General features: G+C 44.9%; 2 protein-coding genes and 1 pseudogene across 2 annotated transcripts; 1 reads left to right on the top strand and 2 right to left on the bottom strand.

Moving 5' to 3' along the window:
• Positions 1 to 26,180: 26,180 nt before the first annotated feature.
• On the bottom strand, positions 26,181 to 26,999 carry LOC132486839 (small ribosomal subunit protein uS2-like; annotated as a pseudogene).
• Positions 27,000 to 44,501: 17,502 nt separating this feature from the next.
• On the top strand, positions 44,502 to 47,587 carry IL9 (interleukin 9). Its single transcript, XM_060091959.1, has 5 exons — positions 44,502 to 44,615; positions 44,735 to 44,770; positions 44,856 to 44,888; positions 46,128 to 46,259; positions 47,477 to 47,587. The coding sequence occupies exons 1-5, from the start codon at positions 44,502 to 44,504 to the stop codon at positions 47,585 to 47,587; spliced, it is 426 nt and encodes a 141-aa protein (XP_059947942.1).
• Positions 47,588 to 68,160: 20,573 nt separating this feature from the next.
• On the bottom strand, positions 68,161 to 106,563 carry SLC25A48 (solute carrier family 25 member 48). The gene is made up of 7 exons (XM_060091958.1): positions 106,518 to 106,563; positions 102,048 to 102,091; positions 98,530 to 98,601; positions 96,291 to 96,549; positions 80,976 to 81,233; positions 78,313 to 78,446; positions 68,161 to 68,283 (listed from the first exon to the last, which is right to left on the bottom strand). The coding sequence occupies exons 1-7, from the start codon at positions 106,561 to 106,563 to the stop codon at positions 68,161 to 68,163; spliced, it is 936 nt and encodes a 311-aa protein (XP_059947941.1).
• Positions 106,564 to 136,374: the final 29,811 nt, after the last annotated feature.

The following is a 136,374-nucleotide window of genomic DNA, read 5'->3' as shown; positions in this document are numbered from 1 at the left end:
ACAACTTAAACCTCCCTGGAAAGTGCACCCTTTATTAGTATACAAATAATTGAAACTTAAAATATCAAAAGTGTTAACAGCTCAGTGTTAAATAGGTATATATCACTTCCTTGTCCTGCTCCACATCTCATTCCCTGGGGATAATCACTGTTCATTGTGTAAATTACTAGACCTTCGGTACATACCCAAAAGTATCCGGTGAGAGGCAAGGATTTTATTACTCTCATTTGTTAGTTTGAAAAAAACCTGAGATCAAATTGTATATGATGTTCTGGAACTTCTTTTGCTTACTACACCATGGACATAGTTCTCTATCAACACATATAGATCCCCCCTCATACTTCTTTTTTTTTTACAAACATCTTTATTGAGGTATAACTGACAAGATAAACTGCACATGCTTAAAACATACAATTTGATAAGTTTGGACACCTTGAAACCATTGCTGCAGTGAAGGTAATGAACATATGAATTTCTCCCGAAAGTTGCCTTATGCCCTTCTGTAATCTCTCCTTCAACCTCTCCCCCGTCTGCTTTCTGACACTATAGATTAGTTCGCATTTTCTAGATTTTTTTGTAAATTGAATCAGAGTGTGTACTCTTTTTTGTCTGGTTATTTGCACTCATAATTGTTTTTGATTCACCCATGTTGTTGCATGTATCATAGTTCTTTTCTTTTTATTGCTATGTAGTATTCCATTTTATGGATATAACACAGTTTGTTTATACATTCACCTGATGATGGATATTTGGGTTGTTTTTGGTTTTTGGTTATTATAAATAATGCTGGTATGAACATTACACATCTTTGTATGGACATATGCTTTCATTTCTCTTGGGTGAATACCTAGTATGGAAGAGCTGCATTGTATAATAGGTGTATGTTTACTTCTAAAAAAGACTGCCAATGTTTTTTCCAATGAGGCTGTTTTATATTCCCACCAGAAACGTATTACAGTTCCATTTCCTCCTCATTCTCACCCACACTTTTTAATCTAATAGATGTCTAGAGGTATCACAATGCAGTTTTAACTTACATTTCCCTAGTGAATAACGCTGTTGGGCATTTTTTCATGTGCTTATTTGCCATCTGTACAACTTCCTTGGTGATGTGTCTGTTAAAGTCTTTTGCCTAATTTTAACTGAGTTGTCTGTTTTCTCATTGAGCTTGGAGAATTCTTCATATATTCTGCATACAAATTCCCTCTCAGATATATGACTTATAACCATTTTTTTCCAGTCTGTGACTTGCCTTTCTACACTCCTTCAAAAGGGCAGAAGTATTCATTTTGTTGAGGTTCAGTTTATCAATTTGATCTTCTAAGGATCATGATATCAAATCTAAGAAATCTTGGCCTAAGCCAAGTTCACAAAGATCTTCTCTTATATGGTTTATAATTTTAGATTTTACATGTAGATGTATGATTCATTTGAGTTAACTTTTGTATATGAATCAAAGTTCACTTTTTTTGTATATGTATATCCAGTTATTTCATTACTAGCTTTTGAAGAGACAATTGTTTTTCTCCACTGAATTGCCTCTGCATCTTTGTGGAAAATCAGTTATCCATGTATGTGTGGGTCTATTTTTAGACCCTCTATTCTGTTTAATTGATATATTTGCCCATCTTTATGCCAATATCACACTGTCTTGATTTCTGTAACTTTATAATAATTATTAAAATCAGGTAGTTTTAGCCCTACAACTTGTTCTCTTTCAAGACTGTCTGGGCTATTCTATATTCTTTGCATTTTAGAGTCAGCTTATCAATATCTACAGAAAATCTTGCTGGGATCTTGCCAGAGATAACCTTGAATCTAGAAATCAATTTGGGGAGAATTGGTATCTTAAAAACATTGTGTTTTCAAATCGATGAACACAATATATCACCCCACTTATTTAACTCTTCCTTAATTTCTCCCAGCAATGCTTGAGTTTTCATACAGGTCTTGCACACATTTTTTTCCAGAGATATCCCTAGGTATTTTATAGCTTTTAAAATGCTGTTGTAAATAGTATTTATTTTTATATTTTAAATTTCTAATTATTTGCTGCCAATATATAGAAATATAATTGATTTGTGTACATTGATCTTATATCTTGCAACCTTGCTAAAATCATTTTTTAGTTCTAGAAGCTTTCTTTGGAATCTAGTACATTCCACTGGATTTTCTACATAGACAATCATGTTGTCTGTGAATAAAGACAGTTTTACTTCTTCCTTTCCAAAATACATGCTTTTAATTTCTTTCCCTTGCCTGATTGCTCTTTACCTACAGTACAGTGTTGAAGATTACTGGTGAGAGCAGACACCCTTGGCTTGTTCTTGAGCTTAGGGGGAAAGCATTCAATCTCTAATCAGTAAGTATGTTGTTACATATAGGCTTTTGATAGATGCCCTTCATGGGGTTGAGGAAGCTCCCTTGCATTCTTACTTTGCTGAGAGCTTCCTTCTTCTTTTTTTAATGAATAGGGGATGTTCAATTTTGTCAAATGCTTTTTACGTATCTATTGAGATGGTCTTACTGTTTTCTTTTTTAATTTGTTAAAATGGTGAATTACATTATTCCTTTTTAGATGTTAAACCAATCTTGCATTCCTGGAATAAACTTGACTTGGTCATAATTTATTATCTTTTTAATCTATTGTTAAATTCAATTTGCTAAAATTTTGTTTAGAATTTCTGCATCTATGTTCATAGGGGATATTGACTTGTAATTTTCTTTGCTTATAGTATTCTTCTCAGATTTTGATAACAAGTAATGCTGGCCTCATAGAACAAGTTGGGAAGTACTTCCTCCTCTTCAATATTCTAGAAGAGTTTGTATAAAAATGGATTATTTATTCTTAAATATTTGGCAGAACTTACCAATGAAACCATCTGGGCCTGGAGTTTATGTTGTGGGAAGGTTTTTATCTATAAATTCAATTACTTTAGTAGACATAGAGCTACTCATGTTATCTATTTCTTCTTGAGTGAGCTTTGGACATTTGAATTTTTTAAGAAATTTGTCTGTTTCATCTAAGTTGTTAAATTGACTGGCATAATATTGTTCATAATATTCTCTTATTATCCTTTTAATGTCCATAGTATCTGTAATGATGTCACTTCTCTCATTCCTGATATTGGTAATTTGTCTCTACACTCTTTTTTTACTGGTTCAGTCGGGCTAAAGTATTAACAATTTTATTGTTTTTCTCCAAGAACCAGCTTTTGGTTTCACTGATTTTCTGAATTGTTTTCTCTGTTTTGTATTTCACTGATTTCTATTCTGATCGTTATTTCCTTTGTTTACTTTGAGTTTAATTTGATATACTTTTTCTAGTTTCTCAAGGTAGAAGTGGAGTTCATTAATTTTGAACTTTCCTTCTAGTCTAATATAGGCATTTAGTGCTATAACTATCCCCCTAAGTACTGCTTTAGTGGCATATCACAAATACCTAAGTTCAGGGAGTCCACTAAACTCAGCCTGGGTTCCCCCTTCCTGTATAGCAGTCTAGAAGCTCTCAATGCAGTAAAATGGGGGCACTCATAGGGCTTCTGATGTCTCGTGTCTTGAAAGCTGTTGTTTCTAATATTTTGTCTCCTCCCCACCTTTTTTTTTCCATAGAGGGTAAATCTAGTCCCTGTTTATTGTGGTTGGAATAGGAGGTCTCCCCCTCATATTTTGTAGTGGATGAGTGAGAAGTTCCCCTTATATGGAAAAATCACAATTCCTTTAACTATTATCCTATTGCTGAAATTTAGTTTTTACTATTATGAAAATCATGTCTTAGTGCACTTCTGCAGATATTACTGAATAATAATCCTAGATATGGAATTATTTGTTCAACTACATTAGATTTTGACAGATACAGCCATATCTAAAATAATGCTGGACAGACAATTGTGATATACTTCATTTCAAGCTAAGGACCACAGAATTATGCCAATAATAATTTTTTAAAAGAGCATCTCTGTATAGTCCTTTTGTAGGGAATGTCATTGTCATGCTATGAACAAATAGTGATTCTGGTGGTTTGAATCAGGATAGTCTGGGTTATGCTGCATAACAAATAACTGCAAACCACAAGGATTTAACACGACAACGGTTTAATTCTCAGTCATGCTATGTTTGTCTCATAATTCAGCTGGGAGCTCTGGTCCCTCTTGTCTTCATTCTGGGACCAAGAATGATGGAATAGTTACTATCTAGAAAGTTATCAGTCTGTGGCAGAGGGGAAGAGACAGTGGGATGCATAATTGTACCTTATGCATCTAATCTCACGTCAATTCCATTCTCATTTCATTGGTCAAAGCTCATCAAAATGGCCACACTCAAATTTAGGTGGGTGAGAAAGTGCAATTCTATCACATATCTAGAAGGAAAAACCTGGAATATTTGGGAACAGCCATAAGGACTGTCATATTAGTAAAACTGTGCAACCAAAATGTCACCAAAAATATTTTCAAGGATAAAAGAATGTCTCACTTTGGGGAATTATCAAGTTCAGGAAAGGACTGTCCCCAAGACTGCAGTCACTTCTGACACCAACTACAGATACCAGGGATACCCAAGACCATCTTGCTTCTGACACTATTCAGGTAGTCCTCAAGACTACCCTCAGATTGATAATTTGCTATCAAGACTCACAGAACTCACTGAAAGTGGCTATACTCATGGTTATGGTTAATTACAGTGATAGGATACAGATCAAATCAGCCAAGGGAAGAGATGCATGGGGCAAAGACCAGGAGAGTTCCCCATGCAAGCCAGCAGTTGTCATCTCCCAGTGGAGTCATGGACAACACTACATTCTCCAGGCAACAATGTATGGCAATATACATGGAGTATTGCCATCCAGGGAAGCTCACCCAAGCCTTGGTATGCAGAGTTTTTATTGGGGTTTGGTCACATAGACATGGTTGACTGCCTGTGTGACTGATTACTCACCAGCCCCACCAGAGGTAGAGATGATACCACATGGCCCGAAGCCCTCACCATAAATCACATTGTTCGACTGTTTGGTGTGGCCCAAAGCCCCAGGTAAACAAAGACACTCTTATCAGGCAGAACATTCCAAGGACTTAGAGATCACATTATGGGAGCTGAGGGTGAAGATGAGACCTCTCTTCTGGTAAGGATAATTCTGTACTACACAGGGGTTAAATCATATTTGATTCAACATCATTTCAAAACTCTACAATTAAATTGTCTCTGTATCCTACTGGAAAGAAAAATACATTTGAATTATATCAGTAATAGTTGCTACTGAATAAAAATTCTTTATTTCTGGTAGTGTGATGGGAAAAAACAATGTCACATTTGCCAAACACATTACCTATATAAAAAGACCCTCTAAAAGTTGTTTTTGTTACAGTTTGTCCCAATTGAACCCTAAAATCCATATAATTATGCTCTGAAGATCTATCCTACCTTCCTTTTAAGAACTTGGTTTTTAATATTTAAAAAGATATATAAGCTATTTTCTAAATAGGCTAAGACTTTTTGATTTCACTTCATATCCCTTTAGATTAAGTTTTCCCCAAAGGAAATTAGTAAAGGTAAAATTAGTAAAGTAAAAATTAAGGCTTTTAATTTTAAAATCAGAAATGCCAGTTAGTGTGTCCCTAAATGTGGAAGAACTTGCTGCTGTTTTTACTGTATTCAAACACAGTATGAAGCCCCTGTAAAAAGAGGGAATTATTAAATGAGCATTTCTAAATGGGTCAGGGTTAGTCATCACTGACAATACTGATTCAAAGCCACTATCCTGTTTTGAAAAGTGAATAAAATCAAGGGGATTGCATGGAGCTCAAGATTTCATAAACACCATGTCCTATCTGGTGTAAGGTAGCCTTGTTTTGTACCGTCTCATGGATCTGAACTTATCATTTCTTAAAACAGAGAAGAAAAATGATTGTGAACCTGTTGCTTTTCACTAATGCTTTTCTAGTCAAGCTTTTATAATGCAAAGTCTTTAAAATAAAGTATAACTTTGAATTATGTTCAACTTTGTAGATTACCTGGTTTTAAAAGCTGTAACTCAAGTAAATGATTCTGCAAATATACTTTGTTTTAAAAAGAAACTAATTTATTGCTATGTTTAACTAAACATTTTATAGAAATACTTCGTTAATTTAGAGATAATTTTCTGCAGTCACTTTATTTATGAAAGGCAAAATGTATATTATTAATTTGATTGTCAGCACTAATCCGGGATTATAGAGAGAAACAGGGTCAGCCATTTCAAATCATTTGATAAAAGTAGGTTAGTAGGTTATGTTTTATAGCTGTCCTGGTGATCAGCCATTTCTAGAGCATTTCAAAAAGTAGTCATTAGCAAGAATGAAAATATCTTAGCTTTTTTAACAAGAGGAAAAATTTAACGCTGAAATATTTTCCTTATATAGAGCAGTAAACACTTTCAGTGTATTAAATTTTCTTGTTTATGACATTTTCCTATGTTAATTTAAAATCTCTGAAAAACAACACATCTTAAGATTGGAAATTAACTACACAATAGTTTAATTTGACTTACTGGTTTTAAAAAGAAAATGCTCCAGGGGCTTCCCTGGTGGCGCAGTGGTTGAGAATCTGCCTGCCAATGCAGGGGACACGGGTTCGAGCCCTGGTCTGGGAAGAGCCCACATATGGAGCAACTAGGCCTGTGAGCCACAACTACTGAGCCTGTGCATCTGGAGCCTGTGCTCCGCAACAAGAGAGGTCACAATAGTGAGAGGCCCATGCACCGCGATGAAGAGTAGCCCCCGCTCTCCGCAACTGGAGAAAGCCCTCGCACAGAAACGAAGACCCAACACAGCCAAAAATAAATAAATAAATAAATAAATTTTTTAAAAAAAGAAAATGCTCCAAAGTAGGGTTTTTTAAAAAAATGATTATTATTCATTATCATAAGGGATATACTATATTGCCAGTCAATTACATTAGATCATAAAAGTAGAACAATTGTCAGAGGAAATAGAAAAAAAATACTATAACATTTAGGGGAAGTAATATTTTAAATGCTACAGCATAGCAGTAGACTGGCAGCGAACACACCAATCAAGTACCCAAACAGAAATAGGGCAGCTCTTCGTTACCAAGGTAATAAGGAGACACTAAAAAAACAGGCTCATAGACATCAACAGAGTTTGCCAGTCAACACCAATGGTAACCAGTGCAAGACAGAGAACAGAGCAAGAACAAACTGAGCCACACAGTCATCTGTGCAACACAGCCAGATGCTCATGGCAATAATGTTCACTACTGCTCACGTCACTGCTGATCACACACCTACCACCAAGGCTCCTAGATGGTGGTATTAATTAAACTACTGCATCAGGAGACATTCAAACAGAACACAGCATGTCTGGTTTTTACATTTCCCTGTGTGGACTTCCCCTGTTGAGTAAAATTATAAAGCTCAACACTTAGAGAGTTACATCTTTAAATCTTTCAAATGAGTATTCTTATTTGAGCCTTATAAAAATGGGGTGAGGTGTGCAAAACATGTCAAATAAAAATCTAAGTGAAACCACTTTCCAGACCACATGTGTACCCAGCACGTGGCGTGGTGTGTGCTCTAAGATGGTCTCTGAGGAGGAGTCCAGGCTTTTGAGAAGGCACAAAGCTTTGGGCTTAGGAGGAACGATTTTCCTCCAGAAGTGGGGAGCAGATCTCATGTGTGAGAATTGGAGCTATTTTCTTCCCCGGATGGTGATTCACAGAATATGTATTCAGTTTGGGTCAAATCATAGTGAAAGAGTATATTTTAGATCCTCAAATCCTTGTTGAGCATTTTTGCCCTTGTGTTTAATAAAAGACGTTTTCTCTTCAGAGAAATTTCTGTTACTCATATTCCTTTATCAACATCGATCACACCTCCTTGCCTTTAGGGAACTTTTCAAATCTTTGAAAGGAAATCATGACAGCATCCACTATTGAATGAAGTGTGTTTCATCAAGAGCAGGTTGCTGTGGAGTCATATCCTGAAAGTGACTCGTTCTTTCTAGCAGAAAAATTGTATGGGTACTTCAGAGGAGAACCGAGTCAAACTCTTATTATATTGATGTATTTCCCTTTGGAACAGTTTTTATTTTGAATCCAGAAAAAATAACAAATATCAAGCTTGTAGAATGCCATATATAGGTTACCTTTGACAAGTGACGGTGATGATGTGCAACTACTTCACTGACTTCTGAGTATAATTCAGTTGCATTTCCTTGAATTAACTATCTAGAAAATTATGGTAAAAACATTAATTAATAAATCACAGCATTTCTTATGCAATATCATGGCATCCCTAGCACTTTTCCTAAATGTTCTCAACACAGAGTTAGAACATTATTCACAAAAGGTAAAGGATTTGAGTAAAAGTTCCTTTTCAAAAACTCAGATTGCCCTATATTCTGGACATTGTATAAAACCTATTTTCAAATAGCCTAAATTTAATTTAAAATTTTTTGGCTAATATTCCGTAGAAATATATTGAAAATTATAATGACTTTACTCCTGAATTACGCAGAAAAAAAAACCTCCCCAAATAGTTTTTAAAACAAATGCTTCAAATTTTAAACTTTGGTATGCAGCCTCTTGTAAAGCAGGAAAAATGATGGGAAGGCATCACCTTTCTCTGACCAGAAGACATCACGTTAGCCTGTTCTTTTAGCTTTGGTTTGTCCTACTCCCAACCCAAATCACAGACACTTTTCTAAATATAGGACAATGACGTACAATGATGTTTCGAGTACACTATTTAATTATGTCCTATTCCATGGCAAAGACTATGGATGCAGTCTCTGATTCTCCCTTGGTTTTTCTGGCTGTAACCGAGCAGGACCCTATGGGGCCTTCCCGGGACAGGCCTTCCCCCATATCCTCTGCTTTAGCTACTCTCTGAAGTGCCTAGATAACAGTATTTGATGCAAATTTCCTGAGTTGTTTTGTGGATGTGAAACCCCACACCACCACCACCAAATGGAAGAACTACTTGAAGACCACGAGCACATGGCCCCAGGCCTTCTGGAGCCTAAGCCCCGATAATGTTAACCCCTGTGACAGCACCCTGATGCCTCACCATACGCCAATGAGAGAACTGTGCACAAGCTGACCACTTACCCTGTGACCCCCACCCCCCATCTCCTGGCCTTTAAAAACGCTTTGCGGACCCTTCAGGAGAGCTCGAGGCTTTTCAGGGCGTGAGCCACCTCCTCTCCTTGCGTGGCCTTGCGATAAGGCTTTCTCTGCTCCAAACTCCAACGTTTCAGTTTGTCTGGCCTCACTGTGTGTGGGGCACGTGAACCTGCGTTAACATGGCCACTCCTCTCCTTGGCCGCCCCCTCTCCCAGCTCCTCGACCTCTGCCCCGGCTCAGTTCTGGGAGCACTTTTTTCTCTATTTATGCTGATTCTCTTGGTGACATCACCCCTTCTCCTGACTTTAAGCTCAATCTACATGTTATTGACTCCCATGTCTAGATCTCCAGTCCTCCCCTCTCTCTTGAACCCCAGACTTTTACATCCAGTACTCTCTTGGACTTGGATTTCCGATAGTCATCTCAAATTTGTGCCCAGAGTGACTTCTAGATCCTCTTCTTCAAAACCTGCTTCTCTTGCTGTTTTCCTATCTCAGTAAACAGCAACACCATGTTTTCAGTTCAGGCCCAAAACTTCAGAATTCTCTCTTTTCTTTCGGTAAAATCTGTCAGCAAATCTCAGCTCTAACTTCAAAACATGTCCAGAATCTGAATACCTCTCCTCACCCTGACTGCCACAATCCTGATCCAAGCCACCACCATTTCTCCTGAGTGTCTGGTGGCCCCTAACAGCCTCCTTGCCTCTGCTCTTGCTGCTACGATGTATTCTTAATGCGGTAGCCAGAGGACTCCTATGAGAATGTCAGGTCAGCCATGTCACTCCTCTGCTTGAAACCCTCTAATGGTGTCCTTCTGCTCAGAGTAAAAGGCAGTCCTTATAAGGACCTAAGAAGCCTCCCTACAGTCCACTGTCTGCCACCCCATCCCTTTGACTTCATCTACTACCTCCTCCCTCGTCCGTCCCTCACTCTACTCTCTGTTCCTCAAACCCTCCCAGTATACTCTTGCCTCAGGGCCTTTGCTATTCACTTTGCCCTCTATCTAGAATGCTCTTTCCATAGATATCCACAGGGCTTACTCCCTCTTCTCCTTCAAGGCTTTACTCAAATGTCACCTGCTTTATCTTCTCCTTAGTACTAACAACTGTGTAATATACTATATGTTCTGCTTATCGATTGCCCCCACTAAAATGTAAGCTCCAGGCAGGCAGGGATTTTTGCCTGTTTTATTCACTGCTGTATCCTCACTACTTAGAATAGCGCCTGGCACATAGTAAGTACTCAAAGCATAATTGTAAAGGGCATGAGTAAATGAATGTCTTGTCGTCTCACAAAATTGTTCCTGTAGACAGAAGATGGATAGATGGATGGATAGACAGAGCAAGCCTATATATAGATAGGTTGGTATAACCTGTCACTACCACTCCCCCACCCCTACTCCAAGAAAAAACAGCACAAGTACTAAGACAGAATTACAGACAGAACTTCTCATTTTAGGCTAAGGACAGCATATAATCATTACACATTTTATATTTTTTAGAAATTAAGTATTAAATAATACCTTTCATTTGAACATCTTAAAATGTGTTTTAAAAAAAAGAGTACCATAATTACATGTACTTATACATCACTTTAAACATCAGGTAGCAGTAGAAGGCCTAATGGATTCAAGATCTCACTGGCTTTTGACACCTTTGTAATAGAACAGAAAATGAAAGAGGAGCCCAAGCAGCAGGCTGACATTTACAATATGTCATTTAAGCCTTAGAAAGTCTATTGTTGCCTTGCTCATTAGCATGAGAAAAAAGTGAAATGACATGTTGACTATCAACAGAGTGCCCTGGTGACCTTGGGCCAGCCAGTGACCTCAGTTAACTTCACTTGGTTCTTCCTGTCTTCTTACCGCATCGCAGTTGAGCAGATTGCTCAGAGAAGGCTTGGCGAAGGAAGGGGGGTTCACTCTTGGCACTTTTTTCTTAACCAGAAGTGTTTTCCTGAGGTCAAAGTGTGAGTGACACATATGCTCTGTGTTGACCACACTTACAATCTAAAGACAAGTGTCCTTTATCAGACTGAGCCCCTACAAAGCTGTCAAATGTTTAGAGTGTGGCTTTGGTGCCCTGGTCTCCTAATGGCATGCCCCTCATTACCTTAAATCCCCTCTTCTCATGCCCAGAACCCTCACTCTTCTTACTTTCAAAACTAGCACACAGGAAAGCCTCTGATTGCGGCTTAAATAAGCTGCCTCTTCCAAAGTTGTTATATGTCCTTTTGGAGAGATCAAAGCCAGAAATAAAATGAATGAAGTGCCAGTGGTGACGTTTCAGGAATCAACAAGCCAGGCCACTGTGTTTGGGGGCAGGACTTTGACTGCCAGTGCCCTGGAGATAGAGTCAAGTAGGCCAAACACTCACAACCCCTGCACCCCAAGCATCTCCAGCACATAGCTGCTCTACTTATTAAAATAAACTCTGCCCCATGGGTCTAAAGTCTGAAAGAGACTCCAACAGGCCTTGAATCATATATTCACAGACTTCTGGAGGACCTTATAAGTCATTTAGTGTAACTCTCCCATTTTATAGGTGAGGAAATTGAGGTTCCTAAACGTTAACTGCTGTCCTCTGAGCCCTTCAGTGCACATTCCATGTCTTGCTTTTGTGTGTGTTTGGAAATGACTGACTGCATTTCTTGCAAAAGGTCCTGTAATTCAACATAGTCATTCATTCTATACATCTTCTTAGTCAAAAGCAGTGATATTTGATTGAGCTTGTCAACCAGGATGCTCCAAAAATGCCTGTGTTCTAGGAATGCAAATCATATAAACTAATAAGAAGATTTTCAAGTTGGGCCCAGGAGGAATTAACTTGTCAACTGCCTCCAAACTAGAGTAGCCCATGACCTCAGGCACCAAGTGGTAAATCAGTATTACCTGCTTGAGCAAAGAAAAAGCATGGTGGTGTGGAGAGGACACTGGACGGGAGAAGGTAGGTATGAGTTTTAGCCCAGACTTCATTGCAGTCTAGCCATTTCACTTTTGGCGAGTACCTCATCTCTTTGGGAAATAGAAACCCTCCTAGTAAGCAACCAAACTTACTACCATCCACTAGGACAGGGCAGAGAAATGAGCAAAGCAAATGGGCCATAGTTTTACTTTAAAGGAGAAATGTCTCAGTGTTCAGTGTCTCCTCATCTATCAGAGGCTTGGAGAAGCAGATTGCCTGGGAAGGATGAGAACACACTTGTGCCATCCCAAGTCTTTCCAGCTCTTTTCTGTGGCCAGAAAACGGACACCAGGTGGCAACCAAGAAGATCCCTCCCCAAAACCAATTTCAGTGGTAGACATGTGATCTGTACGCGAACAAGGATAGTACCTACTCCCCTTCAGAGGGCAAAGTGAATAGCAACAGAAACAGGGCCAAAGGATAGCCATGTGACCAAAGCAGACCATTCTCAGATTTCCTCAGATTGGTATACAGATCTTGGGAAACAGGAGTCCTTTCCTCTAGAGTTAATAAGTTGGGATAGTGCAAACGTGAGGTTACAGTGGCTCCTTCCTTTGAGCCCATAGTGGAAGTCCATCTGCAGGAGGAGAGGTAAGGCCAACACAGAGATAAGCAGAGCAGAGGGAAGGACACTGTTCCCACAGTGCTGTCTGATTCCCGGATTCAGCCATGCCTAAAGATGTTTGACTTGAAAATTTCTCTTTTTTGCCTGAATCAGATTTAGCTGGATTTCTGTCACTTTTGATTAAAAGAATCCTGAGTAATACATCCTCTAATTTTTCAAACGGGGCAAGTGGGGTTCACACAGAGGGAGTGATAGACTCAAGGTTACACAGCACACTGGGGACGAAATTTGGACTTGAAATCAGATCTACTGATTTCCATTCCAACACATTTTCTACTGCACAGTGCTTTATATACTCTATCTTGTGAATTATTCAACACTTTCTAAGTGAAGTACAGGTCTTTTTCCATACCATACTGCATCATGGCAAAATTCATTTATTTAAGCAAAAGATGAAGGATCATTTGCCAAAGGGTCTTTGATATGATAAGAGAATTTAAACTAATTGATTTGTGCCTAGGTAACTCCAAATAAAAGATTCGATCATGCCAGGATCAAAGGTAGAAACCATGTACTTGATTCTATTCTTTGGCCAGTGGAACATCTACTGTGTTCCAGGCACAGAATAAGGTCTTTTATAAATGTGTTCATGTGTAGTTACTTCACACTCGGTTTAATGCATAGTTGAAACTCAGTATACACAGGAAGGAAGGAAGGGAGGGAGAGAGGGAGGGAGGGAGGAAAGCAGGCAATAAGGGGGAGAAAGAGGAAAGAAGAAGAAAAGTAGAGTGGGTTTCAAGTAAAAATCAATTGTTTTTTCTACTGTTCAACAGAGCGTATATTAATAACTAGTATCTTACAGTAATCTCAATAAATGCCATGAAACCTAGTCTGCTATGCCACTACTGCTTCTCCTAAATTGAACAGAAGAAACTGTGAGAAGAGAAACCTCAAGTCAGAGCCTCAGATGACAAGCCCATCTTTGGAAGACTGAACGTTAGGAACAAATAAGATAACAGAAGATGGTGACCCTTGATAAATGCCCTAGTTGTAGTAGTTCCATGAACTGGTTATGACAGGGCTCAGTCACAAGTAGTAATATTCATTTACAAGGGCTGTAGAATAAACTGTGTGAAAATGGGCGGTTCCTGGATTTAGTAATACAATGAATAATGTTTTAGAAAACCTGAGCACTTCATGAGGAATAGATGTTAAGATTATTCTATTTGAATTATTGTTTAGTATGTGTTATTATCATTCTTTGTGATCAGACTTTTTAAACCACAACCAGGATGAAGACAAAAGGTGAAAAAATAAGTTTCAGAGTCAGAAAATAAGATGGTAATCAGGAGAATATGTTTTGCATGGCTTTGTAAAAGTACCCACTTTCAAACTTGCTCTTTTCTAGTTTTAAATTCAGTAATGAAAGACAACACCCCAAAAGATTCCTTAATATCATAAACACAGAACTGAAGGGCATCTTTTACCATGTTATATAATTTAGGCATTATAAAAAGGAAGGGGTGGGGAGATTTCACTCTCACCCTCATGAAATTAGCAAAATGGAATATACTATGTGAATTATTTGTTAAAATAAGTTTTTCTTTAGGTAAGAAATCTTTGCCTTAACTCATGGTAATCTAGACATCAATAGTTTCCATCAATAGTTTTATATTCCAAGTAGAGTACATCATAATAATTATTTCTGAACTTTTGAAATACTGATAAAACTTTACATAAGCATGACTTTTGTTAAGATTCGCCAATGGCACTGATATCAACTTGCCATGTCATTTATTATTGAAAAACGTATAACATGAGTGTATGGTTCACTGTCCAGCAAACTGCTCACTGGTTTCTTGTGCTTATTCTTCCCTCTGTGTGTGTCGAGGGCCACGTCACTGTCTCTCAGAGAAACACTAAAGACTTGACTTTGCCAGTCAGCAGTGCAGTCTTTTTATGAAACACCTACAATAGCACCACATGCATCTTCACCATTCATTCTTTAATTCAAGTGTTCATTCAACAAATATGTGCTATTCATTGTTCAAGACTCTGAAAACAGAGGTGGACCAGACAGAAATGGTCCCTGCTTTTGGTACTTTTATTCTTGAGAGAGAGAGAGGAAATGTTTTCATTAAAAAGATGATTTTAGAGGTTGGTAAATGCTTTCAAGAAAACAAAACAGGTAATATGATAAAGGGTGTGGGAGGAGGGCGGTATGAATAGGGGCATTTAGAAAAATCCTTCCTGAGGAGGTGACATTTGAGCTTGAACCTGGATGACGAGAAGGAGCCAGCCTGCATTTCCCAGCATGAGGGGACATCAGGAGCACAAAGAGTGGACCGGCATCGTGCAGGAGGGAAAGAGAGAGAGTGGCCACGAGTGAGCATGATGAGGCTGAAGGAGGAAGCAGGGGTCCCAGCATGCAGGACACCATGGGTCACCGGCTAGCAGGCGGTGGGAGGAGCTGAAACTCTGTGCTAAGGGTTTGGGGAAGACAGTGAGGGTCTTCCAGGGCAGTGATATCTGATTCATGTTTTTAAAAGATCCCTCTGGCAGCTGGTGGGTAATGGACCATAGGGAGAAGCTTAGGAGTGAGGAGGGGTGCTGGTTCTGTTTATGTAGGTTGGATCCTACCCGAGGAAGGCAGGCAGAGTAGGTGAGTGGGCTTGAAATCCAGCTTTTGCACGACTCACCAAGCCCTGTGTCCAGCATGGGCCTACGTTCACCTGGAGAAAGGCATATATTTTTCTATCACACATAATGCACCATATGGGCAGGAAGCAGCCTCAGGAGTGAGAACAGGGGGGAAGATATTGAACTAATCTTTGTAGGGATAATAGTTATGGTGCAGAAAGAAAGAAGTGAGTTTAGGATATGCCTGGATGAAGAGCTGGCAGGACTTACTGATTGATTAGATGTGAGAGGCGAGGGGAAAGGAGAAATCAATGCTGATCCTTAAACCCATGGGGTACGGTGCTGTCACTGACCGAGGGAGGGAAATCGGGGAGTGGGCTAGGTTATTTTTAGGAGAGGGGTCAAGAATTCAATTTCGGCAAAGTTAGCCTAAGATGCATGTTAGGCGTCAAACAGTCAGACATATGAGTTGAGGAAATTTTTGATTCTATTAAGTGTAACTCAGAAGTGTGAAGAGCTCACAGCCTCTTACATCTTCCTCGAGATCCCTGACCCACTGAGGGATGGGGGCAGGTGGAGGAAGAGAACTAGAGTCAGCCCAGTCTGCTATTCTTCAACTGAGGGAAGAATTTAAACAGGTTCAGTCTCTCAAATTTCCATCCCATCACTCCTCTCTCCCCCAAGATGGTGGGCACCCATGGTACACTCCCAGCAGTGCCTGGCAGGAGTCTTTGTTCCTTTTGGTGTCCTCTACCACCTCTGGATTCTGCAGCAGTGCACCTTGTTTGCATGGCCCTGGTCACTGCTTGCCCTGCTGGTGTTCACTGCTGAAGCTGGCAGCCTATGGCTGGTGAGAGCTCAGTTAAGGCTCTGGGACTCCCTGGGTGATTCAGCCTCTTGTCAGCTGGCCCTGTCCAGCCCTCTGGGTGCCTGCCATATTCTCCACCCAGCTCCTGACCCGAACCACACTGTGGCCCTATGAATGTTTACTAGCTCTCTACCCAGCCATGGTCACTTTAGGAACATGTGGGCATTTCTGAGTCCCATCCTCATCACGTGGGAACTGAGGACAGCTTTAGAGAGTGACCACCCAGCCCTATCTCTGCCTGACCATGCCATACCACTGATTTTACTCTGATACGTTTGTCCACCATCTGCCTCCCATCACCCAAGCTGGCATCAGGCCCAGATGGGAGACGATCTCCTCTCTTAGCCTCCAAAGTAGACTGAACAAAAACTCTCATTGTCTGCCACTTCTGCCCCACCTTCTTTTCCCAACAAGCCTTTGGTACTAGAAGAGGTGGGCTTCCAACTTTCATTCATCCTGGTCCATTCTTCTCCTGCCCTGGGAAGCAAGCATCACAGCCCAGACAGCAGAGATGGGGTGGGGGCAGGGAGAATCTTCTCCCTATATACAGAATTCTAATATAATTGAAGGATACAAAACTTCTTTCCAGTCACATTGCGATGGCCAAGGGATTATGGGAAATGGTGATATGATTATTCAGAGGGAAATGCAATCTAGACATATTTAAATATATTACACTTGTAACACTGAAACTGCCAGTGCTGGAGATACAACTGAGAGAAACCAGCATGTGGATGGGGTAAAGCCAGGAATGAAGGAGAGCATCTAAGTCATGTAGAGAAGCGCTGAGAGTCCAGAACCAAGTGCTGGGGCAATCTAGTACAGAGAGGCTGGACGGGGCCAGGAGCCAGCAAAAGACACCGAGAGGTAGTGCATGAGGCAGAAGAAAGTTAAGAGCATGTGCTGTCACTGCGGCCACAAGGGGAGCAAGCTTCCAGAAAAAGGGAGTGTGCAACTGAATCAAACATTCCCTGGGGGATAAGCCTATAAAAAGACCCTACCCACACTCTGATACTGACCCTGACCCTACCTCAGACCCCCAATGCTTCCTTAGACGGATAATAAGGACAAGTTGGAATGAATAAAACAAATACCTTATCTAAAAGGACCATTAGTAGCAAAACTTCATAAAACCGTGTAACCATTGTTGACTAAGATGATACCCTCTTCAGCCATTTCTGCACTCTTTGAGCCAAACTGAAACCACATCAGGATGACTGAAGTGAACACTGGCTATGGGACAGTCCCTGCCCTTACTGAGAACTTTTAGAGATACTGCACAGGATCTCTAGTCTGCCTCTTATGCAGCATCATGAAGAGCAAGGTGACTTTCTTTCTTTGCTTTGCTTATCTTTTTTTCTGAAATCAACTTGGAAAACACATTAGTCTTTCATTCTTTTAGGCAGGCACTAAAGCACATGGTTTTGTGGGTGAGGCCTCTGCTGGCTCCCATGCTTGGTGTCCCAGGCATTCTGGAAACAGCAGAAATGCAGCCAGAGATGGTGCCTTTTTTTCCACCGAAAGGAGCCGTGAAATAAACCCCTGGGATGTGCATGGTGCCTGTGGCCTGATGCTTCTCCCCACCATTGCTCTGAGTTCATGGTGCCTGCTACCCCGACCCTGACCTTCACTTGTAACTGTAACTGTGGCCACAATTTTATTAAGTTCCTCTATTCCATTTTACCTATTTAATCAAGTTAATACTATCTAGACCATGGAAAGAATACAAACAGTGACTGAGTTTGAACTGTTTACTTTAATGGTCAACCTGAGACAGAATGAGATAATACAAAGAGCATGGGTTGAATCCGGGCTCTGCCTCTCACTAGCTTAGTGACACTGGAGGTCTAAGTAATCCAGTGGGTTGTGGGGTGGGTAGTGAGAAACCTGCCCTCTAAGCTGGGCTGGGTTTCTAGGACCTGTCACTAGCCATGGAGGAGGAGCAGGGCTTGCCATGATTATGAGGAGACCAAGTCAGGAACCAAGGAGACAGTCATTTTGATGCACTCCATCCAAGGGAGCAGGATACAGAGGTGGAAACTGAGACAGAGGCCAATCGTTTGCATATGGGGCCAATTCCATAGAGTTAACAGATCTGAGGGGGTGCATAGGAAGTGGATTCTACCACAATCTTCAAGTGCTGATACACAGAGCCCTGTCCCTTTTGAGATGGAGACTGCAGCTGGATGAGTCAGCCAATCCTGGGGCTGGGAGGGAGCTGCTTAGGGTATTGGGATGCCCAGACATTGGAAAGTTACCTCAATTCTCTATACCTCAACTTTCTCACTCCAAAATTCCAGGTAGTAATGCCTTCCACAAACAATTGGTATGAGGTTTAAAGTGAGGTAATGTACACAGAATATCTAAATTAAAAGCTGGCTTACAGAAAGTGCTAAAAGAATTACTGTTAAGTGAACAACAGAATGAAAATTTTTACCTGAAGCTCTTTCCATAATTTCAAACTCAGCATATAAAAAATAAAGTTCATCATATCCAGGACTAAGATAAATGTTTTAAGTCCACTTTTTTAATGTGCATTCTTTCCCAGAGTCCCACAGAAACAACCCAACCATACCAGATAAAAAATTATGTATCCCAACTGGAGACTGGAGTAGGGTCCATCCTTACATGTGGTAGGCCAGCTCCTAAGATGACCCCAATGATCCCCATCTCCTGGTATTTGTGTTCTTGTATAATCCTTTCCCCTTGAGTGAGAGCTGGACCTAGTGATGGGGTGTCATTTCTGTGATTAGGTTATAAAAGATCGTGACTTTTGTTTTTTTAGCAGATGCTCTCTATTGGTCACTTTGGTGAAGCCAGCTGCTATACTGGAGAGACCCATGTGACAAGGAACTGACAGCAGCCTCCAACAAGAGAGGAATCAAAGTCCTCAGTCCAAACAGAGGAACTGATTCCTGCCCAAACCATGTGGGTTTGAAAGCAGATCCTTCCCCCAACTGAGCCTTTGGATGAGACCACACAGCCTTCGTTGACATTTGATTGCAACCTTGTGAGAGACCTTGAAGTAGGGGAACCAGCTAAGCCATGCCCAGATTCCTGACGGACGGAAACTGCGAGAAACTGCGAGATAATAAATGTGTGTTGTTTTAAGCTGCTAAGTTTTGGAGTAATTTGTTACGCAGCAGTAAATAACTAATATGCCAACCTTGTCATTTTATGAGGTTTCAGTTGGAATGGCCCAGGTAGGAGTGGAGTAAGGGAGGGCTGGTCAGACATCCCACCATGAGAGGACGTTCACCTGGGGTAACTGAAGGGATTGCCATTGGACCCCCTCAAGGAGCTAGAGATAGAGCAGGTTACTATAAAAGGAGCGAGCAGACTGTTGGTGGGAATGTAAACTGATACAGCCACTATGGAGAACAGTATGGAGGTTCCTTAGAAAACTAAAAATAGAACTACCATACGACCCAGCAATCACACTACTGGGCATATACCCTGAGAAAACCATCATTCAAATAGAGTCATGTACCAAAATGTTCACTACAGCTCTGTTTACAATAGCCAGGACATGGAAGCAACCTAAGTGTCTATCGACAGATGAATGGATAAAGAAGATGTGGCACATATATACAATGGAATATTACTCAGCCATAAAAAGAAACGAAATTGAGTTATTTGTAGTGAGGTGGATGGACCTAGAGTGTCATACAGAGTGAAGTAAGTCAGAAAGAGAAAAACAAATACCATATGCTAACACATATATATGGAATCTAAGAAAGAAAAAAAAAAGGTTCTGACGAACCTAGGGGCAGGACAGGAATAGAGACGCAGACGTAGAGAATGGACTTGAGAACACAGGGAGTGGGAAGGGTAAGCTGAGATGAAGTGAGAGAGTGGCATGGACATATATACACCACGAAATGTAAAATAGATAGCTGGTAAGAAGCAGCCTTATAGCACAGGGAGATCAGCTCAGTGCTTTGTGACCACCTAGAGGGGTGGGATAGGGAGGGTGGGAGGGAGACGCAAGAGGGAGGAGTTATGGGGATATATGTATATGTATAACCGATTCACTTTGTTATAAAGCAGAAACTAACACAACACTGTAAAGCAATTATACTCCAATAAAGATGTTTAAAAAAAAAAGGAGTGAGCAGAGACAAAGTTCAATATTTTTTTGTTTTGAGTCTTTTACCTAAAGTACATAGAGCAGGTGCTAGAGACCAAGGGGAGTGGAATCCAGTAACCCTGCTTAAAATCTGCATCCTTCAGAGAAAGCTTTTGACAAAATTCAACACCCATTTATGATAAAAACCTTGCAGAAAGTAGGCATAGAGGGAACTTTCCTCAACATAATAAAGGCCATATATGACAAACCCACAGCCAACATCGTCCTCAATGGTGAAAAACTGAAACCATTTCCACTAAGATCAGGAACAAGACAAGGCTGCCCACTCTCACCACTCTTAATTAACATAGTTTTGGAAGTTTTAGCCACAGCAATCAGAGAAGAAAAGGAAATAAAAGGAATCCAAATCGGAAAAGAAGAAGTAAAGCTGTCACTGTTTGCAGATGACATGACACTATACAGAGAGAATCCTAAAGATGCTACCAGAAAACTACTAGAGCTAATCAATGAATTTGGTAAAGTTGCAGGATATAAAATTAATGCAGGGAAATCTCTGGCATTTCTGTACACTAATGATGAAAAATCTGAAATCAAGAAAACATTCCCATTTACCATTGCAACAAAAAGAATAAAATATCTAGGAATAAACCTACCTAAGGAGACAAAAGACCTGTATGCAGAAAATTATAAGACACTGATGAAAGAAATTAAAGATGATACAAATAGATGGAGAGATATACCATGTTCCTGGATTGGAAGAATCAATATTGTGAAAATGACTCTACTACCCAAAGCAAACTACAGATTCAATGCAATCCCTATCAAACTACCACTGGCATTTTTCACAGAACTAGAACAAAAAATTTCACAATTTGTATGGAAACACAGAAGACCCCGAATAGCCAAAGCAATCTTGAGAATGAAAAACGGAGCTGGAGGAATCAGGCTCCCTGACTTCAGACTATACTACAAAGCTACAGTAATCAAGACAGTATGGTACTGGCACAAAAACAGAAATATAGATCAATGGAACAGGATAGAAAACACAGAGATAAACCCACGCACATATGGTCACCTTATCTTTGATAAAGGAGGCAGGAACGTACAGTGGAGAAAGGACAGCCTCTTCAATAAGTGGTGCTGGGAAAACTGGACAGGTACATGTAAAAGTATGAGATTAGATCACTCCCTAACACCATACACAAAAATAAGCTCAAAATGGATTAAAGACCTAAATGTAAGGCCAGAAGCTATCAAACTCTTAGAGGAAAACATAGACAGAACACTCTATGACATAAATCACAGCAAGATCCTTTTTGACCCACCTCCTAGATAAATGGAAATAAAAACAAAAATAAACAAATGGGACCTAATGAAACTTCAAAGCTTTTGCACAGCAAAGGAAACCATAAACAAGACCAAAAGACAACCCTCAGAATGGGAGAAAATATTTGCAAATGAAGCAACTGACAAAGGATTAATCTCCAAAATTTATAAGCAGCTCATGCAGCTCAATAGCAAAAAAACAAACAACCCAATCCAAAAATGGGCAGAAGACCTAAATAGACATTTCTCCACAGAAGATATACAGACTGCCAACAAACACATGAAAGAATGCTCAACATCTTTACTCATTAGAGAAATGCAAATCAAAACTACAATGAGATATCATCTCATACCAGTCAGAATGTCCAGCATCAAAAAATCTAGAAACAATAAATGCTGTAGAGGGTGTGGAGAAAAGGGAACACTCTTGCACTGCTGGTGGGAATGTGAATTGGTACAGCCACTATGGAGAACAGTATGGAGGTTCCTTAAAAAACTACAAATAGAACTACCATATGACCCAGCAATCCCACTACTGGGCATATACCCTGAGAAAACCACAATCCAAAAAGAGTTATGTACCAAAATGTTCATTGCAGCTCTATTTACAATAGCCCGGAGATGGAACCAACCTAAGTGTCCATCATCCAATGAATGGATAAAAAAGATGTGGCACATACATACAATGGAATATTACTCAGCCATAAAAAGAAACGAAATTGAGCTATTTGTAATGAGGTGGATAGACCTAGAGTCTGTCATACAGAGTGAAGTAAGTCAGAAAGAGAAAGACAAATACTGTATGCTAACACATATATATGGAATTTAAGAAAAAAAATGTCATGAAGAACCTAGGGGTAAAACAGGAATAAAGACACAGACCTACTTGAGAATGGACTTCAGGATATGGGGAGGGGGAAGGGTAAGCTGTGACAAAGCGAGAGAGAGGCATGGACATATATACACTACCAAATGTAAGGCAGATAGCTAGTGGGAAGCAGCCGCATAGCACAGGGAGGTCAGCTCGGTGCTTTGTGACCGCCTGGAGGCGTGGGATAGGGAGGGTGGGAGGGAGGGAGACGCAAGAGGGAAGGGATATGGGAACAGATGTATATGAATAACTGATTCACTTTGTTATAAAGCAGAAACTAACACACCATTGTGAAGCAATTATACTCCAATGAAGTTGTAAAAAAAAAAAAAATCTGCATCCTTGAGGCTGCTGAGGACAGGGCTTGTCCTCTGGGTGGAGGAAGACTCTGTGATGGCCAAGATGTCACCTAGAGGGAGGCTCTGTGCTAGCTGATGTCCAGCTTCCAAGACAAGAAGGAGACCTTGCTCTTGAGCTAACATGAAATTCCACCCAAGCAGCTTAGCACTGCTTACAGCACCATCCCTGTCCTGAACAAACTATTCAATCTCTAAGCTTCTAAAGAAAAATTATACATCTAAATTTGTCTTCTATGTTCGTTAAGGACTGAAAGAAATTACATTGGCTTACATAGTCTCTGTTGGGACCCATCTCAGCTGCCCGTCCTGATTATCTTTCTGAACAACTGTCCATATGCATCAGCAGAGCAAAAAATTACCAAATATATAAAAATACTCAGCGGTTTAAATGGAACATTCAGAGTAAATAATACTGAATGAAAAGCGCTTAATAAAAGAGCTTATCCCTCCCCCCACTTCCTGTGTATATATTTTTAACAATTCTTATTCTTACATTGTATCAATAAAGCAAGAGCAGGCTGTTAGGAAAGCAAATAATATGTAACAATTCTTGAAGATAAAAAATACAATTGCACAACTGAAAAGAAAAAAAAACAAAACCCCAGCAGCAATGAACACAGCTAGCTTCCATCTTGCTTTCTAATACCATTCCCCAATAAAAGGAATCCGTACTCTTTGGAGAAATGGCTGATTCTAGGACTGGGGAAGCAAATAGACAAGATGAGCCTGGAATATCTTATAGTACCAGAAAGTAATACAGTGCTCAAAAAATGAAAAAAGCCACAATGACAGGGTCAAAAAGGGACACAGAGGACAATTTAAACATCTCCAAAGTGGCTAAAGCTGGAACAATTTGAGCAACCAAATAAATAAGGCAGTATTGGATTGTAACCCAAAGTGTAAAATAAATATTCATGAGTCCATACTGATATAAATAAATGAGGAGACAAATCTCCCATGCAAAAGAATCCCAAATAATTTATGTAGATACTCAGCCCTCAAGAAAATGGAACACAGCTCCCTGCTCCTTATGTGTGGGCTATGTATGGTGACTTCCTTCTACAGAGTACAGTATGGAAAAAGGAGAAAAGAATAATCAACAGTAAGAAACCTGACAAATGCTACCTCAGCCAGATGATCAAGGTCAGCATCAGTAGGGATAAGTCATGTTGATGTATGTACCTTTGATATGAAGTGACAAAAATAACAATTGACTTCTGTGGTCTTCCTCCCAAAACACACAACCTCAGTTTAATCATGAGAAAACCATCAGGCAAATCTCAACTGAGGGACACTCTCTACAAAATGCTTGACCAGTATTCCTCAAAACTGTCAAGGTTATCAAAAACAAGGAAAGTCTGAGAAATTGTCACAGCCAAAGAAAGCTTAAGGAGACATAACGACTAAATGTAATGTGGGGTCCTGGATGGGATCCTGGAACAGAACAAGGACATAAAGGAAAATCTGAATAAGGTAAGGACTTCAGTTAATAATAATGTACCAATATTGGTTCATCAATTGAAACAAATGTACCATGTACATAAGTAACAAATGTACGATGTTAATAGCTGGGGAAACTAGATGTGGGGTATATGAGAACTTTCTGTACTATATTCACAACTGTGTTGTAAACCTTAAACTGTTCTAAAATTAAAACTTTACTAAAGATCAAAAAAGAAGATGGAAAGATGCTGAAGTAAGGTATGGGGGAGAGTGAGCCTGAACCAAATAAATTAGTTAACGGTCTGACAGTGGGTATCAGATTTTGGAGAAAGAGAAGTTGGATGGCTGTATCCAGGGTCAAAGAACTTTAATGGAAATGAAAGCTTTGGTGGAATTCTTAATTAATCATTTTTATAAAAATGGTGCATGATGGGCTTCATGAGCTCATTACATACTATTTGGAATGCACATTGAAATTTTTAAGTTAAAATATTCATTGGTGGGGAAAAAACCCCCAATAGAGGCGGTTAAACAACAGATTGGATTCTGCAAATAACTGAATTGGGAATTAAAGGACCCAATCCAAGAGTTCCCCAAGAAATCAGGAGTAAAAACAATGGTAAGAAATTTAAGGGAGAAACAAAGGCATGAAAAATAAGTTTAAGACATTTCAAAATATGTACAATAGGAGTTATAGGAGGGACAAAAATGAAGATTGGTGATCAAAAAACTAATAGAAAGATTTTAACTGGAAGAAAGATTATGATCTTAAGATCAAATAGGCTATTTGCTGGTCAGGAGTAAAAAGAATAGCCACAGCTAGACAAATTCTGGTGAAAGTTCTGAGTTCCAAGGATGAAGATCACGTGGATAGGAAGAAACAAAAAGGTTTCATCCAGAGGAAGAAACTAATAGAAACTTCATGAAGTAAGAAAAAAAAACTGAAATTACAGACTATTAAGAAATTAATAAGAACAAGCAAGCCACACCCCAAAATCTACACAAGGCTGCTGACTGTGTTCAAAAGACTGGCTTCTTATCTAGTAATAACTATGTGATCCTGGGCAAGTTACTTAACTTTATAAAGCTTCAATTCCTCACCTTTAAATAATAATATCAACTACTTCCATGGAGCAAATTATGTGCCAGACACGGTTCTAGGGGCTTTATGTGTATGAATTTATTTATCTCCCCTAACAGGCCTATAATGTAGATTATATGATTATCCCATTTTACAGGTGAAGAAATAGGAGCACAGAGAAGTCACATGCACAAGTTGCAAATGGCAGCAACTGTAGCTCGAGTCTGCACTCATAACCACTATGCTAAAGACTTCTTAATGAGGCCTTATGGGGTGTTATGAGGATTCAGTGAGATAATACATGTAATAGTGTACTCAATAACTGGAGCTACTATCTGTTTAAAAAATGAAGCAAACGTGACTTAAGGAGCTAGCAGAGGAACAATAAAATAATCTAAATCAGGTAAGAAGGAATTAATAAAGGCAATAATAATTTATAATTTAGCAAAAATGCTAAATTAGAATAAGAAAAATCATACACAGCATTGATAAATAAAAGCATAACTTGATTCTCTGAAAATAATCAACTATACACCTTTCCTACCAGTTTCACCAAAGAGAAAATGTGGGCAAAATGCACAATATCACTACTTTGTTAGCAAAACTCTGGGATCATCTTCTAGGAAAATGCGCAATAAAAAAAAAATCAAGAAGTGAAAAACCTAATAGAGCACTAAAAAGATTTAAAAAAACAGAAAATGCCAGAGTTAACTTCCGACAGTCATCAGAACCAGATTTTATGGACAAGTTCTTATGAGAACTTAATTCGTTCAGCAATGCTTTTTTTTTTTTAAAGAAACGGTTGTTTTTCGTCAACCTTATTTACATTTTCTGTTTAAGAGTCTGCAGAAGAACAGCTTAAAGTGACTTGGCGGATGTCCCTACCCACTGGCTGCAGTGCCATCCTGGGAGGCGGGCTGACTCATCTTCAGCGGGGAGTCCCCGAAGAGGGTAGAGGGCCTCTGTGCCTGCAGCCCAGCCTGCCACCTCCGGTTGAGGGGCCGTAAATTCGGGAGCTGGAGCAGTCCGTTCACCCTGAAGTTCCTCCGTGCTTTCAACCTTTTCGGCTGTAGCCGGCTCTCCCTTTGCCATCTCTTCACGGTCTCCGTAGACGTAGAGCAAGCGTGACTTTCCGCGGGTGCTCACGGGAGATGGCGCCGCGCAGGCGCAGAACTTCCCCGGCCGGCATCCAGCACATCGGATGCCCTGAGTGAGCGCCCTTGCCCATGTGTGAGGCGACAACGTCCACACGGCGCCGAGGAGAGTGTGCCTTTCCCAGAGACATGCGGGGCAGGCCCTGGGATCAGTAACCATCGGAAGTTGCAATTCCCAGAAGGCTGCCTGGATCTGGTTAGTGAAGTTTCCAGGAGTGAAGTGTCCAGCAATAGGAGTGGCGCCACTGACTGCAGCAAACTTTAGCACAGCCCACTGGCCAGTAGTCCTGGAGGATATGACACGACACCAGCAGGATTTTCAAAGGCAACAATGGCATGAACTGCCAGCAGAAGCTTCTCCTGGTTCTCTTCAGATTTATGATGTAGATACCATTACTTTTTCTTGTGTAAACGTACCGTTCCATTTGGAAGTCAAGGTTGGTGCCACCTAAGTGGGTTCCTGCTGCTAGGAATTTGAGGACATCCCCTCCTTCATTTGCAGGACCTCAAGGGCTCCAGACATTGTGAAAGTTTCCCTTTAAGTTACGACAGGAACCCAGAACAGTGCCACGGACCCCTGTCTAGGTAGAACAGAAAGGACAGCAAATAATCTAATTGCTGTGTCCCAGGCACTGTTGTCACTGGGTTTGTGGAAATGAACAAGAAAAATCCCCTGCTTTCCATGGAGGCGTGACGGAACACTGAAAATTCTCAGGCTAATTAAACTCTTATAAAGTATAGAGAAAGATGGAAAGCTTCCTAACACACTTTATGAGGATAGCATAATCCTGACCAAAACCTGAAAAAGAAAGCACAAATAAAGGAAAATTAAGAATGAACTTATGCGGAAGAGTAAGACGCGGAGATCACCTTCCTCCCCACGGATACACCAGAAATACAGCTACACGTGGAACAACTCCTACAGAACACCTACTGAACGCTGGCAGAAGACCCCAGACATCCCAAAAGGCAAGAAACTCCCCACATACCTGGGTAGGGCAAAGCGGAGAGATCCCCACACAGAGGATCGGTGCCGAGCGGCACTCACCAGCCCGAGAGGCTTGTCTGCTCGCCCGCCGGGGCGCGCAGCGCTGGAAGCTGAGGCTCGGGCTTCGGTCAGAGCGCAGGGAGAGGACTGGGGCTGGCGGCGAGAACTCAGCCTGAAGGGGGCTAATGTGCCACAGCTAGCCGGGAGGGAGTCCGGGAAAACTCTGGAGCTGCCGAAGAGGCAAGAGACTTTTTCTTCCCTCTTGGTTTCCTGGTGCGCGAGGAGAGGGGATTAAGAGCGCTGCTTAAAGGGGCTCCACAGACGGGCGCGAGTCGAGACTGAAAGCGCAGAGCCCAGTGACGGGCGTGGGACGCTGGGGCTGCTGCTGCCGCCTCCAAGAAGCCTGTGTGCGAGCGCAGGTCACTGCCCACACCGCCTTTCCGGGAGCCTGTGCAGCCCGCCACTGCCGGGGTCCCGGGATCCAGGTGCGGCTTCCCTGGGAGAACGCACGGCGCGCCTCGGGCTAGTGCAACGTCACGCCGACCTCTGCCGACGCAGGCTCGCCCCGCACTCTGTGCCCCTCCCTCCCGCCCGGCCTGAGTGAGCCAGAGTCCCCGAAGAGGCTGCTCCTTTAACCCTGTCCTGTCTGAGCGAAGAACAGATGCCCTCCGGCGACCTACACGCAGAGGCGGGGCCAGATCCAAAGCTGAGACCCAGGAGCTGTGAGAACAAAGAAGAGAAAGGGAAACCTCTCCCAGCAGCCTCAGAAGCAGCGGATTAAAGCTCCACAATCAACTTGATGTACCCTGCGTCTGTGGAATACATGAATAGACAACACATCATCCCAAATTGAGGAGCCCGGAGTCAGTGCTGTGCCTCTGAGGTGGGAGAGCCAACTTCAGGACACTGGTCCACAAGAGACCTCCCAGCTCCACATAATATCAAACGGCAAAAATCTTCCAGAGATCTCCATCTCAACACCAGCACCCAGCTTCACTCAACGACCAGCAAGCCACAGTGCTGGACACCCTATGCCAAACAACTAGCAAGACAGGAACACAATGCCACCCATTAGCAGAGAGGTGGCCTAAAATCATAAAAAGTCCGCAGACACCCCAAAACACACCACCAGACGTGGACCTGCCCACCAGATAGACAAGATCCAGCCTCATCCACCAGAACACAGGCACTAGTCCCCTCCACCAGGAAGCCTACACAACCCACTAAACCAACCTTAGCCACTAGGGACAGACACCAAAAACAACGGGAACTACGAACCAGCAGCCAGCAAAAAGGAGACCCCAAACACAGTAACATAAGCAAAATGAGAAGACAGAAAAACACACAGCAGGAGAAGGAGCAAGATAAAAACCCACCAGATCTAACAAATGAAGAGGTAATAGGCAGTCTACCTAAAAAAGAATTCAGAATGATGATGGTAAAGATGATCCAAGATTCTATTTCCCAGATCCAAAATCTTGGAAATAGAATAGACAAAATGCAAGAAACAGTTAACAAGGACCTAGAAGAACTAAAGATGAATCAAGCATCGATTAAAAACACAATACATGAAATAAAAAATACTCTAGATGGGATCAATAGCAGAATAACTGAGGCAGAAGAACGGATAAGTGAGGTGGAAGATAAAATAGTGGAAATAACTGCTGCAGAGCAAAATAAAGAAAAAAGAATGAAAAGAACAGAGGACAGTCTCAGAGACCTCTGGGACAACATTAAACGCACCAACATTCGAATTATAGGGGTTCCAGAAGAAGAAGAGAAAAAGAAAGGGACTGAGAAAATATTTGAAGAGATTATAGTTGAAAACTTCCCTAATATGGGAAAGGAAATAGTTAATCAAGTCCAGGAGGCACAGAGAGTCCCATACAGAATAAATCCAAGGAGAAATATGCCAAGACACATATTAATCAAACTGTCAAAAATTAAACACAAAGAAATCATATTAAAAGCAGCAAGGCAAAAACAACAAATAACACACAAGGGAATCCCCATCAGGATAACAGCTGATCTCTCAGCAGAAACTCTACAAGCCAGAAGGGAGTGGCAGGACATAATTAAAGTGATGAAGGAGAAAAACCTGCAACCAAGATTACTCTACCCAGCAAGGATCTCATTCAGATTTGATGGAGAAATTAAAACGTTTACAGACAAGCAAAAGCTGAGAGAGTTCAGCACCACCAAACCAGCTTTACAACAAATGCTAAAGGAACTTCTCTAGGCAAGAAACACAACAGAAGGAAAAGACCTACAATAACGAACCCAAAACAATTAAGAAAATGGGAATAGGAACATACATATCGATAATTACCTTAAATGTAAATGGACTAAATGCTCCCACCAAAAGACACAGACTGGCTGAATGGATACAAAAACAAGACCCATATATATGCTGTCTACAAGAGACCCACTTCGGACCTAGAGACACATACAGACTGAAAGTAAGGGGATGGAAAAAGATATTCCATGCAAATGGAAACCAAAAGAAAGCTGGAGTAGCAATTCTCATATCAGACAAAATAGACTTTAAAATAAAGACTACTAGAAGAGACAAAGAAGGACGCTACATAATGATCAAGGGATCGATCCAAGAAGAAGATATAACAATTGTAAATATTTATGCACCCAACATAGGAGCACCTCAATACATAAGGCAAATACTAACAGCCATAAAAGGAGAAATCGACAGTAACACACTCATAGTAGGGGACTTTAACACCCCACTTTCACCAATGGACAGATCATCCAAAATGAAAATAAAAAAGGAAACACAAGCTTTAAATGATACATTAAACAAGATGGACTTAATTGATATTTATAGGACATTCCATCCAAAAACAACAGAATACACATTTTTCTCAAGTGCTCATGGAACATTCTCCAGGATAGATCATATCTTGGGTCACAAATCAAGCCTTGGTAAATTTAAGAAAATTGAAATTGTATCAAGTATCTTTTCCGACCACAATGCTATGAGACTAGACATCAATTACAGGAAAAGAGCTGTAAAAAATACAAACACATGGAGGCTAAACAATACACTACTTAATAACGAAGTGATCACTGAAGAAATCAAAGAGGAAATTAAAAAATACCTAGAAACAAATGACAATGGAGACACGACGACCCAAAACCTATGGGATGCAGCAAAAGCAGTTCTAAGAGGGAAGTTTATAGCAATACAATCCCACCTTAAGAAACAGGAAACATCTCGAATAAACAACCTAACCTTGCACCTAAAGCAATTAGAGAAAGAAGAACAAAAACATCCCAAAGTTAGCAGAAGGAAAGAAATCATAAAGATTAGATCAGAAATAAATGAAAAAGAAATGAAGGAAACGATAGCAAAGATCAATAAAACTAAAAGCTGGTTCTTTGAGAAGATAAACAAAATTGATAAACCATTAGCCAGACTCATCAAGAAAAAAAGGGAGAAGACTCAAATCAATAGAATTAGAAATGAAAAAGGAGAAGTAACAACTGACACTGCAGAAATACAAAAGATCATGAGAGATTACTATAAGCAACTCTATGCCGATAAAATGGACAACCTGGAAGAAATGGACAAATTCTTAGAAATGCACAACCTGCCAAGACTGAATCAGGAAGAAATAGAAAATATGAACAGACCAATCACAAGCACTGAAATTGAAACTGTGATAAAAAATCTTCCAACAAACAAAAGCCCAGGACCAGATGGCTTCACAGGCGAATTCTATCAAGCATTTAGAGAAGAGCTAACACCTATCCTTCTGAAACTCTTCCAAAATATAGCAGAGGGAGGAACACTCCCAAACTCATTCTACTAGGCCACCATCATCTTGATACCAAAACCAGACAAGGATGTCACAAAGAAAGAAAACTACAGGCCAATATCACTGATGAACATAGATGCAAAAATCCTCAACAAAATACTAGCAAACAGAATCCAACAGCACATTAAAAGGATCATACACCATGATCAAGTGGGGTTTATTCCAGGAATGCAAGGATTCTTCAATATACGCAAATCAATCAACGTGATACACCATATTAACAAATTGAAGGAGAAAAACCATATGATCATCTCAATAGATGCAGAGAAAGCTTTCGACAAAATTCAACACCCATTTATGATAAAAACCCTGCAGAAAGTAGGCATAGAGGGAACTTTCCTCAACATAATAAAGGCCATATATGATAAACCCACAGCCAGCATTGTCCTCAATGGTGAAAAACTGAAACCATTTCCACTAAGATCAGGAACAAGACAAGGTTGCCCACTCTCACCACTCTTATTCAACCTAGTTTTGGAAGTTTTAGCCACAGCAATCAGAGAAGAAAAGGAAATAAAAGGAATCCAAATTGGAAAAGAAGAAGTAAAGCTGTCACTGTTTGCAGATGACATGATACTATACATAGAGAATCCTAAAGATGCTACCAGAAAACTACTAGAGTTAATCAATGAATTTGGTAAAGTTGCAGGATACAAAATTAATGCACAGAAATCTCTGGCATTCCTATATACTAATGATGAAAAATCTGAAAGTGAAATCAAGGAAACACTCCCATTTACCATTGCAACCAAAAGAATAAAATATCTAGGAATAAACCTACCTAAGGAGACAAAAGACCTGTATGCAGAAAATTATAAGACACTGATGAAAGAAATTAAAGATGATACAAATAGATGGAGAGATGTACCATGTTCTTGGATTGGAAGAATCAACATTGTGAAAATGACTCTACTACCCAAAGCAATCTACAGATTCAATGCAATCCCTATCAAACTACCACTGGCATTTTTCACAGAACTAGAACAAAAAATTTCACAATTTGTATGGAAACACAAAAGACCCCGAATAGCCAAAGCAATCTTGAGAACGAAAAATGGAGCTGGAGGAATCAGGCTCCCTGACTTCAGACTATACTACAAAGCTACAGTAATCAAGACAGTATGGTACTGGCACAAAAACAGAAAGATAGATCAATGGAACAGGATAGAAAGCCCAGAGTTAAACCCACGGACATATGGTCACCTTATCTTTGATAAAGGAGCCAGGAATGTACAGTGGAGAAAGGACAGTCTCTTCAATAAGTGGTGCTGGGAAAACTGGATAGGGACATGTAAAAGTATGAGATTCGATCACTCCCTAACACCATACAGAAAAATAAGCTCAAAATGGATTAAAGACCTAAATGTAAGGCCAGACACTATCAAACTCTTAGAGGAAAACATAGGCAGAACACTCTATGACATAAATCACAGCAAGGTCCTTTTGTACCCACCTCCTAGAGAAATGGAAATAAAGACAAAAATAAACACATGGGACCTAATGAAACTTAAAAGCTTTTGCACAGCAAAGGAAACCATAAACAAGACCAAAAGACAACCCTCAGAATGGGAGAAAATATTTGCAAATGAAGCAACTGACAAAGGATTAATCTCCAAAATTTATAAGCAGCTCATGCAGCTCAATAACAAAAAAACAAACAACCCAATCCAATAATGGGCAGAAGACCTAAATAGACATTTCTCCACAGAAGATATACAGACTGCCATCAAACACATGAAAGAATGCTCAACATCTTTACTCACTAGAGAAATGCAAATCAAAACTACAATGAGATATCATCCCACACCAGTCAGAATGGCCATCATCAAAAAATCTAGAAACAATAAATGCTGGAGAGGGTGTGGAAAAAAGGGAACACTCTTGCACTGCTGGTGGGAATGTGAATTGGTACAGCCGCTATGGAGAACGGTATGGAGGTTCCTTAAAAAACTACAAATAGAACTACCATATGACCCAGCAATCCCACTACTGGGCATATACCCTGAGAAAACCATAATTCAAAAAGAGACATGTACCAAAATGTTCATAGCAGCCCTATTTACAATAGCCCGGAGATGGAAACAACCTAAGTGTCCATCATCAGATGAATGGATAAAGAAGATGTGGCACATATATACAATGGAATATTACTCGGCCATAAAAAGAAATGAAATTGAGGTATTTGTAATGAGGTGGATAGACCTAGAGTCTGTCATACAGAGTGAAGTAAGTCAGAAAGAGAAAGACAAATACTGTATGCTAACACATATATATGGAATTTAAGAAAAAAAATGTCATGAAGAACATAGGGGTAAGACAGGAATAAAGACACAGACCTACTAGAGAATGGACTTGAGGATATGGGGAGGGGGAAGGGTAAGCTGTGACAAAGTGAAAGAGCGGCATGGACATATATACACTACCAAACGTAAGGTAGATAGCTAGTGGGAAGCAGCCGCATAGCACAGAGAGATCAGCTCGGTGCTTTGTGACCGCCTGGAGGGGTGGGATAGGGAGGGTGGGAGGGAGACGCAAAAGGGAGGGGATATGGAAACATATGTATATGTATAACTGATTAAATTTGTTATAAAGCAAAAAAAAAAAATAATACCTACATCATAATGTTAAATTAATTAAATAAGCTATTGCATTGTAGTGTTTAATATAGGACCTGGCTAACTGTAACCATTTAATAAAACATGGCTAGTAATACCCAAAAAAAAAAAAAAAAAAAAAGAAATTCCAAAAAAAAAAAAAAAATCTACAAACAGAAAACAAACGTATGGACACCAAGGAAAGTGGTGGGGTGGGGTGGGGGCATGATGGTGTGATGAATTGGGAGATTGGGATTGACATATATACACTAATATGTATAAAATGGATAACTAATAAGAACCTGCTATATACAAAAATAAATAAAATTCTAAAATTAAAAAAAAAAAAAAACCATCTCAGAAAATCTGAAGTGATTAGTGAGGCCCACAGGGGGAAAAAAAAGATTTGGATAGGGCTTAAATGTATGGAGAATTTGTGGACAACCAACATTCAACAACTAGAGTATAATAACTTAGATGATAAACACACTATGATAATGGGTTTGCTAGAGCTATAAAAAGCTGAAAATTGTTGAATTAATTGACCATCAAACAAAATTATTTTAGAAAATTAAATACTGAAGTGTTCGTCTAATGGAGAATCAGTTTCTTGCCTTGCTCAGACACTTGTTGCACACTGACCCTTTGTTCAAAGTGGGAATGCAACAAATACTTTCTTAATTGAATGTGGTTCCTTAGGTAGCTGATGCCTCTAGACAGTAAAAAAAAAAAAAAAAAAAAAAAAAAAAAAGAAATGAAGCTTGTACTTTAAAAAAATTAATAGAGTTTATTTTTTGGAGCAGTTTGGGTTTATAAAAAATTGAGGGAAAAGTACAGAGTTCCCATATGCTCCTGTCTCCTTTCCCCTGTTAACATCTTGCATTAGTGTTGCTAAAAAACAAAATTTGACTAAGTAAATTATAAAGTCTTCCTGGCTTTATTCAACAATTAGTGAATCAGGCAGCATCCCATGTAGCACACAGAAAGGAGCTCCGAGGAGCTGTACAAAATTAAAGACTTTCATAGACAGAAGGGAGTGGGACAGGAATTTGTACAAGTTTTGCTCTCAATCCGAAAGTAGAGCATTCTTATGAAACCTTTCAAAAGCCGAAATGGTGTAATGTGAAGAAGCAAGTACCTTAAGACATATCTTGCTAACAGATGCACAAAATAAATCTAGATAAAAAAAAAAAAAAAAAGAATGAACTTATGGATGTAGATGATGCACGTAATGTATTAACACAACAGTTTCCCCTTCCAAAAGAGAATTTGGCCTTTCCATTAATTTTTTAGTTCTGTTTCCCTGAAAACCAGATGAAGGTAAAATATGAACTGGGCCTGACTGGCAAAGTATGTCTGGACTGGGAGGACTACCAATGAACTATAAATTCCTCATGGGGACATCACAGCCTTGGGCTCCCCTGAATGCAGGGGACTTGGAAGCGTCCCCCCATTGGAACTTTTCCAAGAGATATTGACTCCTATGGGGCACAAAGCCTTTAAGCCACCACCATCCTATCCCCTTGCAGTGGGAGTCTTGCTACTTCACACCTGAGCCATCTCATGTGGAGGGCTAAAGGAATGGCTCCTGGATGACCGCTCCCATGGAGAGAAGCAACCAACACTGCCTTCCTGCAAATTATGTCCATCCTCTGCCCTCCGGAGGAGGCAGGTACTAAGTGTGACCTAGGATAGTCCTGTGAGTCTGAATGTTTAGCTGAGTCCATATTTAGCTGAAAGTTTGATTGAGCCTAGGAAGACCTCCCAGTGTGCATTACAAATAAAAAATTCAAAATAAAGGAATAGCAAGTTGAATCCAGCAATGTGTTAAAATGGTAATGTAGTATGACCAAATAGATTTTATTCAAGGAATGTAAGGATGATTCAACATTTGGTAATCTATTAAAATAATTTATCACATGAATAAGTGAAAAGATAAAACTCATGGTCCTGACAGGAACTTAAAAAGACACTGTAAAATTGAGAGACATTTCTAATAAAAACTTAGTAAACTAGAAATACAAAACCATTCTTTATGATGAAATCAATAGCAAACATGATATTTAAATGGAAAACACTGAAAGTATTCCCAGTAAAGTGAAGAAAATGGCCGCGAGGCTTGCTACGACAACAATGGCATTTCCTTAATTCTAGCTGTGAACTAACAACAACAAGAGGAAACAAGACACAGTATTCTAAAGAAATTGATTATAGCAGCAGGGGTCAGAAAACGGGCTGGCTGCTTGTTTATTTTTAAATAAAGTTTTATTGGGACAAAGCCAGAGCCGTTAATGTATGTAATGTCTCTAGCTACTTCCCTGCTACAGCAACAGAGTTGAAGAGTTGGGACAGAGACCATATGGCCTACGAAGTCTGAAATATCCACTAGCTGGACATTTAAGAAAAATTTGCTGATCCCTGGACTAGAGGATTATTATTTTCAGATGAGAACATCTACTTAAGGAAAAAAACCAAGAGAATCCATTGAAAATCATTAAAACTAATAAGAGGGTTCAGTAGTTGGTGGGTATAAGATAAAGATACAAACATTAATCATTTTTCTCTTGTGTTGGATTGCATCATTTGGCCTACTTCCTCCCTCCTCCCCATATCCATGCTCTTCGCCATATAACTGCTACATCTCCTCTCACCACGGGCAAGGTGCCCTGCTTTGCTCATTGACCAGCCATATGACTTGCTTTCGTACTGGCATGTAGGCAGAAGTGATGCAAGCAGAGGCCTGAGATGAAACTAAGCATTGGGCTTTACTCCTGCATGTCTTCCACTACCATGAAAAGAACTTTTACATGGGATTATCCCAACGGTCTCAGGTATGTGGAAGCCAGGCCCAACCTAGATTAACCAACTACTGCAAACCTGCAGATATATAAGTGAGCCCAGCAGAGCTGTGCAGTCAAGCCCACCTGAAGCCCATAAATATATGTGAAATTAATGATTATTGTGGCATGCCACTAAGGTGTTGTGGTCTTTTGCTACATAGCAAAAGCTAACTTCTATACCTATAGTATTAGCAATAACCAGATAGAAAATGTAACCCTGCACTCAATAGCTATTAAAATAGAAAACACTTCATCTCTTTCTTTACCCTTTTTACCCAACTACCTACTCAACATGGCCCCTGGATGCTTAATAGGCATCTCAAACTAAACACATCTAAAACAAAATTCACCCCATCGCAACTCCTCCACTCCAATACCTGTTTCTTCTGCAGTCTTCCTTATGTCAGTTAATGACTCTTCTCTTTATCTCTCATCATTTAGCCAGCCCACCAGCATATCTATTGGCTCTACTTTAAAAATACATCCAGATTCTCAAGTATCTGTCTACCACTATTGATACCACTTTGGTCCAAGCCACCAACAGCTCTTATATAGACCATCTCAATAGCAGCCTATCAGATCTAACTATAAAAGGCGATCAAGTCTTCCACTCTTGTGTCCCAGCTATTCTCCATGCAGCAGCTATTCTTCATGACCTAAAATATAGGTCAGATCATGTTATTCCTCTGCTCAAAGCTCTCCAATGGCTCCCACCTTATTTCGAGTAAAATCTTAAGTCCTCCTCACTGCCTATCATGCTGTATTTGATTTGCTTTCTGGCCCCCTCTCTGACCCCAATGTTTCCATTCTTTTCTTCAATCACTCTACTATAGAAACACTAGCCTCCATGCTGTTCCTCCTGCATGGCAGACACACTCTATCCTCAGGGCCCTTGAGCTTTCTATTCTCACTGCCTGAAATATTCTCCAAGATATCTGCCTGACGCACTCACCCACTTTCTGTGGACCTCTACTCAAATCACCGTATCAGAGATTTAATACTGATCAAAGGGCTTCCCTGGTGGCGCAGTGGTTGAGAGTCTGCCTGCCGATGCAGGGGACACGGGTTCGTGCCCTGGTCCGGAAAGATCCCACATGCCGTGGAGCAGCTGGGCCCGTGAACCATGGCCGCTGAGCCTGCGTGTCCGGAGCCTGTGCTCCACAGTGGGAGAGGCCACAGCAGTGAGAGGCCCGCGTACCGCAAAAAAAAAAAAAAAAAAAAAAAAATACTGATCAAAATCACTGACCACCTTAAAGAACATAACTCCCACCTTCTACCACTCACTGTTTCCTCACCTGCTTTTGATTTTCATGGCACTTATGACCACCTGACATATTACCAAGATATTTGTTTGTTTATTGTCTTTCTCTGCTTTCTAGAATGTAGACTTCCCAAGACCAGGTATTTTGTTTTGCTCACTGCTTTATCCCCAGAGGCCTAGAACAATGCTCAGGATATAATAAGTTCTCAATAAATACTGTTGAATAAATAGGTAGACCTGGGAATAAACTTCACAAAACTCTGCAAAACCTGTATGAAAAAAGAAATATAAAATTGAATTGAGGGAAATAAAAAAGGCTTGAATATATAGAGACATATCATCATCCTGGATGGAGAGATTCAATATTTCAAAGACATCATTTTTTCCTAAATTCAGTTTATACTGAACACAATCCCAATTAAAATCCTAATATGATTTTTTGGGGGAGGAAACTTATCAAAAGGATTCTAAAACCAATCCAGAGCTATAAATGTTTGAAGCCATCTAAGGCACTTTTGAAAATGACAAGTAATAAGAAGCAGGCAGATATTCCCAACCATATATTTAGATATACAGAAGAGCCACAGAAACGAAAGGTCACAGTACAATAGCACCAATATAAGTAGACATGTCATTGGGACAAATCGGAGAGTCCAGCTAAGCAGATAAATCCAGTTCACACTGCCAGCTGTGTGACTAAGGTGACTCTCAGCCTCTCTGAGCTTCAATTTCCACATCTATAAAATGGGGCTAGTAGGGGCTTCCCTGGTGGTGCAGTGGTTGAGAATCTGCCTGCCAATGCAGGGGACACGGGTTCGAGCCCTTGTCTGGGAAGATCCCACATGCCACGGAGCAACTAAGCCCGTGAGCCACAACTACTGAGCCTGCGCATCTGGAGCCTGTGCTCCGCAACAAGAGAGGCCGCGATAGTGAGAGGCCCGCGCACCGTGATGAAGAGTGGCCCCCGCTTGCCACAACTAGAGAAAGCCCTCGCACAGAAACGAAGACCCAACACAGCCAAAAATAAATAAATAAATAAATAAATATTTTTTTAAAAAATGGGGCTAGTAAAGATTGTCAAGAGGCCTGAGTCAGATAATATACATAAAGTGCTTAACATGTCACCTTGTGTGTAGTAAGGCTTCAACAAATTCTAGTGTCTTCCCCAATGGGATCCAGAACAGGAGTTCTTATCCTTTCTTAATTAGATGGACACTAGTAAACTAGCCACAGCAAAGGGGGTCCCACAGTCTTTAACTAATGTAGGGGCAGGTTTCAGGTAATGATGGGCTGTGTCGATAGGAGGGTGTGAAAATTCCATTGACAAAGGTAGCCTGGATTGTTATTCACCAACAGTGCAGAGGAGGAGAGGGGAGGGGAGGGAAGAGAGGATGCTGGTCTCGGAGCTCTGTAAACTGCATAGGGCCCAGTCTGAGAGCAGTAGGCTCTGTGTCCATGGGACCCAGAATTTCCTTAGGAGGGATGGATGCAAGGGGAGGGTGCTGGGCACTCAGCTAGAAATCACCTCCTTGGGGGAGAAACCCCTAAAGGGATGACAGCACAGCCAGTGGGGTTTGCCCCATCACACTTGATTGAGAAATACTAACTTAGAAATAACTATTTGATTAAGAAATTAGTGCTTGAGGATTCTCATAACTAGTTATCGCTTGGTTGTTTACAGAAAAAAGTAGAATGGGTTTTACTTAGAAACTGAGTGCCTTTTTTGGGGTGTATCATTTTGTGCTGTGGCTTCCTAGAACGAATAACCATTTTGTTTTATTCCAAGAGAAATAATCCATGACACATGGGTTTTTATCACAAAACAAAAATGTCAAACTTTATCTTTAGAACAAAATAACTGGTTGAGTATAATCTTTTGTCATTTAGTGTAAAATATGTTATCTATGCTAAATCTTGGTAAGCATCTTACTCTCCAATCTTCTTGATAAAATAGGTGAGTAATTAATTTCTGAGCTTGGTGTATTTCCTTTGTAAGAGATCATTTGCATACATACATTTTGATACTGAAAGAAATCCTAGAAGCTAAACTTCAAAAGTTGTAGACTTTGCGTAGATAAACATCTGCTGTTTAATGGTGTTTTGAACTGCAGAGCTACAATTTAAGTACTTTTAATTCTTTTCTTTTTTATAACTGAGTGGGTGGGGAGATGGGAAAGAATTGTTAAGAATAGTCACCTCTCTCTCTCTCTCTCTCTGTTTCATCCTTTACAGATCTGGAATTCCCACACCTGACATGCCTTCCTCATGTAGTTCAATGAGAATTGAAAAAAAGAAGAGATTAAAAAGTACTTCAAATTTCTCAAGGGACTACAGAACAGGAAGGTTTATTTTGTTCATTGCTGAATCACTTTCCTGGCTCAGGTTTTTAAAATGTTATATTTGCTCTTTTTTTGTTAGTGGTCCATGGAGAACATGTATTGGTCATTTCGTAAATAATATAAATTTAATAAGCTTTTACAAGATTAACTGTATTCATCATTCATTCATTTAACCAGTAATTCCTAAATACTTAATATAGACTGCACCCTGGGAATACAAATGAACAAGAGTCAGTCATCGTATTGGCTCTCATGGAACTTACAGCCCACAAGGAGGAATAGACCCTAAGACAGAATCATGCAAATTGCAAAGACTACTATGGTCATGGAGGGCTTCATGGAGGAGGTGGCTTTTGAGTTGAAAACTGAAGGATGAGAACGGGCCATACATGGAAGAGCTGAGGAAGAATATTCCAGGCAGAGCTCAGCAAGGGCAACGGCCTGGAGGCTGGATATAGAAAGAAACCAACATGACTGGAGGGTGGTAGGTGAGGGGAGAGCAGAGTATGAGCAGAGACTGGGTCAGATCAGACCAAATTTCCAAATGGAAACGTGGCTCATTCCTGAAGAAGTATTCCAAATGGAACACTCCCATCCCTCCGTGAGGTAGGCCTAGGTGATCTGCCCCAGATTCCTGTGTGGGTGAGTGTTGATGGTACACTGATGCTTGGAAAGGCTAGATAACCTGCCCAAGGAGCACCAATGTCCACTGATCACCTATCCCCAGCACCAGCTCTTAGCGGGTAGGTAGGAGGGTGGGTGACCCAAGTCTAGCTGGTCAGGCCAGGATTTGGCCCAGGAAGAAAAGGATGTTAGTTCACCCACTTTTCTTCTGACTTCAATATGCAGAACTGTTCCCAGTAAACCAGGGCCTACTTTAGATACCACTGATGGTGGGTCATGGCTATACCAAGAGAAGATTTTTTGCTCGTGGGACCATCGAGCTCATTCCACAGACAGCTGCAGGAAATGATGGGCCTCCAGCACTGCAGAGAATCAGGCAGCCGAAGATTCCAGGGTCCCCACTTCCTTCCCCTCTGTATGGAGGGCTGACTTGAATAACAGAAGGACAGTGGGAGAAGAGACACGTGAGCCACCAGCTCCTAGCTGTGCCCTTCCCAGGAGTGGGAGATAACAGATGGTATCTTCTGAAAATGAGGAATGCGGTATGTGAACTACCCTTTCTGGTAAAGGGTCAGATAGTCAATATTTTAGACATCACAGGCTATATATGGTCTCTGTAACACACATTCTTCTTTGTTTTTATCTGTTAATTATTTTTTAGTAACACTTCGAAAGGATTAAAAACCATTCTTAGCTTTCAGGGCTTACACTGAATCTGGCCAAGTAGGTTACAGTTTGTTGAGTCCTAAGCTAGACTACATTGCCCTGTCAAATTTCAAACTGAGGCTACTTAATCTGCATTACACGCTGCATAAACATTTCTTTTAATCTTTATAAGAATTCTCTGAGATAGGCCTTATATGACAACCGTATCCCCATTTCCCACACTCATAGGTGTTTTATGGTCAGGAGATGGAAGCTTGGAGAGGTCAAGACATCCACCCAAGGCCATGTGTCTAACAAACAATAGAAGCAAGATCTGAACCCAGGCAGTCTGTTCTCAGGCTTCCTGGTCTTAATCAAAACACTATACTATCCCCCACCATTAACTAGAGATACGGCTTTGGACAAATCCATTCGTCTTTCTGGGTACAGCCCCCATCTGTGCAGTAAGAGGGGTCTTCCTCAGTGTGAGAGGCACACCTGATGCTGTGTGGAATGATTTCCATGGTTCATACACACAGCATTAAATAATGTTGATTCACACAGTGAGATGACTGTCCTTTCAAGTCTCTTAAATCTTCCAATGATGTCAGGGAAAAAGGTTCAATATGACCCTCGCATATCTTTTAACATCTCTCCAGCACATGGTATTTTCCATTTCTATAACAGCTTTCCTTTTTTACTGAGTTTCAAGGCTCAGCGTCTTCAGTAGGCAGTGATATCTAGCTAGAATTTAGTATCACTCTTCTATTCTTATTGTTACTTTCTGGTGTTGCTTTCATGGTTTTATTGTTATTGTTTTTTATGATTATTTTCTATTTATGTAAAGTGTTAGTGCTGCTATTGCTACAATTCTCTTTTCCATTCCTTCATGGTTATAAGATTGCTGCTGAAGCTCCTGCCATCACATCCATGCCCAAACTGGAATAAGTAAAGAGTAAGGGCAGGTTTCAGCTACTTTTATCTCCTACTACCAAGAAAGCAAGAGAATTATACAGACATTGCATTGACCAGAACATGTCACATGGTCGCCTATAGCAGCAAGAGAGGCTGAAAAAGTGAATGTTTGGCTGGACACATTGCCACCCTGAACTAATCAGGGTTCTACCATCAAGGAAAGGGCATAGATACTGGACTCGGTAATAAAAGTGTTTGCCAAAGTCTGGGAAGGCTTTGAACCTTCTTCTTAATGCCTGCAGAGGACAGGCCTGGAAGTTAGAGATGCGGGAGGATTTGGGGAATTAAGCAGAAAGCCAATTTCTTTTTACCTTGTTTGCCACCAAGATAGTGTGGCCACATAGAGCCACCAAACACCAATGATCCATCGTCGCTCGTAAGGAACAACGTGCAACGAGAAAAGCGATAATGTCACACGCTCTTACAGTAGTAAGAGTAGTGGTGAGAAATCTTACAGGTTTGTCCCCGTTGGCCTCTACGGCACAAAGTGCCAAGCAAAGTGCCTTTTCAGTCTCTATTATGTAGAAGATATATTTTCTTAAGCGCACACACCTCCAAATATGTACCCTAGAAACTAGGTCTGAAATCTTATAAAATCTCAGTTTATGTGCACATTTCTTACTATTTCAAAAACTTTTCACATTAATGATTTGACCCAACAAGGATTTAGTGATGGCCCACTGTTCCCCAGGCACCTTCCCAAGTGCTAAGGATACAGGGGTGAAGTAGACCCACAAGAGGTATATATCCTGATGGAAGAGGCAGACAAAAAACACAGAGAAGCAGGAAAGCCAGAATATTAAGGACTGAACCTGGGAGTCAGACTTCTGGGTTTGAATACAAATTTTGTTGCTTTCTGGCTGTGTGGCTTTGGGCAAATTGTTTGCCTCTCTGTGCCTCAGTTTCCACAGCTATAAAATAAAATAATGAGGATAATTATACTACTTCCTTCATAGGGCTACAGTAAGACTGCTTCCTGGCTCATAGGGATTAGAACAGCTTCTCCAAAGAACCAAGAAGCTAAGGTGCAGACAGCGTTTTAAAAGGTAAAAAAATGGGGATGACAAATTAGTACAGACCTCATTTGATGACTGTACACATAACATGGTTTAATTCCCATAAACTACTTAGAATTGTGACTGGTATGTAATAAGCACTCAATAAATGTTAACTATTATCTTATTTTGAGCATGGAGTTTTTACTGGATGTTGCACAGTGCTATGTAAGTTCCCTAAAGACACTAAGGAATCCTCCAGGCCAGTTTTAACAGGCACTGTGGCTGCATTCTTGTGCTTAAGTTGAAGACTTCCTCCTTCAGTCACTTGTTCCAGGATGCATTTGTGTGAGGTAGGGAATCTGGCCCCAAGCATGGAAGACAAGTTTAAGATTTGGGAGTAAAGTATAGTAAGATTGAGGTAGCAATGACGAGACTGAGCTTGCAAAAACTCTGATGACAGAACTGCTCTCCTGCACTCTTTCTCATCCTCCTCGGCCCCCTTCGTCAGAATACCAGTGACTGGCTATTATATCAGCATTTCCAATAAAGTAAAAAGGGGGAAATACAGACCTGGGCTTTCATGGAAAGTATTTTCACTCTCACAACCGGAATCTCTGCCTTCAAAAAAATTATTGTTTTAAGATCTTTAACTTTTCCTGCAGCATCTTGATACCAAACTTTTTGAAAAGCATATTTTCTGAGGAATGGTATTTCGTGGGACAATGTAACATAGTCTTTGCCAGGTGACTCAGTTTGAGATATATATATACACACAAATATTTTTTCAATGTCAAGTGGCCCAAATTTACAGAGAAAAAGTGGGCATTGGTATCAGTTTGATGTTAGGGTTTTTCCATGTTTGCAGGGCAGCTTTAAATACAACTTGATTTGAAGGCATTTGAAGGCCAAGCTCCAGCCCCTTGTCAAGATGCTCCTGGCCGTGGTCTTTGCCTCTGCCCTGCTCCTCTGCTCTGCGGCCAGCCAGGGGTGTTTGACCTCGACAGGGATCAGGGATGTCGAGTACCTCATCCACAAGCTACAGGTAAGCTGCAGAAGGGGGCGCCAGCGGGAAAGGCAATTATTAAAAATTTAAGTGAAATATAAGAGGATGAAAAATGCACCACTCACCATGGGTTCTTGTTTCTCCACTTACTTTTTTAGAAACATCCACCTTCAAAATGCAACTGCAGCACCAATGTGAGTAAATGCTCTTCTAAGATCTTTCCAAACTAATTTTAGTTTTCACATCTGGAATCTTCACTCTGAAATTTCTCTTTCGCAGGTGACTGATTGTTTGTGTCTGCCCATTCCTTCGGTAAGTATAGTAAAAGAAAATAATCTTGATCATGTTTTTTTAAAGCCTTTAAGTCAAAATTAATTTTTCTATTTGATATCTGAAATAAGAAACTGTTACTTGGTTACAATTGTTACAGATTAGTAACAATTTTTAAAACCTTTCAAAATCTTGAAATTCTATGCTATTGATATACACATTTCTTTGCATTTAGTCTCCTTGAGAAGTCTGAACACTTTTCGACATTTAAAAAAGAATCTTGAATGTGTTTTTAGATTAGTGGCCATGTGCACAATTAAATCAAACTGGGACTGAGAATATAACAAATGAGATAGTTCATATCGCGCTGTTTTCTAATCCATTTGCTGGTATCTCTAGGGTTGCAAAACAATGTAAGTAAAATGACGTCCTTCTGTCCTTCCACTGGCCTAAACTCTCTACATACTTTGCCTTCTCCCTCCCTCCCTCCCTCCCTATCCTTCTGTTTAGCTGATTTAGAGTGGCTACTGCAAGGTTTGAAGCCTGCCTTCCAGGAGGATAGGGTGTCTGAGATTGTGGGTGGAAGGATAGTGAAAAAGGTTTCCAGGGAGTCATTCCCCACTTTGGCAGAGAGGAAGCATGGCAGGAATTTCCTGGTTAAGGTGAGGAAGCAGCACCTACCCAAGGTGCTGTTGTGCTTGACTCTCTCACAAGCCAGGCCTGGGAGAACCTGAGCTTTTCACCACAGCTGAGGTCAGGTGTCACTCCCTATCACAGTCCATCTATTAGATGAGAAGAGCATATTATGCCTTCTGAGGAGGAACCACACATTTATGGCCCAGCCCATTCCCTCAGTTTTTAATCCATGGTTTTAGCTACTGCTGAAACAATGGCAGTATTCAACTGGCATATCCCATCAGGCTGGTGTGAAAAGGCTTTTCCTTTCTCTGTACTTTCAAACTCACTATGACAAGACTTGGAACAAGGAAGCATCCTTTGAAAAGTAGACTCAGTGCTGGCTGTTTCCTGGGGTCCACAGACCTCATGTTCCCTGGGGTGCAACATACTGGAAATCTTCAGGGAGTGTCACTGTGGGAAAAGGGCCTTACCTTGAAATATTGAAGATCATTTCCTAGCCTGGCAAGGGACCTGTTTAAAAAACAATGCAAGTTTAGATTACATTGGTTAAATTAAAATAGCCTCTAAAAGCATTCTCTTTGTGATTCCTACTCAAAGCTGTCCTCTGAGTGTTTCTTTTCCTAAATCCTTGTTATTTACCAGGACAACTGCACCACAGCATGCTTACAGGAGGGTCTGTCGCAGATGACCAACACCACAGTGGAAACAAGTGTCCTGCTGATTATCAATCGGGTGAAGAAAACAGTTGAAGCCCTCCGGAACAAGAAGTGTGGAGTGAGTGTGTTTTTATCTGTGATGTGCTCTGGTTAGTTATTTTTGTGTGAATGTCAATGCCAGCTCCATCTGAATGAGAAAGGGTGATAAAGTTGGAACTGGTAGTTCAAGGTTGATTAGGGACATATAAGAAATTTAATCAGACAAGAGAATTAAAGTGAGATCTGCCCGGATGGTTCATTGTTCCCTCTCACTTTAAAAAACACTCACACCTGTGTTGGCTTTTACTTCTCTCCACCTCTTGAATAATGAAAGAATCTAGCCTGATTGTAATTAGAAGCTAAAATCTAGAGAATCAGGGCTGTAGGCCATACAGTTCTAAATTATCTTAGAGATTCAGTTTGCCGAGTGGATAATCTGGCCTGTAAGTTAAAGTGTTATTTCCATTGGCCAAGGAGGTGTTTAAAGGAAGACACATCCACATCCAGGTGGAAGCTTGTCATCTGCCCTAAATGTCCATCAGCGCGTCCTCTTCTTGAGCATACACCCTGGTCGCTGGAGGAGAGGGGAGGGAGTGAACTTTTTTCATTACCGTCACCATGTGAGGGCCCCTCCTCACTCAGCTACTGAACTGCGGGGGTTTCTGCCATCAACAGCACGCAGTTCTAAATGCCTAATATATACTGTTTCATTGAATACCTACCTTAATGACAGTTCTCAGATTTACCACCCTCACATTGTAGAGGAGGAAACTGAGGCTCAGTGAGGTTAACTGATTTGCCCAAGGCTGCATATTTAATAAGTGGCAGCGCTGAGATTTGAACTCTGGCCTATGGGACCCTTAAATCCCGCTCTTAGTCATTGTGCTATAAAATGACCTTGGAAGGACAGCCAAAAAGGACAATAACAAAATTTGAAGCCTCAAAGCATCCCAAGAAGGTTTCCTCTAATGAGGAGATTTAGAGATTTAGGGCCACTTGTGTGTGTGTGTGTGTGTGTGTGTGTGTGTGTGTGTGTGTGTGTGTGTGTGTGTGTGTGTGTGTGTGTGTGTGTAGCAAGCAGACCCCTGAAATCCTACTTCAAAGTCAACCACCTATGCCACCTACACAAAATGTTAGCAACTCCCATCCATTTGCTCCATGCCTCGAGCCCCCCACTGCCAGCACACCCCCACCCCCACTGACCATCTCACCAGGCTCTGGGCAGGGTGGTACGTGGGGCTGCTGGGTTCCATACTGTTTTAGTCACTCTGCCTTTGTCAACTTTTATCCCAACAGTCTTTTGCCTGTGAACAGCCATGCAACCAAACCACAGCAGGCAATATGCTGACATTTCTGAAGACTCTCCTGGAAAGTTTCCAGAAAGAAAGGATGAGAGGCAGAGTGTGAAGCTCAAATGTTATTTATTCTATTTATTGAAATTTAGAAAGCCTCCTCTTTAAGTTGTTGCAATTAAAAAATCAAATAAGTCATGCTAAGTCAAAATCAGTTTTAATAGTTTGTTTAAAATTTTATGTCTTTATTTTGGAATAAACAGATCTTGGATAAAAACTCAGTCTGGTCTCTAGGTGCTTATTTGTTCCTTGATGCTGAGAACAAAGAAAGCTACAAGTCTGTCAATGGGCTGATGGGTCAAATACTCCTGTAATAACAGTAAGACTCGTTATCCTCAACACAGACTTGAAGCCTCGTGAACCGTGTCTGGGGCTGTTAGGAACAGGGCTGCACAGCAGGAAGAGAGAGGCAAGCGAGCAAAGCTTCATCTCCCGCTCCCCATCGCTCCCCATGGCTCGCATTACTGCCTGAACCATCCCCCAGCCCCCCCACACCCCCTGTCCGGGGGGAAATTGTCTACCACGAAACCGGTCCCTGGTTCCGAAAAGGCTGAGGGCCTCTGGTTTAGAGGAATCTACTAAGGGCAGTATTTTTCTAGGTACTGGTAAAATTTAAATTGCTTCTCCCTATGGGGCTAGACCATCCTTTGGTACTTTTGGTGTCAGTAATACATAAAGTTCAGAGCACCCAGAGCCAGGATTCCTCAAAGGGATTTCTGTCGGTTACAATGTCAAGAAATATCCATGTGACCTGCACAGCAAACAGGGTTTGGCCAGAGGTGAGGTTCTCTGATGATATGGGCAGTGTGGTCCCTGTAGCTGTGCAGCTCCATTAGTGACGGGGGTGGCATGAAATTTGCCCTCCACCTGCAGCCACACCCCTCCCGCACAGGGGAAATGGAGGAGTTTTAGCAAAGGGGGCCCAGGTCAGGGGAGTGTTTTATTCTTTGGTGCAGAAATGGTGGGTCCATGGGTCCATCCAACCATAATTATTTTAGTCTTGGTTTTGACAGAAAGAGCCAAGTTTCTCAGTGATTAACTGATGGTGACATGTCTATCAAAGGGCAACAAGCTGGATCTCTAAGTCCAGAGGCTTTCTGCTCACTGGTTTAATCTCTGTCTTCCCTCAGTGCTGAAGGCCATCAGGCATGTTGCAGGGGACACAGACCTCCATACAGACAGACAACAGTCATAGTCTGTTGACCCATCGGCTTCCCGAGAAAAGGGAAAACATCACGTGGCAGGGGGGTGGGAGTGGGGTATAGGTTCTGTCGAGGAGGTTTCCTCAGGACCTCTCATAGCATGAGAATTCATGCTCCAGCTATTACTGTTTTTATGAGTATCTCCCAGCATCTCCTATATTATTTCCTCCCTGAGACTCAGAGTCTGACCCCTAAATGTCCTCCGCGTCCTCCCTCTTGGCACCCAGCTCCCAGCACCAGAGGCCTGCCCTGCAGGGTGGGTCGAATGCAGGGTCCGGCTCTGGCTGCTGTGCCGGCTCCCTAGCTGGCCTGTGGATTCCCGTGGACAAAACGCTGAGAAAATGGTCTATCAAATAACATAGTTACTATTATTTATTAATATTAATCATGTAATGATTAAGCCCTTACTCTATATGTACTAAGCATGCATTATCTCATTTAACCTCCTAATAAACCGTAGGAGGTAGGTATTATTATTTCTGTTTTACAGATGAGGAAATTAAGGCTCAGAAACGTTAAGTGACCTTCCCAAGGTCCCACGGGTGGTAAGAGTTAGAGTAGGGATCCAACCCCAGCTATCTCTGATTCCAAACTCTTTGCTCTCTCCATTCTGCTCTTTTCTTACTCTGTGTATATCGTGTCTGTGTTGTGTTCCCTCTGACTACAGTCTGACGGTAAAAAAGATTCATCATAATATGGGTCCACATCCCATTTTCCAAAAACCTGGGGGCCAGAGAGCTTTCAGAATTCAAACGGTTTACCTGTTTAGAAAGAGAATACACAGTTCACACTTCATACATTACACAACATCCATAGCAGGGCCTGGGGCAGGATCCTGTAATTAAACACATTAATATTCTGCAAAAAACAGAGGGGCGATCGCGTGAGGTAGTCAGCTTTGGCAACCAAATGAGTCTCAACAAATCTTGGGCTTTCAGAGCTGCTTGGATTTCAACATTATGATAAGGGATTTGTGGGCATTTCTTTAGCTCTGGCCCCACTTACAGAAAGGGGGGCCCTCTCTTTGCACTGGGCACCTCCAGGAGGGATGGAGACCTCTGTGGCTCCCTGGACAGCCCGCCGTGGCATCGAGGTCGTGTCAGCAGGGCCTTCTCTTCTCCTCTCCTCCATCCGGGTTTTCTGAATGACTGGCCCCAGACGCAGAGCTGTGCCACATTATACAACATGGTTTACAGCCTGCAGCCTTGGGAGCTGTCCCCTCAGCAATGCTCACCCCACACGGGCATCACAACAAGGACAGACGCTGGTGGTTGGTGATGGTTTCACAACACAACCTGGGGATGCAATCAGCTGCTGGAGAAGATGGGCAGAGAGATAAGCTGCAACCCACTGTCACAGCTTAGTCACCAGCAGAGCTTGGCGGTTTCCCTTGGCTTTTCTGCAAAGGTGGCATTACCCACCGGATGCACCCCTGCAGCCAGTTCAAAGCAGGATTCTCAGGGCCTGCCTGTGATGAGGTGCCCTGTCATTGCTCCCCTTCCTGTGCCAGAGGAGATGAGATTTATCTAGAAGTCACCTTGGAGAAAGGAGAAAAAGAAGGACTAACATTTATTGTTTGCTGTGTACCAGGCACTCGGTTAATGATGTTTTGTTCAATATCTAGTTGGATCTTTACAACAAGCCCATGAGGTCAGTGTAGAATTATTGTCTGCAATTATGCCTAGTGCACAGATGAGGAAACTGAGGCCCAGAAAGTTTACATGGTTACATAACTTGCCAGGGGCAAACTGCTCACAAGTGGAAAAGCCAAGATTCCAGCTCAGGTAACTGACTCAAGAGCACATTCATAAATCTGACCCACAGGAGGGTGTTGGCTCTCAACACAGTCAGTCTCAACAACCTGGCTGTCTTGTCCAGGTTGCCAGGCCCCCAGCAGAGTTGTGCCCAGGAGATTCCAGATCAGGGCACATTGTCACTGGCCAAAGCCAAGCCCAGATGCTTCTGGCCTGAAAGCTGACCAGTCCACATCCATCTGTCTGTCTCTCCCTCTCTACCCATCCATCCCATTTGAGGCAGGAAGATACTGTGCAGTCTCAGCCCTGCAATTCCTTTCCTACCCTGCTCCCCTCCTCATTCATCCCAGACCAACACCTTTCTTCTTCTGCAAAGGGAGCGCTCAGCAGAAATGCAAAGACCATTCACCCATTGAAAGTGTACAACTCAGTGGATTTGAGTATATTCACAGGACTGTGCAACCATCACCACAATCTGATTTCAGAACATTTTCATCACCCGCAAAAGAAACCCTGTAAGCATTAGCAGCCATTCCCTATCCTCCCTTCCCTCCAGCCTAATCAACTAATAATCTACTTTCTGTCTCTACTGTATACATTTACCTCTTCTGGATTTTTCCTATAATTGGAATATGACGTGTTCTTCTGGGACTGGCATCTTTGACTTACCATGATGCTTTCAAGGTTCATTATGTTGTAGCACATATCAGTACTTCATTTCTTTTTATTTTTTAATTTTTATTTTTAAATTATTATTATTATTATTTTTTGGCCACACCGTGCAGCATGTGGGATCTGTTTCCCCACCAGGGATCGAACCCACGTCCCATGCAGTGGAAGTACAGAGTCTTAACCACTGACCACCAGGGAAGTTCCACTTCATTTCTTTTTATAACCAAATAATATTTCTTTGCATGGATATACGGCATTTTATTTATCCATTCATCAGTTGATAGACATTTGTGTTGATTCCACTCTTTGGCTATTACGAATAATGCTGCTATGAACATTCATTTAAAGGTTTTTTGTGTGAACATGTTTTCATTTCTCTCGGGTATATACCTATGAGTGGAATTGCTAGGTCATAAGGTAATGCTACGTTTAACTTTTGAGGAACTGCCAAACTGTTTTCCAAAGTGGCTGCACCATTTTACATTTCTACCCAGCAATGTATGAGGGCTCCAATTTCTCCACTTCTTTGTCATCACTTGTTATTATCTGTCCTTTTGATTATAGCCGTCCTAGTGGGTATAAGGTGGTATCTCGTGGTAGCTTTGGTTTGCTTTTCCCTTATAACTAGTGATGCATCTTTTCATGTGCTCATTGGCCACTTGTATAGAGATATCTATTCAAATCCTTTGCCCATTTAATTTTTGAATTTTATTTTATTTATTTTTTTATACAGCAGCTTCTTATTAGTCATCCATTTTATAAACATCAGTGTATACATGTCAATCCCAATCGCCCAGTTCAGCACACCACCATCCCCATCCCCCCGCTGCTTTCCCCGCTTGGTGTCCATACATTTGTTCTCTACATCTGTGTTTCAACTTCTGCCCTGCAAACCGGTTCATCTGTACCATTTTTCTAGGTTCCACATATATGCATTAGTATACGATATTTGTTTTTCTCTTTCTGACTTACTTCACTCTGTATGACAGTCTCTAGATCCATCCACGTCTCAACAAATGACCCAATTTCATTCCTTTTTATGGCTGAGTAATATTCCATTGTATATATGTACCACATCTTCTTTATCCATTTGTCTGTGGATGGGCATTTAGGTTGCTTCCATGACCTGGCTATTGTAAATGGTGCTGCAATGAACATTGGGGTGCATGTGTCTTTTTGAATTATGCTTTTCTGTGGGTATATGCCCAGTAGTGGGATTGCTGAGTCATATGGTAATTCTATTTTTAGTTTTTTAAGGAACCTCCATACTGTTCTCCATAGTGGCTGTATCAATTTACATTCCTACCAACAGTGCAAGAGGGTTCCCTTTTCTCCACACCCTTCCCAGCGTTTGTTGTTTGTAGATTTTCTGATGATGCCCATTCTAACTGGTGTGAGGTGATACCTCATTGTAGTTTTGATTTGCATTTCTCTAATAATTAGTGATGTTGAGCAGCTTTTTATGTGTTTCTTGGCCATCTGTATGTCTTCTTTGGAGAAATGTCTATTTAGGTCTTCTGCCCATTTTTGGATTGGGTTGTTTGTTTTCTTAATATTGAGCTGCATGAGCTGTTTATATATTTTGGAGATTAATCCTTTGTCCATTGAATCGTTTGCAAATATTTTCTCCCATTCTGAGGGTTGTCTTTTCGTCTTCTTTATTGTTTCCTTTGCTGTGCAAAGCTTTGAAGTTTCATTAGGTCCCATTTGTTTATTTTTGTTTTTATTTCCATTACTCTAGGGGGTGGATCAAAAAAGATCTTGCTGTGATTTATGTCAAAGAGTGTTCTTCCTATGTTTTCCTCTAAGAGTTTTATAGTGTCCAGTCTTACATTTAGGTCTCTAATCCATTTTGAGTTTATTTTTGTGTATGGTGTTAGGGAGTGTTCTAATTTCATTCTTTTACATGTAGCTGTCCAGTTTTCCCAGCACCACTTATTGAAGAGACTGTCTTTTCTCCATTGTATATCATTGCCTCCTTTGTCATAGATTAGTTGACCATAGGTGCGTGGGTTTATCTCTGGGTTTTCTATCTTGTTCCATTGATCTATATTTCTGTTTTTGTGCCAGTACCTTATTGTCTTGATTACTGTACCTTTATAGTATAGTCTGAAGGCAGGGAGTCTGACTCCTCTGGCTCCATTTTTTTCCCCTCAAGACTGCTTTGGCTATTAGGGATCTTTTGTGTCTCCATACAAATTTTAAGATTTTTTGTTCTAGTTCCATAAAAAATGCCATTGGTAATTTGATAGGGATTGCATTGAATCTGTAGATTGCTTTGGGTAGTATCATCATTTTCACAATATTGATTCTTCCAATCCAGGAACATGGTATATCTCTCCATCTGTTGGTATCATCTTTAATTTCTCTCATCAGTGTCTTATAGCTTTCTGCATACAGGCCTTTTGTCTCCCTAGGTAGGTTTATTCCTAGGTATTTTATTCTTTTTGTTGCAATGGTAAATGGGAGTGTTTCCTTAATTTCTCTTTCAGATTTTTCATCATTAGTGTATAGGAATGCAAGAGATTTTTGTGCATTAATTTTGTATCCTGCAACTTTGCCAAATTGATTAGCTCTAGTAGTTTTCTGGTGGCATCTTTAGGATTCTCTATGTATAGTATCATGTCATCTGCAAACAGTGACAGTTTTACTTCTTCTTTTCCACTTTATATTCCTTTTATTTCTTTTTCTTCTCTGATTGCCATGGCTAGGGCTTCCAAAACTATGTTGAATAATAGTGGTGAGAGTGGACATCCTTATCTTGTTCCTGATCTTAGAGGAAATGCTTTCAGTTTTTCACCATTGAGAATAATGTTTGCTGTGGGTTTGTTGTATATGGCCTTTATTATGTTGAGGTAGGTTCCTTCTATGCCCACTTTCTGGAGAGTTTTTATCATAAATGGTTGTTGAATTTTGCCAAAAGCTTTTTCTGCATCAATTGAGATGATCATATGGTTTTTATTCTTCAATTTGTTAATATTGTGTGTCACATTGATTGACTTGTGTATATTGAAGAGTCCTTGCATCCCTGGGATAAATCCCACTTGATCATGGTGTATGATCCTTTTAATGTGTTGTTGGATTCTGTTTGCTAGTAGTGTGTTGAGGAATTACGCATCTATATTCATCTGTGATATTGGTCTGTAATTTTCTTTTTTTGTAGTAGTTTTGTATGGTTTTGGTATCAGGGTGATGGTGGCCTCATAGAATGAGTTTGGGAGTGTTCCTTCCTCTGCAATTCTTTGGAAGAGTTTGAGAAGGATGGGTGTTAGCTCTTCTCTAAATGTTTGATAGAATTCACCTGTGAAGCCATCTGGTTCTGGACTTTTGCTTGTTGGAAGATTTTTAATCACAGTTTCAATTTCATTACTTGTGATTGGTCTGTTCATATTTTCTATTTCTTCCTGGTTCAGTCTTGGAACGTTATACCTTTCTAAGACCTTGTCCATTTCTTCCAGGTTGTCCATTTTATTGGCATAGAGTTGCTTGCAGTAGTCTCTTAGGATGCTTTGTATTTCTGCGGTGTCTGTTGTAACTTCTTTTTCATTTCTAATTTTACTGATTTGAATCCTCTCCCACTTTTTCTTGATGAGTCTGGCTAATTATTTATCAATTTTGTTTATCTTCTCAAAGACCCAGCTTTTAGTTTTATTGATCTTTGCTACTGTTTTCTTTGTTTCTATTTCATTTATTTCTGATCTGATCTTTATGATTTCTTTCCTTCTGCTAACTTTGAGTTTTCTTTGTTCTTCTTTCTCTAGTTCCTTTAGATGTAAGGTTAGATTGTTTATTTGAGATTTTTCTTGTTTCTTGAGGTAGGCTTGTATAGCTATAAACTTCCCTCTTAGAACTGCTTTTGCTGCATCCCATAGATTTTGGATCGTCGTGTTTTCATTTTCATTTGTCTCTAGGTATTCATTGATTTCCTCTTTGATTTCTTCAGTGATCTCTTGGTTATTTAGTAACATATTGATTAGCCTCCATGTGTTTGTGTTTTTTATGTTTTTTTCCCTATAATTCATTTTTAATCTCATAGTGTTGTGGTCAGAAAAGATGCTTGATATGATTTCAATTTTCTTAAATTTACTGAGGCTTGATTTGTGACCCAAGATGTGATCTATCCTGGAGAATGTTCCATGAGCACTTGAGAAGAAAGTGTAATCTGCTGTTTTTGGAGGGAATGTCCTATAAATATCAATTAAATCTATCTGGTCTATTGTGTCATTTAAAGCTTCTGTTTCCTTATTTATTTTCATTTTGGATGATCTGTCCATTGGTGTAGGTGAGGTGTTAAAGTCCCCCACTATTATTGTGTTACTGTCCATTTCCTCTTTTATAGCTGTTAGCAGTTGCCTTATGTATTGAGGTGCTCCTATACTGGGTGCATATATATTTATAATTGTTATATCTTCTTCTTGGATTGGTTCCTTGATCATTACGTAGTGTCCTTCCTTGTCTCTTGTAACATTCTTTATTTTAAAGTCTATTTTATCTGAGTATTGCTACTCCAGCTTTCTTTTGGTTTCCATTTGCATGGAATATCTTTTTCCATCCCCTCACTTTCAGTCTGTATGTGTCCCTAGGTCTGTAGTGGGTCTCTTGTAGACACCATATATATGGGTCTTGTTTTTGTATCCATTCAGCAAGCCTGTGTCTTTTGGTTGGAGCATTTAATCCATTCATATTTAAGGTAATTATCTATGTGTATGTTCCTATGACCATTTTCTTAATTGTTTTGGGTTTGTTTTTGTAGGTTCTTTTCTTCTCTTGTGTTTCCCACTTAGAGAAGTTCCTTTAGCATTTGTTGTACAGCTGGTTTGGTGGTGCCTAATTCTCTTAGCTTTTGCTTGTCTGTAAAGCTTTTGATTTCTCCATGGAATCTGAATGAGATCCTTGCCGGGTAGAGTAATCTTGGTTGTAGGTTCTTCCCTTTCATCACTTTAAGTATATCATGCCACTCCTTTCTGGCTTGTAGAGTTTCTGCTGAGAAATCAGCTGTTAACCTTATGGGAGCTCTCTTGTATGTTATTTGTCATTTTTCCCTTGCTGCTTTTAATAATTTTTCTTTGTCTTTAATTTTTGCCTATTTGATTACTATGTGCCTCGGCGTGTTTCTCCTTGGGTTTATCCTGTGTGGGACTCTCTGTGCTTCCTGGACTTGGGTGGCTATTTCCTTTCCCATGTTAGGGAAGTTTTCAACTATAATCTCTTCAAATATTTTCTTGGGTCCTTTCTCTCTCTGTTCTCCTTCTGGGACCCCTATAATGCGAATGTTACTGCGTTTAATGTTGTCCCAGAGGTCTCTTAGGCTGTCTTCATTTCTTTTCATTCTTTTTCCGTATTCTGCACCACAGCAGTGAATTCCACCATTCTGTCTTCCAGGTCACTTATCCGTTCTTCTGCCTCAGTTATTCTGCTATTGATTCCTTCTAGTGTAGTTTTCATTTCAGTTATTGTATTGTTCATCTCTGTTTGTTTGTTCTTTAATTCTTCTAGGTCTTTGCTAAACATTTCTTGCATCTTCTCGATCTTTGCCTCCATTCTTTTTCCGAGGTCCTGGATCATCTTCACTATCATTATTCTGAATTCTCTTTCTGGAAGGTTGCCTATCTCCACTTCATTTAGTTGTTTTTCTGGGGTTTTATCTTGTTCTTTCATCTGGTACATAGCCCTCTGCCTTTTCATCTTGTCTCTCTTTCTGTGAATGTGGTTTTTGTTCCACAGGCTTCAGGATTGTAATTCTTCTTGCTTCTGCTGTCTGCCCTGCCTTTGCCCATTTTTAAATTCAGTTATTTGTCTTTGTATAGTTGAGTTGTAAGAGTCCTTTGTACTTCTGGATAAAAGTCCCTTATTTGATATAAGATTTGTAAATATTTTTCCCATTTTTGGGTTGTCTTTTTCCTTTTCTACGTGGTATTGGTAGCACAAAAGTTTTAAGTTATCGTCCAATTTGTCTATTTTCTATTTTGTCACTTACACTTTGGGTATTCTAAGAAATCTTTGCCTAACCCAAGGTCACAAGATTTATTTGTATGTTTTCTTCTATGAGTTTCATAGTTTTACCTCTTACATCTAGGTCTATGATCCGTCTTGGGTTAATTTTCATATATGGTGTGAGATAAGGTTCCAACTTCACTCTTCTGGCATGTGGATACTCAGTAGTCCCAACACCATTTGTTGAAAAGAGTATTCTTTCTCCATTGAATTATCTTGGCACCTACATCAAAAACCAATTGACCATGAATATAAGGGTTTATTTCTGGACTCTCAGTTTTATCCCGTTGCTCTACGGGTCTATCCTTATGCCAGCACCATGCTGTCTTGATCACTGTAACCTTGTCATAGGCAAGAGTGAGTCCTCCAACTTGACTCTTCCATATCAAAATTGTTTTGGCTACTCTGGGTCCTTTGCATTTCCATATGAGTTTTAAGATTAGTGCTTCAGTTTTTTTTTTTTTAAAGCTATCTGGGATTTTGAGAGAGATTGCATTAAATCTGTATGTCAATTTGGGAAGTACTGCTATCTTAACAATATTTAGTCTTCTGATCCATGACATAGAGTATCTATTTATTTATATCTTTTAAAGTTTCTTTCAGTAAGGTTTTGTAGTTTTTAGTGTAAAAATCCTGTACTTCTTTTATTAAAATGTGCCTAAATACTTCATTATTCAAATACTATTGTAAACAGAATTGTTTTCTTAATTTCATTTCTGGTATGTTCATTGCTAAGATATAGAAATACAATTGATTTTTGTAGGTTGATCTCATATCCTGAAACCTTGCTGAACTTGTTTATTTGTTCTAATAGGTTTTAGTGGATTCCTTAGGATTTTCTATATACCAGATCATATCATCTGTAAATAGAGGTAGCTTAGCTCTCCTTTCCAATGTGGATGCCTTATATTTCATTTTCTTGCCTAATTACCCTGGCTATAACATCCAATGCAATGTTGGATAGAAGTGGCCAGAGTCTTGTTCCTGATCTTAGTAGGAAAGCACCTATCCTTTCACTATAAGTTTGATGTTGGCTGTGGACTTTTTGTACATGCCCTGTATCAGGTTGAGGAAGCTCTCTTTTGTTCTCAGTTCACTGAGTGTTTTTATCATGAACAAGTACTGGAGTTTGTCAAATGCTTTTTCTGCATTGACTGAGGTGACTGTCCTTTACTTATTAATATAGATGTAAATTCTTGGCTTTTGAATTTCCAAAGGTAGAGCTCCTAGCTCTAGGGGGAAGAAGTAATAGCGTATGGACCGTGGAAGAGAAGTTAGAGAAGATGATAGCAGACACTGGTGAGTGCCTCTCCCCCAGCTGAGCTTGGAGTGGTGGTGGCAGAACTCCAGGGAGGCTTGAGGATCTGAGAAGGGAGGGCTCCTGAGCCACATGTCCTGTGTGCCCTGGGAGATGACAATCGGAAAAGAAATTGTCTCCTGCCACCCATTACATGGCGTGGCATAGGGAGTCCCAGGAAGGTGGGCCTGATGCAGGCCCTTGAGTAGTTCCAGTGTGGAAGGCAAGGCTTTTCCCATAGGACAGAGAGGGGCATGGATGTGTCATGGAGCACGGTAAGGCCAGAGGGGCCTTGGGGTTGGCAGATATAGCAGGCAGGAACCATGTGGCCAGGACCAGATGGGAATGAAGATGCTTCCACAGAAGCCACCATGGAGGGAAGGCCATGCCCCAGGACTAGACAGGAAGAATGCTAGCATAGGATGGAGCATCTCCCAAGAGCAAGGAGCCTCTCCCTATGCCCCAAACCCTGAGAATCTAAAGTCACCCCAGGAGAGGGAGAAGAAGGAGAAAATCCTGAACTGGCTGTACTTAACTTGGAATTTCTGAGTTTTACATCTGAAATGGCAAAATTACTTTTTCTGCCACCAGGTAGAATGGAAGCTTGAAAAAAACTAAATTAAAAAAAAAAAGCAATCTTCTTCTATTTTTTGTACACTTGAGGATGTGGCTGAGTCAATCAACAAACACCAGTAAAGCACGCAAGGAGTGCCAGGTGCTGGGCTAAGCACAGTTGTGAGTAAGACACAGTGGTGTCTTCATAATCTACAGGTGTGGAGGGGAGCAACACCCAGCACAAGGCAGTTAGGGGTGGGTCCTGTGACTGGTGAGGGTGACTGGGCCCAGTACACGCTGGCCTCTCCCCACTCTCCACCAGCAGCCGGAAAAAGCAGACATTCTCTGGATGGTTTTTCTGGCTCCCAGGTGCTCACGGGCTGGACTCCTCTGCTTGACCAAATGTTTCCGTGAAACTTCACTGATATCAGCCTGTCAGAGAGAGGCACTGGGAGTCAGAACCCTGGAGGACCTCAATCAATGACTCGACAGATATCCTGGGCATCAGAAAGGTCACATCAGCATCTGCATCCACTCCCCCAAAGCATTCATATCGGAGGTCTACTTGGGGGTCCAGAGGCCTAGGAGCCAAGCATCTGTAGAAGTCAGAGTTTTAGAGGCAGAGACAAGGCTCAGGGACCACTGCTGCAGCCACTCTGTGTCACCCCATGAAAAACGCCAACAACCCAGACTCAGAGAGAGGAAGACAGCCTGAAACTGAAACAGGAAAAATCACAGAGTACCCAACCTCCACCACGTTCCTCTGACCCCTATGTTTAGCACTTCACAGTTTAGAAAACCACTTTAGCAATAGAGTCTTACTGAATCCCTGGAAGATAGGTAAGGGAGGTCCACCCAGTGTGGCCACTTTACAGATGAGGAAACTGAGGTCCAGGAGGGCCAAATCTTGCCAAGTTCATGCAGGTAGCTGATTACAGACCTGGAGCTGGAACCCAAGGCAAGGTCTCCCTGGTCTGAAGTTAGTTCCACCACAGAGAAGTAAAAGAACAATGACAACAACGGAGATGATGAAACCCCAAAAAACAGGAAGAGAAGTGTCATGGGGCCCAGATGCTCTAACCACTGAAACCAATGTCACGAGGTACCAGAAGCCCCGACCTGCGGTGCATTTAGTTGACCTCTGCTGCCACCTAGTGGCAATTCTACAGTTCATCAGCCAAGAGCGCTTTTGGGTGACTGATTTTGTTTTGTAGAGCAGGAGTTCTCAAAGGGAGACCCGTGCTCAAAACTATTTTCATATGACACCAAGATATTATCTGCCTTTTTAACTCTCATATTATCACAAGTGTACCATGGAGTTTTCAGAAAACTACATGGCAAGGGATATCGCAACCGACCGAAAGCGGAAGTAAATATGGGAATCCAACTGTCCTCTGTTTAAGCCAAACATTAGGAGATTTGCAAAACTGTAAAACAGTGCAACTTTTCTCATTATTTATTTTTGTTTGGAAAGAATAACTGTTTTCATTAAAATATGTGTGCTAAAATGTAATGGGCTTATTATACTTTAAACAAATACTTTAAAAATTCTCAGTTTTTACAGATGGCCAAAAGATGCTCAACATCACTAATTATCAGAGAAATGCAAATCAAACCTACAATGAGGTATCACCTCACACCAGTCAGAATGGCCATCTTCAAAAAGTCTACAAACAAATGCTGGAGAGGGTGTGGAGAAAAGGGGACCCTTCTGCATCGTTGGTGGGAATGTAAATTGGTACAACCACTACGGAGAACAGCAAGGAGGTTCCTTTAAAAACTAAAAATAGGGGCTTCCCTGGTGGCGCAGTGGTTGAGAGTCCGCCTGCCGATGCAGGGGACACGGGTTCGTGCCCCGGTCTGGGAGGATCCCGCATGCCGCAGAGCGGCTGGGCCCGTGAGCCATGGCCGTTGAGCCTGCGCGTCTGGAGCCTGTGCTCTGCAACGGGAGAGGCCACAACAGTGAGAGGCCTGCGTACCGCAAAAAAAAAAAAAAAAAAAAAAAAAAAAAAAAAAAAAACTAAAAATAGAGCTACCATATGATCCAGTAATCCCACTCCTGGGCATATATCTGGAAAAAAACCATGGTTCAAAAGGATACATGCATCCCAACTGCAGTGCTGTTTACAATAGCCAAGACATGGAAGCAATCTAAATGTCCATTGACAGAGGAGTGCATAAAGAAGATGTGGTACATACATACACTGGAATATTACTCAGTCACAAAAAAGAATGAAATAATGCCATCTGCAGCAACATGGATGGACCTAGAGATTGTAATACTGAGTGAAGTACTGATAAGTCAGACAGAGAAAGACAAATATCATATGATATCACTTATATGTGGAATCTAAAAAGAAAGTACAAATGAACTTATTTACAAAAGAGAAATAGAGTTACAGATGTAGAAAACAAACTTATAGTTACCGGGGGGAAGGGGGGAGGAATAAATTGGGAGATAGGGATTGACATCTACACACTACTATATATAAAATTGGTAACTAATAAGGACCTACTGTATAGCACAGGGAACTCAATACTCTGTAATGACCAATATGGAAAAAGAATCTAAAAGAGTGGATATATGTATTCATATAACTGATTCACTTTGCTGTACACCTGAAACTAACACAACATTGTGAAAATTGTTTTAATTTCTGTAAATGTTATAATCTACATAAACAAAAATTCCTTGTGGCCCTCCGTAATTTTACAGAGTGAAAGGACTGCTGTGGAGAACCTCTCCTGTAGAATAATGGTTATTGGTATTCTTTTTGCCGTCCCCAGGAAGGCAAAAGGGCAAATCTGAAGCTCTTCAAGACCAGGATAGAGGCACCAAACCTGGTGCTTAGCGTGAAATTCTGTTCTGTCTTCACCCTCTCTGAAAAATGGAATTCTGGGACTTCCCTGGCAGTCCAGTGGTTAAGACTCTGCAGTCCCAATGCAGGGGGCACGGGTTTGATCCCTGGTCGGGGAACTAAGATCCCACATGCCGCAAGGCTCAGCCAGAAAAAAAAAAAGAAAAAAAAAAGGAATTCCATTTGTAAACATATTCCTGATGATGACACAGATTAGCCTGTACTAAGCTTCCCGAGGGCAGGATCCCTGCCATGGTCACCCAGCATGCCTAGCACAAGCAACTGGTACAGAGTCAGATTCAACACACATCTTTTGGGTTGAGTGTATGACGTGTGGACTAAGGAAAACCCCCAAACTGTTGGTCCCAATTATTCCACAAGATTATCCCCTCCAGGAGAATCTAACAGGAATTGGGGCCATTGCTCGTTGACCCCTCCCAGTACTGGCTACACATGAGGTTTGTCTAGGTTGGGGTTGAGTGCCTTCATTAAGGTTGAGGCCCATCCTTTTGCTGTTCAGGTGTTCCTGTGTATGTGTGTATGTGCAGAAAGTGTGCTGCAGGCTGTGTATACTGGCACGGGGGTGGGCAGGGCAGGCAGAGGAAGGACTGTTACTTAGAACCTGAAGTTGGCCTGTGCAGCTGAGCCAGCGGGAGCCTGAGAAATAAGTACCCAGCATGGAACCCAGCTCTGCAAATAGATGTGGCTTTATTTTAAAAATTTTTAAAATCAATATATCCTCGCTGAAAAAGATTAAAACACTATATTGGTGCACAGAGAAATCACCATCATCACCAAAGTAGAAATTGAAAGCCTTCCCCCAATTCCATATTCCCAAAATAGCCACTATTAAGTTTGGTGTGTATCCTTCCAGATTCTTTTCAATATCTATGTAATTATGCATAATTAGAATATATTTATATAACATATATATATATTTAAAATTAATTTATTTTTATTTTCGGCTGTGTTGTGTTGCTGCGCACGGGCTTTCTTTAGTTGCAGCGAGAGGGGGCTACTCTTTGTTGCAGTGTGTGGGCTTCACGGTGCCTTCTCTTGTTGCAGAGCATGGGCTCTAGGCACGTGGGCTTCAGTAGTTGTGGCTCACGGGCTCAGTAGTTGTGGCATGCAGGCTCAGTAGTTGTGGCGCACAGGCTTAGTTGCTCCACGGCATGTGGGATCTTCCTGGACCGGGCTCGAACCCGTGTCCCCTGCAGGCGGATTCTTAACCACTGCGCCACCAGGGAAGCCCCAACATGTATATTTTTAAAGGAGTAACATCACACATTTTACCCTTCCACTTCATTTTTGCACTTAATATACGGCCAGCATCATATTTCCATGTTAACTTACCTCCTTCAATCACGCAGAGGAGCCAAGATGATCAAAAGAACCTGGGACAGGTTCTGACACCTGAAGAAGGTTGTTGTGGATCTCAGCTCATCAGGAGCACCCAGCAGAAGATCCCACCTGGCCTCGTGAATACAAGACTCTTCTGAACAAACTGGCAACCAGCAGCAGCGCCAGGAAATGGTCTAGCTGAGGAGGACTTAAGAAACATGTTCTGGGTTGTGTTATACAAAACACCTCAGGTTCCCCTGGGAATGAACCAGATGCTAGTCAGCTTCTCTTCACCAGCATCCATAGTGCCTGCCAGGCCCAGCGATGCATGCAGACCCATCTCTCATGTAAACAGAACCGTCTCTAATATGCCAGAATGGAAGTACCACAGGGGCCCTTCATGGTTGTCCCCGACACCAAGGACAGCGTCTTCATGTAGTAAATGCTCAAAAACGTTTGATGACTGAAGGAATGAGCAAACATCCTGCTGCTGGAGGGATGAAGAGTTTAGACCACAGCCTATAGAGCTGCCCAGGGACCCCGCAGTGCCAGGGGTAGTAAAGGAGAAAAATCAAGGAGACCATACTGAGGGTTTTATTTCAAGCAGGGAACCCTTTGCTACAGCAGAAGTTGAGGAGACTGAACACTTTCAACTTGGTGCCAGAGCCATGCTTTGTGTTGGTGCTGGGTCTGCTGGGGGAGGGGATTTTCAGAGACATTCTCCAAATCACTCAAGGGGGATGCGAGGCAGTGGAAAAATCAAGGAAGACCCTTTCAAGGGGAAAAAAGGGGTGGTGGGGGGGAATCTAAGGATATTTTCCCCACCAGGATTTAAGCCAGGAAGAGATGCATCACGCTGGCTGGTGGCGGCTTCCCAGGGCTCTGTGTTGAGAAGGATTCGGGAGCTGCATTCAGCTCACGAGGAAGGGGCTGTATGACTGATTAGGGACGCTCTTGGGGGCGTGGAAGTGGCAGTGACATCATGGACACATAACAGCAAAAGAGCAGTGGCCTCCCCACGCGGTCCCAGGGAGAAGTAAAATTGAGATTACATCATAATGGAAATCAGACTGTGGACAAAGAGTTCATTTTGTTCTGTTTTGTCCTCCATGTGAAAATAAGGCCCAGAGAACGCCCACCTGACCTGTGCTCAATGCTGCCATCCCGGAGATGCTGCAGCCACGCGTGCCACTGTCCGGGGAAGAGAAACCTGCTACAGGGCTTCCCCGCCGCCCTGCCCACCTGAGGCAGCTGGGGAAAAAGGAGCGAGCTTGCCATCTGAGTTCCTCTCCTCACCTGTGTCGAGCAGGCTCCTCTCTGGGCCGGTGACATCCACAGGGGTCTAAGCAGAGGGAATAATGAGGGTGGCCAGTCTCTTGGAAGCCAGGCGGAAGCATCTGATACAGAAATGGTTTTATTTGGGAACTTCGAGACAACTCCAGCTCCTCTGTGAATTCCCAGTGAGTTTACAGCAGTCTTGGGGGCGGGTCTATTTGATCCTGCTTGATATCAGGTGCCAGTGAGGATCTGAAATAGATGATCATGAATCAAAGGTCCTTCCAAGGCAGCAGCTCAGCGGCCCCAGCCCAGAGGTGAGCAAGAGTGTTTTCAACTGGGAAAGCAGGGATCCCGGAGGTGAGACCGGTTGGCTGAGGGTCGGCGGGGAGGCGTTCTTTCTCTTCAGTAAATTCGCTACCGCAGGTTCTAGAGACGCCACCATCAGCATCAGCTGTAGCAGAATGAGGCCCTGGTCAGGTGATGCTGGTTCTGGGAAGAAAGAGGAAAGGTAAGACTTTCATCTAACTGGGGTCATCGGTCAGCGAGATCCAGGAGTCAATCCATCTGAAAACTGTTTTTGTGAAGCAACACTGGGCAAAGTATCGCCATGAGAACAGACTGGGGAAAGGCTATGAGGTTGTCTGGGGTTATCTGTAAAAGTTTGACAAAAGATATTGTAGGAAAACATGTATCTTCCTGCCTTGAAAATAAATTTTCCTGAAGTTGAAAGTGGGCCAATGAAGTTTGAATATCACAGCAGAGGGTGGACCAGCAGCATTCCAGGAAAGTTCTGCGGGCAGGGGATGCTGGTGGGCCAGTAGGGATGGTGCAGTTGGATTCACAGGCCTCGGACCTGAGAATTCAGGTCAGTGCTTGGATTCACAAGCGCTGACCGCTGAGCAGTGGTTGGGACCCCACTTCTACCACCAAAAGTCATCTTCCTCGTACAGTCTGGTCCTGGTTTCTCCATGTGAACAGACAAGACTAACCACAACACAAAACCACCACCTTGTGCGGTATTTATTGGGTTTCAAATGATCCTTGGGTCACTCATATGTGTGATCTGGGAGCGAGATAACTGAGTGGATGAGTGAGAGGGAAGTGCTCTTTCTTTCCAGGACTTCATGGGAGCGGGGGGGGGGGTGCTGGGGACGGGGGGAGGGCTCTGTATCCAGTGGTTGGAAGGGGGCTGGAGCTGCTTGGGGCTGGACTCTATTCCCTGCAGGCACCTGGAAACAATTCCATGCCGTTCCCACCACCTGTGCCCAGGAATCGGGATAGACAGCATCCCACCACTTTTTAGGCTCCCTAATTCTCTAACTACCTCATCCCACTCTGTCCTCAGTCTAGATTACTAGGCAGGCACTGGCTGCCTTGTCTTCAAAGAGTGGGTTTTACTGCTGCCTGGGGCATGACCCGCCTGAGATCTCAGCCCGACTTGATAAATTCAGATCCAGGACTCATTAAAGGGCTTTGGTGTTCTTGGATTAGAGCAGGAAGTTGAACTCCTTGGGTGAGGCTTGTTCAAGATGAGGCTCCAGAAGAGTCACTGGGAACACCCTCCTCCACCTGAGAGGCACCAGCCCCCTTGCCACCCCAGCAAAGAAAAGGCACACAGACATCTGTGCCCCTTGTCCTATCAGAGCACTTTCAGAAGGAAAAGCTTCCAGTTGGGGCACTGCTCTGAAAGGCCAAATCCGGGACAATCAGGATTGGGCTTGCTAGCAACGCCTTCTTTCCTCCTGAAGCAGCCAATCACCAGGGTGGCCACAAGTGGCAGGCTGCCATGGCTCAGGCAAGCGTCCAGCGACTCTGGGATCTGTGAAGCCTTAGCATTAAACCCGCTTTGCAGCTGAAGATTTAATGACATGGAAAAATGGTCCTGAACTAGTAAATGGGAGGAGTGAGTTATAAAATACTGAGTAAAGTTGGATCCCATTTGGGGGATAAAAAAGTTGGAAGAATATTAACAAGGTCATGAGATTACAGGTATTTTTATTTTGTTCTTTCTGTTTATTTGTATTTTCTATTTTTTCCTACAATAAAAATGCATTGATTTTATGATAGGATTTTTTTAAAGTCACTTTCATCTGTTAAAAGGGGGATGTGGCCAGTATCTGGGCACAGCTTTAAGAACCAGACTTCTCTTCCCTGTCTTGGACATAACCCAAGTTCAGTGACTCTTTACCCAGGATATTTAATTATGCAAAATGTGTTGCTGCCCTTTTCCTTTAGTAAGAGAGGGCAAAATGCCAAAAAGCTGTGGATATAGGTGCTTTAGTGAAAAGCTAAAGCATGTGATTTAAAGCCAGTGTCCAGGGCTGGGCCTCAGCTCATTCTCATGAGCCTGATCCATCCTGCCCTTCCCTTGGCTCTAGGGTCTGGCCCCATCCATGCATCCTAGCCAGACTCTGATGCCCCAGGGCAGTCAACAGGGAGGTTGGCTAGACCTTCCTAATGAAGACAATCCTTTCTGAGAGAATGTGCAGTCACCACGACTGAAGCAAAATGGTGTCTTGTTTTCTAGAAAATTCAGTGACTCATCCCACTTTGCCTTCTGAGCTCTGCAAACAACTAGTTTGGGGCTAGAGAAGGAGAAACAAGGGAGGAAAAGAAGGGGAGGAATCGAGGGGATATTGGAAGTTGATCATCCATCTACTCAACGGTGTTTCTGAGTGGCCATTTGTGTTTCAGGCTTCGTGAGAAGCACTAGTGATACAGAGGTGAAAACATAGTTACAGCTCTCCTGGAACCTTCGTGCTGGCTGGGGTGTGAGGAAAGTTGGCAGGCAGTTATAACGCAAGGGCATGTGGTAGGGACACAGCAGAGCCTACAGCAGGCACACATCCTCCTGGCTGAGACATCAGGGCAGGCTTCCTTGAGGAGGAGACCTCTACACCAATGCTTGGACAACAAAGAGGAGTTGGTGAGGCCAAAAACAAGAGGAAGGCCTGAGAAGAGGGTGTCAGGAAAGGGCGGCATGCACAAAGACCCAGAGGCTAGAGTGAGGATGGTATGTTTAAGATGCTGGTGAGAACGAGGCTGTTAAGGACCGACACATAACCTAGAGGGCAATGGGAAGCCATTGAGGACACTGGAGCAAGGGAGTCACTTGTTCAGATTTGTTTTTAGATCCCTTTGGCCGCAGTGACCTTTCTACAACGAGAACAGGAAAAGGAGAGAGTGAGGGAGGCAGGGATGGTATAGCAGAGGCTGTCCTCTAGAGCTCTGGGAGCCTGTCCTCAGACCTAGACTGAGTTCAGTAGGGAGGTGGGGAGATGCTGCCTGTGTAACAGGCAGTGGGCACCCTGGTTCAAGTCCTCAGTCTTGAGCCTGGGTTATTTAAATTGTACAGTGAAGCTAAACACGCGTCTCTCCAAGGGCTGTTGAAGCTACTGAATGGGAAACAGATAGGTGAGCTCACTATAAACAGGTAAGTTCTGTGCCGACCTCAGTTACTGAGCGTCCAGCTCACCGTCAGCCACAGGTGGGCATTTCAGAAGGGCTTTTTGATGACAAGAAGGGTGGTAATTCTAGCCCAGAATTAACACAGATTAAACAGGAAACAAATGACAGAGGGATATTTCAGAAGGCCACACCACTTTCACCTCAAAGAAGAAAGTTTTAAGCTCCAGGAGGGCACAAGTGGCTGGGAAGGAGGTGCACTGACCTTGCGCTCAGGGGCTGGTCGCCACGTGGTCCCCGCGGATGGCCTGCAGCGAGAGCTCGTACCCAAGGAACATGGCCGCGCTCATGGGGAAGCCCCTCACGGCATTGACCGTGATGCCTCTGAAAAACACCTTTGGCAGGAGGCGGCATTATCACAGGGCACTGACCTGCACCTTCCGCAGGGCTGCCACCGAGGGCAGAGCCAGGGCCGGCGCTGCTGCCCACCCACGCAGCCCCCTGTCCCAGGCTGGACCCTACAGAGCCCAAAGGACCGGGAAGGTGGAGACCCTCCCCCGCCCAGCACACACACACCCCAGCCACGCCCCCGCCCTCAGCCAAGTCACTTCTGAAGGCGCGTTCCTTCGCAGGCCCGGTACGCATGCGCTACATACTATGAACCAACAGGTGAGTCCCGCGAACACCACAAACACTCGCTTAATTGTTCCGCTCTCTCGTGAGCATGCGCACACATGCTCGGTTCTCGGGACTCTGCAAGTCAGAGCTCCACACGCTTTGCAGTGGTAGAGCACCCGGCCATGACCAACAACTGTGACAGGTGCTTCACAGGACGTCCCCAAAGGGGCAGGGTAGGGGGAACTCAGGCCCTGCTCAAGATGACACACCTGGAGTCCAGGTACAGTTTGCCAGTTAGTAGCTGTGTTACTTGGGAAAATAGCAAAGTCTCTAGAAGTCAATTTTCCCAACTGTCAAATGGGGGTAATAATACTATTGACCTCCTACAGTTTTTGAGGGGATAGATGAGATGTTGCTCTTAAAGGCATTTTCACAGTGCCTGTCCAACAGTAAAGCACTCCTTAACTGTTGACAATCACACCACCATCCTTATTATCAGTAGTCACCACTTCATACAGAGTAGCACTCCACTTTGGTCATGAGTATGAGCGCTGAGGAGTAGTACCAGTGGCCTAAACCCGGCCTTTAATACAAGAAGACTGTATTTGTCTTCACCCCTAGGTATGAATATGGTAAGATGCTTTCCTTCCACTCTGAATCTTCCTGCGTGGTGCTGGGTAGACACTGATCTCTGTGATGTGGTTCCAGCCCTTGGGAAGTTGATAACCTACTAGGGAAGATAAGCCCCATTCAGGAGTAACTACAGTATAACCTAGAACATGATGAGAATAAATAAAGGCCTTGGTGGGGGGTGGAATGAGAGGTGGAATGTCATTAAATGTCTTCTCTGGGAAGAGATCACATGTCTGAAGGCAAATCACTACCCAAGTGTGAATGACCTGAGAACTGTCAGGTATAAGATGTAAACTTGTTTATTGATACCTGTATAATTTACTGTTTACGGACTAGACCTGGTACTATACTTTTCAGAAGGTAGAAATCCCTTACATGTCCCCAATTTTCTTAGTTGTTGGACACGGTGATGTCAGGGTAGGTGCAGGCCACTGTCATGGGCCAGGACATCAGGTGACAGACACCCCTTCAGGAGAGGCGCCTGCACCATGGCACTCATGGCAGCCTGTGCAGCTTTGTCAGGAAGGAGAGGGAAGGGCCTCAGTGTACCTTGGGGGCTGCGGGAGGCTTGGCCCCAGGGAAGGGAGTTTAAGATCCCCAGAGGTGAGCAAGTGGCCCAGCCAAACCCTGGAGCAATTCAGGTAGGGGGCAAGAAGCCTCCTTGTAACATTAGTACTCCTCTCTAATGTCTAACCTTTATGGAATGCCACAGGCTCAGCCAGGGTGACTGAATAGGAGCAAGGAACTGGGTCAGCCTCTGAGAGGAAAATTCCATGCCGGGTGCACACAGAGGCTCCCATGTGCACCGGGGTTTGGCTCTGCAAGGCGAGGCAAGCCAGGCAGGATGCAGCTTGAAATGTGATCCTCCTCTCCCATGGCACTGGGCCGTGTAGGGGCCATGGGCCACTTCAGGCAGCCAGAGTTCATGAATGCATGAACGAACGAACTCCTTGATGTGAAAAAACAATGGTCTCTGGGCTGAAAGCATCCTGGTGGTGGTTGTGGTAGTGGGGGATTCCTGGAGTGGAGGGAGGCCTTCAGATCCCCCAAGTGGCAGAACCAAACAGTAACTAACACTGGTGCCTACTTACCCCTAGCTATGGCCTGCTCTGCTGTGAGGCCCAAAGATGGCAAAAATAGTGCAGAGCTACTGGCTATCACCTTGGCTTTTGGAACACAAAAACAGTAGACAGAGTCTTTCCTCATGAATCCTCAATGGCTCCCCACTTCCCAAAGTCAAGTCCATACCCTTCCCTGGCCTTCCAGGACCCACATGCTCTCTCCTTGCACTTCTCTGAGCTGCCTCCTACACTTGACACTGTGGGCAGTATATTGGCCTGCCATTCATTCCTCCTAATAGGCCAGCTCTCTCTCACCACTGAGCCTCTTCTGGTTCCCTCTGCTGGAATCCTCCCCAGACTTGGCTATACCCTCTGGTAGCCCTGCCATGGCCACCCCAAGTAGGATTATGGCCCACTGTCTTCTGTGCCCTCAGTATCTCTGCCATCACAGCACTTCTCACACCATCCTCCAATCACCTATGACTTGTCTATCCCTTCATTAATAGTCCCAGTCAGAGTAGTGACAGCAGGGCTGTGTGTGTGGCTCACATCTGAATCCCTAGCATCTGCATGGTGCTTGCTAGAGGATCCTCTATAAATCTTATTAAATGAATCAATGGATGGATGGACAGGCAGATAAATGAATGAGTGAATGAATGAATGAATGCATGAACGAACAAACTCCTTGATGTGAAAAAAGAATGGTCTCTGGGCTGAAAGCATCCTGGTGGTGGTTGTGGTAGTGGGGGATTCCTGGAGTGGAGGGAGGCCTTCAGATCCCCCAAGTGGCAGAACAAAGAGTAACCAACACTGGTGCCTACTTACAAATGGTCCCCTCCATCTCTCCTTAGAGTCATCCAGTCTCATCCCACTGTCACAAACCCCCTCACAACAGTCACCTCTGTGGAGCTAGAGGACATCAAGTCACTCCTCCAGCCTCCTTATTGCAGATGACAGCTCTCCATGTGTGAGCCATGGCCCATGTGGTTTAGGACAATCCTCTGAGCAGGCAGAGAATGGATCCAAAACTACCCCACCTTTCTACCGTTCTGACTTGGGAATGCCCCAGAAGTCCATGGACTCACTAGTTCCCCTACCATAAAGACTGCTTTACTGGTAATCACTGAGTTACAAGGGGTTACTAAAATTGGGTACCATTGCCGTTATTTCACTCCTTTCCAGTTCTTTACTGTCACTGAGTTCTTCTTCCATAGGGAAGTGAGAATAGGTTGCAGCCTCAGTGAGCTGCAGTAAAACTGTTTGGGAATGCGTACTCCACAAAGCCAGCACTCAAGCTCACTAGGATTGGAGCCATCCCTCGGCCTTGGGAAAAGATGCTCCACCTGCCGCTGCTGGGGATCTGACTGTGAGACCACCCAACTTTCCAGAGCTGTATAAGATTATTTTTTTAATCATGATACTATGTATGTTTATATGCAAACACATATACAAACATACATAAATATACATACACACATATATGCTTGCATAGGCTGTGAATATTTTGAAAATATATCACAAGAAACTTATAACAGTGATTGCCTTTGAGAGAAGACTAGCAGGGGGTCACAGGAGGACGTTTAGACAGTATATCCTCTTATACCTTTTGAAGCTTCCTATGTTCACACACTACACATTTTTTGTGTGTGTGTGTGGTACGCTTGCCTCTCACTGTTGTGGCCTCTCCTGTTGCGGAGTGCAGGCTCCAGACACGCAGGCTCAGCAGCCATGGCTCACGGGCCTAGCCGCTCCACGGCATGTGGGATCTTCCCAGACCGGGGCACGAATCCGTGTCCCCTGCATCAGCAGGCGGACTCTCAACCACTGCGCCACCAGGAAAACCCCACATACTACAAATTTTTTAAGCAACTAATAAAAAATAATTTCAGTCAATGATGTGGTTAATCAAGTTGAATATTGCTATCTCTGCTTAAAACCTGTCTCTGAAAATAAACTGTGGGTCAGACACTTTTGAGGTTAAGAAATCAATCATCTGACCTCAGTTGTTTTCTAGGACTTTGCTTTTAACAGAACACAGTAAATTTTTGGAGGAAATAATATCAGCAATATATTTTGCTTCTACAGGACTTTTTGGAAAAATGGTACATTAATATTTGAGGAAATAGAAAAAAAATCTCAAATAAAAACTGAGCATCTCTTTTGAATCTCTCTTATGTGTCACTCTGTATTTGTTGGTTGAATCACAAACTGTGCTTCTGCTAAAAAAATACAAATGACAACTGATTCAACATCTATTTATGATAAAAATAATAAAGGCCATATATGACAAGCCCACAGATAACTTCTTAATCAATGGTGAAAAGCTGAAAGCATTTCCTCTAAGATCAGGAAGAAGACGAGGGTATCCACTCTTGCCACTTTTATTTAGCATAGTATTGGGAGTCCTAGCCACAGCAATCAGAGAAGAAAAAGAAATAAAAGGAATCTGAATTGGAAAAGAAGAAGTAAAACTGTCACTTTTTGCAGATGACGTGATACTATACATAGGAAATCCTAAAGATGCCCCCAAAAAACTACCAGAACTCTTCAATGAATTTAGTAAAGTTTCAGGATACAAAATTAATACACAGAAATTTGTTGCTAACAATGAACTATCAGAAAGAGAAATTAAGAAAACTGTCCCGTTTACAATTGCATAAAAAATACCTAGGAATAAATCTAACTAAGGAGGTAAAAGGTACTTGGTAAACTATAAGACATCAATGAAAGACACTGAAGATGACATAAACAGTTGGAAAGATATACCATGCTCATGGATTGGAAGAATTAATATTATTAAAAAGACTATACTCCCCAAGGCAATCTACAGATGAAATGCAACCCCTATCAAAATATCAATGGCATTTTTCATGGAACTAGAACAAATAATTCTAAAATTTGGATGGAAAAACAAAAGACCCTGAATAGCCAAAACAATCTTAAGAACAAAGAACAAAGCTAGAGGTACCATGCTCCCTGATTTCAAACTATACTACAAAGCTACAGTAATCAAAACAGTATGATACTGGCACAAAAACAGACACATAGATCAATGGAACAGAATAGAGGACGCAGAGGTGAACCCATGCTTATATGGGCAATTGATCTATGACAAAGGAGGCAAGAATATACAATGGGGAAAATAAAGCCTCTTCAATAATGGTGTTGGAAAAACTGGGCTACTTTCTCACACCCTATATAAGTGCAAAGTGGATTAAAGACTTAAATGTAAGACCTGAAACCATAAAACTTCTAGAAGAAAACACAGGCTATACATTCTTTGACATCAATCTTAGCAATATTTTTTGAGATCAGTCTCCTCAGGTAAGGGAAACAAAAGCAAAAATAAACAAATGGGACTATATCGAACTAAAAAGCTTTTTCACAGTGAAGGAAACTACTAGCAAAATGAAAACGCTGCCTACTGAATGACAGAAGATATTTGCAAATGATATATCTGATAAGGGGTTAATATCCAAAATATACAAAGAACTCATATAACTGAACATCAAAAAACCAAACAACCCAATTAAAAACTGGGCAGAGGACCTGCAAAGACATTTTTCCAAAGAAGACACACAGATGGCCAACATGCTCATGAAAAGATGCTCAAAATCACTAATCATCAGGGAAATGCAAATCAAAACCACAATGAGATAGCACCTCACACCAGTCAGAATGGCTGTTATCAAAAAGACAAGAAATAACATGTGTTGGTGAGGATGTGGAGAAAAGGGAACCCTTGCACACTGTTGGTGAGAATGTAAATTGGTGCAGCACTATGGAAAATAGTATGGAGGTTCCTCAAAAAAAAATTAAAAATAGAACTACCATACAATCCAGCAATTCCACTCCTGGGTATTTACCTAAAGAAAATAAAAACACTAATTAGAAAAGATACATGCACTCCTATGTTCATTGCAGCATTATTTACAATAGCCAAGACTGAATTAAATATTGACATTTGTGAAAACATGGATGGACCTAGAAGGTATTATGCTAAGTGAAATAAGTCAGAGAAAGACATATACTGTATGATTTCACTTATGTGTGGAGTCTAAAAATCAAAACAAATGAACAAACATAACTAACCAGAAACAGAGTGATAGATACAGAGAACAAACAGGTTGTTGCCAAAGGGGAAGGATGTTGAGGAGGAGAGAAATAGGTGAGGGAAATTAACAGGTACAAACTTGCAGTTACAAACTAAGTGAGTAATGGGTATGAAATGTACTGTGTGAGGAATATAGTCAATAATTATGTAATATCTTTGTATGATGACAGGCGGTAACTAGACTTATCATGGTGATCATTTTGAAATGCATAGGAACGTCAAATCACTATGCTGTGTACCAGGAACTAACAAAGTGTTGTAGGTCAATTATACTTTTAAAACAAACAAATAGAGAAAAAGAGATCAGATTTGTGGTTACCAGAAGTGAGGGGTGGTGGGAGGGGATGTACAACATGATAAATATAATGAACACTGCTGTACATTATGTATGAAAGTGGTTAAGAGAGTAGATCCTGAGTTCTCATCACAAGGAAAAAAGTATTTTTCTATTTCTTTAAGTTGTATCTATATGAGATGATAGATGTTCACTAAACTTATTGTGGTCATCATTTCATGATATATGTAAGTCAAATCATTATGCTGTACACCTTAAACATCTACAGTGCTGTATGTCCATTATATCTCAATAAAACTGGAAAAGAAAAAAAAACAACTGAGGTGAGAATTCTAGGAACATGGCAGAGTAGAAAATACCAGGACTCTGTCTCCTCACCTAGATAACTATTATACAGATAGAATTTTTCTGATGTAACTACTTTAGAACTCTGGAGCTTACTGAAGGCTTCCAACTTCCAGGGGAGAGTTTGGGCAGTGGTTAATTTCAGTCAATGTCAGCATTTAGCACAGTAGCAGCTACCCACCCCCCATCCCAAGCCCTTTGGCAGGCATCTATGCACATGTTCCTGGAGTAACCTGCACACAGCCTGTGGGAACCAGGGTGTGCAATGAGAACCTTGTCCTCCAAATACTGGACATCTCTGTTCTGGTCACTGATTGCTGTTTCTGATCATGAGGTACAAAGAGGAGGGCAGTCATTCTTGTTTAACCTCCCCCTCCATCTTGCAACCCCCTTGTTCACTGGCTGAAGTGACTTCCAGGGAATTTAAAGGGATGGTGCCCCTTTCCCTTCCTTTCATTTCTCTATTTTTCCTCTTTTGGGAGCCAGACATTAAAGACTAGGACATTCAAAAGCAACTGCATGTATGAGGAAAATTAGAAAGTGACTGCGTATGCCCAGGGAAAGGCACAGGCTCAGAAAAACACTGAGAAAACCTTAAGTTTACACCTCTGGTTGATTATTGGTACAGAGATAGTCTACAACAATCAAAAACAATAACAAAACCCACTACACCCTGGGGAAGAGGGAGAATTGGATTTCTAGAGTTACCACATTATTAGATTCAAATGTCTAGTTTTCAATAAAAAATCACAAGGCATATAAGAAACAAGAAAGTGTGGTCCACTCAAAGAAAAAAAATCAAAATAAAATGTCCCTGAAAAAGACCTGATAGCATATCTGCTTGACAAAGACTTTAAAATATCCTTCTTGAAGATGCTGGAAGAACCAAAGAAAGATGTGAAGAGAGTCAAGAAGATGATATGTGAACAAAATAGAAATATCAATAAAGAAATAGAAAACCCAGAAAGAAAGCAAACAAATTCTGGAGCTGAAAAGCACTGAATGAATGAATGAATAACTGAAATGAAAAATTTACTAGAATGATTCAAAGGTTTATTTGAACAGGCAGAGGAAAGAATCAGCAAACTTAAAGATAGGACAAGAGAAATTATTGAGTCTGAGAGACAGAAAGAAAAAACATTGAAGAAAAGTAAACAGAGCCTAAGGGACTTGTGGGAAACTATCAAACAGAGCAACATATTCATTGTGGGAGTCCAAGGAGAAGAGAGAGAGAGAGAGAGAGAGAGAGAGAGAGAGAGAGAGAGAGAGAGAGAGAGAGAGAGGCAGAGAATATTTGAAGTAATAGGGCCAAAAACTTCCCAAACATGATGAAAGACATGAATATAAACATCAAAGAAGCTCAATGAACTCCAAGTAGGATGAACTTAAAGAGACCTACAAGAAGACACATTATAATAAACTTTTGAAAGACAAAGAGAGAATCTTGAAAGCAGATAAAAAGTATCCTCTATAAGACTTTCAGCAGATTACTCATCAGAAACTTTAACAGCCAGAAGGCAATGGGTGAATATATCCAAAGTGCTGAAAGAAAAAAAAACAAAACTGTCAACAAAGGATTCTATATCCAGAAAAACTACCCTTCAAGAGTGAGAGAGAAATCAAGACATTCCCAGATAAACAAAAGCTGAAGGAGTTCATTACCATTAGATCTACCCTGTAAGAAATGCTCAAGAGAGCCCTGCAGGCTGAAATAAAATCACTAGACAGTAACTTGAAGCTGTATGAAGAGATATTGTAAAAATCTCACAAAAGGTAAATAGATGGGGAGAGTGACACTAGCATCATGGCAGCCCAAAATGTCCCTTATTTTGTCCTCACTTCAACAACAAAAATTCAGCCTCCATCCACGAACAAAAGTGCCTCTGTGGGAGTTGTGGGATCTAGCACCATACACCAAGGGACCCAAGAGGAGTCTTGCCCACCTGTGCATCAGCTAATAGGCAGACAGCCCTCAGTACTGGCAGTGAAACCTGCAGTAGCCTGTGAATTGGCTCCAGCCACTCTTGGCTGTAGTCCAGGAGCAGCTGGAGAACAGACTTGGGAGGTCACACACAGATGAGAGAGCCTTTGTGGAAGTCCAGGTTTCCAGAGGAGAAGCTCTGGCACTCCATTGGAGCAAAAAAACAGAAGTTTGGACACACTGGAGTGGCAGTTAGTAAGGATTGGAGGGCTTGGGATGAGGCAGTCACGTGAGATAAGGCCCAGAGGTCAGTGGTAACATTAACACTAATAAAACTACTAATACTAATGCTAATGCTAAACAGATGACCCTTTCTAAATGTTCTCTATGTGTTATACATTAAACTGAGCACTTTTTATATGCCTAATTTAGTTTAACCTACAAATATCTCTGCTGTTCATGGTAGGGGTGATTATCATTGGAGAAATTGAGGCCTGGAGAGGGGAAGCTTGCCTGGATTCCCCCAGTTCACAAGTAGCCAGGCCTGGCTTTGCACTCAAGTCTGCTGACTCTAAGAGGCATGCGAAGAAAGCCAGGGGGGGCTTCCCTGGTGGTGCAGTGGTTGAGAGTCCACCTGCCGATGCAGGGGACATGGGTTCGTGCCCTGGTCCAGGAAGATCCCACATGCCGCAGAGCGGCTGGGCTTGTGAGCCATGGCTGCGTACCACAAAAAAAAAAAAAGAAAAAGAAAGAAAGCCAGGGGCCCATTTGAGGAAGAGCAAGCATGAGGGTACTAGGGGGTATAGTGGGAGGCAAGATAGATGGGGATGTTTATAACTTTGGACACTACATGTGGAAACCTGATCTTCATTCTGAGATCGTTTAGAGGCAAGTAGAGGCTTGGGTTTAGGATAAGCCCTTTAGGTTCAGGAGAAGGAAGACAAGGCCAGGCTAGAGGCTGCCTCAGTAGCCAAGACCAGAGGTGATGGGGTCTGGACTTGTGTGGGGTGGAAAGCAGAAGAGAGATCAGGGAATTGGAACCTGCAAGATGTGATGATTGAGGTGGTTCTGGGAATCCCCACTTATAGGAGGGGTGAGGCTGAGGTGCTGAGCAGGGAGTGAGGAGGGAGCTCCTAGCCTTTCTGGATGAGGAGGCCAGCTTTGGTAACACAGATGTGGGTCCAGACCCCGGCTCTGCCACATACCAGCTGTGTGACCTCAGGTAGGTTACCGGTCCTCTCTGAACCCATCAGCTGGGTGCACACCCACTTCTTCCTCCAGGCCGGGGCTAGGACTGGATGAAACAAGTGCTTCATAATTTAACTGCCAGCACCTCGGTTTCCTGAGTCCCTTCTCTGTAGTCTCACATCTTCCAAAATCTCTGACCCTACCTTCCAGGGACTGACACTGACCCTGCATGACTGCTGTGGGGCTTACTTTAAGACCTTCCTTCTGGTAACTCTGGGAGATACAGTCCAGGACACCTTTGTATTTGTTTACATAAACCCCGTCAGCTTGCAGTCGACTCTTCACGACATCCATAGGAGTTGCTGTCCCCCAAGAAATTGCTCCTGTTAAGAGAGAGACAAATAGGTATCAGGGGCTGGCTGGTTGGGGTCTGGAGGGGACCCGGCTCCCTGCAGATTTCCACCATTCAGAGGCTTAATATGCTGCTGGGGGACGTGGAAAGAGCTCAAGGTCAGGACCTATGAAGGGGGTTCTTGATTCTCCCTCACCACTTGCTGTGGGACTTTGCAGAAGTCTCCTGCCACCTCTAGGCCTTGGGTTTGTCTTCTGTAAAATGGGCCAGCAGTACCTATCTTCATGGGGTTGCTATGAGGACAAATAACCTGATGCATGTGAAGCATTTAGCACAGTTCCAGGTCCATCGCTAGTGCTTCCTAAGCAGAAAGCTTTATTAGCAGCTTTTATTGGAGGAACAGGAACAGGCCCCATAGTACTTTCCGGGCACAGGGGAGGGAGATCAGGGTGAGGCCTGAGGCTGAAGGCTGGCAGCTCCCCAGAGGCAGGATTTACTCTGAACATGAAGAAGATGCTAAACAAACACTTTCAGATAGCCTGCTTGCCAAGGAAGGGTCAGCTGAGGGACTGCAGAGAAGAGCAGGGGCAGGTCTTTTAAAAGCTCTTATCTTTTCCAGTGATGTGGAATAGAAGCCTTAGGACCATGTGCCACTGGGTCATCTTCATTGGATAAGTTCAGGTGTCCTGGTTTGAGTACTTTGTGACTTTAAGGGACTCTAAGAAAACAACGCCAGGTTATTGTATAAACAGAGAAATTGGCACATTCTTTGATGGGGAGAGAAAAACAAACCGATGCCAAAGTCCAAGGCAGCTGGTTTGCAACGTTTTGTAACTGCTGCCCAGCGGCTCCCAAAAGAGGCCTTAGCCTGTCCCCAGCCCCCTTCCCATCCCAGCCTCCTGCCCTTGGTCCTCTGGGAGACCTCTGGACCTCTCCTCCCTCCTGCCTTCTTCCAGGATAAATGGGGCCGCTTTCCCTGGAGTCAGCCCAGGTGCTGCCCTGGCACACTCCCCTGTTCTCAGCCCATGGGCGAGGGTATTTCAAAACCAGGTTTGACTGCCAGGCCACACACATCTGCTCTCACCAGAAATGAGAGAAGCTGGGGCCTGTTTGCCTTCTCAGTCAAGAAGTACTTATCGAGCACTTACTGGGAGCTGGCACAGGCCAGGCCTCAGGCACAAGGCAGGAAACGGGAACACTGGGGTCTGGTGGCTAAGATGTGGGCTCTGTTATGTGTTTCCTAAGTTTCAAGCACAGCTGATTAGATGAGGAGGAGGAGGAGGAATGACAATTTTCTTCTGTCCAGTGGATCTTTCCCATCAGCATCAAACATACCATGTTACCTGTCTTTTTAAAAAAATTTTTACTGGAGTTTGGTTGCTTTACAATGTTGTGTTAGCCTCCACTGCAGAACAAAATAAATCAGCCATACACATACAGACATCTCCTCCCTTTTGGACTTCCCTCCCATTTAGGTTACCACCATGCATTAGATAGAGTTCCCTGTGCTATACAGTATGTTCCCATCAGTTACCCGCCTTCTTGAGAAGCAATCCTCTCTTGACTTCTGTACCCCTCTCTGACTATAGCTGTGTTTCTCTCTTTCCCCATACAGCACATTCAAATCTCTCAGAAGTGTTGTTTGTACTTGGGTTCTCCAATTTCTTTCATCCCATTCTCTCTTGATCCCACTTCAATCAGGTTTTCATACCTTCATCTTCATCAAAATGGGTCTTGTCAAAGTCCCTGGTGACCTATGCATTGCTAAATCCAAGCAGTGGGAATAGCAAGTGCAAAGGCCCTGTGGTGGGGAGAGAGCCAGGCACGGTCAAGTTGCAGGAAAGAGACCAGTGTGGCTGGAGCAGAGCAAAGTAAGGGGACGGTAGCAAAAAAATGAGTGCAGAAGGGTAACAGGCAGCTGGAATGCTGATGGTCTTGAAACCATTGCAAGGTCACTGACTTTTACCCAAAGTGAAATGGGGATGCAGCGTGGGTTCTGAGTAAGGAGGTTAAGTAACCAGTCCATGGTCACAAAATGACTAAGTGTGGATTTGAACTTGGATCTTTCTGACTGCAGAGTCCCTACTATACTATCTACATTAGCTGTGTGACCTTGAGTTGGTCACACTGAACCTGTTTTCTCACATGAAAAACGGGGAGACTGATTCCTACCTTCTGGGGCTAATGAAAATCTCACATTGGAAAGGTCTGCAGGGTGCCAGTATTCAAAAAAGGTGAGCCATGATAACAGATTTTCTTTTCAAAGCTCAGTGGTACCTGACACAGAGCAAGTGCTCAAAATATACCTTCCAGCTGAAAGCTGCAAGAGTCCAAATAGGGACTCAGAGAGAAGGGGATGGGAGAAAGAGGGGGGACCATTCCCCATTCCTAGCCCTTCGTCTGCCTGGTGAGGTCTGGCCATAGCAGGTACTTAGAATTGTTGGATGAGTGGCTGGATGAACCCTGCCCTTCCCCAGGGCTGAGAAGGGCATGGTAGGCTCCCCAGCTGTCTTGCTGCCGTGGTCAGCATGGGGGCAGGAATCAGCAATGCCGCCCTTACCTGCCATGCCGCCTGCCAGCCACACAGCACAGGGGCTGGGGCCTGTGTGGGCCTCGGGCGTAATCAAGTCACTCAGGAACACATAAGGGATGAAGTAGAGGCAGTAGCCCGGGACGTCCCGCAGCAGCATGGCACTGGCGCCCCGGTAGAGCCCTGCCAGGCCTTCAGTCCGCACGATGGTTATGATGCAATGCACAGGCCCCTGGTAGGCTGGCTGCTCCCCAAGAGCTGCCACCCTGGGCTTCAAACCAAGGTTGGCTGCAAAGACAGGGCAAAAAGATGGCAAGTGACCTGGGGGCAAGAGAATGACCATTGTCTGGCATTGGAGTCAGCCCAGCCCATTGACAGTTCCCACTCACGTCACCAATTGATTTTTACCAAAACTTCTGACCGTCTTGGCAACTCAAACGGGGATTTTGAAGTCCCAACAGGGAGCTCCTGCCAGCATGTGCAGCCAGACTGGACAAAATCCCAGCCAGGTGATAAAGCACCTGTCGCCTTAGAATGCTCAGAGGTTCTCGGTCAACCATCACTATGTCTTTTTGAGTAGATGTGACTGCACAATGCCTTGGATCAAATATGCTGAGGCATACCAAGCTCCTTCTTGAAGCAGAGGCTGGAAAATCCAACACAGTGTGTGTGTGTGTGTGTGTGTGTGTGTGTGTGTGTGTGTGTGTGTGTGTGTGTGTGTGTGTGTACTCGTGCATAGTGTGGTAAAAAGTGTATGAGATTTGGACCCAGACTGTCCTGGTTCCAAATCCTGGCCCTGCTTACCAACTTTCTGACCTTGGTAAGCACCTTTTTAGCCTTTGTTTCCTTACCTTTGAAAAGGGGACAGGCCAATACTGTATTGTATACTTGAAAGTTGCTAAGAGAGCAGATCTTAAACATTCTCACCACATACACACACAAAATGGTAACTATATGAGGTGATGGATGTGTAAACTGACCTTATCTTGGTAATCATTTCACTATACATACATGTACCAAATCATCACATTGTGCACCCTAAACTTACACAAGGCTATATGTCAACTGTATCTCAATAAAGTTGGAAAATTGTATTTTTTAAATAAAAAAGAGAACAGGCTGTTGTGAGTATAAACAAGGTAATACTTATAAAGAGCTCAGCATGGTGCTAGGAACACTGTAGGGGTGCAATGTTATCACCAGATTATTACTGAGACCAAGTTGACTGGTGTGAGTTGGGTGCAGGACGCACTGGCTGGAGGGCTGGACATGTTCTCACTGACTCTCTCCAGCCCTGGCCAGGCTGTGCCCTGAAACAGCTGTAGGGCAGTACTGGTGCCACTGGCCCCTCAAAGCCCAGGGGCATAGGGTGCTGTCTCCTTAGCTGACCTCTGGGGTCTCTGCTGGCAGATTATCAGTTGTTATATCAGTAGCTTCTTTACAGGATGTGTGTAGCCAGCAAGTAGTGACTCTGTCTGTTCCTCTAATTCTTCCATCGGGCTTCTTCCATCTCCCTGCCTCATGCCTGTCTACTTTGCTATGGACCTTTCAGCACAGCTTTGACTCATGGCCAGAGAGACCTCCTAGTCCCAGTGCAGATACAGCAGACTCATGTTCAACTTTCCCTTCTTGAAGAACTAACATGACATGGCCAGGACAGAAACAGAATGAAGCTTGCCTATGACCACATGCGTATTTTGCCACCTGGGTTTAATTCCTGTAAGCACCCTCTCAATGGGGTTTTACACATGCTGGCTAAGAGACAGATCACTTTTGTTATACAGGTGAACATCCAAGCCCCCTACATAGCCCCATCTTTATCAAATGAAGGTTAGGAAAAAATACTCAGCTTCATGATGCCACAGTCCAAACCAGAGATTTAGGAGTAAGTACAACCTGTCCTTTTCACTCAACCCGGAAGTAGACGAGGTCCAAGGGGAGGTTCCTACTTGCCTGGAAAGTATGCTTGAACAAACTAATCTTGTATTTTCTTTCTATGTTGGGGGAACAGAGGCATCCTGGCCACGTGCATTAGGCCAACTACAACGTGGGCAGGAGGCTGAGTCTCATTCTATAGTCTATAGCAGGGAGTGAGCAGGGATGGTGGCCACTTTTAGGGGCACAGGGCCCTCTGAGCTCAGAGCAAGATCAGACACTGTGGTGTTTGAGAATCCACTGAGAGGTCACTGAACACCCCTTTCTCTCCCAAATCCACTATGATACCACCAGGGTCATCCTGGGAAATTTTGACGTTAGCCCACATAGATGTTAATTGTCCCAACATATTAACTTTGCCTGGGCCATGCTCATGTCAAAGTAGCAGTGATCTGTCCCAGGAGTCAAGGTTTTCATGAATCAACTGTGGGCATGATGTAGCTTTCAGAAGTTACTGATTGAAAGAGAATGTCCTGATAACATTCTGCTTGTTTGGGGGACAGATGTTGTAAAAAAACTTGTCCAACCTCCAACTGACTTTGTCAACAAAAAACCTGTACTTTTTTCCTTTTCTTTTCAGGATAAGCAATAAGGAAATTCTCTCACATTCTCCTAGGGTTGTAACATAAGCGATCTAGCTTCTACTGCTTGAAAATTATCCATTTACAATTATTACAGCAATAGAATTGTCATGGTGACCTGGAATACTGACACGAGTCTGAACTGGTGGCCAAGGCCTTCTGGACACAAGTTGATACTGTGGAGCCCTTGGAACTCCTTCCACCTCCCTCAACCCCAATATTTTTAAAGAAACTTTTTATTTGGAAATAATTTCAAATTTGCAAAAAAAAAAGTACAAAAAAGGAAAACTGTACACAGAACACCTTTACCCAGATTCACCTATTGTTAACATTTTACCTCATTTGTTTTATGGTTTGTATGCTGTCTCCCTCCCTCCCGCTCTTCTCCCACTCCGCCCCCTACTTTTCACTCAAACATGTGTGTGCAATTAAACTGAACAGATGCCTTTGTCCCAGGGCCTAAACTTTGCCTGGGCCATGTTCATCTCCAGGTAACAGTGACCTGACTTGGAGTCAGTGTTTTCATGAATCAGCTGTGGGTACAATGTGGCTTTCAGGAGTTACTGATAGAAGGAGAGAATCTGATAAAATTGGAAAAACACTTGGCCAAACGAGAACCGGCCTTGACATCAAGACCCAAACCAGAACCAAATCTGTACTTTCATTTTTTTCTCCCAAAATAAGCAATAAGGAAATTCTTTTGCACACACATGCATACATAATTTTATTCTCTGACCCATTTCAGGGTGAGTTACATACAAAATGGTCCTTTGCCCCTAAATACTTCAGTCTGTGTTTCCTAAGACTCGGGATACCATTCTACATACTGTGGGACAACAGCCTGGTTCATAATCTACATGGACAATACTTGTATCTAATGTACTGTCTATGCTCATACCTTCCTGTGATCTCATGCTGACCTTTAGAGTGTTCCTCCCCAACCCCCAGGACAGGATCCAGTCTATCATGTATTATATTTAGTTGTCATGTCTCTTTAGCTTCCTTTCATTTGGAGCATTTCCACGGCCTTTCTTTGTTTTTTTTAATGACACTGCCATTTTTCAAGACTACACCACCCCCTTTCTTGTTAACAGAACTTTCCTTATCTGAGATTTGTTTGATGTGTCCTTGTTATTACATTGAGATGATGCATTCTTGGCTGGACTTCTTCCCTGTTCTTAAGTCTCACCTTTTTTCCCATGAAGACCAATCACTCTTAATAGCCCTTGTCTTCTCCTCTGGCCTCCTCTGCCTGTTTTTATTAGTTTGTTTTTTAACTGAGGTATAATTTACATTCCATAAAAGGTGTAGCTTGTAAGTGCACAGTTGGTGAGTTCTGACCATGGCATGCACCAGACACCATATCCTACTGAGAAAATGATGTCTTAGACTTGAAATAAACTGTTTTGGTCACTCAGGCAGAGCAAAGAAGCCTACCTAGCCTCTCCTGCTTTTCAAGGCAAAAGGATTCTGTGACATCAATGACGTGTCACTCAATGAGAAGCAAATCTCTTTTGGGTGACAGTAGTTATGGGCCCACCTACTTTAGCAATAGTGGTATGGACAATTCATAAGGGACCACAAGGCAGAAGACTGCTGGGATTCTGATCAATTGCTCAGACCACAAGATGCTCTGTGGCTCAGCTGGGGAAGGAGTTGCCCAGGAGCCTTGGCAGCTAGACTTAGAAAAGCGCCGAATCAGAGCTTCTGGTAAATCTAGCAGTGGACCAAATTTAGTTTGTGTAAAACAAATTTTGGTGACCCTTAACAACTGACTTGGGAGGTTGCTGGCAAGCAGCTCTTGGAAATATGTGTAACTGATACATGTGGATTTGTCTTTGTGCAAGGAACCCAAGGAAGGAAGTAGGCACCCTCCTCACACTGAACCACTGCCCCTCAGCCTGTTGTTCTGGAACCTTCAGGGCTTTGGCTTGGGGTGCACACATGCAAGTGAAGGGTTCACATTAGGTATATTTCCTTCTAGAATGAAATGTATTTAGTTTCTCTAATGAGAATTTTTTGTTCTAAAATGAGGATAAGATGATGAATCAAATTTTGATTATTTCTTATCATGAGCACTTTGCCATTAAGGCCATTTTTTGCTGTACTCTCTAAATCAAGAGTCTTTTACTATGGTAGGTAGAGTTACACTCAGGATGCCTGTGGTTTTCTTTGTTTTCCCAAATTCATTTAGGGTCAACTCAAGCACCCTACACCAAGACGAGCAGGATGTTCAACGTTGATAAAATTGCCCCCCACCCTGCTCCTAACCTTCACCTAGGAGCTTAGGAAGGCCTACACAGTTCTAAAAGGACCCCTCCTCCGGGCTCCCCTGCCTGGTCCAGCTCAGTCCCCACAGCACACACTGTGGCTGTCTGGCTCCACCGCTCAGCAGCAGTGTCTGGTGCCTTGCTTGCTGGCTCCTGCCTGGGCCAGGAGGTCCCTCTGTAGGCAGGTGCCTCTGCAGGGAGCTCTGCAGAGAGTACAGGTGTCCAGGTTTGGCCAGTTCTAACAGGTACACATGCAGCCACTCCTTGGGGGGTCCTCCTACCTCAGAGAGGCTTCACTGGCTCGGATGCAGGCTGAGGTCCCCACAGATCAGCCACTAGTGCCCCTCTTCTCAGAACCCAGGGTCCTGCCACTGCATCCCACTGTACCCTTCCCAGACACAAACACAAACAAGTTTCACTTCTTTCCTTTTTCAGGCAATGCTGTTCAATTTCTTCAGTGGGTCATGACCTTGGAAACAGGAAAGTCAGCTGAAACACAGTGACTGGTCACTGATCCACTGAGGTAAGGAGGGCCCAGGCCTCAGGAGCCTCTCTGGAAGGGAGAGTGCCACCAGTCCTCCTCTGTGTGCCTATGTTAGGGTGGGGTGGAAATACAACATCATTTCTCAACAGGTCACTTTCTCCAGAAAATCCTTAACAAGTCTGCCACCCACTGATGAAGCCCTGCTGGTCCCCAGTTAGCAATGTGTAGGCTCACCAAGTGTTCTGTGCTCGAATGCCTCTGGGCCAGCAGGCTCTCAAATGGAAGGGGGCAGCATGGGGTTATTTCAAGGGACCCACCAATCCACAAGCATTATAGATTGACAGAATTCCTAAAATATCTCACATACATGTCTGGCCATTTTTCTCATATGTGTAGGTGCTATTGTGGGAACACAATAACAATTACTTAAATACACTGATGATCCATGGTAGCTTCTTGTCATATGTGTTTTCTTAATCTGTGGACATAAAGTAAACAGCTGTTCTCTGGGTTGGTCTCCATTTTATATATTTAAAAGGTACTCGTAGAAAAAGCTGGGACCCCTAGTCCATGCCAAGGCTGTACCCCCTATCATGGTCTGTCCTGGCTGCTGCTGTTTTCTGAGCATGTTGTTTTGCCTTAACCTGTTCAATGAGTTTCCTGATGATAGGAATCACACACTGTGGCCTGTCCCAGGCACTGTGGCCCTGTGCCTGACACTGTGGTCCTTCTGTGTCTCAACATCCATTCAGTTAACACTTGAGCATCTGATCGGCAGCTCTAGCACCGGGGCCTCCCAAAGCTTTCACCTCCTGTGTTCGGCATTCCTCCAAGCCCAGCCCTGTCTGGTCCTTGTGCCAGAGACTATAGGTGCTAAAAGAAACTTCCAAATCATAAACTGCCACACTTGTCGAAGATGCTATGGAAGCATCCAGTAATGTGGATGGACATCTTCCAACAAACAGGTTGGGTATAACCTCTGTGGTTTGGGTTTGAACAAGCTGAGGGATCCCTCAGTTCACTTCCCCAGGGTATTACCAACGGGGAAGCTCTGGCCCAGTTCCTGTTTCTAAAGAGTCCAGCAGTTTTCTCATGATCTAAACAGTCCATGACAGGCAGATGGTTTAGTAGAAAGAGCCCTGGATTAGGAGCAGCTGGGATTTGCTCTGTTGCTCAGCTGCTATTTACTGTACAACCTGGTGCAAAGGACTCAACCACACTGGGCTGCAGTTTCCTCATCATACACAAAAGGGGAAGAATCAGTGGCCTGTCCACATCATTTGGCTTTTGTGAAAATTAATTGAGAATGTTGGCAAATGTACTTTACTAAAATGTGTGTTGTGCAAATGTACTTTACTTGAGGCAAACAGTTATCATTCCTGTCTTTATTACCTCGCCCTGATGTGACTTCAGATTCCCGAAGTGCTGGACCTGCGAATCTCAGGCAGCCATGCCCTGCTGTCACCTTCCATGACCTGCCAAGCCTACTGTGGAAAGACTGTAGAGATCGATCCAGCTCTGAGAACTACCAACACTAGTGTCAAGTCTAGAAATCAGGACAATATTTGCCCTTGTCAATTGATTCAAAGAACAAATGGATGTGTCCCCACTGTACGTAACTTACACAATGGTGCGTTAGGTTGTGTACACCTTCATTAATCTTGGCAAGCTATGTGGGACCACAGTTTGAAACATATTCAGTCACAGTGTCCAGAACTCAAGGGCGCCCTTGAACTGCATGGCTATATGCCTGGCCTCTTCACAAACCTCCTCCCTCCGCTTTTGGGCTGCCATTGCTCCAGCCCTCACTTCCTACTGGCACACAGCCTACTTGAGAAGAAGGCACCGACTGTATGGTCCTGGCTAGTTTCCAGGTTTTTGTGCCCCTTATCACATTCCAAGGGTTCCTGCCTTCCCAGAGGCTTTCTTCTTTAGGAACTGAATGGAGCAATGTGTATCTCTTTACGGAGCTTAGCATCAATAATTCCTGCCCTGAACTAGGAAATTCTTAGAAAGTCCACTGTATCAAAAGGCTAACCTGCCTGGAGATAAGTATGCTTCTTGGCAGCCACACATCTTTATGGGAGCAATAAAACTGTGTTGCCAAAGAGACAAACTGATGTAGTCAGGGCCTCTGAGGCACAGTTGTTGACCTTCTCAGCCAGACATTTCAGAAGATCCAGGGAGAAATGGTTTCGCCCCATTTTGTCATCATGCAGATTCTTGAGCTCAGACGGCCTTTGTGTTCAGGTGTGTGGCTGATGATCTTACTTGCCCAGATCACCCCTCAGCTGGCACTCCCACTGCTACCATCCAGTCCAGCTTGTCCCCTCTCGGCACGTCCAGATATTAGGACCTTCTCCTCCTCGAATCCTGGCCACACTCTGTCCCTTTCATTCCATCAGATTATCTTAAGTATGGTAGAGTCAGGCTTCCTCAACTTCCTTCCTCTTGCTTCAAAATTCTCTCACAATTGCCTCTTTCCTTCTCCCCTCCCAACTTGGAAAAGAAAGTCTTTTTCCTTCTTTACCCATTGGTCTCCGTCCCCACTGTCACCCTGACTTCAGCAACTCTCCCTTCTTCCCTCTCCTTCTCCACGTTGGTGACACGAGTCTCTCAGGACTGTGTTCCCAGGGTGTGGAGCTGTATGGCCCGGGGTGGAACAGCCCAGGGAGCCAGGACAAGTCACTTAAGCCCAGCCTCAGTTTCCCCACCTGTCAAATGGAGAATGACAGTGCAAATTTCACAGAGTTGCTGTGGTGAGTGAATCACGGGATTTGTGTTAGCACAGAGCACACGGCTGGGGCGCAATACTTGTTAACTACAGCTATTAGCATCAGTATAGCTCCCTCCCAAACTTCCTTTACAGCGTTTTCTCATTGACGTCTACCCTGGTCTTACTGCAGCTCACCTTGGCATTTGCATCTAACGCCATGACTTCAGCTATCACTTCTATGTCTGTCACACCCATCTAGACCTCCAGCCCTGACATTCCGTTTGCAGTCCCTCCCTCAACAGGAACCAAGGTCAAGTCCCCACAGTTCTCACTCGAGCCTACCCCTCCAGCCAGGGTCCAAACCAGCAGCAGCAACGATGAGTATGTGTGCTCACCCACTCCACGCCAAGCTCTGTCTTGCATGCTTCATCTGCTGGTTAATTCCCCGAGTGGGAGGTACCACCTCCCTCATCGCCAACCAACTTTGAAATCCTGGGTCATTTTCGACACCTTCCTCTCTCCTGCTTGGCCTGTTGGTTCTACATCATCAATGCCTTTTCCATCTGCCGCTCCCCTCTACTCCCAAAGCCCACGGCCCTGGGTCCGGCGTTCCCAGCCTCTCGCCGGGTCTGTGGAGCAGCCTCCAAATCAGCCTCCTCACCTCTACTATTCCCACCCCCTTCCATCCCTTCTGAAGGCCAGGTTCACTTCCTACCACACAGCTCTGCTCATGCTCAGGTCATGCTGCTGTCCAAGATGCTCCACTGCCTGCAGAATAGAAAGGAGACCCATACTCCAAGCTCTTCACAACTGACCCTGCATCTTTCACCCCTCCCCCCTCATCCTGCCACATGCTTGCCTTTCCTGCCACTGACTCTTTTTTTTTTAAGATCTTTTTTAACGTGGACCATTTTTTAGCATCTTTATTGCAGTATAACTGCTTTACAATGGTGTGTTAGTTTCTGCTTTATAACAAAGTGAATCATCTATACATATACATATATCCCCATATCTTCTCCCTCCTGCATCTCTCTCCCTCCCTCCCTATCCCACCCCTCTAGGTGGTCACAAAGCACCGAGCTTATCTCCCTGTGCTATGCGGCTGCTTCCCACTAGCTATCTATTTTACATTTGGTAGTGTATATAAGTCCATGCCACTCCCTCACTTCGAATGTGGACCAGTTTTAAAGCCTTTATTGAATTTGTTACAATATTGCTTCTGTTTTATGTTTTGGCTTTTCAGTTGCAAGACATGTGGGATCTTAGCTCCCCGACCAGGGATCGAACCCGCACCCCCTGCACTGGAAGGTGAAGTCTTAACCACTGGACCACCAGGGAAGTCCCCTGCCACTGACTCTTCCCTTACATCGTTTCTCAGTCTGAAACACCTCTCCCTCCCTACATCCCCACCTCCAAATCCTAGCCAGTATTCAAACACCCAATCAATAGCCACTTCCTCTCTGGAGACTTCCCAGTCTGCAGAGCCAGATTCTGAGGTTCCAGAGCCTTCCTGGGGCCCTTCTCATTCTGGTGCACACCTGATTCCCCACCAGACTGAGTGCTCCATGAAGGCAGGGGCTGTGCGTGTCTGATACCTGATTTACCTACTCTGCTTGGCTCAGAGCAGGGCCTCGGGAAATGCTAGTGAATGAATGAATCAGAGTGAATTCAATCAAGTGTAACCCTCAGCCCTTTGCCTCCAACTGGGCCCGGTGAAATTACTATGACGGTCAGCACAGAGTTAATGCTGAGTCCTCCTCTGATTCCCCAAACTCTGGCCTCCTGTGGTGTTGAGGGCTTTGTGATCTGCACATTAATTAGGCTCTTAATGAAAACACAGACCTGAAAGCTCCCAGATGGGGGAGGAGTGAGTGTCATTGGCCACCGGGCTCCAGGATGTGACTTGGCCCAGGCAGCAGAGGGACCTCACCCCTGAATTCCAGCTTGGGCCCTGCAGGGTGCCTAGTGAGGCTCATGCCTGGGTGAAGGGTAATGATCACTTGAAAATGGCACCTTCACAGGCACCTTACTGTCAAGGCCAGATCTGAATTAATTCAGGCCAAGTGACAGAGGCCCCGGGAGAAAACCTCCGTGAAGTTGGAAGAGTTTTCATGAGGATAACTGCCATCTAGCATGTACTGGTAGGCAGCGCCAAACGGACACTCCCTTTAAACTTTAGCAACTGCCTATGTAATTTGGTAAAACCCCTCTGTATAACAAATTTCACAATACGTACCAAGAATCTTAAAAATGACTGTACTTTTTGACCCAGTCACGAATCAAAGAGCCCACACATTTAGGGAAATGACTGTAAATGAAGGCAGCTCTTTATGGACAAATTTGCTGATCACATCACTATTTTTAGAAGAGGAAAAACTGTAAACAGCCTAAATGTTCACTTGTAGGAAGACTTCTAAATAATAAGTTTAATTGCATAGCTAACATTTATTTCGTGTTTTCAATGTACCGGACATTGTGCTAAGACCTTCCTGAGTTACATGTTATCCCATCCCATCCCAGTTATGAAGGAGTTACTCCTATTACACCTTTTATGCAGATGAGTAAACAGGCTTGGCAATAACAGGTGGAGGTAAGATTAGAAGCAGGTGGCCTAACTCCAGAAACTGAATTCTTACTACACTGTATCATCCCTCTCAAAATGTGTGTGTGTGTGTGTGTGCGTGCATGTGTTTATTTGATGGAATATTGTACATTTATTTTAAATATTATCCATCTATTTTAATTTTATAATTCTATTTTAGTAACATGGAAGATGCTTCTGTTTCACATTGAATTAAGAACAGGGTGTGAAACTGTCTATATAAGTACAACCTCTTAAAACATTTAATCCATGCATATAGAACAGGAAAAGGAAACATATTAATGTGTTAACGGTGACTGTATTTGGGTGGATGGGCGCTTTCTCCTTCCACATTCAGACAGTCAGGATGAACTCAATGGTTTTATATTTGCACGTCTCCAACGTGGCGTAGTCTCTCATAGCCCATTGTCACCACCCGGGAAGTGGACTGGAAGTTCTGGGGTAAAGCCACAAGCCATGAGCAAACCCACAAGCCCTGCACAGGGTAGCCTGCAATTACCCATCTCAGCCCAGTTATCAGGGAAAGCGGGCCTGACTCCGAGAACAGACCACAGACCACAAGCTCACAGCCAACCACAGCCCCACACTGTCCAGCCCACACAATGCTTTGGGCTGCATGGTGTTACGTTAGTTTGTGTTTGGTTTTGTTTTGACTTGAATTATCTGACAATTTCCAGTTGGAAGACCCTGGGAAAATCTAGCTTTCTGCCTTCTCTTAAAAAGCAGAAGATCCAGGCCATGTGGCAACAGTCAGCCGGAGCAGGGTTGCAGCCACCCCTCCCACAGGATCTGGGCAGCTTGCAACTGTGCGTACCACTCCCGACTGCCTTCCCAGCACCGAGGCTGACACATGTGCTTGAACTGCTGTGTATCTAACAGCAGAGTGATATGGAAAGTGAAGTATGTTCTGTGTTTCAATAAAAAGAGGAAAAACGAAACACAGGTTAGGAGGGCTGTAGGTGTCCAAAAAATGGAAAAGGGTACATTTTCCAGGTACCTGTGCTTACTTATGTTACCTTCCTGGTCCCAGTGAGTCTTTGAGTTTTCTATCTCTGGCCTAGAGGGTTCCCGAGGAACAAGTGAAAGGTAACTACATGCTTCCTCATCTTCTGGAGAGATTCCTGGCAGAAAGTACTGCCTGGTGACCCACTGCCTGCCTCCCATGCTTTATCCCCAATAGTTGATCCTGACCAGCGCCAAAGCCCTTTCCCCATGCATCTGGGGGGACAGGGGAAGGTAAGGAAGAGTGGGCCACACAGAGCGGAGCTGCCCAAAGCCACAGAATTCAGACCCATCCCTTGGAGCCCACAAGCTATGCCCGCTACTTGAACAATGTCATTTTGGAGACATGCTCCAAGTCCCCTTTCCTCCCTCAAAGTTTACAACTGGTTTCGTACGTGATGATTTTGTGCAAAGGCCCAGATATTACCAAAGTTGTTGTAGCCTCAGCTTCTACAAAACCCTGGGGCAGAGGCAGAAACAGCATCAGTGGGCTCTGAGTCAGTTGCCTGGGTCTGTATCCCAGCTCCACTTTCCACTAGGGCAGTGACCTCAGGCGGGTGATGGAATCTCTCTGTGCCTCAGTCTCCCCTTTGTAAATGTCTAGGAATTGGGTTGTCGTGAAGATTAAACACACACTAAGTTCTTCACACAGTGCCTGGCACATGGTGAGGGCTAAGTAAATACTGGCTGCTCGGCCCCCATGGCTGTGACTATGCTGGGTTAGTCCAGATCAGAGGCTCTAGGGGCACAGCTGAGGCGGACCCTCCAGTCTTGGTTTCTACCTTCCCTCTGCCCGCTCAGGTCAACCGTTTTGTGTCCGCACTGCCAGCTAAGCCCCTGGGATCAGGCGCTAATGACTTCGAGGGCTGAGAAAAATCTGTGTGCAGGGCCTCCCTTGGTCTCTTATTAAGAGCCTTCCCTGAGCTCCCCAAAGATCAGCTTCCTGGCACACTGGGGAAGACAGAACAAACACATTTTCATTTTCTGTTGCTGCCTCAAGCGGTTTACTTAAGAACCGGTTTCCTTCTGGCGCCATGCGGATGAACTTACAGCCTGAGGCCATGGTCCCGTCTGTACAGGAGCAGGGTCAAGGAACCACCTCCCGCTCTGAGATGCTGGAGGAGGACAGGGAGGGTACACCATCCCCATGTTCTCCCTGCTCAGAGGGCTTATCCAGGAAACAAGGCTCCAGAAGGGTCCCGACTTCCTGGACGGGCAGTTCTAGAGAGTCCCAGCCCAGGTGGGCTGTGCCTCAGGCTCCCATGGCCCAGGAGAGCAGGCATGGGTGGCCCTTGGTGCTGCCCTAACCAGGTGTACAGTCCTGACCTCTACGCTCTCTTTTCACCCCTCCCACCACCTGCCCCAGAGCCCTTCCTGACCCCCAGCCTGGCTGAGAGCCCAACCCACTCCGTGCTACCCACCCTAGTTGGAGTGGCCCAATTCCTGTCTGCCCGTCTGCTGGACAGAGCGCTACAAGAGGGATGGAGTCTTTTGTTCATCGCTGTGTCCCCAGCACCTAGCCCTGTGCCTGGCACACAGCAGGTACATAACTATTGTGTGTCGGGTAAATGAACAGGGCTAACAGTCATGCTGACTTCCCACTGTCGGGTGGATATTAAATGAGATGATGCACATACGGCGCTTAACACAGTGTCAGGACACGATGAACACTTAGCAACTTTGGCAGCTGCTAATGGAGGCTGCTCAGCTCCCTTAACGTGAGGCTCCTGCACACCCAGCGTTGGGGGCTTTCTTGCGTCTGGCTGTTCTGCTCTTATCCTTCCTCCAGTCTCCGGAGGCTTCTAGCCTGGCCTCAGGACCCCTGTAGCTCAGGCCTTAGCCCGCCAAGTCAGCCACCATTCTAGAACCCTCTGCAGGAAAAGTGTAGGTGGGCGAGGACAGAACAGAGAATGGAAGCAAACACTGTGAAGAAAGTTTACCAATTAACTTGCCTCCAAATGTCCCGGCATTTATTGAGAAACACCTTCCTTGGTGTCTAGGCTGGCTGAGGGCCCCCTCACACGTACACAAGCATGCCTACTCCTCTCTCTTCCCCTTCCATGGACAAGGTGCCCTGGTTGTGAAGGAGGTGGGGCTGCCCCCAGGAGCCTCATCACCGAGACTCTTGCAACATCTGGACCCCAAAGAGCTTTAAGGCTTATGGAGAGATTTTCTCTGCACCCTAGACTAACACAGCTTTTTGGAAGTAGACAGGGTAGCGCAAAAAACCAGCCTGGGGGCCAGGACTCCTGGGTTCTAGGCCTGTCCACGATGCCCTTCATTTCTCTACATCTTTGCTTTTGCCTCTGGGGTAGGACCAGATCAGCGAGCTTCAAACTCTTCTCAGAGGTGTGACCCTTTGGTCAAACTGAGCTGTACCAAGACACGATTCAGTATGTCAGGTAGATGGAGGTGAGGATCTGCCTGCCCCGTATCTCCCTGGGCGGCCCCCATGGGAGCATGCTCTGTGACCCTCTGGGTGAGCCAACCCGTTTGTTGCCTTGCATCTCCCCACATGCTGACAGGGACCATGAGCATCCAGCAGGTGTGACTCATTTTCTTGGGGTAGCAGGGACCCCTGTGAGGAGCATCAGCATTGTGCTCAGAGAGCGTGCAGACCTGCCCTAGACACCTCCCCGGCTGAGCAGGGAGTGCAGGCTGAATCGAGGAACCTGGGTTGGGCGCAGGAGAGGCACTGGCCTGGGCTGTCCTGAGTGAGCTTTTGGGGCTTCAGCCATGGGGCAGAGCCGACCCCTCGCCCCTGTGGGCAGAGGGTTCACATGGAGGCCATTCAGAAGGCTGCCAAGGAGAGGGGTCTTACCCATGAGATCTGTCAGATATATATCTGAGGTGATAGGAAGGACCTGGGATGTAATCCTTCCACTATACAGAAAGGAGACCGAGGCCCAGGAAGGGATAATATCTTCCCTGAGGAGACAGAGTAAAATGAGAGCCAAGGACCAAACCCCAAGGTATTGAAATTTGTCTAAGACCCCCAGCTCATCCTTCCTCTGGAGCTCGCACTTTCTACTCTGCACAGCAAGTGCCTTCCCATCCTTTCCATCCTCCTTCATCAAAACCGCTCCAGAGAAGAGTCAGAAACCTCTTTCCCAGCAGGGAGGAGATGACAGACCTAGCTCGCGGTGCAGGAGTAGCTACGTAGCACACAAGAAATGAAGCTCTAATGGAACATCAAGGGTGAGGGAGGGGCGGCCCGCTTCATGGCCCTGCAGCCAGTCCAGCTTGAGGCCTCCCTGGCTGCACTCCCTGGCGTGTGGGGGGCAGGTGTGGGTCTGAGACCTGGGCAGTCACACAGGGCCCCTCACTTGACAATGCTCTGCTGTTGTCCTTTTAAAATTCTTACTAATTTGTGATCAAGAGATTGCATTTTCATTTCACCCTGGGGGGCTGCAAGTTATGTAGCTGGTCCTGACTGCCCAATCATTAATTGTGTGTCCTTGAATAAGCATCTTAACCTCTGGGAGCTTCAGTTTTCTCACCTGTAAAATGGAAACAATCACAGCACCTGCCTCAGAGAATTGTGCTGAAGACGAATTAAGAGAACCCAGGCGGGGCTCTTTGCAAGCACCGAGCGCGTAGAAAATCCTTAACCAGTGAGAGTTACCACTATAGATAAAATGATTCAACATAGATGCCCTGCTCCATAAAAAGATTATTAACCAAATCCCAGACCTGGGAAACCAGGAAACGGTCACAGGTCCCCAGACACCAGGCCACCTCCCCTGGCCGCTTACCTTCCCGAAATGGCTGTGTTTGCATCTGCAGCCGGATCTTGATGAGGTCCACGGGTGCACCCAGCCCTACAGAGACCATGCCAGCCACCATGCTGGCCAGGAGCAGGTCAGACAGCACGCGGGGTGAGCCGGCCTCGGGCTCCTGGTACCGGTGGTGGCTGAGGAACCTCTGTGTGTTGCTGAAGACCCCAAACACCACTGAGTTGTAGACAGCGATGCTGGTGAGGGGGAAGGCCATGCCCTTGAAGAAGCCAAACACCTGTGGAGAGACCCAGGTGGAGGAAGCATGAGGGCCTATGCTGCCCTTGGTAGAGACCTTGCCCTCCTGGAGCCTGCGGGCTGGCGGGGAGACACCATAGGAGAAGCAAACCAGTACGTTGGTGGAAAGAATAAAAGAGGATGCTGATGTGAGAGGAGAGACAGGGGAGGGCGAGAGCATCCTTAATCCGAGGAGGAACCGGCTTCTGCATGAAGCTTTGGTTCCTGAGCCGTGATGTGCTGGGCCTGGAACCTGCATTTGTCACTGGAGTGGCAGTGTTCTTGGGCTGCGGCCAAGGGCAGCCCATGGAGCCCCAGTGGGTAGTGGGCTCACCAAGCACCACACACTCTTTCCTCGTGTGTCACTCCAACAAAAGCATTCTCTGGGCATGTGCCAGGCCCTGGAGGACAACAAGAAAGACACTCTCTCCACCCTCACTGAGCTCACAGTCTGGGGGCAGGGGAGGGGGGACCCAGATAAACTGACAGACAATTAAAATATAATGTGCTAAGCCTGTAGTGATGGGGTAAGAAGGGTCCCACAGCATCCCAGGGGCACCTGGGCCAGCATGTAGCTGGGTGCCCCGAGCATGGGAGTCTATTGGAAAAAAGCCAGAGGGGGAGTTCCTGGATGAACAGCACGAAGAGGCTTCTGTCCATACACACTGCGTTCTCAGCAAACACCACAGATGCTCCACTGAAACTGGAAAATTCCACAGGCTCTTCGAGGAGTCAGTGCAGCACACATGGCACCAAAGATGAAAAAGCACCAGGAAGCCACTGTAAAAACTCCAGGCTGTACTCAAACCCACTAACCCTGACCTGAATGCATGCCCCCTATTTGCAAGGGGCAGGACACCTCCTCACACAGGCGTCCACACACGCATGTGCACGCAAACACATATGCACGCATGCACCATGCTTCAGCCTCTTCCTCTACAACAAGGTCCCTCAGATAACTTGAGACATCACTTAGCTCTGAGCTGCTGTTTCTCAGAGGAACTCCTACAGTCCCCACGGAAACCCCAGAGTGGAGATGCTGGCTGGCAGACACTGCGGAGAACATGTGCCAAAAAGGAGGCTCAACAGCTGCCATTCAGGGGACGCAGGAATCGGACATTACCCCAGAACAACGAGTGCTGGGTTTACAGTGCTCACCCTGATTTTAAAGCAAACGATCAAGAGATTCAGAACAACACCAGGACACAAGACATACTTTGACTGAAGAGAAGAACCTCCAGGTGCAGGCAGGAGGCTCCCGAGCTCCAGGGCACTTCCTAGGATGGAGCCTGGCGGGGACAGCAGTCAATTACGGGGCCACATTTCCAGTGACTCAAGGAAAAGCCCAGGGCTGCCACAGGGCTTACACCTGACTATTTCTTTAAACCAACAGGTCATTTCATTCTAAATTTTAAAATTTATTTTAAATTCCCCAAGGAGGAGCCTTGGAAAGTCTTCCAAAAGCACATACTCATTCTCAAGAAGGTCACCTGATGCTTCTTCTACAAAATGTTATTCAGAATTTCCCCTTTGCAGAGAAAACCCCTGGGTCCATGGTCTGGAGTGACCTGGGGTACAAGCCCCTTCGGGGTGTCTGGGATCAGAAGAGCCTGCTCCCTGCACCCTCCGCCCCATGCTGGGATAAAGGAGCCTGTGAACACATGGTTTACCGCCACACATTTGGTTTTGAAAACTTGGCAGGTCCTCCTGTTTTTGTAGGAATTTTCCACATTGTGGTTCTAAATGCCTCCGAATTTCTCCAGAGAGGTGACACCAAACCAGTGTTTTCCCTCAATAACATCCCACTTGGGGGCAGGGTTAAGTTTAGGTAGCACCTAATATTTGAGGAGTGGTGTGAGATGAAGAGAGAAAATTGAGCCAAAGGTGATGAGAGGAATAAACAGGCCTCCTGCTGGGCATGCGGGTGTGAGGGGCTGTGACCTCGGTCCCCAGGAGGAGACACCACCCCGGGAGCACTTACACTCTCCCTCCTGTACACAGTGCGGATGCAGCTAAGGGTGCTCCCGTAGCCAGTGCCGGCCTGCAGGCGAGCCTGCGGAGAAAGGCAAGGGCGTGAGGGCCAGCCAGAGACAGGTTACATCCCCACCTCCCTCACGGCTCTGGGCTCCCAGCACTGAAGCCCAGAGAAGGGAAGCCCGGGCCCCAGTGACCCCGTCAGGAAGGAGGCCTGGACTTCAGTCCCGGCCTGGCTGGCCTTGCACCCTCTACCGGCACCAAGTCCCGTTCTCACCTGCTAAATGCAGCAGGAGTCCCCTTGGTCTGAGAGAAGAACAAAGGCCAGTTTGCTGTGCAAAAACAATGCTTGTGTGGGGACATATGATGCTGCTGCATCTTGAGTACAAAAAGCTAACCCGTGGCTCTGGCCCACCTGCTGTCCGTCACTCTGCCCTCCTAAATACTCCCAGGAGCAACCTGCTCTTCTCATCTCCAGAACCCCTGCATCTCTCACCCTGATGATGGGCTGGGCCCCTCGCTGGCCTCCTGCTTCCCCCACCCCAACTCCTCTGCCTGTGTCTACACAACAGTCAGACTAATCTTTTCCAAACAACGATGAATGTTTGTCACTGCTGATTCAAGCTCTCCAGTGGCCTCCCACCAAACTCAGAATAAATTCCACCCTTAATCAGCACCCAGAAGCGTGGCTTTCACCACCCACATGTCATTTCCTCCACAACCATTGTGCCTGCCACATGGCATATTCCTGGACCCTGGAGCATCCGTTGTTTCTCACTTCCAGAATGTTCCACCTGCTTTCTTTCCCTGGAAGACTCTTTCTCCAGCTTCTGCTCATCTTTTGGGTCTGAGCTTAAATGCTGCAATGATGTGATCTGCTTGTTTACTTAGGGTTTACTTGGGCTCCCCCTCTGGGGCAGGGCCATCTTGTATTTCCTTCTCGTCCCTGGAGCCGAGCGTGGCTGTGGCACTCAGCCCTTTGCACTAGCTAACCGAGCGGCCGGAGGGTGAAACTGGGGCATCCTCTAATGGAGGCTGGCTCTGGTGACTGGGGGCATCCGTAGACAGGCAGAGGGTCTGAGAAAAGCCACAGAAGAGCCCAGTGCACACTTCACTCTGGGTCTAGACCAGAGCAAAAGTCTGTCAGCTGTTGAGGAAGCTGCCACCGAGGCCAGCAGCACAGCTCAAGCCCCTAAGGCCTCCAATTGCAACAGGAGCTAGCACTTAGTATGCACCAACTGCGTACTTGGGAAAACACTGGAAATCCTATGGAACTTATCTCACAGAATCCCACAGATGCTCTGAGGCATGGATACTATCCCCACTTCACAGATGAAGAAAGCTGATTCCCTGTATATGTTTCCGATTGCTGCTGTAACAAATTACGATAAATTCAGTGGCTTAAAACAATGCAAATTTATTCTCTGACAGTGCTCTAGCTGAGCTATAGAGAGCTGAGCCCTGAGTAGAAAACCCTGGTCACATTGCCTCAGACATAAACTTTAATTGCACCAGCTGTGCCAGGAGCCAGCAGTGAATCCTGACCCCAGCTCTACGGCCACCAAGTAGCCAGTGCTAGCTCTCCCACCTGCGGTGAGGCAGCTGCGGGCAGGGAATGAGTCTCTGGCCCAGGTCAGCAGCCCGGATCCTTCTAGCTTGGCTCTCCCAGGGGTGAGCCTGGGAACCAGGAACAAGTCACTCATCTGCCTCCCCACACCCCAATGTGTGTATTCTTCAGGACAGGAGGGGATCGCTCACTGCTCTATCCTCGCTGCCACTTGACAATCCTCATGACGGCCCCACCGGGGAGGTGCTCTTTGCCCATTTTACAGACGAGGAAACCGAGGCTTGGGGAGGTTAAGTGCTGTGCCCTAGGCACAGGAGAGTATGTGGGAGGCTGCAACTGGACTCCAGGTTATTCTGACTCTGAGGCTCTTGCCCAGACCTTTCTCGGTGAACAGGAACTCTAGAGAAAATGCCAGCCAGAATGAAGGAGGATGTTCTGGAGAGAAACAAGGGCCCCAGGCCACAGCTCCGGGCTGGACCCAGAGGCCAGCCATGTAAGCCAGCATCTTTAGGCTGGGACCCTCAGCAGAGAGGTTCTCAGGCTGAACAGAGACAAGATTTTATGTATCAGGAAAGGTTCCCTGCAGAGGCTCAGGGGGCAGAGTGGAGAAAAGGAGGAGAGTCCTGGTCTTTACAGGTGACATGTGGCCAGGCAAAGAGTGGCCAGGCTTGCCTGTGCCAGGGGCAGGGGATGAGGATGGGGGTTCCAACAAGCTCTACCCTCCCCTAACCAAGCTGCAGGTGAGGGAAGGATGCTCTACCAGGGAGAGACACTGGTTGCCTGGGTCAGAAATGTGGCTGTTAGGCCTGCCGGGGCAAGGACTGGACTTGCTTTGTCCACCACTGCTGCCCTGCCAGCCCCACAGTGCCTGCACAGAGAAAGCATCCAAGGTGCATTTGATGTATGAGCAAAAGGCTGGGCTTGTGTGAGGGGTATGAGGGGCCAGGAAGTACCTTTAACTATTTAGACACATAGGCTGACCTCCCCATCAAGAAGAGAGCAGGCCTGGGCTCTGACTGAGGAGGGGCCCACGGCCACACAGGGAGGAAGATGGGGAGAAATGGGACCACAGTGACCACTGGAGAAGGGCCTGGGAGGTCCTCTTTGTGCACGATCCTGGCAGAGCGTTAGATACAAATGTGGAAGTCAGGGTGAGGAGGCACTATTTGTGGCCACGTTCTCAGGGTACAGCTGTGAGTGTGGCTCACCATGGGGACAGGTGGCAGGGGTAGGGGTGGACCCAAAGAATGTCCCTTTGTAACATCTCACTCCTCAATGCTTCGATTTGTTGTATGACCCGAGGTGACACCCTCCCCCTTTCTGGGCCAGTTTCCACATGTGTAGAACAAGAAGCGTGGATGATCCTGATGCCAGGTGGCTTTGCTGGCTCCAACAAGTTATAACGGCTTCCCATTCCCAACCTAAGTCTAGAGTCTTAACCTGAAGTTCAAGACCTCCAAGGATTGAGTGCCGACCGACCGGTCCTGGATTCTGATCCGTAGCTGCTTTCAGAAACCTGATGCATCAGCATAAGTGGCCATGTTGGCCCTTCCGAAGCATGGCCCCCTGGCGGTGTCCCCACCTCACTGTCTTTGCCCATGTTGTTCTCTGTGCCTGGAGTATCTTTTCCAATGGCCCAACCTTAGATTATGGGCCCAGATTCTGGTTCCTTTGCTCCATAGAGGCTTGCAGGAGAGCACTCACAGTGCCCCACCCCTCCCCTGCAGCTCATGAGAGCCTGGAGGCAGAAATGGAGCTTCACAAAAACAAAATCACTGCCCAGCAAGGAGGGGGGAGCATTCCAACCGGGCCTCCTAGCGCTCTGCCCGCGTGGACTGGCACAGAGAGCCTGCCTTGCGCTGGTGGCTTTCTGGGGGTCAGAAACAGCAGGCACATTCCCGGAGTCAGACTCACTCCAGGCCCCTTTCCAAAAGGTAATGGCAACATGGCTACCGTACCTTGACTGTGTCCAGAGGGTGGCCAACAATGACGCTCGCTGCACCTGTGGATCAAAGAGGACTTCCTGGTTACTCAGTCCCTGGACTCCTCGCTTGTATTGGCTGGCTCTTAGGACAGAATGGAGGATTCAGATCCTTACATTCACTTATTCAATCAATGCCCAGTCACCAGAGGGGACACCCCCCCCCACCCAGTGTGTTAGGCACAGGCTCACGCATGGAGGAAGGCAAAGAAAATGGAGTAAAACCTGGGCCCTGCCTCAAGAAACAAGTACCCTAAAAAAAGGCAGGTAAAGGTGCTGGGATAACTGGGTACCCACATGCAAAAGAATAAAAAGACCTCTACCTCATACTCTATACAAAAGTTAAAAGAAACCAAAGACCTAAATGCAAGCACTGCAACTATAGAAATCATATGCTAAAATATAGGGGGAAATCTCCACGAATGTAGATTTGCAACAGATTCTTACATATGACAACAAAAGTACAAGCAACAAAAGAAAAATTGGATAAATTGGATGTCATATAAATTAAAAACATTTGTGCATAAAAGAACACTCTCAAGAAAGTAAAGAAACCTACAGAAATGGTGGGGGGGGGAATATTTGCAAATCAAACGTTTGATAAGGGTCAAATATCCAGAATATGTAAAGAACTCTAACAACTAAAAAGAAAAAAAAAATTTTTAAGGGCAAAGGACTTGAATAGACATTTTTCCAAAGAAGATATACAAACGGCCAAGTACATGAAAAGGTGCTCAACATCATTGGTCATTAGGGAAATGCAAGTCAAAAGCACAGTGAGATTCTGCTTCACACCCACTAGGATGGCTATAATAAAAAAAAAAGAAAAGGAAAATAACAAGTATTCGTGATGATATAGAGAAATTGGAACTCGTATATATTGCTGGTGGAAATGTAAAATGGTGCAGCTGCTGTAGAAAACACTTTGGCTTATTACAAAGTTAAACATAGGATTACCCTATAACCCAGGGATTCCACTGTTAGAAATATACCTAAAAGAACTGAAAACAGGCACTCAAACAAGTACATATACACACATGTTTATAGCAGCACTATGCAAAAAAGCCAAAAGATAAAAACAACCCAATGTCCACTGCTGGATGAATGTCTAAATAAAATGTGGCATATCCATACAATGGAATATTACTAGACATAAATAAGAATGAAGTACTGATACATGCTACAGTGTGGATGAACGTGGAAAACATTATGCAAAGCGAAAGAGGCCAGACAAAAAAGGTCACATACTGTATGATTCCATTTATATGGATTATCCAGAATAGGTAAATCCATAGAGACAGAAAGCAGATTAGTGATCGCCAGGGTTTGGAGGAGGGGAAATGGGAGTACCTGCTTAATGGGTCCAGAAACTTCTTTGGGCATGAGAAAAATGTTTTGGAACTAGATAGATGGTTGCACAACACCGTGAATGTACTAAATGTCACTGAATTGTATACTTTCAAATGATTAATTTTATGTTATGTGAATTTCACCTCAAAAAAAGAGGGAGGGTATGAAGAGAAAACCCAGAAACTTTTCAGGTACCTGCAGGTTATTTAGCTTTTCTACACCTCCCTTTTAGCATGTGTAGTGGGAATAATATTAGCGCCTACCTCACGGTTCCATTTTAAGAATGAAATGAAGTAAAAAATGTAAAGTACCAGCAGAGCTTGGCACTTACAGGATGCTCAAAAGTAGCTGCCATCCCCATTGATTTTTTTTTTAAGAAGGCCTCTTTGAAAAGGTGTTGGATACTCTGGATCTTTTCAATGAAAAATGCCCATCCACACACACATTCACAAGGCCAGAATGATTTTGGAGGCAAGCAAGACCGCCCTGAGGCCATACTGCAGAAGGCAGTGATTGTGAGATTGAAACAGGAGCCATCCTTCTGAGACCAATTCCCCATCGTGCTGATGAGGAAAGAAGTGTCTCTGCTAGCAGGAGTGACTGCACCAGGTAGGGCAGATCAGGGGTCCTGGAATATTAGATATCTACAGGGCAGAGAAACCAGCTATTCCAGAACAAATGTTCCCTTGGTCTAGAAACTCCAGGCCCCTCTCAACCCCTCCTTCCCACAGAACGGGGCAGGGGCAGAAAGATGGTGGGCAGCGGAAAGCCGGGCCATTCACTCTGCAGGAACCCCTCCCTTCAGGGGAAGGAAGGAGCTCTGGTCCTCAGGCTCTGGCTGTATCCCTCAGCCCAGGACAGCAGCCCCAGACCCAGCCTTGGGCCATTATCTCCCTGCACACTCATTAGTCCACCCATCTGAAAGCAGGGATACAAGATAAGAAACAGAATTATCAGGTCAGTGGTTTCCAGACCTTGGGATATTACAGACCAGTAAAACTTCAAACAAAATGTGAAGGATGTAATGGTGAAAGTTTATCATGACAGGTCACTGAGAGAGAAAACAGCTATAGATGAGTACAGGGCTTAAAATGGCCCTGGTACCAGACTGTCTGGGTTGGAATCCTAGTGTTCATCCTAGATGTATCGTTTTGGGCAAGTCATTGAATTTCTCTGAGTATCCATTTCCTCATCTGTCAAATGGGGATGTAATGATAGTAGCTACCTATTAGAGCTATAAAGAAATATACGTAGACATGAGACCACATATTGTATGATTCTGTTTATATAAAGTGTCCAGAAAACACTAATTTATAGAGCCTGAAAGTGCTTGCCCAGAGAGAGAGGGAGGGGATGGGGTTTAATTGTAAATGGGCATGAGGGATCTTACTGGGGGATGAAACGTTCTAAAACTAGTTTATGGTAATGGTTGCACCACTTGGTAAAATTACTAAAAATCACTAAATTGTACACTTGAAATGAGTGGATTTTATGATATGTAAAATAACCTCAATAAAGTTGCTTTAAAAGTATCCATGTAGCATTTAAACAGCACCTGACACTTATGAAGTATTCACTGCTACTACATTCATGTTCATTTCATGGAAGCAAAAACAAAAACAAACGAAACCATGTTGACATCAACAAAGTAAGGGCAATCTCAGAATAAAGGCCAACCCACTACTTGCTGTGTGAGTTGGGGAGGGTCTCTGTGTCATCAGAGATTTTGAGCTACTCTGACAGTGTTACCCTCCAGGACATTTCTCAAACCAAGCCCCTGGCAGCCCTACTGAAGTTGGTCTGACTATTTAAAGGGCAGCTGAGGGAAGCCTCTCCCTCTGAACGGCTGAAAGGTTGTCCAGGGAGGGTCTGGATGTGCCTGGTAGGTCCCTGGGCACAGTCCCCTGCCTGGCAGAGTTAGGAGAGGCAGGTCTCAGCCCTACCCAAGGGAGCCTGTGCAACGGAACTGTCCCCAGTGAGAGGAATCACCTTTGCTTGGGAGGGTGAGAAGCAGGGGCCCTGCAGCCACCTGTCACCTGTGGGGGACAGACATGGACTCCTGCTAGGAGGTGGGAGGGTGCCACCAGAAGGGGAACCACCCGGGATCCTAGCTGGTTAGTTGCTTTTTTTGTTTTTTTTTCCTTTCCTACAAATCTCCTGATCTCCATACCTAGAACACTTGGTGGGGCACAAACACGCTAGCCATAGCCTCTACCTGAGCGTCTCAGGATTTTACACTGGGGAGGGACTGCATTCGCCAACAGCTCTTTTCTGATGGTCCTCTTAGATGGAGCCAAAAGAAAGGCTATATCTGACAATAAGCAAAGTCCCTCACCCCCGCCCCGCCCCCAATAGCTGAGCAAAGAGGAGGGATAGACCTATTGGAAAGAGAAGAATGGAGAAGCAAGGCAATGGATGCGACTATTGCCCAAGCAAACACACCCCAGGCTCAGCAGAAAGCGGCTCCAAGAGTGGTAGGAAGGGACCGGCGGGCCCAACAGTGCCCGAGGAGAGGTGTGACAGTTGGCTGTGGCTGAAAACGTGAAGGGTTCCTCCTATCTGGCAGCGGTGCTGGGCTCCCAGCTCTGCGCTCCGCTCCCCGCAGCCGGACGCCACAAGGGCCGGCCTGACCGCCAGGCCGGGCTCCGCATCCCGCGCGCGGGGGCGGGCGGCGGTCAAACGCCACCCTCACACACGAGCTCCTGTGAGCCCAGAGTCCCCAGACTCAGGTGCGCACCAGGGCGCCGAAGGGTGTGTACGCGCCGGGACGTTCCATTGGCTATCCGCTTTGACCAGCGGTTTAATCATTACAGGATCAAGTTCCGCGGACCCAAACTTTGAGGCAAATCGCAGGCTCGGGATGAATCTCCCCCGGGGTCGCGGCAGCAGGCGAGGAGCGGCAAGACCAGCCGGGCGGCGGGCAGCGCGCACCCAGGGCGCGTGTGGGCAGCGCCCGGGCGCGGATCTCCCTGACCCGGCACGGCGTGGAAACTCCGCCTGCGCAACTCCCGCTGGCTCGCTCTCTTCCTCTCGGGCCGGGCTGTCCTGTCAGCGCACTCACCTCTGGGGGGTCCCTCCCATCCGGGGATGCGCTCACCTCCGATCCAGCCCGCCACGAAGTCTTCCAGCTGGAAGTTGCCCATGGCCGGGGCCGCGGAGCCTCGCGTTCCCGGAGCCGGGTCGGTGCCCGTTCAGGGTCTGCTGGTCATGGCCCACAGGCGAGCGCGCCGGGCGGGCGAAGTCAGGGACGCGGAGCTCCCGGCAGGCAGGTCCTTCTCCACAACGGGTTCGGAATGGCTCGAATCGCCGAAGCGCGCAGCCCGCCCGGCTCTCGCTCCAAGTGCCCGCGGGCAGCTGACATCACGCCCCCAGTAGACCTTAAAGGCGCAGCGCGCGGGCCGGGCGAGGGAATGTCCACCGGTAGTTATGGTAGTTCTTCACATCTGCTCCGAGACCCTGGAAATGATTTCAGGGACATTTTTCAAAGTTCATGACAAGAGGTACAGAGGAAGGCTTTATCCGAGGTCCAGGAGTATTTGATTACAAACACCAAGGTCTCTCTGTGATAGGATTATTTAGCTGGGTGGACACATCTTCTTTTAAGCTGAAATAATTATAATTGAATGTCCAACTATCAACTAAACCAGAAGTTCTCAATTCTTTGAGCTGATTGAAAGCCATGGACAGTTTCGCTATAAAATACAAAGGCCACACAATTTTCCATAACAACTTTAGTGGTCAGGGGCTCTTCTCCCGCCTGCACTCCACACCTTTCTCTAGCCCCCAGGTTTCAAAACCCTATCTATTCCTGCATTACTGAAATAACATGTGGAAAGCACCTGGCCCAGGGGCAGGCTCCAAATCAGCGCTAAGTAAGTACTCTCTCTTAATAATGTTCAACATTTCCTGGGCACTGAAATCGGGTACCTGGGCTTACTCCTCACAGCAGCCCTGTGAGATGGGTGTTATTATTATTCCCATTCCTAGGGAAATGATTGTATGACACATAGATTTTAATCTTTTAGAAAACTGGTCCAGATTAGGAGATGAAAGTTGTTGCACCTGAGTTATAGGTTTAGCTGTGTGAAGACAGATTTGAGCTTTTCCCCAGAAGATCTGGCTGCCACGGTGGAGAGTCCAGGGGAGACCCCCACCCAGACTTGAAGGTCCTGCAGCATCCCAGCTGAGGGCACACAGCCCCCTGCTGAGAGCACCCTGGCCAGGTGGGAATTTCCAGAGCCCTGAAAACTCTCAGCCTGCCCCTGGCCAGGCTTTCAGGAGGGATGAGGCTAGCCTGGAAATTTCCTCTGAGAGCTGCCTGGACATGAGGTCTGGGTGGCCATGCAGCACACTGTGCCTCTGGAAGTGCCTGCCTTGAAGCTCCCCAAAGCCGCTGATGCCCCACCCACAAAGCTCCCGGGGCTCTCTGAGCCAGTCTCCACCCACTGCAGACAAGCAGACCCAAACCTAGCTCAGCCTCCTTGGCTCAGACACGTCTGACCAGCCTGAAAACGCACGACCCGCATGTTCCAGACAATCACAGGGAGCCATAGCTGCCTTGCCCTGAGGATGTTTTCAAGCCAGAGTCTGTGCACAGTCTTACTTCCTCACCCCGCCTCACAGTAGCTGTGAGCAGGCACTGGGGGTCATCCCGGAAATGGTCACTTTTATGTGTCAACTTGGCTGCGTGACAGTCCAGTGATTTGATCAAACACTCATCTAGGTGTTGCCGGGAAGGGATTCTGTGGAGGTGACGACCAACTGATTTTAAGTCTGGGAGCTTATCCTTGATAATCTGGGTGAGCTTCATCCAGTCAGCTGAAAGCCTTTAGAGCAAAATGGAGGTTTCCCTGAGAAAGAAATGTCACCTGTGGAATGAGCATTTCCAGCCTGCCAGCCTGCCCTCCAGATTTCACACTGGCCCAGCCGGACCCTACAATTATGTACCATAGAATCTCCCTCTGGTTCTGTTTCTCTGGTAGAACCCTAACTGTGTACACCTGTGAAATAGAGATGAGGTGGCTCGTAGGAGACTCAGGGAGGTTTAATGAGGCCCTAACCAGTCAGGGGGTCTCATACCCACCAGCTGTGAGCTGGTGGAGGAATTCTAGGGACAGCCTTGCTCTTGACCTCTCTCCACACACGTCTCACCCCACCCTCCACTTTCCTATCCCGCCCCTTGTCCTGAAATGGTGCTTCATGGTGTGCTCATGTCTCCCTGAGCCTGTGCTGACCCCCATCAGCCACGGGCTCTCTCTTCCCTGCCCCACCCCCAGGCAGTGATGCTTATTGCCATTCCAGCCACGTCCCAGGCCCTGGCCCCAGAGCAAGCAACACCTGGAGGGCCAGGGTCATGTCTGACTCTGCAGGGGCCCAGCTCCCTCAAGGCCCAGGCTCAGCCTGAACCAGCCCGGAAAGCAGAGGGGTGGTCACCTCTCTCTCAGACGCCCTTTCTGTAGGCAGCCCTGCACCCAGCCAGGTCCCAGCTGAAGGTCCATGCTTGCTGGGATATGTGACCTGGCTACGTGGAGGTGGTTTTGGTCCAGAGAGAGCTCCCTGGCCTCCCTCCAAGAAGGAGGAGGGCTGGTGTACCTCAGTGTCCTGCTAGTTTCCAGCAGGGACTCAGCCTTAGCACATGGGATTGCAAAACATGGTGAGGGGTAATGTCTGAAGGAAGGGGCCTCTGCTGGGCCTCTCCCACTGGCACACTTATGTCACATCATCAAGACCATCATGGTGTGGCAGCTGCCCAGGGCTCCTTCTTCCAAAGCAAGACAAAGTTTGCCACTGAGGCTTGATCCAAAAAGGGCTGAGAGGAGTGGGGCTACCAGTAGCACCTTTCCCCCCTCACCATGCTGTGCCCTGCCATGCTTGGGACGTGTGCCAGGACAGTTATGAGAAATGAAAGGTCTCCAAAGAGCGGTCATTGTGTGAACTCACCTTGAACTCACCAGTCCACAGGTGGAGAGCCTGCCAGTTCACCAAGGCCTGCCTGCTCTTTTGGAGGACCACCCAAAGGGTGCCAGGCGGATTGTCGTTCCCTCAGTCCTGTGTTGGCACCAAGTAAGAAAGCCTTGAGTTGGCAGGCAGAGGCTCCGGAGCCCTGGGACAGCCTCCCGGGCCCAGAAGGCAGCTGCTTGAACTGCTAATGAGCTGCAGCAGAGCGGAGGGTGTGGGCTCCTTTCCAGAAGGCACCTCTGTGCTCCATTCCCAAATGTGGACCACAGATATGCCCAGCAGGCACACCGACAAGGGAGGTAGGGGGAGGACCCAGGTCTCGTGGCAGCCAACAGCCTGACCAGAGAATCCTAGACCCAGCAGAATGCTGGCTCTGGGGAGGACTCTGAGCCACTACTTGTTCCTGGCTTCCCTGCTTTGGAGCAGCATTTGTAGTGCTGCCGTGCACACTTGTATTCTGCCCTTGGGAGAGAGCAGGTAAAGCAACTGAGGCACAGAGAGATCAACTCCCTGGGTTGCTAGGGTCAGAAGGAAACCCAATTTCCTTTCTTCTTCAGCTCCTTCCCCAAAGGTAACCCCCAGAGCATCTTCCACCACAGTGGGGATCAGCAGATGGGTGATGCTGACAGTCTTTGATAATGAGTGGCGCATTTCCCATTTCTCATTTGCCCTTTCAGGTAAACAGTTTCCCAAGCACCTAGTCTGTGTCAGTCTCTGCTCTTGGGAAGGGCTCTGGCAGAGAGGGGACCATTTGCCTGAGACGCCACATGCGGGCGGCTGTGAGAGCACTGAGGGGAGTCCAGTGTCACTCAGCAGTCAGGGAAGGCCCCCCACCTCCCCCCGCCCCCACCCCTCTCCAGGCCTGCAGCCTCCTGGCTGCACCCTGAGTCTCTCCAGCCCCATGGCTCCACCTCCTTGGCCAAGCCCAGGTCCCCCATCTGTTACACCTGGGCCAGGTGCTCCCGCCTGACACCCCGTGGCAGAGACCCTACCCTGCTCCCTGATCTCCTCTGTCTTCTGGAAGCTTGCTCTCACCCGGTGGGGTGGCCTTTCTCCCTGACTACTGCACTCTCTCTCCTTCTCTCTGTCCACGGTACTCACTTCCTGCCCCTCGTTCCGTTTAGACTCTCAGGGCCCTCATCTGGACCCTCTCCCAGCCATACCCATCACCTCTCAGATCACAGCCTCGACACCTCATCTCCTACCTGTCTCTCCTCTCCTCAACTCCTCTACTTGGATGGCCCCATGTCATCTCTAACTCAGCACATCCTTTGATGCACTCTCTGTTTAACTAACTCTCTAACTACCCTTCCAGCGCCCCACCCAGCTGGCCACCCAAACCAGACGCTGGGCATCACCCTCGATTCTGCTCTCTCCCCCAAGGCCTCATCCCATCAGCCGTGAAGTCCAGGGTCCATCTCCTCCCTGGCCCCGACATCCATCCCTCTCTGACGTCTCCCAATGTGGCTCAGCCCAGCCCTGTGCCTCTGCCTGCCTGGATCATGGTAGACAGAAGCCCCTGGGTCCCTCTGCCCCAATCCTCTGTCCCTCCAGCAGCTGCCACATTGAGCTTCTGAGACCTTGAATCTGCTCCTGCTCTCCGGCTGACAGACCTCCAATGACTCCCCATGGCCTTGAGTCTAGTTCCACTTCCTTAGCTTGGCATGTGAGGGTCTGTGGGCCTGGGTCCGGCTGCCTTTCCACTTCTCACCTCCTACCACCCCAGCTCTCCCCTCAGGCCAAAGCCCCAGCTGAGTAATATGTCCTGCACGCCCCACATGCTTTTCACATGTGTGCCCGCCCACATGTTCCCTTGCTGGGAACCCCCTTTTCCCCACTTCTTCTATAGCTAACCCTCACACCTTACCTTATTTCTTTGAAACTCAGCTCAGACAGCTTTTCCTGATAGGCCTTCCTTGAAGCACTCATGGCCCACTCCATGCTGGATCTGCTATCTTTCAACTGTATTTCCAGAACATTCCAGGCATATGCATAGCACTGCTGTCACGCTCTATGGATTATAGTCTGTCTTCCCGTCAGGACTGTGGACACACTGAGAAGAGGGCACTGCCTTATTCTCTTCTGGACCTGCAGAGCCTGGCAGAGGCCTGGTGGACATCACTGCTCAGCGGGCCTTAAAAAGGGAGGCCATGGGCTTCCCTGGTGGCACAGTGGTTGAGAGTCCGCCTGCCGATGCAGGGGACACGGGTTTGTGCCCCGGTCCGGGAGGATCCCATGTGTCGCGGAGCGGCTGGGCCCGTGAGCCACGGCCGCTGAGCCTGTGTGACTGGAGCCTGTGCTCCTCAATGGGAGAGGCCACAACAGTGAGAGGCCCACGTACCGCAAAAAAAAAAAAAAAAAAAAAAAAGGGAGGCCATGGAGACCAAGTCTGAAAGGCCTGCTGACTGCTGGCAGTCAAAGAGGGAGTCCAGATACAAGGCAGGCAGAGCAGAAGAGACCAGGGTCTTTCTTGGCGTGTCACAGAAGCCTGGCTCCTTGCAGGCCCTCAAAAGTTCCAGATGCTTTTCCAGCTCAGGGCCTTTGCACTAATCGCTCCCTCTGCTTGCAGCTCCCTCCTCTTGCCATCCTCAAGGCCAGCTCTACCTCCCTCAGGACTAAGCTGAAACATCCTCTGCAGAGAGGGCTCTCTCATTGCCCCTCTCGAGGCTCCCTGCTTCTCCTTCCAGCCCTCACTGTGTTGGTCAGTCTTTGTGCAATGCCTGGGAGGCCCAGGAGGGTAGGAGCTGTCCGCCTTGTCCACTGCCGCTGCATTCTAAGCCTCTGCTGCAGAGCAGATGAACGGTAATGACTAATGATTGAGTGCAAATGAATGAATGAAGTGGGACACATGCATGTCTTGTCTTTCTTCTTTGGGTGTTTGTACCCGCTGCATCACTCCTGTGCCGGACTCAGACAATGGGAGCTCTGGGGTCCCTTCCTTGACTCTGATGAGTGATTTTGAAGGTGCTACTGGAGTTTCTCATTTGGGGCAGGATTCCTTCTTTTACTGACAGTTCTTTGAGAGAGTCTGTTCAGAGCATGTTCTGACTGCATTTGGTCCAGTGCCCCTTCAATCTGATGCTCCAAGTCAAGTAACAGAGGCGAGTGGCTGTGAAGTGAGGGGGCAAAGCAGCTGCTGGGAGGCTGGGAGGCTGGGCTGCCTGGGCTCTGCTTCTGGTGCTGCTGCTCACTGGGCACCTTGGGCAAGTCCAGGGCTCAATTTCCCCTCTGCTTTTTGTAGAGTAGAGACAAGTCTCCTCAGTGTCCAGAGAAGTGTAAAATTCTGGGCCATGGAGATGCAGGCTGTGGGTGTCTTCTTAAGATCAGTCAGCAGAGGGCGCTGCTGCACAGCACTTGGAACTCCCAGGAGGAAAGGACAGGCTTGGCTGCAGCAGGGGGAGAGGTTCCTGGCCCAGTTTCCCTGGCACTGGGCTGGCAGACTCAGAGCCAGTATACACTTGGGCAACGAAAGAGGCGCTGACACGGGAGGCTCAGGAGGAGTCTGAGGGTGCCAGAGCGGACCCCTGAGGGGCTTGATGAGGATCCATCTGAGGCTTCCTGGAAGCGGACTCTGTACTTGGAGGGAGGGCCCCCAGTAAGGGGAGGTGACACCTCCATCTCTTAACCTGCCTTGACTCATCCAGGCCTCCGATTTACCAGGTTCTTTTCCCCCTCAGGGCTCCAAGCGGGGCCAGTGCTCTATGTTCTTCCTACACTAGCTCATCGAATTCTGTGAGGCAATTCCCCACTTTTCAGGTGAGAAGAATGAAGCTCAGGTTAGTTAAGCAATTTCTCCAAAACCACACAAAACCTCCGTGAGTGGAGGATTAACGATTCACACCTTTTGTTTGACTCCAGGACCCAGCTCATGACCAAGGTGCTGCCTCCTGGTCAAGCCTCAGAAAGTGGAGGTGACTTTCCCCAAAGCCCTGGCCCCTGTGCATAAATGTCCTAACTTCTCTGACTCAGCTCCTCCACCATCGGGGAGATGGTATCAACCTTTGCCAACTACGCTCACATTCTTAGGGCGGCTGGAGCAGATGTCTCAGGAATCAAGGGGAGCGCCCTGGGCTGCCCTCAGTCCTTGCCTCCCTGCCAGGGTCCTGTGGGCTGAGACGGCTCTGTGCACATCTGAGAACAAGGCAAGCCTGCCCTTTTCTTCTCAGCTGATGGGCGTAAGCGGGCTTGTGCTGAGGACAAGTGGAGGCCGGGCAAGTCAGGGACCAGGAAACCTGGGATTGAGGGATTTCCGCAGGAGAAGAGGGGCGTGGGGTGGGCGATGGCGGGGGGACTCCACTGCAGCTCTTGAGGTCACATCCAGCGGCCTCTGCTGAGCACTGCTGTGTGCTGAACCACCTGGGGTGCAGAGAGCTGGTGACTCGGATGGTGAGAGAGGAGTCTGTGTTGGGAATGGTGGCCCCATCTCTGCCGCCGTGTGGCGAGTCTCCTCCACCGGCCGGCTCAAACTTCAGCGGCGGGTCCCCGAGGGAGACCAGGAAACCTCATCTCATGCCTGAGCTGAAAAGAAGAGGAGCCAGACTCCGAAGTCTCAGGAAGGAGCTGGTCCTAAAAAGACGATCTGGATTTTGGCCTGCAGAGGCAGTAGAGACGGCATCCACCACATCACAGGCAGAGGGCAGAGCTGAGTGACCCCAGGCAGGAGAGAGCACGGGAGCCAAAAGAGCTCGCCTGCTGTGGGAGAGGAGGCTGAAGGCTTGGAGTCTGAGCTCCAGGACCCTGGCTGGCCAGGTGACTCTGTGGGCGGTGGCATCTGCTGTCTATCGGCGGTCCGCAGGCCTCCTGCCGCCCCTGTGAGTGGACGGAGGACCCATCTGGGGGCTAGCTGTGTCTCACCTGGACAGACCTCCCTGGCCCACCCTGAGGCGGGCCTGGGCTCCTTGCACACCAGCCTTGCTCTCTGTGGGAACCTGGCGGGCTTGCCTGGGGAGGCTGAGGCCTGTGCTGGTCCAGCCTCTCAGAAGGGCTGTGGTGTCCCTTCGCTCCCCTCACCCCAGCACATGCACAGCACACTCATCAGCCTCTGGGTGAGGGTGGGGCGTGGGCACGAGAACCAGCAACATGTTCCATCCGCAGAGATAGCACAGGTCTTCCCACTTGCTGCGCGTCTCTGGATGCACTCTTCCTACCGGACCTCAGTTTCTCCATCTATTAAAAGAAAGGCCAGACTTAAGACCCCACACCTCAAAGAAAGAGACGGGGTGACAAAACTCTCAGCTTGGAACCCACTCAAAACCACTGCTCTCTGTTCCAGGGTCAGTGTGAACATGGCAAAGAGCAACTTCCTGTTTTTAAGAGAGGGGAGATTTAAAGGACTCCAAGGACATCTCATTTTTGATGCAAGTACAAAGAAAAAACTTAAAAGAACAAAATCTCAAAACCATGTGGATTCAGTTTTCTCCAGAACAGAGGTTTCCTAAGTGACAAATCTGTAGCCAGGGAGAAGGCTGAGGAGAACCAGCCTTAAATGAGGTACAAGTCCACTTGGGGAGGGGCATGCAGAAGGGAAATTGCCCACTGCCTCATGCCTTACATGGTTCTGCTGCAGCCGGGTCTCCCAGCAAAGCAGCCGAGCTCCGGCTCTGCCCCTGCCTGTCACTTCTTCCAGCCCCCTCTCCACCTTTTTCCTCTTGCATGCAGCCTCCGAAGGTGCCTCAGAATGACCAAGGTGGCTTCCATCCCCCTTCCTCCACTCCTCCCCTAAGTTCAGACCCCATAAAACCAGAATGTGCCCCCTTTTCTGCCTTTATTGATGCCTCATCCATTCACCCAACAATGAATGCTTGAGTATCTCCCATGAACTAGGCATAATGCTGGGTTCTGGGGATACAGCCCTGTTATCTTAGCACACCCCTCCCAAGTACAGTGTTCATGCCACTTCCCTCTGATGCTGCACCCCAGCTCTAGGGCCTGCTTTGGTGAATGAGCCCTCTCTCCCCACGAATCCCCAGAATTTGGCACTATACCTTATATTAGAGCATATGGTAGGCCATCTTCCAGGATGGTCCCCAATGCTTCTCACCATTCATGCCCTTGTCAGGTCTCTTTCTATACTGAATTAGAGCTCACCTGTGTGGCCAACAGAATATGGCAGAGGTAAAAATATGTGACTTCTGAGGCTCAGTTGTTAATAGGCATTACAGCTTCTGTCTTGGTCTCTGGGATCACTTGCTCTGGGGAAGCCAGTTACCATGTTGTGCGGCTGCTCAAGCAGCCTTGTGGAGGGGCCCACGAAGTGAGGAGCTGAGGCCTCCTGCCAGGAACTGGCACCAATTTGCCAGCCGTGTGAGGGAGGAAGCAGACCCTCCAGGCCCAGTCAAGCCTTCAGATGACTGCAGCCCTGGCCAACACCTTAACTGCAGCTTCACGAGCGATCTCAAGACACAATCACCCAGCCAAGCTGCTCCCAGATTCCTGAACCTTAATGCTGTGAGAAATTGTGTTTATTGTTATGTTAAGCCCCCAAGTTTTGAGATAATTTATTACATGGAAATAGACATCTAATACAAGCATAATAGTTAAGAGCATGGACTCCAGAGCTAGATAGTGTTGAGATCCTAGCTCTAAAGCTTTCCAGCTCTGTATTCTTTGGTTGGCCATTTAATCTCCCTGGGCCTGGACATCCTCCTCTGTAAAATGGGGCTGCTAACTGTACCTAACCAAAGTCAAAATCAGTGTGTTAAGTCATGTGCAGTGCTCAGCACTGTGGTTGGTGCACAGTAAACCCTCAACAAAAGTTAACTCTCACCATTGTTCCGGCCTCTGCGTCCTCATGTGTGCTCACGTCTGTGTCGGCACAGAGCAGCTCCCGGCCAGTTCCAGCTGGATGGATGAGAAGCAAATTGCTCTGGAGATAAGCCCATCCCCTTACCTGGGATCTCTCTGCCCCAGACCCTTCCTGCAAACCACTCCCTCAAGAGAGCTCTCAGTCTTGAAAAGCTCCAGGGTCTCTTCAGCCCTGGCACTTGGCTGCAAGGCTCCCAGCCCTACCTGTGCTCTACAAGCCCCACACACGGACCGAGGGAGCCATACCCGGGACCCGGCTCAGAGAGCACAAAGAACGAGTGGCCCCCCTGGTTTCTAACTCACACCCAGACACCTCGCAACTGTTTGAGGGCAGTGAGGGCTCAAGGATGCCAGCCAGCACAGACCCAGCCCAGACTCAGCCCTGAGGAACACACAAGGGACCAGGCCAATTCCCCCACTCCAAGAGCAAAGCCAAGGAGTCTTCCAGCAAGGGCACCTAGATTTCGTCCATCACACTCCCAACCCCAAGTGCCCCAGCCCAAAGGGAAGTCGCAGGAAATATCAAAAAGTGGATGTTTTTAGAAGAAATTCTTCCATGTACTTGAAGTGTGACTGACTGATTTATTTTCCCTCCTCCTCAACCTCCTCATCCTCAGGAAGAGTGGGGAGGAGGTGCAGGCATTCCCCTGGTGCAGGAACAGGAATCAGCCATCAGGGGTGTGTGGGTCATGGAATCAGCACCACGGGAAAGACTGGCTGTGAATGTGGGACATGACATGTATGACTGGGCACTCAAGGACAGTTTCAAACAGAAGCTGACGTCCGTGTGCTCAGTCCCAGGAATGGGTGGGGTAGGCGGACACACCCATGTGTCCTCATCCCATGTGCTTCAGCCTCAGGGCCCTCTGCTGTGGTGCGTGGGGGGAACCTGGAGTTGGGGCACCAGACAGCATGTCCACGGAGTCCAAGAAGGCAGGGCCTCGGCAGATGTGTGCTGTGTCGCTGTGTCCTGCCTGCTGCTCCAAAGAGCAGGAAGCTGGGGAAGGAAAGGCAGAGGGGCAGTGAGGAAAGGAGAGCTGGGGGTGGGTCCAAGGGAGCCTGGCAGGCAGCAGCTGGCTCTGTCCTTGCCGTGTGAAGACTCACGGAGGAGGGGCATGTGGGGAAGTGCTCAAGCACTCAGGCCCCCCCCAACCCCGGTCAGACAGACCTGAGTGTGAATCCCAGCTCCTCTGTTGGCGAGCTGTGTGAGCTCGGGCATGTTACTTAACCTCTCTGAGCCTGCTTTTTCAACTGTAGAATGGCGATGACACAAGTGTATGCCCCTAAGGATTATGGAGATGGTCTCTGTGAGATGCCTAGTACACAGTAAATGCTCAATACATGGAAGCCACAGGTATTACTTCAAAGCATCAAATTACTGCACCAACGCCAACCCGTGTAGTGGAATGATTTATTTACAAACTCGTCTCTGGTCTCTGCGCCTCTCAGGTGTCCAGCCAGCCCTGCTCCTTCTGCTTTGTGGAGGCACTTTTGGGGCAGCTGCTCTCCACTGGGCAGGTTTCCCAGCTAGGACGGATGAGTGGGAGCAGCCGGGGTGGGAGGGTCACTTCCTGGGGTGCGGGGCCCTGGGACAGAGGTCTGCCAGGGCCCCCAGTGCTGCTGCCTGCACCCTCTGTGGCCTCCCTAACTCACAGAACACCTGCCGCTGACTGTCGTCCTGCAGCTCCCTCCTGGTGGGTGGGTCACGGAAGCCTGCACACCACCTGCCAGGAAGGGCCAGGCTGGGAAAACTCTCCTCCTTGGAGCGGTAGTGAGGGAAGAAGCCACTGGGCGGTTCTGAGTCCTCCTCTCTGATACTCTGGTCTCCTCCTCGGTCCCTGCAAACCTCGGGCCACGGGGCCAGCTCCTCCTCAGCCAGGAGCTGCCCGTAGGTGCGGAAGAAGGGCAGGTACTCCAAGGCCACCAGGGGCCCATAGGGGTGGTCAAGGTTGCTGCAGGGCTCACTGTCCCTTGAACCGGTGGCCTGCAGTTGCCGGGACGGGGGATCTGGGTCGTCCTCCTGCAGGAGGCTCTGAGAGGGCAAGACTCTGTGCTCAGCCTCGCAGCTCTTCTGGGACGTCTGGGAAGAGAAGGGAGTTCCATCTGTCACTGCACCCAACTCCCCCAGTCTCTCCAGCTTCCACCTACATTGGAGGCCAGAGGGGTTTTCCAAATGTGGCTGTCCTCGTCACAACCCAGGGTGGCTCCCATCCAGGGTCGGCTTATCCACAAGCCTCACCTGCAAGGTCCCCGTGGGACACAACAGCTTTCTTGCCCTTCCTCAGTCACACCAAGCAGGTCCTGCTTTAGAGCCTGTGCTCTAAAGACTCTCTTAGACTCTCAGCTCAGGGGAGCCTTCCCAGCCCCTGCCTCCCCCAACGTGACTCCGGATCACTTCGCCCTTCACTTCTGCACTGAAGCATTTTTCTTAGCCAGTGGTCTGCCTGCTCCGTGTGTGCGGTGGTCTTTGTCTGGTGTTCCTGGCTCATTGTAGGCACTCAGCCTATGTTTGTACAACAAATGATCAGTCTAGTCTGCTGACTCTAGTGCATCTCATATGGCCTTCACTCTGTCCAGTCCTGCCACATAGACCTTCTCTAGGTGCTTCTTACTTGCCAAGCATCCTCTTGCCACAGGGCCTTTGCACTTGCTAATGCTCCTGCTTGGAATCTCTCCCCTCTCCTTCTTCCTAGTTGACAACTTCTCCAGCTCTTGGCTTAAGGTCTCTTCCTGTACTCCCCTGGTCTGGTTGCATCACTCTACCATTGACTCCCACCATCCTGATTCCTCTCATTCAAGGCACCCATTCCTCTTCTGTGAAACATTTGTCTGCATGATTACTTGATTAATGCCTTTCATCCTACAATTTATAAAGTCCACCAAGGCAAGGCCCATCTGTCTTCCGTATCCCTGGAGCCTAGAAGAGCCCTGGCATACAGTAGATACCAAACATTGGAAGAAATTGAAAGGAAGGTTGGAGGGAAGGAAAGAGGAAGAAAGAAAGAGTACTGAACTGGGCTTGGACAGGAACAAAGTCTTTGCCAGACTCAACGTTGACAGGAGGGAGAAGCCATTTCTTGGGGGGAGGGTGGGGTGGAGAACGAGGAATTACTTCCCAGGCCCTGAGGGAACATAGGGACCCAGAGCACCTGTCAGTGAAAAGCCAGCCCATGCTCCACCTTTGCCTGTCAGGGCCATGGGTACATGGTGGGGTCCATGGGGTCCATGTGTGGCCTCTGGGCCCCTATTGGAGGACCCTCCCAATAGGAGGGACCTATTGTGGTCTGGCCGTGGCCTTCTTGATCCTTGATGGGGACTCTGGGCCTTGAGCGCCCCTCCCTCACCAAAGGCCATGTGGTGGCACACACTCCTGCGTGCAGCTTGAGTACACGGTCCCCATCGTAAGTCTTAACCATTGCTAAATGCCTGCTGTCCTGCTGACTGCAACTTCCTGGAGAGTGGGTACCAGGCCCTCTTCTGAGTTCCATGTGTCTTGCTCAAGCCACCTTTGCTGAGTTTCTGCCACTCCCCAGACACCCCATGGGCCCTGCGCTGTGCAGTCCTCTCTCTCCAGGAATCCTAAAGAGGCCTGTGAGGAGAGACTTGCCTTTCCAGCTTTGTTGTGCCAAAGAGACAGGACAGACTAGTAGCAGTGCCGGCGTTTGAGCCCGAGTCTGCCCTGCTCTGAAGCCTGTGGTCTTCTCACTGTGATTTACACGGTATCGTGGGTTGAACTGTGTCCCCCACAAGAAATGAGGTCCTAACCCCTAGTACCTGTGAATGAGACCTTATTTGGAAATAGGCTCTTTGCAGATGGAACCCAGTTAAGATGAGGTCATCCTGGATTAGAGTGGACCCTAAATCCAATGACTGGTGTCCTTATAAGATGAGGGAAATTTGGACACAGACACAGGGAGAATGTCACATGACAATGGAGGCAGAGACTGAAGAGATGCTGCCACAAGCCAAGAAATGCCAAGGATTGCCAGCAACCATCAGAAGCCAGGAGAGAGGCAAGGAGCAGATTCTCCCTCTGAGCCCCGAAGAAGGAACCCTGCCCACACCTTGATTTTGGCTCCTGGACATCAGAATTGTGAGAGAATAAATTTGCGTTGTGTGAAGCCACCCAGTTTGTGGTGACTTGTTTCAGCAGCCCTAGGACACTAGTTCGCGCAGGTTGGCTGGATGGCTGGTTGCGTGGATGAAGGGATCTGGCATAAGGATGAAGACTGGTAGCACTCTCCCAGCCCCACCTGGCCAGCAGCTTGTGGGGAGAGGCCCATCACCATGACGGCAGCCCCCTCTGTGGGCTGGGCTCACCTAGGCCTTACCCTTCCTGCCATGTGGTAGCGCTGGCCCAGCGTGGACCTCCCTGCCGTGGGCCAGCAGCTCTCCTGAACCTCAGCCTTTCCCGCCTGGGTCCTGGCTCCACTTCACCAGCCAGGCCTGGATTGAAGGAGGCCAGGTGTGCCTCCAGTTCCCCAGGGGGGCTCGGCAAAATGGCACGTGCACAATGCTGCTTGCGCTGTCCCTGGGACACCGCCTCCAGAGGCCGTTCCAGAGTCAGCAGTAGCCCCGAGTCATGACAAGATCAAGTCTCATCTTCAGAGTCGGGCTGAAAAGACAGAGCCTCCTCAGCAGGTGCCTTCCTCCTGACCTCCTCTTCCCCCTAGCAAATCCCCCTCTGCCTGTCAGAGAAGATTCCATCGTGAAGTCACAAGGCCTGGTGCCAGGCAAGAAAGCCAGATGGCTCTGTTACCATGGAGACTCCTGCCCAAGCGCCCAACACCTGGGATCATCACCTGCCTCTTAATTCAGCTTAATCCAGCTCTCCCCCAGAGACTCAGGGGGACAAAGGGAAGGTGGACATCTTCTGGAATCAGATCACTTCTCCACGACGGGGCCAGTGAGCTTGCTCAGGGACTTGTGCCCCGAGACTCGTGGAGTCCCCCAGGGCCTCTGGCAGGAGGTGAGGAGGAGTCCCAAGGACCTGTTCTGCAGCCCAGGGCGTCTGGACGTCTCCTTACCTGGGGGCCTCAGTCCCCTCAGGGATGCAGCCGAGACCCGGGTCTCTGCTCTCCATCTCAGCAGCCCCTCCTGTGTTGTTCTTTCCTGGTCACTAGTGAGCACGAAGTGAGACGGCTGTGGAAGGACTGATTACGCCGAATGCCTGCTTTCTCCCATGGAGCCAGCAGCCCCGGCTTCTCTCCCAGGTCTGGTACTCCTGCTCAGAGGGAAGAGACTGGCATTTGTCGTCACCTCCCAAGTGTCCTACCCACTGGGTGATTCCCACATGCAGTCCTCACTACAGACTTTCAAGTCAGAAAGTGCATCACTGTTAGGCCATTTTACAGATTGGAGAGTTGAGCCTCAGCACTAGGACAGCCTGGAGAAGAGGACTTCAGTTAGTCTTTAGCCTGAGGGCTCAAGACAGGAGAGCCCCAGCCCACCATGGGGGAGCCACAAGGCCTGGGCGTCTCCAGGACCTCAGGCTCCCGCAGTGCAGGATTCCAGGCAAAGCGTGACCCAGCGGACCCCCTGGGGCCCAGGCAGGGCTCCCCCATCTCTCTGCCCTGGGACCCATGGACTGCTGGGCCGTTTAAGCCCGCTTTTCTCTTTTAATAGACTTAACCCTCGAATCCATGTGGCTCTAATAGATAAGGCTCTAATTTTATTTTATATTTTGAATGGTTAGTCAGTTGACTCAACATCATTTATGAATAATTTATTTCTCCCCCAACCTGATTTGAAATACCAAAGTAAACCCACATTCTAAGTTCTTAACTATTTCAAACACAAGTCAGTTTCTCGAATTTATTGTTCTGTCCCTCTCTTTGTCTCTCTTTGTACCAATACCATATTGTTTTGATCTCTTTAGTTTTATCATAATTTCAACTCATGTTATACAGTCATCTTTTAAAACATCAACTTTATCGAGGTCTAATTTACATACACTAAAGAGTATACGGTTCACCAATACCAATCAATCTATACACTAATGTAACAACCCCAGAATTAATATACAGAAGTACATCTTTTCAGGTAATCCTCTCTCTGCTTCCCAACCCCAAGCAACCACTGATTTGCTTTTTGATGCTACTGATTCATTTTGGAATCACACAATATGCATTCTTTTGTGTGAAGCTTTTTATCCCACATTTGAAGATTCATCCCTGTTGTGGCACTGTTCGCTCCTTTTTATCAATGAGCAGTACACCATTGTATGGCATAACAGTGTGTTTATCCACTCATCTGTGTAGAGGCGTTTCCATCATTTCCATTATAAAGATGATCTGAATAGGTACAGGACTTTATGTGGGCATAGTCTTCATTTCTCTTAGGTAAATACCTTGGATGCGCATAGCTTGATCACATGGTAAGTGCATGTTTAACTAAATAAGACACTGCCACACTGTTTCCAAAATGGTTGTACCATTTTTACATTCTCAACAGCAATGTATGAACATTCTAGTTGCTTCACATTCTTGCCATCATTTAAAAATTTTTGCCATTGTAGTGGGTATATAGTGGTATGTCATTATGGTTTTAATTTGCATTAATTACTAATGACACTTAGCATCTTTTCACGTGCACGTTGTCAATTTATGTATCTTCATTTGCAAGCATCCAAATCTTTTGCCAATTTTAACAACTTTATTATCATTAAAGTACTATAAACTGCATCTATTCAAAGTGTACAATTTGATAAGTCTTCACTTATGTCCACACCTGAGAAGCCATCACCACAGTCAGGTTAACAGATATTTTTATCAACCCCCCCAAATTTCCTCCGGCACTTCTGTAATCTCTCCCTCCCTCCAGGTCCATCCCCAGGCAACTATGACCTGCTGTCACTATAGATTATTTTTCATATCCTTACCCTTCTGGGAGTTGGTAGAGCCTCTTGAATATGTCAATTTATGTCTTTCACCATATTTGGGAAGCTTTAGGGCAAATATTCTTCAAGTATTTTTTTCCCAGTTTACTTCTCCTCTCCCTCTGGGACTCCAGTGACACATATGTTATTTTTAAAATATATATTTTCCCACAGATCCCTGGGGCTCTGCTCATTTTTTTTTCTAATTTTCTTTTTTCTCTGTTCCTCAGATTGTGTAATCTCTATTGATTTCTTCAAGTTTACAGGTTTTTCCTCTGGTCATCACCAGTCTGCTGTTGAAATCATCCAGTAAACTTTTTAATTTCAGATTTTGTATTTTTCAGTTCTAATATTTCCATCTGGTTCTTTTTTGTAGTTTCTGTTTCTCTGCTGAGAACTTCTACCCTTTTATTCATTCTGAATTTTTTTAACCTGATGGAGCATGGTTATAAAAGCTTCTTTGAAGTCTTTGATAATTCCAACACATGGGTTGCCTTGAAGCTGGCATCTCTTGTCTTTTCCCTTGAGAACTGGCCACATTTTTCTGGTTCTTTGTATGCTGGGTAATTTTGAAATGTCCTGGACATTGTGAATATTATGTTGTGTAGATTTGGGTCCTGTATAGCATCCTCTGGAGACAGTTGATGTTTTTGTTTTAGAAGGCAATCAACTCTGTTAGGTTCAAGCTGCAAGTTCTGTCTTACCTTCTGTATGCAGTGGTTCAAATCTAAGTTCAGTTTTCTAAGCCTTTGCTGTGTTGTGTTGTAGTGGTGGTTTGGGTCTGTCCTGAACTTACATTATTTAGTGATTAGGCTAAAAATATGGGTCCCTGAAATCATACAACTCATTTAAAAAAGTTTTTATGCACACGGTTTAAACCTGATTTTAGTTCTCAAAGCTTGGCTGTGCTGGTTTGGGTCTGTCCCACTCATGTGTAGCTCAGGGATTAGGTCAACAACTTGTATGCAGGTTTGAAGAATTAAGGGACCTCTTTTCTGGCTCTCTCTCCTCCTGGATTTCCCCCACACTCTCTGTCCTTCCAGAGTCCCCCTCCTTCCACTGTTGCTTTTGCTACTGTGCTCATGGAGTTGGCCCTCTAGGCAAAGCAGAGAGACAGACAGACAGACACAGAGACACAGAGAGAAAAAGAAGGAACCTAGTAAAACTACCCCTGCATGGATCACTTGTCCAAGTTTTGACTCTCCTCCACAACTTGTTTCATCTACTTTTTAGAGTTCTCAGGTAGTTGGTTTTTGTATCTTGTTCAGAATCTTTAGTCATAATCAATGGGAGGAATGAACGATAGTGACCTTATACTATCACTCTAGAAAAGGAAACTCCTTTTCAAAATATCGTTTTTGTAAGGTTGTCTGTCTTATTGTTATGTTGTAAGAGCTTTTATATATGCTGGATACAAGTCTTTTGTCAGAAATATATATCGTGAATATTTTCTACCAAGCTGTGTCTCGCCTTTTCATTTTTTTTAACAATGTCTTTCTAGGGAACAGAAGTTTTTAAATTTGATGAAATCCATTTTTTTTTTCATTTGTGCTTTTGGAATCCTAAGAAACCTTTGCCTATCCCAAGATTGTGAAGATTTATTTCTGTTTTCTTCTGGAAGCTCTATAGCTTTAGCTTTTATATTTTGAATTATGATTCTTTTGAGTTAATTGACATGATTTGAGGTGGGGATCAAGATTTATTTTTCCATTTGGCTATCCATTATGCCAACACTACTTGTTGAAAAGATTTTCCTTTCCCCCATTGAAATACTTCAGCACCTTTGTCAAAGCTCGGTCATAGATGTGTGGGTCCATACATCCTGGACTCTGTGTTCTGTTTTGTTGATACATACCACACTGCCTTGATTACTGTGATCAGAGTTTCTCAGTCTTGGCACTACTGACATCTTGAGCCAGATGATTCTTTGCTGTGAGGGCTATTCTGTGCATTGGAGGATGTTGAACAGCATCCCTGGCCTCTACTCACTGGGTGCTAGTAGCACCTCTTCCCCTGAGTTATGACAACTGAAAATGTCTCCAGACATTGCCAGATGTCCCCTGGGGGGAAAATAGCTTTCAGTTGTGAACCATTGCTATAAATTGACTATATTCCTTGAAATCAGCTACAGGAGTCTGTCAGCTTTGGTCATTTGAAAAACTATTTTACATTTTTAAAATATAAAAATAAAAACATACTGTAGGTCCTTTGAATTTTCATATAAATTTATGTTAACTTCTAAATATTTCAAGTTTTTTATATATTTATCTTTTTTAGTTAATAAAATATACCCTTTTGAGTGTACAGATCTACGAATTTTGACAAATGCACACCAACATGTAATCATGACCTTAATCAAAATATAGAACAGTTCACCTCCTACACTGTTGGTGGGAATGTAAATTGGTACAGCCACTATGGAGAACAGTATGGAGGTTTCTTAAAAAACTAAAAATAGAGTTACCACATGATCCTGCAATCCCACTCCTGGACATATATCGAGAGAAAACTATAATTCAAAAAGATACATGCACCCCAATGTTCATTGCAGCACTATTTACAATAGCCAAGACATGAAAGCAATCTAAATGTCCATCGACAGATGAATAGATCAAGAAGATGTGGTACATATATACAATGGAGTACTACTCAGCCATAAGAAAGAATGAAATAATGCCATTTACAGCAACATGGAAGGACCAAGAGATTATCATACTAAGTTAAGTAAGTCAGACAAAGACAAGTATCATATGATATTGCTTATAAGTGGAATCTAAAAAAAAAAAAAAGAGAGAGAGATACAAATGAACTTTTTTACAAAACAGAAATAGACCCACAGATGTAGAAAACAAACTTATGGTTACCAAAGGGGAAAGGAGGGTGGGAAGGGATAAATTAGGAGTTTGGGATTAACATATACACACTACTATATATAAAATAGAAAACCAACAAGGACCTACTGTATAGCATGGGGAACTATACTCAATATTTTGTAATAACCTATAAGGAAAAAGAATCTAAAAAAAAAAGATATACATGTATGTATAACTGAATCACTTTGCTGTACACCTGAAACTAACACAACATTGTAAATCAACTATACTTCAATAAAAAACACATAGAACAGTTTATCTCTCCCAAAACCCCTTTTGCCTAGTGGTGTTCTGGTAAACCAGCTCTCAAAAACAAACAGCACAACCAAGCCCTGATGGGAGTGTCCGCTGATTTCCCTGGTGTAGATACTCCCACCTGGCTGATTCCAAGATGCTAACATGGCACGGCTCAATGTGGACTTTGGAAGAGAGGTGCAGACTGGGCTCCTGTGAGGTGGTACCTGGTACCTCCTGGCCACTATTCATTGTATTACTTGGTAGAAGGCACCCCCTTCTCTTCACCCCCATTTAACCACTGATCTGTTATCTGTCCCTTTGGTTTTTGCCTTCCCCCTAAAACCACACAAAAGGAATCATATGCAAGTTCTGGTTATCTCATCTTTCTTGAACCTCCATCTCTGCCTTCTCGACTCAGAGAGACTGAGGCACTGTGCTCTGAATGAGTATCCCCTCCCTGCTGCATTTTAAAAAGGGTCTTCAGGGGGACAGCTGTGGTGATTTTAGGGCTCACCGCCTTTGTTCCCTTTCTTGCCTGAATCACTGTCCTGCATTTTCTGTTTTCCATTGTCTTAAGATAGTGGTTTCCTGGTTTATCCACTTTCCTATTTGTTCACAGTGGGAGGGCAAATTTAGGACTAGTTACACTTCGGCATGAAGAGAACCAATTTTCAATAGTCACATTTATTTGCATGGTTATTATATGCCAGGAACCATGTTGATCATTTTTCATTGATTATTTCCACTTAATAATCCTATCGGGTATGTAAAGAGAAGAAAATGAAGTGTAAAAAGGTTAAGAATGTATTGAGTAATCAATGGCCAGTATTAAGTGACAGAGCTGGAATTCAAACTTAGGCAGTTAGACTCCAAAGATGAAGTACTTAATCACTTTGCCATTGAAGAATGATTTCAGGTGATACACAGGCGAACAGTTTTTAATTTGATAGCAAATATATTTAACTTAATGTATATTAGAAAAAATATAATTACCACATCACAGCTATGATTTTATAGATATTTTTGCTTGGGACAAGGTAGATTTTCTTTCAATAAAAATATGAGTCTTTAAATGTCTGTATCATAGGTTGTAATCAGATGTGGAAAGAACATGGAGGAGATGTGAGAATGTCTGTGCTGTGGGACACAGACACTACACTTTGTCCCTACTGGTTTGGTGAATGTGGTTTCAGGCTGGCCTGTGTCCATGTGTATCTGTCGAGGTGGATGACGATAACTAATTTTACATAAAGGAAATCATGTATCACAAGTTGTTTTCTTCATTTCATAATGCGTGTTAGACTTTGCCCTAACCCATAAATATAGAGAGTTTAAGGCCAGCCCCTCAGGCTTTTCTGTGGGATTGATGCCCTTTTTACCTGTAAGACATTTCAGGTGACTTTTAGAGAGCCACCTCCCCATGGCTGCTGTGCAAGTCCAGGGTTCCGGGATTTCTATGGCAAACCCTCAGCCATCCCGGCCTACACAGAGCCCCGGAGAAGATGCATCTAACTCACTGTACAAGCCAGAGCGTACTCAAACTGCAGCTCGAGTGTTTGGTCCAGCAGAGCCCCTATCCCTGGGCCCATCCCCTGGGCGCTGCTGCCAGTTCACAAGGCGTTGGCCTTCCTGGCCTCACTGAATCCTCACTGGATCCTCACATTTGTGACCAGCAGGGCATCATCAGGCCCAGAGATGGGGACTGTCTTATCCAGGTAGAGCCAGGACTCAGCACCAGGCACTGTGTTGAGGAAGCACTTTAAAAACACTCATAATCCCAGGGGCAGGGACTCAGAGCGCAGTTGTGGAGATTCTCACTCCAGGTCAGTGTGGCTAAGCGTCTCAGCCCAGGGCCTTGACTCTGGAGCCTGTGCTTCTAGCCCTTGCTCTGGAGGCAGAGCGTGCTCTCTGTCCAGACAGATTACAGTCTAGACGGGGAGGGACATCAGCCCTCCCTGTGCCTCATGCCTCATCTGTGTAACAGGGACCATGTGACCGTCTTGCAGGAGGTTTGAAATTCGGATTTGCAGGGACACATGGTCCCTGTGCTACTAAAGTCCAGGTGGAGTTTGGAGAAAGCAGAGATTCGATAAGATGGGAGTGGTCAGCTAAGGGAACAGAGCGAGGGGTGCAGAGCTAAGGCCCAGAGTGCAGAGACCTGCATGGGTAGCCCATGCTCAGTGAGATGTCAGCTCAAAACCTGGAGTTCAACTATAGTGTGGATTCTGTTTCAATTGCCAACTTGATTTTTCTTCGTTGGAAAAAATACTCCACCACATTTGTGTCTTTGGCGGTCAGAATTGTCCTTTGTGTTTTCCTCCTCCTGCCAGAAGTGACACTTTTATCACCCTGAAGCTGCTCTTAGGTGGCCTGAGGTCACTCTTTCAGGAGAAACTGAGGCCTTTGGTCCTAAGTCCCTCACCTGGGGTGCGTCCAGGAGCAGAACTTTCCTCCCACTGTTTGGGGGTGTTCTCCCCTTTCCCCCACGCTCCTGGTGTCTCCCTCCTTCTCTCCCCCCAGGATTTTCTTACTTTCTACTGTTTTTGAGGAAAAGCTCCAATAAAGTTCCTGTTCTAAACCATCTCAGGGCAGGAGCATGCCAAGGTACCTGTAGCTTTCAAGAATGTGAACTCCCCTGGTACCTTTAACAGTGTTTATTTCTTTTTGAAAGGACTGATGAGTGTTTAATTTCCCCTTTCAGCTGGGCCCCCAGATGAGCTGCTCAACTAGCCCCTCTTCCAATTCAGATAAGAAGTTTGTCAGAAGGACAAACTTTCACCTAAGAGGACTGTCTGCTTTTCAATGCTGGCAAATCAAAGACGTACTTTTATACATACCAGTCACAGTAACAGACGGGTGCCACTAAGGGTTTACGGCTCTTACCCAAGTCCTCTTCTTTCTCCGACCCTTGCCTCCCCCTACACTCTGGTCATCATATCTCTTACCTATCAGACAGTGCCATGCGGATCCCTCATGTGGGGCCTCCATGTCACCTATGAACTGTTCCTTCTTGGGGATCTACTTCTGGCCTGTTCCCCAGTCATGCTCATTCAGACCCTTAAAACTCTCACCCCAGGCAACTGCAGCCAATTTCAGCTGGTCCCAATCTCAGACACTCCCCTGCTAACCTAACCTGCTCCCAGACTTTTCTTTCTAAAATTCGGATTTTATCCTATCACTCCCTTGCTCAGAAACCTTTGGTGGCTCTCTCTTGCTTAGGAAACCAAATCCAAACTCTCTGGTCTGGCATTCTAGGCCCTTCACCATCTAGCTTCCTCACTCCACTAAGCAAGTGCCCCTTCCGGCCCACTGGACTTGCGCTACCCCTAACAGACCCGGCACATTGCCCCCTGTGCCTTCTCTCACACGGCAACCCTACTCCCACCTGAGCAAGCCAGTAGCCTTCCTCCAAGAAACCTCCTGGGTGGCCACAGGTGCTCTATTAGTCTTCTAGGGCTGCCATAATACAATCCCACAGACTGGGTGACTTAAACACTCAAATTTATTTTCCCACAGTCCTGGAGGCTGGAAGTCTGAAGTCAAGGTAGAGGCAGGGTTGATTTCTTTTGAGGCCTTTCTCCTTGACTTGTAGATGGGTCCCTTCTCCCCGTGTCTTCATGACTTTCCCTCTGTGCGTGTCCATGTCCCAGTCTCCTCTTATAAGGACACCAGTCATACTGGATTAGGCCCCCTCTGAATGACCTCATTTTGCCTTCATTATCTCTTTAAAGACCCTCTCTCCAAATTACATTTGAAGGTACTAGGGGTTAGGGCTCTAACATATGCATTTGGGGGGATACAATTCAGCTTATAACAGGTCCTCATACTTCTTCTGTCCCCCTTTCTCAGACTGTATTACAGAGAGAATGGCCTCCTTCTGCCTCCCCGAATGCCCAGAGCTGCTCTAGTGCTTTCCCTGTCCCCTGTCCCCTGCAGGGAGTTTGTCTCTAGCCATCTCTGAGCCTCAGAGTCCTCAGCTGTAAAATGGGGATAATAACAGCCTAAGCTTGTGACAAGAATTAATTTAGAGAACAGTCATAAAGGGTAAGACTAGTGCCTGGAACATAGTAACCTCCCCACCAAATGACAGTGATGATTACTGTCATCTCTCCTGTGAGTCCACAGGCTCCTTGTCCACAGCCTACTGGTGCACCCTAAACCTCTCAGCTTACAAGACCTAGACAGGGACATGAAGAGCAACCTGTCCCACAGGGATGCCATGGCTCTGAGGATGCAGGACAGGAATCTCTAAAGTGATAGATAGATACATATATACATAGATACATAGACAGATAGAAAGGAATATTGTATAAATTATATATACAATCTCATATTAACCTTTCTACTTACTTTCTGTGTGTATTTTAAAATATCAGTCATAAAGCCAATCATTTATTACAGAGATATTTTGTTACTTCAACACAAATTTTACATAAAATGTACTATTTAAATGTACTTTTAAATGAGAAGGAAAAAAACTCATATGCCCTACAGTTCCCTCAGAACTCTTCCATGTAAATTTTAGTTGGAGAAATAGATACTTTCCTAGTTATCCACAAGGGGGAAGACTGATTCCATTTCTTCTGGAAGACACCTTTTGGGTCATCATTAAAGATCATTTAAAACTACTATGATTTTTTGTGTGACTATTTCTTTCAAAGAAATGAAACTTCTCTATTCATGGGAGATGCCTTTTTTTTGTTTTTAAAGTTGACAACTTACAGATGGCCATTGGTTTGAAAACATATTTCAAAATCATTTACACACACATTCTCCCTGCAGTCAGTCATTAAGCAGTCTAACAAATGCCACATCCAGAATGTAAGAACACTGTGGTCTTTCCACTAGAAAGTCAAGCAAATTATTTAAATTCACAGGGAAGAAAAAAAAATCTTTTCTCAACATCAAACAGAAAACATTCTCTCTTTGAAAATATAAATCCCTTAAATATATTCAAGAATTTTAACAAGCACCCCAGAAAACTATCTTATTACTCTTTGAAGCCCTTAAAGAGTTTTCTGAAAATAGTCACATGTTACTCAGGGTTGGGAGAGGGGCTTGTAAGGGCCCATGAGTCCCTGTGTACCTTCTTCTGGAAAGGCAGAACCAGCTTTAGAGAATCACTGGGCAAATGCAGGGGTGTGGGGGAAATCTAAGAGTAAAGCACAGGATCCATTTCTCATCTGTTTTATATCTGGGGTTAGAAATAGGACACAGAGCTCTGAACTACAGGGAGAGCCTCAAAGAAGATGTTAAGAACAGAGAGTTGTGGAGAACTTGGATCTCTCATCTGTCCCCTCTCCCATCCAAGCCTGAGTGGGGTGGCAGTGGGGGCATTCCAAGAGGATGAAACCGAGGTGGTAGGCAAGCCAGAGGTAAAAAGCGGTTTGATGCTCAATCCTTTTTTGAGCTAATGAACAAACAAATTATCTTCAGTTCCAGGAACTGGATCTCCATCTAAGTTCAGAAAACCATAAGAGTCTAGACAACACCAGCTACTTACTCAAAGAAGTTTTTCCTACGGGAATAATTGAAGATATTTTCAGAGATGTGGCTTTAAGACACTTATTATAGTGTTATTTATAACAGAAAAAAAGTAAATGAAAAATAAATTAAAAAAAGAAGAATCCCTAAATATCCAACAATGGGGGATTGATCAGATAAAGGATGCTATATCCACACAGGTAAATATTATAAAACAATTTAAAATTATAACATAGAAATGTGTATATTGCTATGGGAAAAGAGTCATAATATATTAACTGAAAGACAGCTTGGTTATGAAATAGACTATGCAGGATGTATATATATTGGTAGACTTGTAGATGTTATCATTTCTCTTTTTGCTAATTAAACATTTCTCATCCTATTAAAAATAATACACAAAATATGTGCTAGCTACAGAAAAGTTATTTATAAAAAGACAGATACCAAAATTCCTATCAAAACCCCAGCAAGATAATTTGTAGATATAGGCAAGATTATTCTAAAATTTATATGGAAAGACAAAGGAACTAGAATAGTTAAAATAATCTTTGAAAAAAGAATAAAATGGGAAGTATCGCTTTACCTGATTTCAAGACTTACTATATACTACAGCAATTAAGACTGTGTGGTACTGGTAGAGAAACACATAGACCAATGAAACAGAAAAGAACCCAGAAATAGACCCACAGATATATGCCCAGCTGACTTTTGACAAAAGTGCAAAAGCAAATCAATAGAGGGGATAATCTTTTCAACAAATGGTGCTGGAACAGCTGGACATCTGTGGGTTAAAAAAAAACGAACCTTGACCTAAGTCTCACTTCTTAGTTGAAAATTAACTCAAAGTGTATCATGAACATAAATGTAAAATTTTAAACTATAAAACTTTTAGAAAAAAATAGAAAGTCTTCAAGGCCAGGAAAGGGTTCAGAGATATAACATCAAAAGCACAATCTATAAAATGGACAATTGATAAATTGGACTTCATCAAAATTAAGAACTTTTGCTCTGAAAAACACCTTGCTAAGAGAATGAAAAAACAAGCTATAGAGTGGGAGAAAATATTTGCAAACCACATATCTGACAAAGGACTAGTATCCTTTGCAAGTAAACAAATTACAAAACCAAACAGTAAAAATAAAAACAAACAATCCAATTAGAAAGTGACAAAATACAAGGAAAGATATTTCACCAAACAGGATATAAAGACAGCCAATATGCACATGAAAAGATGCCTAACACCATTACCTGTTAGGGAAATGTAAATTAAAACCACAATGAGATATCACTATGTACCTACCAGATGGCTAAAATAAAATATAGTGACAACACAAAATGCTGGAGAAAATATATAGAAACTGAATCACTCATACATTGCTGGTGAGAATGTAAAATAGAACAGTCCCTCAAAAAAACAGTTTCTTAAAAAACTAAACATGCAACTATCATAGAACCCAGCAATCTCACATCTGTACATTTATCCTAGAGGAATGAAGACTTATGTTCACACCAACACCTGTACATGAATGTATATAGCAGCTTTATTCAGAGTAGCACAAAACTGGAAACAACCCAGATGTCCTTCAATGGGTAAAAGGTTAAGCAGACAGAGGCCTATCTGTACCACGGATACTACTTGATGATAAAAAGGAAAGAACTATTGATACACACAACAACCATGACTCTCCAGAGAATTACACTGAGTGGGAAAAGCCAATTTCCAAAGGTACATTCTGGGTGAGCCATTTACATAATGTTCTTGAAATGACAAAATTACAGAAATGGAGAACAGTTTAATGGTTGCACAAATGGTAAAGGAGGGGTGGAGGGATGGGGAGAGGGTGTGGCTGTAAAGCGGCAACACGAGGGATCCTTATGGGGAACATGGGGATCCTTATGTCTATATTTTGACTATCAAGGTCACTATTCTGGTTGTGATACTGTATTAGAGTTTTACAAGACGTTACCATTGGAGGAGGCTTGATAAAGGCTATGTGGGATCTCTCTGTACTATTTCTCACAACTGCATGTGGATTGACAATGATCTCAAAATAAAAGGCTTAATTAGAGTAAGAAGTAGATGAGAAGATGGGGGTGCGGGAAGATGCGGAGTTAGCGTCTCTCCACAACTAGGGCACCTGCTGGCCACTGTTGGGGTCTGTGACCCCCAAGGAGATGGGAGGAACCCCAGAATGAACCAGTAGGACGTAGGGGGACCAAGGGGGGAGGAGAAGTGGAGGCCAGACAAGATCAGCACCCCTGAGGCCAGGGAGATAAGGAAAGGCAGGTGGGAGGGACTCTCCGGGAAGAGCAGGAGAGGAGCAGAGGGCGATCGCCTGGCCCACTTGGTCAGGGGAGGCTGCTGAGCTTCCAAGCTGCTTCCCCACTCTAAAGCCCCATCCAGGCCTCGTGGGTCTTGGGGGCATAGGAGGGAGGCTGGGAGATCTGGAGTGGCAGGTGGGAGGGACCATCCAGGAGGAGCAGGAGAGGAGCAGAGGGAGTTTGCCCTGTTCACTGGGGCCTGGGGAGCCTGCTGAGCTCCCAGGCCGGTCCCCTGCCCTCCAAGGACCCCCTTCAACACCACCCCCCCACCAGCCACATTGGTCCTGGAGGCATAGGAGGGAGGCCGGGGAGATCAGAAGAAGCAGGTGGGAGGGGTCCTCCCAGACCCCAGACTGCAGGATCAGGAGAGGAGAGGAGAGTGTTTGCCCCAGGCTCTTGAACTCAGGAAGCCTGCTGGACTCCCAGGTGAGGTCCCTGCCATCTGAGACCAGGGTGGGGGGCACGCCTGGGCCTCTTCTGTTCCTTGAGCCTAAGTCCCAGCCCCCACAGCCCCCAGGGCCTTTTCCAGCCCTGTGGGTCCTAAGCATTGGCCTCACCCACCACCCAAACCTCACCCTTGCTTAGGCCCCGCTCTCCACAGCCAAGACCTACTTTCCGGTTGTTGATTCATCTGTATTTTTATTTTTACATTCTTTCTAACATATCTGTTAGTTTCCTAGTCTAATTTTATTTCTTACTTTGTTTTTGGTCTTTTTTTTTTTTTTTTTTTTGCCACACCACGCGGCTTGCGGGATCTTGATTTGCGAGCCGGGGGTCAGGTGGAAGCTCCTGTGGTAGAAGCTCAGAGTCCGAACCACTGGACTAACAGAGGACCTCAGACCCCAAGGAATATTCATCAGAGTGAGGTCTCACGGAGTTCCTCATCTCAGCACCAAGAGCCAGCTCTACCCAGTAGCCTACAAACTCCAGAGTCAGAAGCCTCAGGCAAAACAATCAGTAAAACAGGAACACAATCCCACTAATTAAAAAAAAGAGATGGCAAAAAAATATGTCACAGATGAAGGAGGAAGGTAAAAACCTACAAGACCAAATAAATGAAGAGGAAATAGGCAATCTACCTGAAAAAGAATTCAGAGTAATGATAGTAAAGATGATACAGAATCTTGGAAATAGAATGGAAGCACCGACTGAGAAAATACAAGAAATGTTTAACAAAGATCTAGAAGAACTAAAGAACAAACAAACTGAGATGAACAACACAATAACTGAAATGAAAAATACACTAGAAGGAATCAGTAACAGAATAACAGAGGCAGAAGAATGAATAAGTGAGCTGGAAAACAAAATGGTGGAAATAACTGCCAAGGAGCAGACTAAAGAAAAAAGAATGCAAAGAATTGAAGACAATCTCAGAGGCCTCTGGGACAACACTAAATGTACCAATATTCAAATTATAGGGATCCCAGAAGAAGAAGAGAAAAAGAAAGGATCTGAAAAAATTCTTGAAGAGATTACATGGGAAAGGAAATAGTCACCCAAGTACAGGAAGCACAGAGAGTCCCATACAGGATAAACCCTAGGAAAAACACACCAAGACACATATTAATCAAACTAACAAAAATTAATTTCAAAGAAAAAATATTAAAAGCAGCAAGAGAAAAACAAAAAATAACATACAAAGGAATTCACATAAGGTTATCAGCTGGTTTTTCAGCAGAAACTCTGCAGGCCAGAAGGGAGCGGCAGGATATACTTAAAGTGATGAAAGAGAAAAACCAACAACCAAGATTACTCTACCCAGCAAGGATCTCATTCAGATTTGATGGAAAAGTCAAAAGCTTTTCAGAAAAACAAAAGCTAAGAGAATTCAGCACCACCAAACCAGCTTTACAACGAATGCTAAAGAAACTTCTCTAAGTGGGAAACACAAGAAAAAGACACACAAAAACAAACCTAAAACAATTAAGAAAATGGTAATAGGGACATACATATCGATAATAACCTTGAATGTAAATGGATTAAATTCCCCAACCAAAAGACACAGACTGGCTGAATGGATACAAAAACAAGACCAAAATATATGCTGTCTGCAAGACCCACTTTAGACCTAGGGACACATACAGACTGAAAGTGAAGGGATGGAGAAAGATATTCCATGCAAATGGAAATCAAAAGAAAGCTGGAATAGCAATACTCACATCAGATAAAATAGACTTTAAAATAAAGACTGTTACAAGAGATAAGGAGGGACACTACATAATAATCAAAGGACCAATCCAAGAAGAAGATATAACAATTATAAATGTTTATGCACCCAACATAGGAGCACCTCAATACATAAGGCAAATGCTAACAACCATGAAAGGAGAAACTGACAGTAACACAATAATAGTAGGGGACTTGAACACACTACTTACACCAATGGACAGATCATC

The sequence above is a fragment of the Mesoplodon densirostris genome, chromosome 3 (assembly GCF_025265405.1).
Source record: "Mesoplodon densirostris isolate mMesDen1 chromosome 3, mMesDen1 primary haplotype, whole genome shotgun sequence".
In the NCBI taxonomy this organism is placed as follows: domain Eukaryota; kingdom Metazoa; phylum Chordata; class Mammalia; order Artiodactyla; family Ziphiidae; genus Mesoplodon; species Mesoplodon densirostris.
Note: the sequence above shows the minus strand (reverse complement) of the source record. Positions and strands in the feature narration are given on the sequence as shown.

Excerpts from the sequence above, each read along its gene's own strand:
- IL9 (XM_060091959.1), top strand. The coding sequence starts at position 44,502 with ATGCTCCTGGCCGTGGTCTTTGCCTCTGCCCTGCTCCTCTGCTCTGCG. Across the intron at positions 44,616-44,734 it reads ACCTCATCCACAAGCTACAG|AAACATCCACCTTCAAAATG; the intron begins GTAAGCTGCAGA and ends TTACTTTTTTAG. Across the intron at positions 46,260-47,476 it reads TCCGGAACAAGAAGTGTGGA|TCTTTTGCCTGTGAACAGCC; the intron begins GTGAGTGTGTTT and ends TTATCCCAACAG.
- SLC25A48 (XM_060091958.1), bottom strand. The coding sequence starts at position 106,563 with ATGGGCAACTTCCAGCTGGAAGACTTCGTGGCGGGCTGGATCGGAG. Across the intron at positions 102,092-106,517 it reads CGTGGCGGGCTGGATCGGAG|GTGCAGCGAGCGTCATTGTT; the intron begins GTGAGCGCATCC and ends TTTGATCCACAG. Across the intron at positions 81,234-96,290 it reads AACACAGCCATTTCGGGAAG|CCAACCTTGGTTTGAAGCCC; the intron begins GTAAGCGGCCAG and ends CTGTCTTTGCAG.